Consider the following 143877-nt stretch of genomic DNA (forward strand, 5'->3'; position numbering starts at 1 on the left):
AACCAGAATGTCTTCTGCAGTGTTCTATCTGGAATTCATCAACAATCTTAGTTCCAGCATTTCTAACAAAATCTTACTACATCTTACTGTTCTGACTGCATTACATGTCCATCCTTGAACCAATCACTGTGTAAGGGAGAATTAGATGCAATGATTGGTTTAAGTCTAGGTCATATGTTCCACCTCTGAGCCAGGAATAAGTCAACTCTACCTGAAGACATGAGCTGAGTGTTGGGGGAAAAAAGGTAATTCCCCAGAGAGAACTGGGGATGGTAATCAAGATGAGGTGCATAGAAGATAAGCAGCAAGAACAAAATAAACAAACAAAACCCCAGCTTCCCACTACCCCGTTCCTCTCCCTGACAGACTAGAGAGGCAAGAATTCTGTTTGTACTTTGACTCAAAATAGCAGTAGCAGCAGTAAGCAGTCCATGGATCCGTCTAGGAACACTCTGGGGTGCTGTGAATTGCTCAATCCACGTGGTGGATAGAAGTGCTGTGGCTTTAATTACCTCCATCCAGGCAGCACTTTTCACCTAAGGAGATGCCCAGTCAACCTGGCAAAGTGAAAGCAAGAGGAGCAGAGAAGGGGGAGGGAGAGGAGGAGGGGGCAGCTAAGGATGGTTGGGAGAGAGGGAGAGCTGGGGTGGAGGTGTGCTGTGTGTCCCCAACCCTGGATGACTTCTCTGCCCTGGAGCTGAGCCCTGTGGACCACATCACCCCCTTGTCCTCTGGTTTCCAGTTGGCTTTGGTCAATGGTTGGCAACTTCAGGAGATGAAAAGGAGGGAGGAGGGAGAGATCTGGATATTTACCCCTCCTGAGTCCTCCTGGCTTTGTCATGGTGTGGGACTGTCTACATCTCACTAGCACTTCTGTTGGGTGGTTCCCCTTCCAAAGGGCCACATTCATTTAGGCCCCATAACAGTACCTCCTCCGTGTGTCCTCAGGCCTAAAGGTGACTCAACATGACCCACTGGTTCCCTTAATCTTACCTATACATCTGCATATAGTGTCTTCATTAGAAAGTCTCTGAGTGTGCTATCCAGACCTCCCAAGGAAGCTGTTGTAACAAGCAGGTGGCAGGTGCAAGATCAACTCATGCCAGATGGTCACACTAGGGTGTGGTGTGCCTTGATCACACCTAATATTCCATAAGCCTAAAGAATAGCCACTCACACCTGTTTCTTAGGACCTAGTCTTCTTCTTGGGAAGCCTAATTGTTAAAATGATGGGTTTAAGGGTTATTCTCCCTTTCTCCTCCCAAGCTTTTTACCCTATTGTCTAAGCAAGTAGAAAGTGTGCTAACCATGCTATATTTTTAATGGTGCCTACCATTTCCTGAACACTTATAATATGCCAGACACTGTACCGGACACTTTATATGCTTTATCTCATTTAATCTGCACAAAAAACTTATGGCTTAGATACTATTTTTCCCATTTCTAAAAAGAGGGAACTGAGGCACAGACAGTTAAGTAACTTGCCCAAGATCAAACAGCCAGTATGTGACCATGATGGTTAATACCAGTGGTCACCAAGATTTTCTCTTTTTTTCCTTTTGTTTTAATGACTTTTCTTTCTTTTTTCTAAATTAATTAATTAATTGGGTCTTCATTGCTGTGCACGGGCTTTCTGTAGTTGCAGAGAGCGGGGGCTACTCTTTGTTGCTGTGCGTGGGCTTCTCATTGCGGTGGCTTCTCTTGTTGTGGAGCAAGGGCTCTAGGTGTGCGGGCTTCAGTAGTTGCGGTGCATGGGCTCAGTAGTTGTGGCTCGCAGGCTCTAGAGCGCAGGCTCAGTAGTTATGGCGCACAGGCTTAGCTGCTCCGCGGCACGTGTGATCTTCGTGGACAAGGGCTCGAACCCATGTCCCCTGCATTGGCAGGCAGATTCTTAACCACTGTGCCACCAGGGAAGCCCCTTCACCGAGATTTCTGATTCTCTTCCCCTTCCTGAATACGTGGAAAACTGTATTTACCATCCTTCTTTGCAATTGCGCAGGGTCTTGTGAATAGTGTGGCCAATGGATTGTAACTTCAAGTGACGAGGTGCTCCTGGGCTGACATATTTCAGAGCTGGCATGGGGTCTTCAGTGCCACTGCCACTGCAGTCACAGGAGTATGTGTTGAGATGGGGGTGTCATGAGACTAAAGCAGGCTGGACTGCTGAGCCACTACATGAAGGCAGCTGCCCTACAGAGTCACTAGGACTGGTACTGATTTGGTGAAAAGGCCAAATAAACTTTCTTTGTGTTAAGAAACTGAAAATGTGGCGCTGTTTGTTATTACAGCATAACCTAACCATTCGAAAAGTAGAAACAGTCTTGGATTATATAAACAGCTTGGCCACTAATCAGCTAGATGACTTGAGAGTTTGGTTACCATCTGGGCCTCAGTTTCCCAGTCTGTAAAATGTTTGCTTGGGGTCAGAAGAGCAACGTGGTTCATTCTGGTTTGCCACTCTATGAAATACTCTGCAGTAGCCTGAATTTGAGCCAGGTTCTTATATGTGAGTGGGAAATGTCTCTGGTTTCCCTCTCACTGCATGCCATGGTCACTTGATACTAGCTCAGTACTTCCTCCTCCTCTCCAAGGCTCTGACTGGTGCCTGAAACCACCCACACGGTCTCCTGTATCTGCCACATCCTCAGCCCAGAGCCATCTGTCGGGGTTTTCACTTTGGGGACGCTCCTGGAGGGGAATGGCTCGCCAGCCTACTCCGTGTCAGCCGCAGCCTTGCTGACTGCCGCTCGTACCCATGACTGCGCAGGCTTCTCTGAGCTCTTTTTCTGGGAAGGCAAATGGTATTATTAAATATTCAAAAAGCCTGTGGCAAGGGAGTGGACATGATAGATGGAATCTGCTTCTCAATTGTCCTAAGAGGACAGTTGCCTGCTCAGAGTCCGGCTGGGACAAAGGGAGAGGTGGTCTCGGCTGAAGATTCCCTAGAATCCTCTGGATGTGCCTCTGATGTGTCCACCCTGCATATGGTCCCAGGACGTGAGGGCTTTAGTACTTCTCACAGACAAAGTCCTCCACTGACCAATCCTTTTGGGTAAATATCATTTTGTTCGAGTCCCATGTGATTGTGCATGGAGCTATCGCATGTGAGACGTAGATACATACACAGTCTTAAGTGGAAAGGTAATCTATATTCATACCGCAAACTCCCCCAGCTTATAGTGTACAGTGATACCCACACCCTGTAACCTTTAGCCATGTACATACACGTAACCTATTTTAACAGAGAGCCCACTTAATGCAACGTGGCTTTTAAAAAGCCTGTTTTAAGTGGCTATGCGATGTGCACGTGTAGATTGATAGCTAGACAGATAGAAATATTGATTTTTAGATACATATGTAGCAATAATAAAACTTTGAATTTATATACCTTCTTTCTCCTGGGGAATTGGTAGTCTCCCCTATGTGGATAGCAAGAAAGTTTATCTGTGCTTACGATGTGAAGTGGAATTAATATAAACACATAGAAAGCCCCACAGCAACCTGGTTTATGTCACCTTGTACCCCATATACCTTGAGCATCTGGATTCACATACCTTCCAAAATAAGGGAGACTTGGGTTCTATAAATTACAACAAGAAGATGTAATGTAAAACCATCCACACGCATGCTATACCATTATGTTATAAATAATGTCACCTGGAGTTAAAAAATTATATCTGCATATCCTGCAATGTTTATCATTGCCACATATTCAGATCAGATGTGGTTATTGACATAGGACATTGTTACATAGGTATCTAATTGTGTCAAGATCCCTTAAGCTATCTTCCATATTGTGATTTATAGGAAATATATATATTTGGTCATTCAGACGAGATATGAAATATGAGATATTTCTCATAGATATTTGGTCACCATCTACACTTCCTGGCTTACAGCTCCCCAAACCCTTGGAATTTCCTGAGTGATGAGAACAATGGGATAGTATTTGGCCTCTTGTCCATAGTTCCTGAAAACACTTCAGAAAACATGACTTTTGGATCCCACCCAAGGGTGGGAGGTGGTTGCCAGGAGAACAAGCCAAGTGATTAGAGCGTTGGAACTTTTAGTCCCACCCCCTAATTTCTGGGGAGGGGAGAGGACCTTACAGTTGAATCTATTGCCATTGGCTAATGATTTAATCAATCAAGATTATGTAATGGTGGGAGGGAGTCGCGGGAGGGAGGGGACATGGGGATATATGTGTAAATACAGCTGATTCACTCTGGTGTACTTCAAAAACTGGCACAAGAGTGTAAAACAATTATAGTCCAATAAAGAGCTTCAAAAAAAAGATTATGTAGTGAAGACAGGATTTGGAGAGCTTCCAGGTTGGTGAACACATGGAGATATCTCAGAGTGGTGCTCCTGAGAGGGCACGGGAGCCGCACGCCCCTTCCCGCCTCCTCGCCCTGCACATCTCTGGCTGCTGATTCGTAGCCTTTGACATCCTTTTATAATAAATTGGTGATCTAATGAGTAAATGGATTTTCCTGAGCTCTGTGAACAATTCTGGCAAATTAGTTGAACCTGAGGAGGGGATTGCGGGCACCCCTGATTTGTAGCCAGTTGGTCAAAAGTACAGGTAACAACCTGGACTTGCGACTGGCATCTGAAGGCAGTCCTGTGGGACTGAGCCCTGTACCTGTGGCATCTGATGCTATCTCTGGGTAGATACTGTGAAAACTGAGTTGGTTTCTCAGACACTCTGTTGGTGTCAGAGAATTGCTTGTTGATGTGGGGAAACCTAGACACACAGACACACACACCCCACGTTGGAATTGGGTTCAGGAACCGTATTTACTATCTGCTTAAGATTTGTGCACTTGAGTGTGCAGAAGTAAATACCTCAATGTAAAAAAGCAAGGAAACACAAAGTTGCCTCTTGAAATCCAGCATGCATTCTCATAAACTGGGGCCAGAGTGATGGAAGCTACGTCGTGTATGGGCGTGTCTAAGAGTTCTGTTGGTCCAGATAGGGTGGGACACGGAGTCCTGATTCTGAAAGTTGTGTGACCTTGGCGACTTTACTTAACTTCTCCATTCCTGTTTCCTCATCTGCAAACAAAAATAGAATCCGCCTTGAGAACTGATATAAAGGTTAAATGAGAAAATGAAGGTAAAGCTTCTTACACGTTGTCTCTACATAATCAACTCCCAGGAACAGTTGACTATTCCCGTTATGATCGCAGTGACCCCAACTCGTGGTGCTGACACAGCCAGAAGCCGCTCAATGCAAAGCATCATTTATGTGACACACACTCTGCCCCTCCCCAAGCATCTGCAAAAGCAAAAACGATTAAATGTAATCAGAGACTTAATTAATGTCCTGGTTGTCCAACCCCCATTCACAAAAACCAAACAAATAAATTTTGGCCTTCCAAATTCCCAGCTGGGCATTGTTTTCTAACTTCCTCAGCAAATAATACAACCTCTTCCCATCACCAGCTCCCCCACCTTAACATGCTGTCATACCTCTCCTTTTCTAATCTCAAGCCTGCCTCCTGGTCCTAAGTCCTGTCATCCGCCAATTCCCTTTATATACATCCCTGCTATTACGTACCCCAGAAAAACTAGACTACTCAACCTCCTCTTACCATTCACTTATGTGGGGAATGTACGTGTGAGTCATGTGTGTGTGTGTGTATGTGTGTGTGTGTGTGTGTAGAATGAACAAAACAGAGACTTTGTAGAAAGAAAGGCCTGGATAATGGATCCTACGCATGCCCCTCAATGCTCGTTACTTGACCTCCCTGAGTCTTAGTTTCCTTACCTAGAAAATGGGACCCTACATTAGAGAGTTGTGATAAGATGGGAGTAAGAACACACATATCAATTAAGTGCCTAACGTTGCTGAAGAGAAGCATGGATTAGTGCTAAGTAAGAAGGAGCTTGCTGCAAATTCCTTGCTTAGGGGAATGTTTGCAGTTCTGTTGGGCAAGATAACTCCTTATTAGCTGAAATAAAATTCTTTGGCTCCTTGAGAATTATCTTCTCTGAGCATTTTCACTGAGAGTGAGTCCTAGCTGGAATTGGCAAGATTTGTACAATTCACAGATACTGGTGAAATTCAAGAACATTATCTCTTACTGACAGACCATAATGATGGTAATAAACAGGGATGCCTCTGTTCTAATAAACAAGTAATTATAGTTGACAATAAATGTATAAACATGATGCTAATTAGCAAATCCTCTCATAGCTATGCCCAGTTTGTAGACATGTTTGGGGATGTGGATAAGACCGGGCACTCTGTGTTTTCATCCGTAGGTATATGAATATGTGGGCAATAAGTGGTACCTTCTTGGTCAATCCTTTTTTCTTTTTCCTTTTTTTTTCTTATAGAAAGTGTTATATTTTTAAGTCAAGAAAATGAGGTCATTTTAGCATCTTGGTTTTCAATGTAATCCCTTCAAACTCAGGTTTCCTAGTAAACTTTGGAGACTATAACTTATTACACAATTGCCTTTAGATATGGGGACACTGGCCTTATTATCTGGGTTCTTTCCAAACTTCGATACAGAGACATTGTCTGTCAATCCTTGGGATTTTGGAACGATGGGTGATGGAAGGCTGAAAGGAGAAGATGGTTAAGATTAATAAATAGTCTTAAACTAACAAATGGTCTTTACTGAACCAAGAAAAAGGCCACACAGGGGACCAAATATAGATTCTGTCCTGCTTGCAAGTAGAAGGGCCATAGCTTGGAGCTTTTATTCCAAAGTAGAGAACATTCCCATTTATGTTTCCCTAGAGATGAGCTGCAAAATTATTTTCAATGAGGAGCAACCACAATTAATTCCCTGGCCACAAGCATAAAAACCTAGATGCCCTAACTATAAACATTTTTCTAAGAAATCCTTTTTATTTTCTTTATTTTTTTTAATTGATGTAGTAAGCAAAGCAAAGACAGGCATGATTTTCTACTCGTTTCTTTCTTCTTTTATTCCTCTAGTAATTATCCTCATAAGGATCACTTTTTTTCTTAGATCCTCTTTCTCTCATCTTTTCAAGCCCATAACTTTATCTAAGAGGTCTTAATGGATAAGGAGGTAGGAAGAAGCAGTATGGCCCAGTAGTTAAGGATATTGACTTGTGGTTCAGAAAGACTTGGTTTTGATCCCCACTTCACTACAGTCAGAATAGTTAGAAATATTGGTGACTACTGATATTAACCATCATAGCCACATACCAGCCGTTTGATCTTGGACAAGTTACTTAACTGTCTGAGCCTCAGTTCCCTCTTCTACAAAATAGGAAAAACAGTAGTATCTAACCCATAAATTTGTTGCACAGATTAAATGAGATAAAGCATATAAAATTTTTGGCACAGTGTCTGGCCTATTATATGTTTAAGAAGAGGTAGACCTCCAATCCACTCCCTACTCAGCAACCAGAGTGACCTTTTAAAAAATAGAAATCCGTTACTTAAAATCCTTTGCTGGCTACTCAGCTCACTTAGAATTAAATGCAATCTCTTTCACCGTTGTTACAGGGCTCCACATGATATGATTTTTGTCCACCTCCCCGATTTCATTTTCCATCCCCCGCTCCTGTCGTTCCCTAGTCTCCACTCACACTGGCCTACTCTCTGTTCCCCTAACATGCCACTTCATTTTCACCTCAGGCTCTCTGCTTGCTGACTTCTCTGATTGGAACATTCTGCCGCAGATCTTTGCATCATTAGTTCCTTTTCACCTCTTTGGTCTAAATTCAGAAAGCCTTCCCTGTCCTCACCGTCTATTTCCCTTCAGTCAATACACGTGCTAGTGGGTCGTTCCCTATCACGCTAACCTGTTAATTTGTTTATAGCACTTATCACCATAGGAAATTACTTGTTTTATTTATTTGTCTACTTAACTGTTTTCCACACTAGGATATGGACACTGTGAGAGCAAAACCTTCATCTATCTTGCTTCCTACTGAATTTCTGTCACCAGGAATGGTCCGGACTGCAGTGGTAAATGCACAAATCTCTTCTTAGTACCTTTTCCATATCACTGTGTTGCCTCCTTCTGATATTGATTTGGAACTTGCTCTTTACTCATTCCTGTCTGGAGAAGAATATCAACTCAGGAGAATGGCCAGCCCTGCTCATCTGGTGGCTAGTGGTGGGACGGTAAGGTCCTGGCTCTGAGCTTTGTCTTCTAAGCCAGTATTTTCACACAATGGAGCTCAATAGAAACTAGACAAAAACACATAACCCAAGTACCATACTAGACATACTAAATCAGAATCTCTGGAAATGAGAATCTATCCAGGAAATCTACACTTTAAACAAACACCCAAGCTGATCTTTAAAGCACACTAAGGCTTGAGAGGAGCTCTCCTAGGTCTTAAGTTCAGCCCACCAATTAAGCATACCAAAATGCTTCTTTTTCCTGGTGATCTCTCACATGTACACTTGCACTGTCTTGTGAAAGATCAAACTCTCCATCTGAGGTCAGAGTAGAGTGCCTTGGGGCACAGAAAGCACAGGCACAGTGACTGATGCTCTCAGTGCTGTATGTATGAGTTACCAATTGCTGTGTAATGAATTACTCCAAACCTTAATGTGCTTCTCACATTTGGGGACACTTTCCTGATCACTAGAAACTCCTTGAGAAAAATAGGGTAAAGTGACATGAGTCAGGAACAGAAATAGGAGAGAAAATTAAAATCCATTTCAAATGATTCCTTATTAGTGTCTCAGTGAAAGGTTTGGATAAGGAGGTTGAGATATTGGTTAAGATGGAACTGTGAGGGCTTCCTAGGTGGTGCAATGGTTAAGAATCTGCCTGCCAATGCAGGGGACACGGGTTCCATCCCTGCTCCGGGAAGATTCCACATGCCACGGAGCAACTAAGCCTGTGTGCCACAACTATTGAGCCTGCGCTTTAGAGCCCGTGAGCCACAACCATTGAGCCCATGTGCTGCAACTACTGAAGCCCACGCGCCTAGAGCCCATGCTCTGCAACAAGAGAAGCCACGGCAATGAGGAGCCCACGCACCACAACAAAGAGTAGCCCCCACTCACCGCAACTAAAAAGAAAGCCCATGCACAGCAAAAAAGACCCAACACAGCCAATAAAATAAATAAATTAATTAATTAAAAAAAAAGATGGAGCTGTGATATTGCTCTAGATTCTTTTTTTTTGGCATGACTTTTTTTATTATTATTATTTGTTTATTTTTGGCTGCGTTGGGTCTTCATTGCTGCTCATGGGCTTTCTCTAGTTGCGGTCAGCAGGGGCTAGTCTTTTCTATGGTGTGTGAGTTTCTCATTGCGGTGGCTTCTCTTGTTGCAGAGCAAGGGCTCTAGGCGTGCGGGATTCAGCAGTTGCAGCATGTGGACTCAGTAGTTGTGGCTTACATGCTCTAGAGTGCAGGCTCAGGTGTTGTGGCACACGGGCTTAGTTGCCCCACAGCATGTGGAATCTTCCTAGCCCAGGGCTCGAACCCATGTCCCCTGCAATGGCAGGCGGATTCTTAACCACTGCGCCACCAGGGAAGCCCACTCTAGATTCTTACAATCCACAATTGAAAGAGGTCTATAGCTTGGAGTAACAATGACTATGCTGATGGTAGGGTGGTCATAATCCTTTCAGCAAATCTGTATTGAGCACCTACTACACGCCATCACTGACCTAGGCACATGTGGTCAAAATGGACTGAAACCAAAAAGCCAAACCAAAACAAAACAAAAAACCCTGCCCCACAGAGCTTAAATTCTAGAAGAGCAAATGGAAGGACATGATGCTAACATCTTACTCCATGTTTGATGCATTTCCTTCCCATGAGTTCTTAGTCGTCAGAAATTTAGTTTCCACTAAGTCCCCAGGTTCGATGAGCGAGTCCCCAAACTCTCTCCCAAGGCTTGCATATAAATATCTACTCAAAATGCTTACATGCAGAGAAATGGACTGATTGAGAGGTAGATGTCTCTATATACGTGTTGGGAGTGAGGGTTGTGATAACATACAGAGGGCTTAAAATGACTACATTTATCTCACAGCTTAGCTGGGTTCTCTCACTCAGGTTCTTTCATGAGGGTGCAATCAAGATGTTGGCCAGGCTCAAGCTCAACTGGGGAAGGATCTGATTCCAAGTCCACTCATGTGATTGTTGGCAATCAGTTCCTTATGGGCTGTTGGACTAAGGGCCTTGGTTCCTTGCTGGCTTTTGGCTGGAGGCCGTCTGTTCTCAGTTCCTTGCTACATGGGCCTTTGCATAGAGCAGCTCACAGCGTGACATCTGATTTCCATCAGAGTGAGCAAGTGAGAAGAGCCAGAGAAAGGATGAGAGCAAGATGGAAGTCAGCGTCTTTTGTAACCTGATCACTGAAGTGACATCCCATCACTTTGACTGAATTCTATTTATTAGAAACAAGTCACTAGGTCCAGCCCACACTCCAAAGGAGGAGGCAATTACACAAGGGCATGAATACCGGAAGGTGGGGAGCACTAGGACCCCTTTTAGAAGCTGCCTACCACACCTTAGGCTGAGTTTGGAACTATCTTTTGATGTGGGGCACAGTATGACAGACAGATAATAACTGTGTGGGAATTCTATGTGGCACCCGGGAATTTAATTTAAAAGAAAGCGTTGCAGCATAAGAAGAGCATGTACTTTAGGTTGAGAGGGGCCTCCGTTAGAATCTCAGCTTTGGTGTTCACCAACTGCATGTAACTTTAGACTTAATTTCTCTGAGCCTTGGTTAGAAAAAATGTGGAAAGTACCTACCACCTAAGGAGTTTTGAGGATCAAAAAGAAAATCACTTGGGCAATACAGATTCTCAGGTTGCTCCCTAAGGAATTTGTCTTCAGTAGACTTGGGGTGGCACTTAAGAATTTCTATTTTTAATAAGTACATGCACAAAAGGTGTGTGGCTCCGTATATGGTAGTTATTAATAATCTGCATGACAACAGTATTTCTGCAATTATTCTTGAGGAACTATATGTTTAAAGAGAGTCAATTGTGAATTAGTGGAAAGCAAACCGTATTGAGGATTAGAAGATGTGTAAGTTCTAACCCTCGTCTGACAATTACTTTGCTATGGAATCTTAGGCATGGAGTCACCTAACCTTTCTGGACCTCTTTTCTCCCCCAGCCTCTATAAAATGCCTTCTACCCTGAGTACTCTCTGTCTAGGAAAAGAAACATTAGCTGCTAGATGGGATCACTTTAGGGTCCCCTGGTTGGTGAAACAAGTGCAATGGCCTCTGTAATAAGTCTTTTCTGAAACTCTGCATCTCCTAATATTTCTTCCTGAAGACTATTCCTTGGAGCCTCTTATTCTTCTACTCTTCTAATTCATATGACCCCAGCGTCTCTGTATGTAATGAAATATATCTGAAAACAAGCTCGTTTAAAAGAATAAATCCATTAAGGAGCTGAGAACTTTCTGGCGTGAAATGAAAAATATTGATCACTTCTCACCTGTTAGCAGTGAAATCCCATCCAGTTAATTAACCTGCTCAGAGATAAAGTTTATTTCTGCCCTTCACCTTCAGCCCCAAATCTTTAAAACCATTAAAATAAGTACCTGGTCAATGAATAAATCTTCTCCTGGAGTGGCATTCAGGGCCTTGTGTAATCTGGCTTCAGTCTACCTTTCTGACCTTACTTTCAGCTACTTACCTTCAAGCACCTTCCACTCCAGTCAAATGGGAGGACTAAAGTATTCAGCATTCCCATTACCAGAAATATACTTCCCTCCTCTGAACTCTACATATTAACTCAGTTCAAATGTCACTTCTTAACAAAGGCTTTCCTGGAGCTCTGGCATCTCCACCTCCTCCCACCCCTCCTAATTGCTGCTAAGGTGTAAGCATTAATTACCTCCTTATTCTAAACACTCCCAAAATTTTACTACCTTTGTAGCATTTATTACTTATCACTTACATATGATTGTATACATATTTATAGTACTAGACTCTACAAGATGCAATTTCAACCAATTCTTTTTTGTGTTCCCTATATTTTCCAATATAATGCCTTAACTATGATTGGAGTTTAGTAAATATTTTTTGAATGCTTGCTTAAATTGAGACACATTGATTTCTGACTTTTATTCTTGGGGGCTCACAACTGTTTTATCGTCAGTAATAAGAAGAATCCAAGTCAATGAGGTGCTTTTCAAGATTTACATTATATTCAAAACAGAAATTTCAAGCTTTCTAGGTTTTTTTTGAAGACAGTCCTGTTGTTGCTTCCCATCCTTAACAGCTTTCTGTTTCTAGAAATCTTTTTGCTCTCAGTGGAAGTGTTGGAAAAAAACAGTCTTCTTATGGATATCACCCCTTTCAATGACTCTGAATACAAGCTTCATATGGCTTTTCTATCTCCTGCCCCAATTTACTTGCATGACATACTTGGAACTAGTATTTTATTGGCATAAAACCCTGAAACTCAATTTTAGGTAAAGTAGATATTCAGTCATGTGTGAGAGCATTCACATGTGTGTGTGTGTCTAGGATGAAGAGGAGAAATACAGTAGCTTCACTGAAACAAAAAGGCTATTCACTCAATCAGTGTTCATTTTCTTGATCACCCACTACACTTTAGGCACTATGTTATGTGCTGATGATTCAAATATAAATATTGATTCTTGCCTTCAAGGAGCTCTGAGTCTTCTAAAGGGAGATGAATATATGATAAGATCATTATCATAGGCTGTAATTTACACAATATCAGAGGAAATCACAGCATAATGTGGAGCACAGAGAATTTTCTTTGAGAGCAGATGGACTTTTTTTAAGCAAAGAAAAAACTTCGCGGAACAGTGGTTATGCTCATCAACAAAATACATATTATTTTGTAGTTATTAATAGCATCACCATCCTCTTCCAACCACTCACCTTGGGCCAGGGGTCAGCATCCATGGTGGGTGCTGAGGCAAGATTCAAACAAGCAACCACTCTGAGCTAAACAAGACCACACTTAAGTCTTTGTTTCCTAGATCTGGTAGGAATGAATCATCGAAGGAGATGGGAGCAAAGGGGCAGTTTTCTTATGATTCACAGGGCTGAACTTCATGTCAATGATATTCTGGAGCAGAGATTTTAGCATGCTGCTCTGTCTTTGGAGCCAACATTTTTAAAGGAGTGTAGATGACTCATTGGGTTAGCTTGTCCAAGTCTATGACCTTGGAGAGGTGTGTGTGTGTGTCTGTGTGTGTGTGTGTGTGTGTGTGTGTGTGTGTGTTTTGGGGGGAGCAGTTATGAGGAAAGGCAAGAAAGCAATCCTGAGTTTTAAATGACTGAAGTCTACAACTGCAAGTACTGAATATTTGCACAGACCACTATAAATTTTCTTCTTTTTTGTCACATTTAGGGACACTTTTCTATTCACTAGCCACTCACTGAGAAGGATGGGGGTAGGATGACATGAGTCAGAAGCAGAAATAAGAGAGGAAATTAACATCCATTTCAAATTACCTCTTATCAGTGGCTCAGTGAAAGGCTCAAATAGAGAGGAGTCTGGAGATATTGGTTAAGATGAGTCTGTAATAATGCTCTGGATTCTTATGATTACAATTGAAAGAGGTCTATGGCTTGGAGTAATGATAACTTTGGTGACAGTGACCATAATCCATTAAAAAAATGTACTAAGTACCTGCCACATGCCATCTTTGACCTAGGCACATAAGATTTATTTATTTATGTATTTAGGCACATAGGATTTAAATAGGCCAAAAAATTCCTCTCCTTTGGAGCTTAAATTCTAGAAGAAACTGGCAAAAATGGTGTTAGCATCCCTCTCCCTGTTAGAAATATTTTCTTCTCACAAGTTCCTAGTCATGAGGGACTTAGGCTTCATCAAGTTCCAGAATCAGTGCAAGAATCACAAAAAATTTTGTCTTTCAAGGCTTGTAGACTGATAGCTGCTTAAAATGTTTATATGAGCAGGGAAACAGACTCTGGTTGAGATGTAGACGTCTCTGTGTATGTGCGCTGAGGAGGGCAGTGAAAGTGTAGAGAGGGAAGAAATTCTACAGGGGTACCATCCACACTGATACTCTCCAGCGGGGGAAAATGCACTAGTTAGTACACGAATGCTCCCCTCCACCCCACTTGCCTTTCTCCCTCTTTCACCACTTTGCTCCCTCCTCCCTTCCTTCCTAAATCCCTTCTTCTCCTTCCTTCCCTTTCTCTTGGTCCCTCCCCATCCCCTTCCATCCAACAGTTTTTCCCTCATCCTCTCTCTCTCTCTCTCTCTCCCTCTAGCCTCTTTCCCTCTCGTTCTCTTTCCCTCCTCAATCCCTCCCCGGCGTCTGCGTCAGGCCCCCACTTGCGTGACGCTCAGGGTCTGGGTGGGAGCTGTCCACTCGCCCGCGGTGCTGAATGCAGCAGCGGCGGCTGCAGCGGCGGAGATAGCTGAGAGCCTTCCCTCATCCAGGAATCTTGTTTCCAGACCTCGGACGGTCAGCTCACCGCCTGCCACCTCCCTTCCAGCACCACCCCTTTGGGAACTGATCCAAGGGGGCAGCAGTCGCGGCGGGCGGGTGCTGAGCAACGGCGGAAGACGAGACAACACCTGGCAGCAGCCTGGAATCTGATTTACTTCCTCTCGCCTTTTATAAGAGATATATTTATATATGGTTTTGGGAAGTCGCGAGGACCAAGCCGGAGCCAAGTACTGGCTACCTCCTACCTCGGCCACGCTGCTTCATTTCCCCCTCCCCACCCTCCGCTGGCACCGCAAACAAGCCTTACCTCGTTGCTTTTACGAAGAGAGGTAGCAACAGCGAGCCCAGCCAGCCAGAGGCAGCGGAGAGGAGGGAGGGGCGGAGGGGGGGGGCCGCAGAGAGCCGACCGAGGCCGCCCTTGGTGGGGGTAGCGGGGGCAGAGCTGCCGTGAAGACCCAGCAGCCGCCCTCCTCCGCCCCCACCCCTCCAGAAGCACTCTTTTCTGATCATTTGAGAACCGAATTATTCTTATTCCACTAGTATTATTTCATTTTTTGCTACCCCTACTCCTCACTCCTGAGCCGCCCCCACCCCACGCCTGCCTCGCCTCTGGTTGCATGGCAGCGCTGCCCCGGCGCGGGGGCTTAAGGCCGGCCCCCCGGGAAGGAGGAGGAGGAGGAGGAGGATCATGAAGCCGGGAGTCTTGGCCGCGTCGGACGGCGAGCAGCAGCCAGAGGACGAACCCGAGCAGCCCCCGCCCCGGAGACACCCGGACGCCGACAAGCCGTCGCCGCCGCCTCCGCCGCCGCAGCATCGGCGGCCTCGGGCAGACCCGGAGCAAGAGAAGGAGGGCGACAGCCGCCCAGAGGAGGACCCCGAGGAGAAGGCGAGGCCACTCACCCGCCCGGACCTGCCCTTCTCCTGGCGCTCGCCCCTCGCCCAAAGGGACCTTTGATGGAGCCAAGGGAAGGGGGCAGAGGTTTTACAGACTGCCGCAGGGGTGGGCCGGGGGCTGAGATCATGTAACTACTCCTTCCTCTAGTCCCCTCCCACACGCCCCTCTTCTCTAACCCTTATCTCTACTCCACTCTCTGCCTCCCACCCCCAAACACACACCCTTCTTCTAGCCAGGATCTTAATGCTCAGGAAGGAGGTGGCTCTGCAAGGGTTAAACTACCTTTTCTGTTCTTCTCTTTCCTTCCCCCCCCAACCCACCCCAGTCCCTGACCTTCCCACCTCTATTCTCCTAATTGGCTTTCCCCTCTTCTGTGCAGCCCTTTGGCTGCAAAGGCAAAGCACAAGCCCCTTGCCCAATTTTCCCTGAATCCCTTCCCTACCACCCACTGTTCTCTTAACAGCAACTCTGGTGCTTCTGGGGGTTAATTGCCCCAGTTTTCTGCCCAGGAGAATTAAAACTTCTCCCAACCTCCTCTCTTCCCCACCTTACCTCCCTCACCCCCTCACAACCAACCTCCTGTCACCTGAAGGAAACTATTTTTTCTCTCTAGCACATACAGTCCTCAATTCTTCACTGAGCTAGCTTGCCCTAATCTCAGCTCAGTCCACTCCAAATTTTATTGATAACCTTCCCCACCCTTTTATATGAAAGAAAAGAAATTTCCCACTGCCTAGGAATTAGAGGAAATACCCAATAAGCCTCTCCTGGGGAACTTTCTAACAATTAGACCTTGATCTCAAGGCCCTAACAGCCCATCCTCGATATTCTTTTCTCTATCCCCCTGCCCCTACCAGTACCACCAGGTCAAAGGCAAAAAAAGGAGGCACCCAGAGTAAAGCTTAAGGTTGGGGTAGAGGTGGGGGGGCAAGAAAAATTTTTGGTTGTTGTTGGGCTTTCCAGGTAGAGTTCAGAATCAGTGACTCACAGTTATCAGCCCCGAGGGCAATTTATTTGCTGCTTGGAGGGGATGTAAGAGGAGCCAGTGAGAACGGAGACTTCCCCCATAACACAGATACACTGTGGACCCCCTCAAACCATCTTATCCTCTGCAAAGACTCCAGCTGTCCCTGCCGGGCTCTCTGCGTCCACTGGGCACATGCGGATGCCCCTGAGTGGGCTGCTCTTGTGGTGGTGGTGCTGCTGTGCCTGGTACCCCTGTGGATTGCGCGCTCCAGCTCCCCAGATGTTGCGCCACCAGGGTCTCCTCAAGTGCCGCTGCCGCATGCTCTTCAATGACCTGAAGGTTTTCCTCCTGCGGCGCCCCCCTCCAGCGCCCCTGCCCATGCACGGCGAACCCCAGCCCCCCGGCTTGGCAGCCAACAACAACACCCTTCCGGCTCTGGGTGCCGGGGGGTGGGCAGGCTGGAGGGGCCCTCGAGAAGGAGTGGGCAGGGAGACCCCGCCCCTGCCACCTCCGCCACCTTTGCCACCTTCTGTGGAAGATGACTGGGGTGGCCCAGCCACAGAGCCCCCTGCCTCGCTGCTCAGCAGTGCCTCCTCGGATGACTTCTGTAAGGGGAAGGCTGAGGATCGCTACTCCCTGGGCAGCAGCCTGGACAGTGGCATGAGGACCCCGCTCTGCCGCATCTGCTTCCAGGGCCCGGAACAGGTGAGACCCTTTTTCCCTTCTCCTGCTTCCATACGGTATCTCCAGGTCTTGCAGATTGCTACTCGCCTATTTGCCCTGGGGAACCACTGTGATGTTTCTAGTGTGAGGACTGTAAGTTTTAAGGGATCCTCCATGATGTGTCGTGTGGTTAAGTTTGCGCAAGAGGTGTCTGGTGCCTGGTGGAGCCTGTTTGGTGGCTCAGTTGTACCCAACTTTTAAATTTTCTTTCCAGTGCTCAATCGGAATATGTTCACTTCTATCCAAAAATTTCATAAGCATCCTCAGAGTAGAAGATTCAAAAGTTGGAAGGGATGAAATGAAGAAACTTGGTGGTACATTCCTGCTTGTTACCAAGATATCCCTGTACCTGACTTGTTGTTACTGACGTTTCCCCAGCCCATCTTCAGTTCCAGATTCAGACTTCTTTCCTCTCTGATAGTGTGTGGAGATCTTGTCCTCAGCAAGCCTATGCCTGTTCCTTTGCTTTGAGATGAACCGCTCCCGTATTATATTGACATCCTCAGCAGTGTGTTTTAGTCACTGAGGAGGAAATGGAGAGGGATTATACATTCATGAAGACTGAACAGTTTGCTAAGATACTTCTTGGCAGTCTCAAGTTTTTCTAGGTTGAAAGCAGGTAGTTAAGTAGAGTGAGAGTGAGAGTATGGAACATGGAGAAGGAAGTAGGGAGTCTTGTCATAACTATTTCCCTTCTCAGGCCTGAAGCACATGAACTTAGAAAGTCCCTTAAATTCTCCCCGTCCAGGATAGGGGATGCTAAGTACCTGATGGACCAGAGTCTTCCCAAGGCCAAGGGTTCTCCCTGTCCCATTCATTCAGATTTTCACAGACATACTCACCCTATACTCACCCTCTAGCTCAGCTTTTAATCTAGTTTCTGCAGTACTGGATAGCATGTGCACATTCTTCTAGAATCGTGAGTTGTGGTAACACTTTCCACAGAATCCAAGATAAGAAAGGTTAATCTAAAAAGCTGATCTAGTTAGTGATGCTGGTGAAAGGACACTCAGTTGCACCCTGAGTAGAGTTATGTGGTCACATCAGCCACTTCTTCACTATTTTCCCAGAAATGGGAGTAAGACATCTGTGTGCTCCTTAGACAAGTGGTGGTAGAGTAGGATGCCATGCTTGTGCTCCTGAGTAGATCTGGTTCTCTTTGAGGGCTTTCTCTGTGAGAAGCAGGTTTCACTGACATTTTCATTCATTTTGTCTTTGCTCAGAATGGGCAGGGCACTTCAGGGACAGATGATGGTGGGAGCCACAGCCTGGGCATCATGAGAGGAGGTGATGTGGATCTCAGTGTGAATACATGTCTCTGAGAGGCTGAGGGCTGGCTTCCTCCTTCTTGTAACTAGGACTATTTAAAGTCCCAAATGGACTGCCGCCCAGAGCCAAGGACTCTTGTTAGGCAAGAAGGCCCGGGATGCCTGCCCTGTGCCCATCTTCCAGTGCCAGGCCTCCAGCACAGACGCAAGGAGTGACAGGGCTGAGAACAAGAATGGTGCTTCACTTTGGGATGCTCCCAGTCAGCATCTGTCCCAATCAGGAGCCCCATCTTCTCAAAAAAAAAAAAAAAAAAAAAAACCAAACAAAAAAGACTTGTTTACCTTCCTGACCTCTTAAGCAGTTTCTTTCTTCCCCCGTATGCCCTGGTTCAGGTCTCTATGTCACAGGGGCCACTTGGAGTGTGGCTTCTAGCAAGAACACCCTTGTCTCTAGAATGAGGGAGGCCTTGGAGCCGATTCTGGATGATATTTGCCTGCTGTGTGAACGTCTTCAAATTTCTTTATACCCCTGAGCCCCTTTTCCAACTTCTGTGATTTGGAGGAACCTTTTTTGTATTTCCCACATTTGCTTATAAGTGTGTTGAGAGGATCCAGAAGATAATGAGCCTGAAAATAACTTGAAAGGGATTAATATATAATGACATGTATTTTGCACATGGAAAAGCAGTATTTTGTTTAAAAAGAGAGAGAAAATGAAAGGATTATTAGGAATATTGTGAAATACCATCACATGATACACAGTCTGATGTGGAGGTTAGGAGCTTTCTTCTCTTGTTTGTTATTTTTACAATGTGTTATAAATAAAGCATGGAATAAAAAAAAAGAAAAGCGAACGCCAATAAAGGAATGGGCTCCGTTATTATGTGGGAGGGATAGGGGGCCATGTCAATACTAAGACTAGATCAAATCATGCAATTCCTGCACATGATTATTATATTTGGACAGTTTTCTTTATTTGTGCAGGAGCCAGGAGATTTTGATGGGATTGTGCTACAATAGTAATGAGTAGCATGTGTTAGATGTGAACACATTCTCCCACTTTTTGCTTGTTTTTCTTCACAGGATTTCAATGAGGAAGGGAGACAAAGGCAAGGAGATGGGGAAACTCTCTAGAGAAGGAGGAGAGGGAGAGAGACAGTCAGACACAGAAAGTGAAAAGCCAAGATTTCAGTGTCCTGTTTTCTGTTCAGGGAGGGAGCTGTCCAGCAATTGTCCACACGTGGCCCTGAATGGAGTGCAGACAGTCTGCAGACTCAGTAGCTGAACATCTTGGTCTTTTCTCTGCCCAAACAAAGAAACGGAACAGCTCCCCAGTCATTTGCCACTGCTCCAGGGGTTAAAAGGCTGCCAAAACTGAAAATTTGATCTCCTCCTGCCAATGGCTTGACGTATACGTGGTAAGGGGCAGGAAACTGAAGGATTCAGCTAGTTCCGTATTTGCACGTATCTACAAAGAACTTAGTATTTATTCATTCACACGTGCGTTCATTTAGTAAATGGTTGTGGGGCACCTCCAGCATGCCAGACATTGTTTCAGACCCTGAGTGTCCAGGTGTGAACAAAAGAGATGAGATTTCTGCTCTCCTGAAGCTAACATTCTAGTGAAGATGCAGAAATAGACAAGTGAACTAGTAGACAGATAAAGTGATAAAGTGATCTCAGATGGCGTTGAGTGCCGTGATGAAGGCAAAGCAGGAAAATGAGTTAGACAAGAATGAAAGGCAGGGCTTGGGAGCTATTATCGGGAAGAGCCTCCCTAGGAATGCAGCATCTGAGCTGACACCTAAGTGATGAGGATGGCCCAGAGGTGCACACACGGGTCTAGAGGAAGAGCTTTCCAGGTGGGGGAGACAGCAGGTTAGAAGACCCAAGTGTGAACAAGCTTAGCATGTTTGAGAAATGAAAAGATGGGAGGAGGGAGGGGGATGGGATGTGAACAAACGCTTTGAGGGCCAACGTGGCTCCATGCTGGGCGGCTGACTGAGTAGCCACTCTCCTGCCCTCAGCCAGTCATTCAGGCAGGACAGGGGTCAGTCGGTCAAGGATCCATGAACGTGTGAGACGAGAGCCTGGTCAGCAATCCTTCACTCTCCATTTCTGCTTGAAGCTGCACTAGTTCATGCCAAAGGACTGTGTACCAGGGTGGGTAAGCTGAGGTCTCCAAAGCCAGGTGGCCCCAGTCTGAGGCCTGAACAATTTGCACAGCTCTCTGTGCCTTGGGTTTCTCATTTGTAAAGCTGGGATAATAATGATAGTCCCAAGTTCATAAGGTTATTCTGAGCATCAGATCAGTCAACATGGTTAGAGCCGTGCTGTCACAGTGTTTGCTGTTGGTGTTGTCTCAGAGGCAAAAGGTTGCCCCCCTCCCACGCACCTTGTTTAAAAGGAAAAAGTGTGCCCCAGCTCCCGGGCTGGCAGGAGGACTGCTGTGATGTGGTCTGTCTGTGGTGGTAGATTGCTTCTTGCCCATTCACAGTGCTCTAGACAGAGTGCTGCTTTTCTGTTTCCATCATCAAAAGTCTATATTAAGTGCCTACCTATGCCTGCTGCTCTGCTGAGCAGGGTCTGGAGACACAGGGCAGATGTGGCTCTGCCCCCTCTGGGAGTTTCACAATCTAACCCAGACATCACAGAGGCTGATAGAGATCAAGAACACACAGACAGTGAGTCGCAGGTGAATTACAGTAATATCGGGGACAAGAAAGAGATGTATGCTTAAAAGCGGCTAGTGTGTGGGGTGCCTATTCAGAGAGACAAGTGGATGAATTTGCTACCTTTTCCCCCAATTAGTCAGAGAAGGTTTCTCTGCTGCTGCTGCAGACCAAGTGAGAAGAAATAGACTTAGGCTGAGTTTAGACAGCTGGAAGCAGAAGAGATGTGAGACACACAGATACCTTAACAAAGAGGTGAAACCACCTCCCAGGCTGGGTCAGCTGTGGAGCACCTGGAGTGGGTACAAAGATGGAATCTACCATGGCAGTGGGGGTGATGGGGCACTTGTTTTGGACCTAATGAAAAGCAGAAAATGAATCTGGAAGAGATTAACAGTCTTGGTCTGCCTCCCTTATTCTTCCTGGGATTCATTTCCCTGGAGCTCTGAGTTCAGAAGGGGCAAGAGTAGTGTGGAGTATTTTAGTCAGTGTTTTGGGGTCTTAGAAAGTAAGAGAAGGGCTTTGCAGGGCTCAAGGGAAACTGGAGACCCCAAGATGCAAGGAGAACCCTGGGAATGGAGATCAAGCAGAACATTTTAAGAGAGACCCAAATTATATATTATTTTTCTTAGCATTATGGTTGAATTTTACATTTCTTTGTGTGATTGCTTAATTAACATCTGTATCCACAGAGAATAGATCCATCCCTAACATTTATGGACCCCAGGGCAAGAGTATGGATGGAGGCTCACATATCACAGGCTAAGATATTTACAAGTAATAAATCCAGCTAACAAACTGTTAAACAAAATGCATTTTATCCTTATATCCTGTCAAACATATCTTCAAAACAACCTGGAAGGCAGGTTTGAATTTAAAACTGAGTCTTCAGAATTCTGTGCTAGTCAAATGGGGATGTCTGGCCCTTGGTCAACAGGCCACTCTGATCTGATTCTCTTTCCACTGCTGGCTCCATCCTGCACCACGATAGGCCTTGGACATACACATGTGGACCCACCCACTGGCTTGTCCAAGCTCTATCTATACCAACTCCAAAGATCTTCCCCTTGCCCCTCTCCCTTTGAGCCTGAAGAAAGAGAACCAGGAAGGTTTTGAGAACAGGCTCATAGCTGAATAGGCAGGAATTCCAGGGTTCCAGGTAATTTAAGCATGTTCTAGAAGGAGGATGTGGGTCCTTGACCCTGTAGGCTCCTCACCCTATGGGAAGTGAGCAGCTGAAGAAGGGCCAGAGTAGAGCTTTCCATAGCAAGGGGCCCTCCTGCCTGGGTCTAAGGGAGGCACTGCGAAGGGACTGTAAGATCCCTGGAAGCAATGACTTGGTTGTGTTTGTTCATCAATCCAGTTCCTGGCACTTGCCTCATGCTCTATAAGTATTTGTTGAATGAATGAGCCTTTAGAGGTCATCCAGTGGGCAGCCCCACAGGTAGGGGAACTGGGGAGAAGAGACGACAAGGGAGAAAAATATTCACTGGCATCAAATGCTGACAGTGTGCTGTGCAAGAAGGGGCCGACCTGTTCTGCAGGATTACGAAGGGCAGTGCCTTGGCCAGTGATGGAATCTCCAGGGAAGCCAACTTGGGTTTTGATACTAGAAAGAACTTTCTATCAGAGCTGTCCCAAGAGGGTATAGGCTGCCTTAGAAAGGGGCCTCAAGTGGGAAACTGGAACTAGTGACCCTCAAGATCCCTTTTGAGCTTGAGACTTGGGGTTCATTATGAGATTTCTTGGGGTCCAAAGAGATTTTTAACCTAAGCACAAAGAGATGGGTCTGTATCACTTTCCAATTCAAGGGGTCATCTAGTCCCAGCATATCTAGTTCCAGAGTATATAATACATGGCTTGGAAAAATTTATCTTCAGCAAAGATCACAAAGAATAGTCTCTGTCCTGTGTTTATAGAAACACTAAGTTGTTGGCAAGCACGTGATTACTGCAATCCTGGATTTACACCATGCACATACAACAGGAGAGCAAACATTTCATGAATGGCAGGTAACAGATACCATCATGGACCTAGGATGCAGCACCACCCCAGGAAAGGAGAAGCACACTTGTCGCCACCCCTTCCCTAAAGTCATGAGTGAGCTATTTTCATTTTCCCATCTGAGATTTTTTTTCCACTGTCGATTTTCCAGTTGCTACATCTGCCAGTCCTGGTCCTATTTAAACTGGAAGGTCCAAGGACCCTTTCCTTAGGGTTCTCACTAGTGCTATAATACTTTGTTGAGAGATGATGTAAAGATGTTCAAACCTCACCATTGGGCCCCTGGCTATTTTCCAGATTTAGTGATCTATTATTTACATGCACACACAGGCACATGCATACATGTGAATAAAGTGTTGAGAGAAGCTGTCTGTCATTCACAGACGGAATCAGGGATTGGAGGAGGGGAGACACCTGGTGTCTGGACAGGGTGAGCGATTCTCACCCCAACTGTAGATCCTCTGCATGGTGTTCACTTTGGAGTAATCCTTCTTCACTTGCCAGCCTGCATCTGTTTGTGGTGGGTTGGCTAATTTATTGGGTGTGGCTTCTAGCTTGAGGCCCCCATACAGAGAATTACTTAATAAAGCCAGTAGAGCAGGCATGAAATATGGATTTCAAAAGAGCCTGAAAGAAGAAAGAAGAGATACTGGGAATCAATCTCTCTCTCTCTCTCTCTCTCTCTCTGCTCTGTTTTCCAGCTGGTATATTGGAGAAGCCCAGCTGTGGTTTGTGAGTTGGGGGAGGGGGGTTTAGTTTTGAGGGGGAGGGGATACTCAAAGGAGTGTGGGAATGAGAGAGCTGCTTCTTGTTTGCTGGGAAGGAAGCCAAGTTGGAACTGAGCCTGGATGTAAAGGAGCTGGCAAGTGAATACTGTGTGGGCGAACTGTATCCCATCCCCCCTCAAGAAGTATCATATGTAAGATAGAGTCACTTAGACTGTGCGTATTACATGTAGTACACATTTGATACCTCCTTCTGTGTATGTTAAAAGTAAAAATGGGATGCACATGGGACTGACTGACGTATGAAAAAATACGCAAAATTGAATGTTATAATTTGAGTTCTAGGTAGATGCAAAGTGTCTGCAAAGAAAGGGATCTGCTAATAGAGGCTCTATCCAACTCTGTGATCCAAGCCCACAAAAGGGACTCCAAGCCTCAGTCTTGCACCCAGCTCATTACTGTGACGAGAGTATCTCCAGGGCATGTGCTCAGAGGTCTTGAGAAAGACAGATCAAATTAGTTTCCTTCTTTATTGAAAGGTTACTTTGGATGTGGTTGAAGAGAATCAACATCGATTTCTCCAAAAGAAGCCTCTTGAAACCACCCTGGTGGCTGGCATAGGGCTCTGCATACCCATAGGGCTCTGCATACAGTAGGGATTCAATACTTGTTGATCTTTTCCCCTCCATCCTGGAACACGTTCATTCCAGACTAATAGTGTTACCTTTGGTTCCTGGTGTACACATGGTAGAAGGCATACATGCTTATGTGCACATGGGTACATATTTGTATGTATGTGTGTAAATTAAAATGCCAACCAAGGGGATATAGATGGTCCCTTGAGATGCTTTTCATCCCATCCAAACTCGTTTCCTGATTCTATAATGACAACTAGCAAAGATTCTTGTTCTAGTAATCATAGTGATCATTATCTTGGCTTGAGACCACTGACCAGGAGCAGATCTTTTCCTGTACAGTTGCAGAAGGATGGGAAGAACGTGGGATTTCAAGTCAGAAACACATGGATTTAAATCACAGTCTGGGCCCTTCCCAGCTGGGTGATCTTGTGTGACTTATTTAACCTCCCTGAACCCAGATTTCATTGTTTATAAAACAGGAATAAAATACTGAGCTTGAACACTTGTTGTAAGGAGTGGGCATGATTAAAGTTCTAGACACACAGTAGCTGTTCATTAAATGGGAACAATATTCATCTCATCCTGTCCATGTAGCTCAGAGACCTGGAGTGGGGCCCCCAGATCACACTGCTGCCTTTTCTACCACCCTCTCTCATTACAACCTTAAAAAATCAGACACTCTGATTAAGGCTGTGTTTGACCTCAGTAAACCCAGCTATTTTGTGCCTGACCATCAGGGATGCATGTTTAGATCCAGTGTCTCTGTTCAGCTGACTTTCTGTCTTGCATTGCCTGAGTCTATTGAACCTCTGTCCTCCCCTACCTAGATGCCTCACTCCTAACCTATTTGTCTTTATCCATCTCCATCACCATCATGTCCCTGACAGGTCTTTGTTAAGCAACACTCTCTGTTTGGCAGGAACTGTGCAGAAAAACACTTTCCTGGACTCTGAGTCCCTAGAGGCCAGCAGTGGACCAAGCACATGCAGGAGCTTGTTGAGGAAATGGTGGTGGAAACCCCTGCAAGGTGTGTGTCTTCAGGGTCCTCCCTAGACTAGTGTTTCTGAAAGCTGGGATGGGATGGCTACCCCAGACAGACATGATGTTAAATAACACTGATCCCCAGCCGAGAATGTTGTTCTCTTGTCAGTCTGCTCTCATGCCTTATGATTATGTCCAGGAGAAAATCTCACTGGAGAGATAATACGTCTTTAACACCTTTCTAAGGCTTGTCAATCTTCTCTTTAAACAAAGAGAGAAGACACCAGGCTTAGAGCCTTTGGACATACAGCAATACATTGCTAGAATCTGTTAATCTTGTTTCGCTTGTGTTTGTGTGTACTTATTGTTTTTTTTATTAACAGACTTCATTTTTTAAAGCAATTTAGTGTTGGAAGAAAAACTGAGCGAGTTCCCATATACTCACTCCCACCTCTCCTCCCCGCATCCCCCCACCATCAACATCCTTCATCAGGTGGTGCATTTTTTACAATTGATGAACCAACCTTGACACACTGTTATTACCCAAAGTCCATAATTTGCACTGCAGTTCACTCTTGGTGTTGTACATTCTAAGGGTTCTGACAAGGGCACGGTGACATGTATCTACCATTATAGTATCCTACAGAATAGTTTCACTACCTGAAAAATTCCCTGTGCTCCATCCATTCATCCCTCTGCTCCCATCACTGAACTACAATATAGTCTGAGCCTTCCCAGAATGTCACATCATTGGAATCATGCAATGTGTAGCCTTTTCAGATTGGCTTCTTTCATTTAGTGATACGCATGTATGGTTATGTCTTTTCAGGGCTTGATAGCACATTCATTTTTAGTGCTGAATAACATTCTATTATATGACTATAGCACAACTTGTCTCTTCTTTTTGCGGTTAATGATAACGGGTTTTTACTTCTGGTAGTGACAAAAAGTCTCCTTGAGAAATAAATTTACGGAAGTAAATATATGAGTTATTTAGAGAAAAATGTTAAGTACGAAGAAAATGATAGTATGAATTCATCAAAGAGTGTTAGTGACTGAAGTTTGGATAACACTGACCTGTGCTGCACAGGTTATAATAGTTCTGAAACATCTGTGTGCACCAAGAATTGCCTCAGGAAGGGGGAAAATGCAGAGTCCCAGGCCATGGTCCCAGGGTGGTGCCCTGGAATCTGCATTTCTAACCATTGGCTTTGACAATTCCGAAGTAGGTGACTACTTCACAGGAGTATTGTGTATTAGGCAGCAGTTTGAGGAGGAAACCAAATGGGAAGAAGAAATGCTTCCACCAGACCTGAGGTTCTCAGACGTACGAGAAACAAGGGTGTGGTAGAGGAGAGGGTGGTGGTTGGGTGGGCACAGGACCATGTGACTAAGAAGGAAGTGACATGTGTCACTCAGGGAACAAGCAGGAAGGGATGCCTCTTGGATCTCTCTCCATCCCTGCCTCAGTGAGCTGAGAACTACAAGTTTCGCGTGGCACAGCCACAAGATGGAAAAGTCTAACCCCTCTGGGACTGTGACGTGAGGGAGAGATGCAAACTTTGATCATGTTGAGACGTTGCCCAGCTGATATTAATTTCCTTGACAAATAGAACCATCAATACTCACTCCTGAATTATGTTCAGAGGGTGTTCGTGAGCAAAGTCAAATCAGGGGCCTCTCTGGGGAAGCCCCAGAGCCCCAGAGTAAGGCAACAGATGGTGCACAGCTCGCTCCCTTGCAGCGCCCTGAGTACCAACAGTGAAGTGCTTCAGCTCTGGAATGGCATGTCACTCTTGCCTACAACTTGGCTGGATCTAGAAACACTGCTCTGCCTAACGGCAGCAGGGCTGAGGAGTGTCATCCTTCTGGGTGCCTGGAAAGAGAGGAAATCCAGATGTGGGTGAGCTCTTGAAATCTCCCCCTCCACAGTATTAGTACCTCCCTCTTAGGGCTGCTGTGGGAATTTAAACGAGATAACACATGTCAAACCTCTAGAACACTCCTGACCCAAAGTAAACATGCAATCAATATTAGTTGTTATTGTTATTATTTCCTCATTTGTATAAGAAGGAGGTTGTACTAGGGAATATCCAAGCCCCTTCTACTTCTGTTGTCCTCTTTTATGCCTCATCAGGTGGAGGAGCAGTACCTGGGGTTTGTTTAAATCCAACTCCTCTTGCCACCAGTAGAAGAACTCTCCCTAGAAGAATGACCTTAGAACTGGGCCTCAAAGACAGAACCAGGGAAATAGGAAATGAAGACTTTTCCAGACATAGGAACAATGGAAGCAAACAATCAGAGATGTTTTGGGAGAAAATTGGCATGGTGGATAAGAATATCTTTCAGAGCCAAGCAGAAGTGTGTCCAAATCTCAGTGTTGCTATGCAACAGGTGTGTGACCTTGGGCAGGTCACTTACAGACTCGAAATCTTAATTTCCTCCACTGTAGAATGGGAATGATAATAATAGTACCTGTCTTAGAGATACTGTTGTGAGGCTCAAATGATATAATGCATGCAAAACTCTTGGCAAATACAAAAAAAGCAATAAATTAGCAAAGTGCAGGGAACATTAGCTGTTGATGTTATCTGGTCTACCAGCTCTCAGTGGTCTTCTCCAAACTTTCTTTGAGAACCTCTACCTTGATGTGTGTATGCCTGTGGGCTGCTGACCTCAGGAGAAGCTCCAAAATATCACAGCAGTAGGTGAAACTAAATATACTCAAGCATTGTCAGTAGAGTAAATAAAAATTATCTCACAGATACACATACAAATTTTCAAATGTATGTGGAAGCCATCATGATGGACAAAATCAAAAGCATCCTTCACTTTAGTGCAGCTTCTTGTCAATAAATATATTCTGTATCAGCAGATACTCAAAGTACAACTATAGTCATCTGAGGGTTTGTGAAACTCTTTTAGCATTAAAAGATCCAAATTAAGGGACATTCTATAAAACAACCAGCCAAAATGTCAAGGTCATGAAAGATGAAGAATGAAGGGGGAACTGTTCTAGACTAGAGGAGTCTAAAGAGATATGATAACTAAATACAATGTGTGATTTGGATTGGCTTCTGGACCAGAGAAAGGACGTTAGTGGGACAGTTGGTGACATTCAAGTAAGGTGTATAGATTACTTAATAGCATTGTATCAATGCTTAGTTCCTCGTTTTGGTCATTGTATTATGGTTCTATAAGATGTTAACTTCTGGAAAAGTAGGGTGAAACTTTTATGGGAAGGTATATTTCTAAATTTTTTAATGAATCAAGTTACTTCAAAATGGGAAGTTAAAAATAAAAATAATTCAAGTGGGGAGTAGTGTTTCATACTTGGAAAAATCGGGAAAAAAAAGAGTATAGAGAAAAGAAAAAAGTATAGAAAAAAGAGCACGCGTTTGGTGGTTAGAAAAACTGGGTTAGAATCCAGGCTCTAGCACTTAGTAGCTAAAAACAACTTTGGGCAAATCAGTTCAATCCCCCGAGCTTCAGTGTCTTCTATCTGCAATGTGGAGTGAATAAAAGAAATACATCATAGAATTATTGTGAGAATTTGAGGAGACAACACCTACTATAGTACACGAAGGGGGTTCCAGATGAACATTCACTCTCTTTCTGGTCTCTCTTTACCCCTCTGTCGGAAGAGGATGATAAACATTCCTCACACATTTCCCCAGGCACAAGTACTGTGTGCTAAGTGCTTCGAGATTGACGGGGTGACACCTGAGCAGTAAAAAGTGTTGAGTGGGCAGAAATGTTTTCCCAATACAGGATCTTAACCATATAAGCAGAGTTGGTAATCATCAGCATAAATAGTACTGGCCATTGTGCAGTGTTCTTTACCACTTCTTAACCTGACACCCCGAATGGTGCGTTTTGGCATATTGAGTGAGTGTGGGCTGTATATTTGATTCATCCTGTGGTGATGCCTCCAAGAACCACAGACTTAAGCCTCCGTGGAGCAGTGTGCTACTTTAGAAAGGAAAGCTTTCTTGTGCTGGGGCTCTTGAGTTCTCTAATGCGTGCAGAAAACAACTGCCCAAACCAGGCAGCTGCAGGTGAACGAGGGCAGGCGTGAGTGGAAGTGAAGAGATGTCCACTCCCATTGTGTGTGTGTGTCTGTGGGTGGGAGGGGGCGAGTGGGCACACCTCTGCACGTGGACGACAGCCGTTCAGCACGGAAGAAAACGGCGCTTGAGGGGGCTCGTCCATTTGGCTGCTCCTGCCTTTTGATCATCTTTGTTCCAGAGAGTGCCCGGGGGCCTGGTCCTCGTGAAGTCAGTGCTGACATTTTATACAATAATCACGTGTTTCTCACTTCTGACATCCATCAAGTATTTGTGTGAAAAAAAAATCAGTTTGGAGCTTTTCGCGGAGTATGTGGTATGATTTCAAGAGTTCTCTGCTTCCTCCCTGCCCGAAACACAGAGAGAGGTTCCTCACGATTTAAATAAATTTTCATCCCTCCTACGAGTGCAGTTCAAATTTTTTAAAAAAGTGTTTATTTGACATGATGGCTGGAATTTGTTTCAAAAGAATCCAATGACTAGAGGTGAAACAAGACTGGTCATGAGTTGATAAATGCTGAAGTTGGGTGATTGGGTACATGCTTTTGTCTGCTATTCTCTCTAGTCTTATGTGTGTTCGAAATTTTCTGTAATAGAAAGATATGGCTTATTACCTGGTTATGAAATGTTGTGAAAAGACAGTTATTAAACAGGTTTTACAAAGGAGAGGTGGAGCTAGCTGAGGGTAAACAAAATAGCTTGGGGCACAAGGGCTGAGGACCATAGCCGAAGACAGATAGGACCAGAGTGCCTCCCAGCGGGCACTTCATCAGTCTTGCTCAATGAGGGAAATAAATTTGATGACCTCTTAGGGGATGTTCCATCCCCGAAGGTCATGATATAAAGATGAAATGTCCTGTTGTTCATTTCTTTTCTGGTCCACAAGGATCAGTGTGACCATTCACTCAACAGACATTGAGTGAACACCCCCAGTGCCAGGCCCCGGGAAGATGGAGATAAGCTGGGGAGCTCAGAATCCAGAGCAAGCGAAGAAGCAACCATAGCACGACATTTTAATGAGTGCCTTGGACCAGGGTTGCATCCATTGTGCTGAAGGAGCACACAGGAGGGGCGACTAGTAATGTCTGGGAAAGCCAGAGAAGGACTGCCAGAGAAGCTAATCCTTGCGTGGCCACATAGGGATGAGTAGGAGGAATTTTCCAGGTGGAACTGTGTGCAAGACATGGCTATCTGAGAGCTACCTCACTTGCCACATCAGGAACATTTCCCACTCAGCCTAATCCTCTCTCCCTCTCACTGCTTTTCAGATCACCCTGCTCTGCTCTAAGACCCAGAATCGCTCTCCTTGGGGAGCTGGGTGGATTAAAGTGTGGGCTCCGTGCAGACAGGGGAGGGGTGCACTAGATCCTCTCTAGAAGCTGCTCCGCTCAATGCCAGCCTTTCCAGGTGTGGTCCTACTGGCCTTTCTGTAATTGGAGCCTAACGGTCTGGTTGTTCTCGGGGCCACCTTTCTGGGAAGAGTAACTCCACAGAAACTCTCTTGGTTGATTGAATCGGGTTTTTACCTGGAAGCTTCACGTGTGGGTCCAGAAGCTTCTTTACCCTCCAGTGCGTGCAGGGGCACTGACATATTCCTGTGGTAGGGAGGAAAGAGCAAACTTTATTTTCCTAATTTTTAGAGGTAAGGAACCAGGTTCTAGAGAGGTGGACGGAAGGCAGAATGTTAAGGTGGGAAACCGCAGAGCCTACATCTGCCCCTCACAGGAGGAAGACATTTCCTTCCCACCCCTTTTCCAGCCACAGAAAAATCCATTCATTTACTCCCTAACACATGAACATATTGTAGTGAAGTGTTAATTTATCAGAACATTTGGAGAATGAAAGATCTTGGGGAGGGAAAATGGGCAGGAAGAGGACACATTTATGGCTAATTTAATCCTCTAGTGAATGTGGGGATAAGCCTTTATATAATATGTATTTCAACTTTTATTGCTGACAATCTTTATAAGATATAGGTCCTCTTTGCAGTGCCTTTGAACACCACCCCAAATTCCCTTTATCTTGAAGGGTTGTTGTTTAAAGTTAGGCTCTGTTAAAGGAGGCAAAGGAATATCTTTCTAGCTTCATAGACCACAGGGTATCTTACAGAACTCATTAGGTGGATTTTTTTGAAACTGTGAAATCAACTTGTTTTATCTTTCTCCCACAAGAGTTGTGTAAAATTTCTAGTTCATTGAGCAAATATTTATTGAGCAGCTGCTTTGTGCAAGAACTGTGCCAAGGATCCTGGCTATCCTAGTGAGCTAGAACACAGCTCCCATCTCCTAGGAGTTTTGCCGTCTTGTAACTGCAAGTGGGGCTATTATAATCCCGAGTGGAAAGGACTAAGAACTGTGAAATGTGCTCTGGGAGCACAGGATCAAGGAGGGCTTCTCACAAGTGGAGATATCTATGGGGGACCTGAAGTTGGCAGAGATGAGAGCGTGGAAGGGCATTCCAGGCAGAAGGTGGAGCTTTCCCAAAAGCCCAGTTTGCTTCAATACGCAAGCATTCACTCAACTTCCTTTCTCTGTTCTCTGGTCAGTAGAGTCGCTTCTGTCTCCCTAGGGCATCAGCTGGAGCAGCTGTGAGCCTCACTCAACTTGGGGGTTCACCTGTGCAGGTCCCAGCCGAATGGAGTCCTGCTCCTGCCAAGAGGCTGCCTTACTGAGCCCACTTGAGGAGGGGGGACACAGGGGTCCCTCCATTGTGGGTGATCCTTGGTAACACCTTGGTAACAAGCACTCAGGTTTCCGGGGGTGGGGATGCTGGTACTGCAGCAGGTTGACAAAGGAGAGTGCAGAAGCCCAGGAACTCTAAACCTGCCAGGTCCCTCCAATGTGGGTGGGAAACAGCGTCTCATTTAAGACCCAGGCACACTTTTATTTCAGGTCGCTGGCCAGACAGCTGAAAGAAAATTCTATCAATGTAGCACAGTCCCCGTAGTCTTTGCAGACCTTCAGCTTTCCCAGCCCTCCCAGCCTTTTGTGTTTGTGCATCTCCATAGCGGTCTGGTAGACGCAGCACCAATGTACTATGTTTGCCGTTTGGTTCCTTGGGAAATAAATGACCATTCCAAAGCTGCCATCAGCATTCTTACCACCTACCCTCATGCTGGAAAATGTTAACAGTACAGGATAGTACACTTTGAGGAAGGGACCTTCCTTCTTTGACAAGAGAAAGAACCTGAAGCCCAAAGAGAGTAAGTGATGTGTCAGTGTTACTGTTGGGTGCACACATGCCGGGCAAGGCGTAGGTAACATAGCTGTGAACAAAACAGACAGGGCCTCAGCCCTCATGGAGCTCACAGTCTAGAGATGAAGTCTAGCAGAATCATGGCCTCCAGTTCATGCTGTGGTCCTGGTGCACCTTGGCCACCTGGGCAGCTGCTCTGGCTTCTTGGCACAACCCTGTTTGTAGCTCTTTCCTTCCCTCCGCTGACAAGTATCCACCTCCTCTTGGGTAACGTTATCAATTTCTCGGTCAACTTTCTAGTCGCTTCTCCGCTGCATTTCCGCTTCATACATGCACAAGATTTCCTTTCCCTTGCGCTCGGTGCTGTCGGGCATGCAGTGGGACCCCCGGTGGTGGTAGCAACGTCTGATCTTTGTGTGTTGCCCCTCTATGAGATCTCCAGACTCTAAAAACGTAGTTATGGGTGAGGTAAGTGTGATGGCTGGAGGTACAGAGATCATGCTCGAGGAATATAATAGAGTCTTTCAGGAAAAAAACTATGAAATAGAAAGTATCACTCCCCTTATGGATGAGGAGGCAGACTCAGAAAAGTTAGGTACGGTTGTTGGTTTGTAGGGCTGGGTTTGGGCTGTGGGCTCCTGACTCCAAATCCAGTGCTCTTTAACTAAACATAATTCAATCCAGCAGCTATTTTTGAAGCAACTATGATGTGCCAAGCATGGTGCCAGACGTACAAATACAGATAAATAAATGTGGCTCCTTCTCTCAGTGACCTTTCAGTCTAACAGGAGAGAAGTAAGTATGCCAGCAAATTGTTATGAAAATCACGCTGGAGAGATGGTCTAGTTACAGCATGCGCAGAAAAGAGAGAGGGGCCAAATCTGAGGGAGTCAGAGGTGGGCAGCTTCGTAGACAAGAACCTCCAGCTGGTGCTAAGAGGACGGGCAGGAATTCACTAGAGACCCATGGGGAAGGGGCACCGGGTACTTGCAAAGGTGAGGAGGTGTGGCACACTGGGGCAGTCTGACATGTGAAAGGAGGACATGTGGGGAGTCTCGGGAGACGCTGCCTTCCAATACAGGGGATGCCAGTTCGATCCATGGTCTGGGAGCTAAGATCCCACGTGCCTCAGGGCAAGTAAGCCCATGCCCAGCAACTACTGAGCCCATGCGCTCTAGAGCCTGAGCGCCACAACTAGGGAGAAGCCTGTGAGCTGCAACGAAGAAGGATGCGCGGGCCACAATGCAGATCCTGCTGCTGCAACTAAGACCCGACACAGCTAAGTAAATAAATAAATAAATAAATAAAATTTTTTTTAGAAAAATGGTGAGGACCAGAGGACCCCGAGCATGTCCAATTTGCTGTCTCCCCTACATCTACTCCTATCAGTAAGGAAGCCAGGGAAACATCCAGGGCACCCCCTGACTCTACATAATAAGGGGTTCTGAGCAGTTCACTCTTCTGCTTCTTATTGTCATGGGGAAAAAAAGTTAAATGCCCTCAGTTTAGTAACAATCAAGGACTCCTGGGATTTGGGCTTGACCTTTCCATCCAGCCTCCAGCCTGATGGCCTCTACTTCCCATCGGATGCTCCAGCCAATCCCCACGGCCTGCCATTCCCCAAATACACCCCATAGCTCTCTGCCTTTTGATTTCCACTCAAAGGCTTTCTTCTGCCTGCGACGTCCTTCCTCTCTTCCTTCACCAGCCCAAACCCTAACCTTCTCCAAGCCCTACCTCATATGTCACCTCCTCCATCCTACACCTCCTCTCTTTCTGGCTGCGCCCCCATAGCATTTCCTCACCACAGACGGCCTGCCCTGCCCTCCCCTTCCTGCCTGATATCCCCCATTTCCTTCTCACCAGTCAAAGACGAGCTCAAGGGGGTTTGTCCTATGTGTCCAGTCCACCTTTGTATCTCCCACTGTGCCTGGAAATTGGAGGGGCTCAAAAAGGTAATGCAATTAATGCAGCCCAGGCCAAGTCAGTATTTGAATACTTTTATGGGTTCACTCAAGAAAAGCATCTCTTTTTTTTTCTAAACAACATTCCCCCCTTTCTGCTTAGGAGAGTGATACAGATTGAATTGTTTTCCTCCAAATTGTTATGTTGACGCCCTACCCCCCAACGTGGGGGTGTTTGGGGATGGGGTTTTTGTGAAGTAATTAGATTTAACTGAGGTCAAGTGGTGGGGAGGGGGATGGCTCATGGTGGGATTAATGTTCTTATAAGAAGAGACACCAGAGAACTGGCTGGTTCTCTCTGCCACGTAACAATAGAGCGAGAAAGTGGCATCTGCAAGGCAGGAAGTGAGCTCTGATCACAACCTAACCATGCTGGCATCCTGCTCTCAGACTTCTAGCTCTCACATCTGTGAGCAGTACATGTCTGTTGTTTAAGACACCCAGCCTGTGATATTTTGTTACAGCAGCCCAAGCAGACTAATACAGTGGGGGAGGGGAGACCTAGGAAACATACTTTTACCCATCTCAGTGGCTGGCACATCACTCCTCCCAGACACTCCTTCAACACACGGAGCACCTACAGTGAGTCCATCCTGTTCCCAGCCCTGGGAACTGTCACTGAGAGTCCATGTCCCTTCCCTCCAGGACTTACCTTCTCAACGTCAGAGGCAGAAACCTGTAGACATCAGACAGACCAGCAAACAGCTAGTCAATAGTTTTCAGGGGTGTCAAGATCTTGAAAGACAAGAGAGATTGAAGAAATTTTGCCAACTTCAGGAGACCAGGGACAAATAACAACCCAATACAGTGTGGGCTCTTGATACCCACACAAGGGTGTTAGTGGAAAAACTGGTGAAGTTTGAATGGGGTCTTTCATTTGGTTATAGTATTTATTGTACCATAATTTCCTGGTTCTTACAGTTGTACAGTGAACATGTATGATGATAACACTGAGAGAGACTCAATGAAGAATATGTGGAGATTACTATTTTTTGCCACTTTTCTGTAAGTCTAGAAGTGGTTCAAAATTGAAAGTTTTGTTGTTGTTGTTTGTTTTTGTGGTTTTTGTTTGTTTGTTTTTTCAAAGAAACAAAACCAGGACATAACCCTCAGTTCCTCTCTTTCCCTTCACCCTTTCTCTACCGTGGGTATTTTTCAATCAGTGTATTCTTCCATTGCTTTTACTTTTTAAATCTCTCTCCAATTCAACCATTTCTCTGGGTCAAAAATGCCCCCATCTCAGCCCAGGCTCCCCTCATTTTTCTCCTGGATTACTAACTCTCTGTTTTGACGTCCTGTTTTTACTCTCATTTTCTCCATTCTGTTCTCCACAAAATTGTGGAAAGATTCTTCACCCAAATCAGGTTCTTAAAATTGGCTTAAAATTCCTCCACAGACTCCCGTTTTTCAGGACAGTGCCCAGCTCCCTGACTTGCTTACAAGACCATTCATGGACCAGCCTCTTCCTACCTCTCCAGACTCAATAATTGCCTACCCTCACCCCTTACCTTTCACTGTATCTTCCCTAGAGATAGTGACCTTCTTTCAGGTTCAAAGGAGCCATGCTCTCTTTTATCCAAGCCCATGAACCCTCTTCCCTCTGCTTTGGATGCGCTCTGCCCCCTCACATACAATCTTCACCCCTTACCTAATAAATTTCTCCCATCCTTTGAAAGACCCTGCCCCTATGTATGCATTGGGCACCCCTCTGGGAAGCTTCCTCAGATCCCTAGACTCACCCTGCTGATCACAGCACTCACCTCACTACACTGTCATCACTCCTGCATCCCCATATAGACTATAGTCTGCATGAAGATAGATGTTGTGTCTATTTTGGTACCATTGCCTCCCAGCACCTTGCACAGAGGCCAACACGCTGAGGATATTCAATGGATTTTTTTTTAAGCTCTTTATTGGAGTATAATTGTTTTACACTGTTGTGCCAGTTTCTGCTGTACAGCAAAGTGAACCAGCTATATTTATACATATATCCCCGTATCCTCTCCCTCCTGTGACTCCTTCCCACCCTCTCTATCCCACCCCTCTAACTCATCACCCAGCATCGAGTTGATCTCCCTGTGTTATGCAGCAGCTTCCCACTAGTTATCTATTTCACATTTGGTAGTGTATATATATCAATGCTACTCTCTCACTCTGTCCCAACTTCCCCTTTGCCCCCTCCCACCCCGTGTCCTCAAGTCCATTCTCTGTATCTGCATCTTTATTCTTGCCCTGTTACTGGGTTCATCAGTACCATTTTTTTTAGATTCCATATATATGAGTTAGCATATGGTATTTGTTTTGCTCTTTCTGGCTTACTTCACTCTGTATGACAGACTCTAGGTCCATCCACCTCACTACAAATAACTCAATTTCATTCCTTTTTATGGCTGAGTAATATTCCATTCTATATATATGTGCCACATCTTCTTTATCCATTCATCTGTTGATGGGCATTTAGGTTGCTTCCATGTCCTGACTATTGTAAATAGTGCTTCAATGAACATCACGGTACGTGTTTCTTTTTGGAGTATGGTCAGGGTATATGCCTAGTAGTGGGAAGGCTGGGTCATATGGTAGTTCTACTTTTAGTTTTTTAAGGAACGTCTGTACTGTTCTCCATAGTGGCTGTACCAATTTACATTTCCACCAACAGTGCAAGAGAGTTCCCTTTCCTCTGCACCCCCTCGAGCAATTATTGTTTCTAGATTTTTTGTTGATATCCATTCTGACTGGTATGAGGTGATACTTCATTGTGGGTTTGACTTGCATTTCTTTTTTTTTTTTTTTAATTTATTTATTTGACTTGCATTTCTTTAATGATTAGTGATGTTGAGCATCTTTTCATGTGTTTGTTGGCCATCTGCATGTCTTCTTTGGAGAAATGTCTATTTAGGTCTTCTGCCCATTTGTGGATTGGGTTATTTGCTTTTTTGATATTGAGCTGCATGAGCTGCTTGTATATTTGGGAGATTAATCCCCTGTCAGTTGCTTCATTGCCAAATATTTTCTCCCTTTCTGAGCACTCAATGGGTTTTTTTTGAGTGGATGAACCAACATTTCTAAGCATTAACTACATGCATGGAAACACGCTCCTAGCTATGCTTGTTTGTGATGGAGTGGTGGATACAAAAGAAACATATCTTTGATGGTGTGTGTGTCTGTGTGTGTGTGTGGGGGGGGTATGTGGGGTAAAATCCGTTCTAAATGTTACCCAATGTTACTTAACATAGGATAGGCAATCATTCCAGTTTCCCTGGGAACTGATGAGTTTCCCAAGGTGTGGGACTTACAGTGCTAAAACTTGGACAGTCCCAGACCAATCTGGACAGTTGATCACCCTATAAGAATGTTCCAACTAACTACGCTGTAGACTGCTAAACACTGGGACAACGCCACTTCTACTCAGTGTCTACCTGCTGTAAGTTGGGAAGCACTTGTGGACTGATTGCTGATGGGTGCCTGTTTTCACACTCTGGGAGAAAGCAGCCATCTGCCATTCACCAGGCTGCTTAGAGTCAAGGAGGCGTGATCTCTGACACCCTCCCATTTGACCTTACACAGGGAAGGAGGGAGGGCTGAAGGAGTTAGATCTCCAGTATAAAGCTTCTCAGATTTTAATGTGCATGTAAACCACCTAGCATCCTTGTTGAAGTGCAGCATCTGATTCCATGCATCTGGAGTAGAGCCTGAGGATCTGCATCCCGAGAGGTACCCAGGTCAATGCAGATAGTTTTGGTTTTAGGACCATACTTTGAGTACCAAGGGGTAGTTCTCATCCTTAGCTGGCATATTGGAATTATCTGGGTGGGGGGCGGGGACTCTACAGATGTCCAGTCACAAACCCAGACCAAATAAGCCAGTCACTAGGGGCGGGACCAGGCATCAGTATTTTTAACTCTCCCCAGGCAATTCCAATGTGCAAACAGGGTTGCGAATCCCTGGGAGCGAAAGGAGAGAAAAGTTCTGCCAGATGATAAGGGCTGACTGATTGGTCCAGATGGGCTAGGCTGTGCTGTCAAGAGATTTATTGGAAGTGGAATCAGAAATCTAAAAGAAGGAGCTTATTCTGGAAAGCCTAGAGGCAAAATTATTTTTAAAAAATTCAGGAATAATGGTTTGTGTTCTTTGGCCTTTTAGCAGGGAATCAACAATGTTTCTCTTGCCCTCCGGGTGATGGAGCCCAGTGTGCAATCTTGGGGAGAAGCGGGAGGCCCTGCTCTGAAAGTATCTGATAGGAGAGAACAGAGGTTCTGAAACCAGCAAATCACAGATTTCACAGACCAAGGCATCTAAACCGGTCCTTCCAACTATTCAGAATTTCTTTCATTTCCTTGCTTGCGGATGCTTTCTAGCATTTGTTTCCAACATTTGCCATTCTCATCAAGCTGCCAACCTCCTTCCAGCAGATGACCTTGCCTCCTACTTTACTGAGAATATTGGGGTCAGCCATTCACATCCCATCATCTCTCCCTTCCTGCCGGTCATCACTCCCCCTTCACTTCTGCAAATGTCTGTCTTTACCCAGTCTCTGCCCTTCCATCCTATCTGCCTCCTTCCCAAATTGACCACACCAGTGCTCTTTGCCCCAGTATCCTCCATCTCCGCTGGGACTTCACTTCATCTGTTGCCATCATCCTCCCCCTGCGCCCACATACATCACTGTCAGACTCTTTCCATCATGTGCTCTTCACTGGTTCCCTCTCCTCTGGATACAGGCATGTTCAGGTCTTTAATATCCCTTGAAAGGGTGGCGCTCTCTCTTTCATCTCCTCATGCCCACTCCAGTTGTGCATCCTGGTTTCCACCTCCACCACCGACTGAAAATCTTCCTTGGAAGGTCCTTGATGATCCAATTCTAAAAACATGTGACCTTTCCGAAGCCCTCCTTCCTAGATTCCTCTGCATATTAGGCACTCTGGAGTCCCCGCACCTTGCCTATACGTTTCCCCTCGCATCTTTGTTAACATCGTGTGCAGTGAAAATGAGGACCTGCTGCTCAGCCCCCAACCCCCTGCTGCTTGCAGTCTTGTCCAGATTTCAGACCGCTCCTCATGTGTGGGTCCTGAGGTCAGCTGCATGATTGCCTCGCAACCAGCATTTCCTTTCTCCACCCCCTGCCCTACCATGAAATAGACGAGACTAGGATAGGAAAACATTTGCATGCATTACACGTGGGAAGGTGAGTATTGTGGAGAAGCTTCTATTCTAGTTTGTCTTTCTGTACTGCCAAGCTGGGAAGTAAAAACATCTCCCACACCTCTGCAACATTTCTAAACTCGCAGTAAGACTGTCTTCTGAAAACTGAGCCCTTCTCCCAAACTCGCTCTTCTGCTGATGATTTCTCCAGGGTTCCTATCCCCCCATCCTGTGACTTCTCCCTCTCGCTCCATCCACACCAACTGTCACTAGGTCCTAATCTGAGTAGCCGGGCATTCACTCCCCCTCACATTTCTCCTGGCCTCAATGGCAGTTACAGATATTGCTACTCATACCCCAAATATGACAATAGCCTTCAAATTACTCTCCCAGCCTCCAGTCTCACAAAGCCCTCCAGTCTGTTGCAATCCTGAACTGTCATTTACAAGCTAACCTTACCTGCAAAGTGGAAATATTTAATACTTTTCTCATAGGGATGTTCTTAGGATTAGTTAAAAGATACATAAAGAATGTATATAAACCTGGATAAAGGATCTATCAAGAGGCCGGCACATGTTAGCAACTCAGATATTACTTTCCGGCATCCTAATTCATCAGACACCCTGCTCTCAAATCTTCTATTGCTCCCTATTGCCTACTGAATAAAATATCTCAATATCCTGGTCTTAGTCTCCTAAGGGTCTTGCAATTTGGCCACAGCCTTCCATCTAAGCCTTCTCTTTCCACTGATCCCTGTCCTTCTGGACAGTGAGACAACTCACCATTCCTCCCACAGACATGCATTCTCATCTCTGTGCTCTTTTCCTCGGCATTGACTTCTGCCTGACGGGTCCTTGCCCTCAGTGCCGTGCCACCTCTCTTCTACCTTGTCATCACAGTACAGTCTTGCAGAAGGGGAACACAGGAGCCCCCCCCCACACACACACACACCTGCTGGTGGCCCCACTGGAAACCTGTGGAAGCAGATTGGGTTCAAGCCCAGGCACTGCAGGCATCTTCAAGGGCGGGTGTTCTGCTGCATATGATAACCAGATCCCTGGGACCCAGTGCAGAGAAGAAGGTGGCATGTGGACCCTTCTGCAGGCTTGTGGAAAATAAAACCTCAGCCCACCACTGACTCTCTTTGCAGGGTCCCTGATTGCCCCACCATGACCCAGATTTGCTCATTCCTCTGGCTGGAATAAACTCCAGAATCTTTCTAACACACCTACTCCATTCCCACTTCTACATATAGATTGCACCCACCCACCCCTATGTCCCCACCACTCCCACAGCCATCCTAGGCCAGTCACAGCCACCCCCAGCTCCTTTGAGGTCCTTCTGCAGGTCTGCCCTCAGCACCAGCCCATCTATCAAAAGGACAGGTGCCGATTGAAGCACCAGAACATTTTTTGCACCCGAAAGGGTCCTTTTTCCTTTTGAAGACAGGAAATCCTGGGTTAAAATAGCTGTCCTCTCTTGTACCAGACAGGGACCTTGTGGACTCCTGCTGCCTCATAGAACACACCCACATTTCTTCTCATCTGTCAACTGGAGGGAACATTATGAACCTTAGGGGTGGTTGTGAGAATTAACTGCAGTTGAACCTATAAATTGCGGCACCGTTCCTGGTACCCTAAGGCTGGAGGGCTCAAAGTGGGGGCTTTGGGGGGTGTGGGTGGGCAAAGATATGTTTTCTTTAACCTGGGCTGGGCATATAGTTATTTTTAATCGAAAGAGTCCACACACACACACACACACACACACACACACACTCACCCAGAACTGACTCCTGAAAAACTGGAAGATCCAGAATCATTGGGCCCTTTCCTTCCTTGAGACAATTATGGGCTGTTGCTAAGTAGTGGTTGCCCCTCACGCTAGGCCATTTGGTACAGTCCCTCCTCAACCCCCTGACCTGATGCTCCATGTACGAGGCTGAAATACAGTAGCGCTGTAATATCCCAATTCCTCCATGCCAGTTGTTGAGTGGCTGCTGTCTGGCACCCTGCCATCCTGGCTGTCTCAGCTCCTCCCTTGGGACTCCCCTTCTCTGGTTTCACCAGGATCCAGCAATTAAAAGGTTAATGCCAAGCACAGCAGGGGGCCTTTGAGACCCTTGGGCTACAGGGCAGCTGAGTGGTTGATGTCTGTGCAGGTCCTGTTGCCAAATATTTTGAATAACATCGCAGCCCAGATGGACTGGAGTTTGCCTCACTGTGTTCACCTCTGAGTCCCCAGCACCGGGAAGAGGTCTTGGCACACAGTAGGTGCTGTTTGTTGACAGACTGACTGACTCTGCCTTATGCTCTCAAAAATGTTAGTTTCCGCTCCTTTGCCTCATCCTCCCCTTCCTTTGATGCTAATGGGAAGGAAACCGGTCCACCCCAGACACGGCCCCTTTACTCAGCTCTTCCTCAGTCCCCCTCAATCCACACCAGCCCCTGGGGGTGGGGTGGGGGCAGGTCTGGTGGTGACCCCGGCCCAAGCCCCTCAGCAGCAAGCCGACCTCCTCCAGAAGCCGGTTGCAGAGGAATACAGATGGTGCCTTCTGCCTGCGGGCAGCCAAATGTAGGCATGCATGGGAGATCGGGGGTGTAATCAAAACCATTTTATTTCTCAGACAATAGAAACAAACAGAACAGCAATCTCAGTCAGGACAGAGAAGGACCAGCAGGGAGCAGGCAGATTGGAGGAGCTGTGAAATGGTATAAATTAATGAAAATGATTCTGCTGGCACTTCTCTCTGCTTGCCTGCCTCCTTGGAATGGTTCTAGCTACTGCTGTTCTGGGCATCCAGCACTTGGGGGCCTGGCACTTGGGGAGGGCAAAAACTTGGGGATTTGAAAGCAAAGGAGAGTGTCACTAGTGTCACTTTGAGAAGCTGAATGACTCAGAAGAGAATGAGGGGGAGGAAGAGGGAGCTGTCCACAGCCTGGACAGGAATGCATAGACATCCAATTCGAGAAGCCAGGAAGCTTCAATGGCAGTCCTGTGCTGCTCCTGGCTGGGTGTCCTTGGGCAAACTGCCTCATCTCTCTGGTCCCCAGTGTTCACATCACTGAGTAGACTGGGCTAGTGGAGCTTCCAAGACCCTAGCAGCCCCAATATTCAAATACCCTTTCATGAAACACCCTCACCTCCGTTTCCTCTGTTGAAATTATTTGGCTTGTATATCTCTCTCTTTCAGCCAGAAACTCCTCCTCAAGCCCGGGGATTATTTCCTTTCTTTTTTTGCTTATGAGGTCCTAGGAGCCTGGGAGGTGCTGAGTCTGCTGGAAGGACAGAATGATGGACAGAGGGCCAGCCGTGGGGATGGCTATGTCGATTGCAGGCAGCAGCCAGGTGCGCTACTTACAATGGAAGATGTGGAGGAGGATTAGTTCACATCACTGGCTTTGATCAGATTCGGGTGGGGTTCATTAGTTCACATAGAGACTCAGGCCTGGAAGCCCCCCTCGGCCTCTACCTCTCCCTCCTCAAGGATACTGTCAGGTGGAAGGCTGTGGAAGACAATGTACTGACTGCCAGCCCTGCAAAATTATTTGGGGTTTATATGCATGTGTCACCCTAGATTTAAAGAAAAACAGCAACACAGTGGGGAGAGTTTCCCCCCAGCCCACCCTGAGGTCCGTCATTTTGGCTATGCACACTAAGCATGGCTCCCAGAGCCCAGGCTGCAAAACCAATCAGGCAGCAGGCTTTGAGGCAATGCTCCAGGGAGCTGTGATAGGTCTGAACAGCCGGCCCCGCCCTCTCGACTTCCTGTTTCCTTTGTCTGGGACGAGGGCTGCAGGGGAGGTGTGGGAAGGAGAGAGGCAGCTCTGGCTGGAAATTGGCTTCTGCATCCAGGCTGGCTCAGAGGGAAAGGGGGCCGGGCTGGGGGCGGAGCCCAGCGGGCGGCAAGCCGGCTGCTGCTTGATTTAAGGAGTTGTTTTCGAATCACCGCAGCAGGAGGCCTAGAGAGATGGTGAAAATTAAGTACACGACTCCCCCAAGGCTCCCTGGTCCCCTACCACCGGGGCAGAGTCCCAGATGATAATGGGGTCTCCTGGAGGGTCTCCGTGGGATCCTTCATGATGCCTGCTTTATACTTGAGAGACCCCAGTAAAACCCAAAGCCTCGATTCTGTGCCTGCCCCACGGAGAGCGAATGAATGAACGAATGAGCAGATGGATGAATGACCAGGAGGGCAGGGGAGGATTTGAAAGGGATTGTAAAACTTCAAGGCTCCCCGCATTCATGCCACTTTCACTCTTGCTGAAGAAAAACACTTTTCAGCTGAACAACTGAGAGAAAAGTGCGTCTTAAGGAAGGATGGGGGGTGAAGGAATGAATGGATTTTGTGTTTTGACATATTTACTAAGAAACGTGGAAACTGCTTAGCACCTGCTAATTAGAGTCAGAGCAACCTGAATTCCCTGCGATGTGCAAATGCCAAGGGAACCAGAGCTAGAAGGAGGGGTGGATTTTCCAGAGGGAATCATGGGCTTTTCTCAATTGCAGATGGAGGAGCTGAGGGAGGTGCTGAGGAAGGCAGGGTCATTAACACTGACCTAGGATTTCTTGGCATCTTCTGTCAGAGGCCAAGCACTTTCTTCTCTCATGATGTGGCTGCTGCTGGTGGGGTCTGGGGATGGGATCTTGGTGACCGGGTCTATCCTTTCAAATTATAGCTCAGGAAATACAATACTGAAGGTCAAAGACTGGTCCAAGGTCACCTTTATGTTCTTTCTCTGTGCTTCACTCTTCCTTCTCCTGAGACTGTCTTCTACCTCCCACTCCCTCCTGTCCAAACTGGGCACTGCACAGTGCTGGGGGAAGAGGCCCGCCCTGGACTCAAACTGCCGTAGTCCAACTCTTCCTCCCCCCACTTGCTTGCTGTGTCTTTGGGAAAGCTGCTTTACTTTCTGGGCTATGGCTTCTTCTCTTGTAAACGGGAGATAATAGTAGCACCTACTTCATAGGGTTGTTGTGAGGATTGAAGACCTTGCCGTGTAGTAAGGGCTCGATGGATGTGGCCGATCACCTGAAGACTTTGGAGTCTAAGAGCCATGAGTGTCCTGGCTCAGCCCGTGAGTAGCGGTGAGACTGTACGGATCAGGGTCTGTTCAGGAAAACGGAGCCCCTGCTAGGTTCTTCAAGGAGGGAACTGATTACAGAGGTGTTGGTGGAGCTGTAAGTCCAGGTAGGAGATGTTGAGGCAAGTCGGAGAAGCCATGTAGTAAGATGGTACCATCCCTAAGCTGGAGGGACAGAGGGAAGAGGCAGGTTACTGGAGCCTGAGAATCCAGGTTTCCTGATGGGATCTGGGAACACTGGGGAAGAGTTGTTGGGGGTGGTATGGGGACTAGAACTGAGGAGACTACACAGCTACTGCTGAAGTTGCTACCTGAGACTGGGAGGAAATGAGTTTCTCCCCAGTTCCCACCTTCCGACCTCCCACTTGTCTGGACAAGTTGACAATGAAGCCTAAGAAGTGAAGTTTCCAGGGGTCCATGCCCTCCAACATAGAGCAGAACAGGGCAAGGCAAGGAGGAACCTACACAGGGACCTGGGGCACACTACTTACCCTCTGAAGCTTTAATGTTCTAAACTGCTTAAGAAAAAGTGAGGAAAGGGAGAGGATGCCAAATGATTGATTTGGTGTGACTGTTGTGAGGCTTACATGAGATAAGGTGAACAAAGCCCATAGCACAGTGCGCGGTTGTAGTAAGTATTCAATAACTGTGGTTCCTGCTGGTCCTCCTTTCAGGCTCCAACTCATATGTCACCTCTTCGGGAAGTCACCGCTGACCTCTGTGATCTGACACCACCTTGCTCATATTTTCAGTAGAGTGTTGATCACGTTGCAGTGCTGTTTGGAATCAAATATCTGTCTCTTCCACTGGAGGATGAGCCGCTCCTGGGAGTGGCTTCCTCCTTTTGGCATCCCTTGCTCTTGAGTGCCTTTCACTGAATAGTTATTGGATGAAAGCCCAGTAGGCCAGCATACAGCATGTATCTATTCAAAACTGTCTCCAGAGTTCATAGGCTATGGATTCCTAGAAGTTTAGTGAAGGGAAAGGACAGACAAGGCAAGAAGCATGAAGTTCAAGGAAGATGAGAAGTATGAAGGTTTGGAGAAAGATGTAGGGGCTTGTTCACGGCCACACACATAGTGAGGATTGTCCGATCTCCTGGCTTCTAAGCTAGTGGGTGATTAGAAATTTTAGTTTTTTTCTCTTTATTAAAAACACATATTCAGTGTGGAAAATTTAGAAAATATAAACAAAAGAAGAAAATAAAAATTATTCATAACGCCAATCCCCCAAAATAACCATAGCAATTATTTTGAAGTTTATCCACTCAGTCATACACATATGGCATTTTTTTTCTTGCTTCAATAGTTTATCTGTTTTGCAACCTATTTTTTTTAACTTAACAGTAATGCTTGAGCAACTTTCCAAGACATTAAGTACTCTTTTACAGCACAAGTTACAAAGCTTCATAACAGTTCACTGTACACATTCACTTGTTTTATTTAACCAGCGCCCTCTTATTGAAAATTTTAGCTTGTCTTTAATATTTTACTGTACTAGAAAATTCTATTATGAAATCTGTGCAGCCTAATCTTTTTGTGCATTTTCTGTTTATCCAATCTTTAGTCATTTTTTCCTTGGGATAATTTCCTAGAAGTGGAATTACTGGTCAAAGAACATGCACATTTTTACAACTTTTAACAAGGATTGCCAAATTGCTTTCCAGAAAGAGTTGTTTTTGTGTGTGTGTGTTTTATTTTAAATTATCTGCATTCCCCATTTGCTATAGAGGAAATGGTTCTGGGTGAACTTACCAACACTGAATTGATCTAATGCTATTTTGCCAAAAATCAATTCACCAAATGATCAATTTGCAGAACAGCCAGTTGGGAAAAAAGGTGGTGATAGATAGATAGACAGACAGGCAGACATACAGGCAGACAGACAGATAAAGCAAGGCAAAGCCAATTCAGTAAATGACCAATCAACAGAATAAATAATTTAACACATGTGCTGATTAACATTGTTACAAAGCAATTTCTATTGCGTGGGAAGGCTTTCATGTGGCTTTGGAGATCACCATTAAGAGCGAATGAACTGGCTTTCATTTTGTTTTCACAGAAGCAGTTTAAGGATTGCTCCCTTGGTTGACACTATGGAGTTTTGTGTGTGAGAATATCTTTAATAATCAAAAAAGTATATTTCTCATTAGAAACCAGAATGTTGGCATTTTAAATGGGAATCTTTCTGTTTTTACTGATTTCTTTTGAATTCTTTTTGACATCATTTTCTGTTGCCACACTTTTAACATTTTTAATGAGACTTCTGCTAATTTCCCAATAGTCCCTTGGTTTCTTTCTAGCAATTAGTAAACAAAATTTGATATATGATATGCGTACTACGGTCACTTCTTAGTTCCCTTCTTTGCTGAAAATTGTCTAGCGTTTTCAGGATTAGTAACCATTTTGCTTTTTATCCTTCCTCAGTGATTTAATATTGCTGCTTAATGTCCATCATATTTGAGACACTCATATTCTTCATTATAGAACCTCTTCTGGATTCTTGTGCTCTTTTTTTCTGCTGCTTACTCTTTTGTGTCAAGTCTTCTGCAAACTTCTGACAAGTCATCATATCCCAATTGCTTCTTGTTAGAAACCAAAATGCCAAGATTTCATATCCGATAGAACTGTTTCCTCTGATTTCTTTAGTATGCTAGTGAATTTCTTTAATTTTTTTCAATTATATGTATTTTTAGCATTCATTTGTCAGTTCCCCCAATTGCATATCAGCCTTAATGTACTTCTAGCAGTTAAATTTTTAAATTTCAGCATTTCTTCTGTGATAGGATTGTTTTGGACACTTTTGCATGTCACTTTCTGTTTATCCAATCTTTAGTCATTGGGAGCATTCTTTTATCAGTTCCTCAAATGGCATATCAGCTTTAATTTAGAATTTCTGGAATTAATTGATGTGATAGTTTATGCCTTTTTCTTGCTTAACCCATCTTCTGGTGTTTATAATATTTGGGGCCAATTAAAGTTTGGCTCCTTTGTCAGTTTATGTTTATGGTGAATGTATAACAAATTTCGCCATTCTGTTCTGCATTGATATCTTTTTTATACTTTGACCAGTTTTGTCCTGAATTGTCAGCTATATAAACTTTCTACAGATTCCTACGAAGTTGATCTTATTACCTTTTCTGACATACAAATCATATGTCATCACTAGCCATTTGAACAGTGGGAATAGTTCTGAAGGTTCCATCCTCATATCAATCCTCACAATACTCCAGACTCCATGGATTATTTTCAGGGTGAATTTGGTCAGTTTGCCCACTTATTGGACTAACTGGCTATTGGTGAAAATCCATGTTTTATCTAATTCTTTTCTGATTAGACAGTCTGCTTTCTTGTGAAAGTCCTATTTCCTCGCATCCTTGCCACTATGTTAGTTTTTTTTTTTTTTATTGTTGCTGGAATTGCTATAATCTTAGTAGCTATAAGTAGCACAAATTAATTTTCTTACAGTTCTGTAGTTGCGAAGTCCAATAGGGGTTTCACTGGGCTAAATTCAAGATGTTGGCACACCATGCTCCTTTCTGGAGGCCTTAGGGGAAGTTTCATTTAATCTCATTCAGACTGTTGGCAGTAGTCAGTTCCTTGTGCCTATAGGACTGGCGCCCCTGTTTTGTTGCTGGCTGTAAACTGGGGGCCTTCTCAGCTGCCAGAGGCTCATGGGCCCCTTTTTCCATCTTCAAAGCAGCAACAGCTGTCAGTCCTTCTGCAATTGACACAGCACCATTTATGAGAAGACTAGCCTTCCTGCCACTGCCCTGCGATTTCACATTTGTCATAAATCAAGTAACCATGGATATGTACGTGTGGGCCTGTTTCTGGACGTTCCACTTTGTTCTACTGGTCTCTTTAAATTAGTTCAATACCACCCTGAACTAATTTCTGTGGTTCTATCATTGGTCTTCATATCTGGTAGTGTAAACAGCTTTGTTCTTCAAGATTGTGTTGGTTCTTCTTGGCCCTTTGCATTTCCACATAAATTTTAGAATCAATGTATCAACTTCCATAGGAAAATGGGATTTTGAATGGTATTGCATTGAGTCCAAAGATGTATTTAAGGAGATGAATGTATTTATTTATTACATAAATTTAATAAATCTACTTAATAATGTTTATGAAAGAAATTTATTAAATTTCAGCAAAGTTTGGTAGTTTTTGATATTAAGTTCACACACATCCTTCATAGGATTTATTTTTCAGTATTTGAAATTCTTGGTGCTATTGTACATGTATTATTAAATTTTTTTAACTTTCATTTGCCACTGGTATATATATATGGATTTTTTAATATTAACCTTAAAATCAAGGAATTAATAAGCTGAACTTATTTTAATTATAATAATTTGTAGATTAATTTTTCCGAGGTACCTAATCATATTGAGTGCAAATGATGTAATTTTATTTCTTTATTTCTAATTCTTATAAAGGTTTGTATTTTTTTCTTGATAGATGAAGAGGCTAAGTCTTCTAGAATAGTTTGAGTAGAAATGGTGATAGTGAGTTTCTCTGTCTTATTTTTTATTTCGGGGGAAATCTTTCAATATTTCTCTATTAAGTATTATTTTGGCTTTAGAACTTTTGTAGGTGTTTTATAAAAGATTTAGAAATTCTCCTCTAGTCCTAGTTCACTAAGAACTTTTATCATGAATGAGTGTGAAGTTTTAATAAATCTTTTTTTCTTCATCTATTAATATGATCATGAATTTTCTCCCTTATAAATGTGTTTCTAAGGTGGACTACATTGATTGGTTTTCATTTGTTAAACCATCCTTGCATTTTTGTATAAACACACTGGGTCCTGGCATGCTGTCTTTCTGTGTATTAGCAAATTCACTGGATTCAATTTGCTAATAGTTTGTTAAGGATTTTTGTGTCACGTTCATGGGAGAGATTAGTCAGTAATTTTCTTTCTTTCTTTTTTAAATTAATTAATCAATTAATTAATTTATTGGCTGCACTGGGTCTTTGTTGCTGCACACGGGCTTTCTCTAGTTGCAGAAAGCAGGGGCTACTCTTCGTTTCAGTGTGCGGGCTTCTCATTGCAGTGTCTTCTCTTATTGAAGAGCATGGGCTTCAGTAGTTGTGGCATGTCAGCTCAATAATTGTGGCTATTCTACAGCACAGGCTCAGTAGTTGTGGTGCACAGGCTTAGTTGCACCACAGTGTGTGGAATCTTCCCAGACCGGGGATCAAATCTGTGTCCCCTGCATTGGCAGGCGGAGTCTTAACAACTGTGCCATCAGGGAAGCCCAGTAATTTTCTTTCTTTTAATGACAGATTTTGGTATCAAAGTTATACTGGATTCATGTATATGAATGTAAAAGAAGAGAATGTAAATAATGAATGTAAAAAATGTAATATTCTCTTTTTTTTTTTAGTTTGTGTAATATTGATATTATTTATTTTTTAAATATTTGGAATAATTTATCAGTGAAGCCATTTAGGCCTAGAATTTCCTTTGTGTGAAAATTTTTAGTTACAAATTTAATTTATTTAGGAGATAAAATGATATTAGATTTTCTATTTCTTTTACGTTGGTTTGTAAGTTGTACTTTTCTAGAAAGTTGTCTATTTCACCTACATTTTCTAAAATTTTTGGCACAGGGATTTATAATATTCTATTATTAGCTTTTTAATGTCTTAAAAGTCTGTAGTGAACGTAATTCTTGATACTGGTAGTTTATGCTTTTCCTCTTTTTGTCTTTTGAGTCTTGCTAGAGATCTATCCATTTTATTATTCTTTTCAAAGACCCAATTTTTGGCTTTGTTGGTTTTCTCTATTGTGCATTTCTTTTCTACTTCATTAATTTCTGATCTTATTTTTATGATTCCCTTCCTTCTACTTACTTTGGGTTTAATTTGCTGTTCTATTTCTAAATTATTCAGATGAATGCTTAAATTACCTATTTTTTAGCCTTTCTCTTTTCTAATATAAATGTGTAAAGCTTTAGTTGCATTACCCATTTTGATATATCATATTTTTATTACTAAGAATGGAAATTTCCATTATGATTTTTTCTTTGACCCATGGATTATTTAGAAGCTTATTACTTAATCTCCAAACATTTGGTGATATTCTAGTCATTTTTTGTAATTGATTCCTAGTTTAATTTGACACACTCAGAGACTATTCCAAGTGATTTCAGTTCTTAAAATTTTCTTAGAACCTGCATAATATATGTTCAAATTTAGGAACTGTTTCATGTGCACTTAGAAAGAATGTCCATTTTGTCATCCGTATGAGCAATGTTTTATCTATATCCATATGTTGAATTGGTCATTCAATTTTGTTTTTCAAATCTTTCATATCCTTTTTTTTTTTCTTGTCTGCTTATTCTATCAGAGGAGATGTGTTGAAGTTTTTTGATCGTGGCTTTGTTTGTTTCTCCTTCTAGCGCCATCCATTTTTGCTTTATATATTTTGAGTTATATGTAAGTTATATGTAAATTAAGAATTGTTATAAGTCCCTGATAGATTGATTATATTGTCATGTCTTCCTGCATTTTCCATAAACAGCCGATAAACTGTGGGAGACAGCCCCATCCACTGAGATTAGAGCAGCAGATCTAACAGACCCTGGAGGGCAGAGCTGGGATATAACAGGAGAAACAGTGAAACAGAACCATAAGTCCTGGGATCCGCCAGCTGGGAAGCTTGAACAACTCATTTAACACTTGTTAGCCCCAGTTTCTTCACCTCTAACAAACTAGATTGTATACTGCTTGCCTTACCTACTTTACGGGTATATTCAAGGTTAAATGAGGTAGTAAATGTGAAAACACTGCATAAGTTCTAAAGCAGAGATTGTGAACTAATACACGGCCTGTACACAGGCAGCAGACTTTTTTTTTTTTTTTGCCTACAGGGTGTTTCCTTTTCTTCAAAGGACAACATTAAAATATCATATTTCACATAAAAATACAGATTTCTGCCTTTCCCTCTGGGGAAAACATCCCCAAATCTGGCAACTGTAGGCCTGGCTTCAGACACATGGCCATTGGACTGGGGCTGAGCGGGCTCACTCTCTGCTGGAACACAATCTCAGCTGTGTCACACCCTCCCCTGCTCAACACATACACACGCACTCTTGCCACCGGGCTTGCCCATCTCTGCCCGCCTCTTCTGATCTGTGGCTCTTGCTAAAGCACTACGTCATTATTATTTGTTATTACTCATTTAAAAGTCAGCGATACACAGGGATAGAGATTTTTAGTGTTAAGTGTTGCTAAGTGCTGAAACAGGTAGTTAAGGGAGGTTGTAGAAACACTTTCCCTGGAGACCAAAAAATTAAATAGACATGCACAGTCTCTCCTGGATGCAGGAGAAAAGCAAAATGACTGTACCAAGTTCCTCCTAGGTTTTAAATTGTGCTGGGGGTGGGAAGGAGCTCTTTCAGATTCTATATGTTGGAGGAGGCGAAGATGGAGATATTTCGTAGATAAATTACGTATTGTAGTATAATTCAACATTTGGAAAACAAAAAGTTTTTACAATAGACAACAGAAAGAGCATGAGGCCTTTGTTTATCAAAAAGATTCATGGATTTGTCAAAACTTACTGAACTGACCACTTAAAATTTGTGAATTTCACTTTATGTAAATTATATCTCAATTTTTAAAAGTACAAAGTGAAAACAAAATTTTAAAAGGGGATCATGGGGTAAATTATAATTCTAGCCTGTATTAGGCACTTACACTGTACTAAGTACCTTACATGAATTATTGAATTATTTTATTCTCACAATACCTTCTAAGGTAGGTACTATTATTATCATTTTGCCAGGTATTGAAACTGAAGGTCAGGGTGATGAAACAACCTGTCAATTTTTCCAGCTGTTAAATGGAAGAACTAAGTCTTGAACTCCAGAATGAAGAACTCCAGTGCCCAGATTCTCATCCATTCTATTCCATGTTCTAATCATTTGGATGATTGCAAAGGAGAAGAAAATTAATGACTATAATCTAAAGGAGGCAGAAATTATATGAATGTAACTTACTGGAGTACCAGTGTAAATATCTAATGATAAACACACTTTGCTTATTTAGTTTTAGGTACACTCATTCAGAAAACCCAAGCCACTCAAAGAGGTAACTTTGGGTTCTTATGGGTAGGGCGGTCAAATTCCATACAAGAAGACAAGGATGCTTGGAAGCATTGGTAAGCTCCTTCTCAAGGAAAATTATTTCTCCCTTGGCCTTAATAGTAGCTGGCTTTGTTTTCTTTAGGACATCTCATGACAAGATATTTCTGTCTTTATACATGCTGACCCACCCAGAGAGGTTATCTGTATAAACTGAATCCAGTGGTTCTTTTTTTTTTTTTTTAATAAATTTTATTTATTTATTTATTTATTTATTTATTTATTTATTGGCTGCATTGGGTCTTCATTGCTGCGTGTGGGCTTCTCATTGCTGTGGCTTCTCTTGTTGCGGAGCACAGGCTCTAGGCGTGCGGGCTTCAGTAGTTGTGGCTCAAGGGCTTAGTTGCTCCGTGTCATGTGGGATCTTCCTGAACCAGGGCTCAAACCCGTGTTCTCTGCATTGGCAGGCGGATTCTTAACCACTGCGCCACCAGGGAAGCCCCAGTGGTTCTTAATTTGAGCATTTGATTCTCAAATCTAAATGCTAAGAATTGTCCCCACAAAAATGTGTTCGTAGTTCAGAGATCCCCTGAAGTTCTTTCATGGATCCCAAGTTAAAAACCTTTGCTCCAAACAAGTGTGGGACCGGATTCCAGGGACCTCAGCCTTCAACTTCTCTGATTATTCCAGACATCTCATCACCAGTTGCTAATCATGTGGTTTTAATTTTCTTCTCTCCTACTGGCCGACTGTCCATCTCTTGCTTTCTCCTTGTTTCCTGGAAAGTTGGTCCTGATAACACATTCCAGGAGAAGCTGGCTTGGCTGGTTCTCATTCCTGTCACTCCTCTTGGACATCTCTAGCCATCTTTGGTAATTTACATTTACTTACCAGGACACACACACACACACACACACACCCCAATTATGCATTATTTTGTGCAACAGTTTTGATCATAGTCCTTATTACACGGCTATCTCCGTTATAGAGACCTGTGTAACAGGGGTCTGTCCACAGGTCCACCATGTGTGGATGTGGCGATTGTTCACTGAAAAAGAGCACCTGGTTTGGGGTTGGGGGGCGGTGCTGGTTGTAGGGATAGAAATCTAGCCCATGCTTTACTCTTCAAGCCAGGTGCTCTGGTCCAAGTTTGGGTCTTCCTAGAGGAATGGAAAATCTAAATCAAACAAACGCAGTGCATAGGACAGTTGCAGTCCTATCTCTGATTAGTCCTGTCTCCCAGTGTCACTAGGGAGTCCAGAGACTTATGTCAGGGGATAAAATAATAATGTCTCTCTTCTGGCTTTGTATCACCAGTCACCTTGTCTCTTTTTTTCTCCTCAATGAGTAAAACTTTCAGCGTTCCCAGGGCCACCTTTGCTTGGAAGAATGAGACCTGAAGGATCCATTTCCTGTACTGCCCCCAGCTCCATTTCACAGGATTCAGGTTTCCGCTACGGTAAGATGAAAGGGAGAGAGAACAGAAATGGCTGGATAATTCTATTAGCACTTTCCCTCCTCTCTTTGCCTACTTAATTCCTAGCCATCATTCATGTCTTGGCTCAAGCATTGCTTCTTCAAGGACCGGCCCATCCCCTTTTACATGGCTCTTATAGCACCCCATAGCTCTCCTGCCTTGGACTTACCACCATTAAGATTTAACATTTATTTTGGGTAATGCTATAGATATGAAGATAGATAGATAGATGATAGATAGAGAGATAGAGAGATAGATAGATAGATAGATAGATAGATAGATAGATAGATATAGATTTCAACTACAAATATAAATGGTGATCATTGTATTTTTCTTTACCATTGTATCCTGATTGCCTGGCACGTGGAAGGTGTTTAATTATATATTTGTTTGAATGAACGAGTGAATGAATGGATGAATGCGAAGTAGTTAGTATAGATTATAAGAAGCTCAGAGTTTTGACTGAGGAGTTAAGGCCCTCCTACAAACAGCAGGAAGCCAATTTCCTAGACTAGATGACCCTCTTGTCTCACCTTTCTACTTTTTAATTTAATTTAATTTAATTAATTTATTTTTTGGCTGTGTTGGGTCTTCATTGCTGGGCGTGGGCTCTTCTCTAATTGCAGCAAGCGGGGGCTACTCTTCGTTTCTGTGCACAGCCTTCTCATTGTGGTGGCTTCTCTTGTTGTAGAGCACAATCTCTAAGCTCGTGGGCTTCAGTGGTTGCAGCATGTGGGCTCAGTAGTTGTGGCACATGGGCTTAAAAGATATGTCTTGGGGGCTTTAGAGCGCAGGCTCAGTAGTTGTGGCGCATGGGCTTAGTTGCTCCACCACTTGTGGGATCATCCCGGACCAGGGATAGAACTCATGTCCCCTGCATTAGCAGGCGGATTCTTAACCACTGTATCACCAGGAAAGTCCCTCACCCTTCTATTTTTGAACTGTGTATTACAGCTCTGGCATTCCAACGTAACCATTCTTCTCCACTCTTATCACCTAACTTCAGAGAAATTTTTCAAAATCTTACTTAAAGGAAAAGAGGCTACACTATACATCCTCATGGGCCCTGAGAGCCCATGTAGTGTAGTGATAAAAATCATGGGCTTTGGAATTAGGCAGATGTAAATTTAAACCTGGGTTTCCCACTTGCTGACTGTGTGGTTCTCAGCAAATAGTTTAATGTCTCCTAGCCTCAGTTACTTCAGTCTGTAAAATGGGTGTGATAATATCTTCCTCATAGGATTAAATGAGTTAAGCTATGTGAAATGTCAATCACAGAATCTGACTCATAGTAGGGCTCCATCAGTAGATGCTTTTATTATTAACTAAACTGAATGCTTATAAGAGAGGTGGAGAATTAAGAACCCATAGGTATGGAGCCAAAAAGAATTACTATGTGACATTTGCCTTTCTCATTTATTTCCCAGAAAATATGGAAAGAGGAAAACCTTTACAGCTGGTATAATTTACAGATTTGTTTTACATTCAGTTCCTGTGTTCCCTGAATCTACCTCTGTGTCTTACAATGGTCCTAAATTCTAAGCAGATTTTTGCAACATCCCACTGACCCCACCCAGCACACTGGAAAGATGCAGAAGAAGTCAACCAAGGCACTGAATGTCGATACAGCTTATACACTCATATGAGATTCCATATTGGATGAGCATGTCAGAGGACAGCCATGCATCATGTTGTGTTTCCCGAAAGGCCAATAGAAGGTCTGTAGTCTCTTTGCTCAAAATTATTGTACTTCTCTAGCGATTAAACTCCCCACAGGCATCGCTAATTTGAAAATAGCAAAACTCTGGAATGAAGTACAGAAGCCAGGATTACATTGACTTGATTCAGGTAGGGCCTGGAGAGTTTCTTATTCTCCTGTTCCAAACAGAGTGTGTAATTCATCTCCACGGTTCAGTTCATTGAATCCACCAGCAATTATGAGCATCTGACATGCATTGGGTGCAACTCCCAGTACTGGAGTTACAGAAGCATCACCTGCCCTTGGGGTAGTAGATTTGTTTCAAGGAAAACATATTTTATATTCTAGAAGCGTTGCAGCAATCACAAATTTATTTTTTGAAAAAAAAAGGAAAGAAAGGAACAAAAATTCCATAATCGCATCTCCCTAACATTATTACTTTTATTTTTGTGCGTCCCTTTTCTCATGTCTTTGTTTTGAACAATCTCTAAAGAAGTAGTTTTGATGATTCTTTTTAGTCACATCATTAAAGTTTGGGGAGGAAATCGCTTAAGTTGGGAGTGCTTCCCATTAACTAATTTGAAATCCGGTCCTGAGTAATGGAGTCCCTGGCTGCCTCTCTGATTTCATTTCCTGCCATTCTCTTCATTCATGGTGGCCTTCACGTAGTTCTTTGCTCAGCCAGACTGCTTCTACCTCAGGGTCTGTGAACTTGCACTCCTCTGCCTGGAACAATGCTCCCTCTGGTCGTCACCCAGCTCATTGCCTCACTTCATTCTTGTCACTAGAGAGGCTTCCCTGGACCCTCCTCTAGTAGCTTCTAGCACTCTCTATCCCTTTATCCAGATTTAACCATCTTCACAGCACCTATGACCCACTGACACATGTATTTTAAAGTACTCATGTGTGGTCTTCTATCTCCTCCCATTGTGGGGAATCACCTGAGAGCAAGGGTATTGTTGGCTTTTTTCATTCCTATATCCCCAGCGCCTAGAGCAGTGGCTGGCCTGAGAGAGACATACACCTGACCCTAGAAAGATGCTTCTGCTTTGGTTCCCTTCCCCTTGCATTTTGCTCAGTGGAGGTCACGGGGAACTGCCTTCCTTCCTTGGTATAACATTCTTCTAGGGATGAGCTGCTCAACTGTAAGCACTAACTTGCAGAGCCTGGAGACTAAAAACACGGAGACCCCTCTGCTTTCTGCGGGTGACTCTGGTCGTGAGCTTCCTGATGCAAGAAGGGGAAATGCTTCGATGAGCAGCATCCTGTCATTTCCATAGCTTGCAACTAAAGTCAGCTGGGAAGGGCTAGTGGCGTTTGCTTGACAAAAAAATCCTTCGTTTTCTTGGTAATCTTTGTAAAATTGTGGAAAGAACACATGATGAGTCTTATTCTCTTAGCAAATTTTTAAGTGCACAATACAGTATTGTTAGCTCTAGGCACTGTGTTGTACTATAGATCTCTTGAATAGCTGAAACTTTGTACCCATTGAATAGCAACTCCCTGTTTCACCCTCTCTCTAGCCCCTGGAAACCACCATTCTATTCTCTGCTTCTCTGAGTTTGACTATTTTAGATACCTCATGTAAGCGGAATCATGCAGTTATTTGTCCTTCTGTGACTGACTTATTTCACTTAGCATAATGTTCTCCAAATTCATCTATGTTGTTACACATGGCAGGATTTACTTCTTTCTAAAGGCTGAATAATATTCCATTTTATGTATATACTACATCTTCTTTATCCATTCATCCATCATCGGACATTTAGGTTGTTTCTATATCTTGGCTATTGTGAATAATGCTGCAATGAATATGTGAGTGCAGATATTTCTTTAAGATCCAGATTCCAATTATTTTGGTTATATATCAGAAGTGGGATTCCTAGATCGTATGGTAGTTCTACTTTTAATTTCTTGAGGAACTCCCATGTTGTTTTCATAGGGGCTGCACCATTTTACACTCCCACCAATAGTGCACAAAGATTACAAATTTTCCACATTCTAGACAACATCTGTTATCTTTTGTCTTGCTTTTATGATAGTCACCCTAACAGGTATAAGGTGATATTTTGTTGTGGTTTTGATTTGCATTTTCCTATTAGTGATATTGAGCATATTTTTATATACCTGTCAGCCATGTGTATGTCCTCTTTGGAAAAATTTCTATCCAAGTCCTTTGCCCATTTTTAAAATCAAGGGGTTTTTTTGCTACTGAGTTGTAGGAGTTCCTTATATATTTTGGATATTAACCTTTTTTCCAGTACTTTGGTTTGCAAATATTTTTTCCCATTTTGTAGGTTGCATTTTCACTCTGTTGATTGTTTCCTTTGCTGTGCAGAAGCTTTTAAGTTTGATGTAGTCCCATTTGCCTAATTTTGCTTTTGTTGACTGTGCTTTTGGCTTCACATCCAAGAAATTATTGCCATGCCTGATGTCATAAAGCTTTTCCCCTATGTTTTCTTCTAGAAGTTTTACCGTTTCAAGCCTGATGTTTAAATATTTAATCCATTTTGAGTTGATTTTTGTGTATAATGTATGATGAGTCCAATTTCCTTTTCTTTTTCTTTCTTTCATTCTTTTTTTTTTTCTTTTTCTTTTTCTTGCATGTGGGTATCCAGTTTTTGCAACACTCTTTGTTGTAGAGGCTATCCTTCCCCCATCGTGTATTCTTGGCACCCTTGTCAATAATCAGTTGGCCATATATGCATGAGTTTATTTCTGAGCTCTCTAATGTGTTCCATCAGTCTATAAGTCTGTTTTTATGCCACTACCACACTGTTTTACTTACTGTAGTTTTTCAATATACTTTGAAACCATTATGTGATGTCTCTAGCTTCGTTCTTCTTTCTCAAGATGGGTTTAAGTCTTTAGGGTCTTTTGTGGTTCCATATGAATTTTAAGATTGTCTCTCCTGTTTCTGTAAAAAAAAGTGCCATTGGGGTTTTGATAGAGATTGCATCGAACCTGTAGATTTCTTTGGATAGTATGGACATTTTAACAATATTAAGCATTCCAATCTATGAAGATAGAATTCCAGTCTTTTCATTTATGTGTGCCTTCTTTAATTTCTCTCATCAATGACTTATAGTTTTTTTCTGGTAATTTTGACGTGTGCTTTCTTTACCTACTCAGCATCAGACAGCTGGAACAATGGTTGGTATGTTTCCCTTGTCTTCCAGCACCACAAACTACCATGGAATTTCAACATTCTCTGGAAAGACAACGTATCCATTGTTCACTCTTCCATTCATATCCTTCACTCCATCCCCACACAAGCTGGTCATATTCTTTCTCTCCTTACCTGACCATGGAGAAGTGTAAAAAGAGTTTGCTTTAAAAGAAACAGGAAGGTGATATACATCAGAGACCCAACAGTTCCTCATGGGAGGAGAAGGAGTTTAGTGACCACAGGAATTGGATTTGATGTTTTAGAGCCCAATCTCCCTGCTGCACTTCCTTGACAAGACCTGATGAAAGCTAAATGCACACATAATATCCCCATTATTTTAGACATGCCTACAAAGATGAGAAAATAACACTGCCAACCAATGGGGCAAAAATAGAGATACTAAAACCCACAGACAATCCCAAAAACCTCATTTTGGCTGGTGGTGTCACACTTTCCACTTGCCCAAATCCCCATATTTTTCACAAAAGCCATGGACAGAGTGCAGCACGGTCCCCTCTGCCCTGCCCATACTGTGGGGGGCAATTAAGGAAAAACATCCCCCATAGTCAAGGCATCATATTAACATGGATAATTGAGATCTAGTCAAGCAGGAATAAAAATGTTGTCTACTCCCTAAAATAACAATGTAATCTCCCCCACGGATATAAGGTAGTGGTTCTCAGCTTAAATGTAAGAACCACACCGAGCCAGTCGAAATGCAAATTCCTGATTCAGGAGGTCTGAAGCGGGGCCCAGGAATCTGCCTGTTTCATAAGCACTATAGGTGATTTTAATGGAAGTGGTTTTCCATGTCCACATTTTGCCAAAGACTGGACTGAATGCTCTCAAACATATTTTTTAGTTCAGACCTCATTCCAAGACTCTCTAAGAATAATTAAATAATACTCACAAGTGCCAAGATTGTATTTTTAAAAAGACCCTCAGGTGACCTAAGAACCTCTGCTTTAACCCTCCAGGTGCCAGCAGGGATTGGAGGCAGGTGGTATACAGTGTTACTCAGACTTTAATGTGCATATGAATCACCTGAAGATCCTGTTAAAATGCAGATTCTGACGCAGTAGGTCTGAGATGGAGCCTGATATCCAGCTCTCAGCATTAAAGCTAATCCTCAGTTTTCCCTTCTTTAAAATGTGTGTAATATCTGTCTCACCTGACAGAGAAGTTATGAGGATCAAGTACTATAATGTATGAGAAAGAACTTTGTAAACTTTACAATGCTATTTGTAACAATTAATATAATAATTATAATTATTATCCTTAAATGTAAAATATCGAAGCCATACTTAAGCCCAGGGGTCTGAGTCTGTGTCTGTACTTTGTGATGTACATTCAGAGTTTCCATATTCATCTGTCTAATTAGCGCTTACTGAAGAAGAGGGAATACTACCTGGCTGCCTCCTCCAGACCCCTGCCTGGCTCTGCAACTCTCCTTGGATGCCCTGAGCAGTTGATGTCAGCCTTGGTGGGACGCTTTAAACACTCTGGTTCCTCACACCAATTCCATCCTAATCTTTGGAGGTGGGGCTCGGATATAGCTGGTTCCCAAAATTCTTCAGGTGATTGCACTCAACAGCCCAGACTGAGAGCCCCTGCCCTGTGACTTCCTATCCAGGGTGGACCAGAAGCGACCTGGCAGCTGCTAGAGATTAGAGTCTCAGGCCCCACCCCAGGACTACTGAATCAGAATCTGCATTTGAACAGGATCCAGAATGGTCAGTGTGCACTTTGGAAGCTCTGCTCTAGGGTAATTGTCCAGGCGACGTTTCACTGGCGTGCAGGTCCTCTTAGAAAGACACCAACTAGAGATTATAGTTTTGGGGGGTACTCACATCAGGTATGTACCTGATGGGGTCAGAAGCCACTTCTGGCCAAGCTCAGGCTCAAGAAACTAGAAGGTTATAAAACTATATCCCTTTCCTTTTCTTTACAGACAACTCTTCCTCTCCCTACTCCATCACATCCTTCACTTCCTACCCCTTGGATTCCTCTGATATGTCCAGCTACTAGTCCCTCAAACATGTTCCCCTTTATCTTTTAGACTGGGATTATCAGAGCAGGGGGCACAGACAGCCTGCTCTGAATCCCTTGGGTGTTTTTATAATGCAGATTCCTGGGCAGCACCCCAGACTGGCAGAATCAGCATTTCTGGGGATGGGGCCAGGAGCACAGAGCTCTTTGAGAACGTCTGCCTCAGTCTTCAGAGTTTGTACTTTGTAGCTTCGTGCACTGCTTTAAGTTCTTTGCTCTGCTAATATGACTTTGGGGTGTCTTCTTCTCCTCTGTTCCTCTGACCCCTCTCCTCCCTAACTTCCACACACTCCCCAAGGCTGTATATTTCTTTTCTCCAAAGATGCAGTTTCCTTCTTCCACCATGAGACCCCCTTTCCTAGAAATTCACCTTTCTCTCTTTTCTTGAATTGAGAGCTGCTCTGTTTTTGCAAGGTTTTGTAATCCTTGGCATTTTTCTCACATTCAAGAAGGACTGGGAGGCTAGGACCTCCTTTATTGTAAGGGAGTGAGTGAGAGAGCAGGCAGGGACCCCACAACAGGAAGCACAATTAAGAATGTTCCCCACAGGAAGGCTGCTCTCTGGGAAGCACAGGGAGCTGTCAGGACAAGTGACCTTTCTAATCACGCCTGACATTTCACAGCCTCCAAGGCGGAAGGGCTGCCCTTATTCTGGAGGCGTTGTGTCACGCTGTGTCACCCCAGACACCTGCGTCTCAGGCTCTGGTGACTTGGCCTCCGACAGGGGGATGAATCAGAGCACGCACAGGGCTTTGTTTCTCAGGAAAAGAGAAAACATTGAGCAGGGGGCTTATGTGGATGGGATGACTCTGTCTAAACCAAGGATAGAAAGGGATTGGAGGCGGATATTGCCTCCCCGGGGAGGAGCCCTGTTCCTGAGGGCTCAGGTGATGATCAAACAGGCCTGCTCAAGGAAGCAGGACAGACAGATCATCTTCCAGCCCCTTCTGGCCCAGGGGAACCGTAATGACTCATTTTTCACCCACCCCAATAGGAAAATAGCTTTATTTTTTCTTATTATAAAAAGCAATGCATGTTCATTCTAAAAAGGTCATATAACAATAAAGGTATAAAGAAGAAAGCAAAATTTACATGTAATCCCATCACTCAGAGCTAACCATTATTAACACTTTAAGGACACTTCTGTGCATAATATGATATTTCAAAACAAAATACAAGCCTATCATAGGTGTTGTTTTGTAATCTGCATTTTTCACTTAACATCTTGAACCTATTTCCATGTCAGTAAACATACATTTAATAGACTCATTCTTAATGATTTCCCTGTATTCCATTGTATGAATGACCCTCTTGTGGTCGCCTCTGATTTTTAATCACGATAGAATATATTATAACAAACAGCCTCACAGTTAAAACTTTCTGCAGAACTGAGTGCTTCCTGATGATAAATTCCTGGAAGTGGAATTGCTGAGTTGAAGAGTAGGCATATTTTTAAGACTTGTTCTCTATCCTCTAGAAAAGTAATCCCAATGTACAGTCCCACCACCAGGAAAGAGAGTACCTGTTTCTCTTTACCTTCCTCAATTTGGGGGATTACAATCTTTTCAATCTTTGCTAATTTCATGAGTGAAAAATAGTACCTTACAACTTTTATATGCATTTCTCTATTTATAAGATGCGTTTAACATTTCTTCCTATGTTTATTGGCCACTTGTGTTTCTTGTTTTGTGCATTTACTTGACCTTCCCTCCACCCCTCATCTTGGGGGATGTTAACCTTCCTTATATTAAAGTACTTTCTATACAGTAAAGATAACTTATTGTCATACAAGTTATAACTATTTTGCCTTGTTTACCACGCATCTTTATCTTTATGTGGTTTCCGCCAAAAAGTAGTTAAAATGTTTGATGTTATCTAACTTCTGTGATCCCAGCTTTTTTGGAACCACATTCAGAAAGGCCTTCTCTATCCCGTGGTTATAAAAATACGAGTCTGTATCTCTTCATGTGTACGCCAGCTCCCATGGTCCTTAGCCTGGGAGCAATGCGCTTCGTCCACCCTGCAGCCGCATGCTGACTCCTCACTCCTCAAGGCTCAGATTCAACATTCTCTCAGGGAGCCCTTCCTGGTTACATCACCCAGAGAAAGTTCTCCCAAACCCTGTTCTTCTTTCTCTTAGCACCCTTTTGCTTTTCCTTCATAAGTTTCATCAAGAATTGCAGTTCCATATTTTGTCTGCTCATGCGATATTTGCAACTAGACTGTAAACTCTATGAAGGACGGAAATCATAGATCTGTTTTGTATCCCCAGCACCTCACCTAGGGTCTGGCGCAAGGTGGATATTCAAAAGATATTTATGAAAACTCATTAAATGTTCAATTCGGCTAGAACTTATTTTGGTATAAGGCGTGAACGAGAGATCTAATGCAAGTGTTTCTAAATAGTATCTTGTGATTACAACACACAACTAAAACCAGACTAGTTCTCTTTTTTATTTTTTATTGAAGTATAGTTGAATTACAGTGTCGTGTTAACTACTGCTGTACAGCGAAGTGACTCAGTTATACATATACAAACATTCTTTTTCACGTTCTTTCTCATTATGGTTTATCACAGGACATTGAATACAGTTCCCTGTGCAGACTAGTTGTCTTATCATCTCTGTTTCACTTGCAACTGAGAAATGAAGCCTGGCATGTGGGCAGGGCTAGAATCGATGACTCTCCTAATTGCGGTTTTCCAGCCCTACTGTCTCCTCTCTCTACGATGACTTCCCTTTCTCCATTATTGCCTTAGCCCTAAGTGCTTCCCCTAAAGCTTATTTCCAGGCTCAGCCTAGAGAGGATCCTTAATAAATGGTATTTACTGGCTGATTCAAATCATTTAAATGGCAGGGGAATCAGATATCTTTGATGTGTTTCATACAATATTCACATCAGCCTTCAGAAGCTCTGGAAAACCTATGCTCCCTGCACAGCCCTGAGAAACTGGATTTATCTACATCCTTTCCATATCTTAGAGATCACATACAACAGTTGTGAACGAAGATGAGAGAAATGGAGAGTTAGAGATGGTCAGAAAGAGGAAGATGGCAATACTCACTCACATGTGCTTTTAAAGTCTTCAAGGGCCACCTGCCCTGACACCTTCATGTCACCTGCCACTGCTCCTTCAAAAGCTGCCAGAGTAGCGATGGCAGCTTTACAATCAGGCCTAGGGAGGCTGTAACTTTTAGTCTTTAAAAATAGATATTCGTAAATTTTTTCCAATTTATAAAAGTAATACACTAGGCATAAAATAATGGAAGAAGTCACAAAGGAACTGCTTTTACTCCATTTAAAAACCATTTCCATGAGTCTAAAAATGTTCAACTTAACCAACAGTCAAGGGAATGCAACTCCAAAAAGCAACTAGATACCATTTACCTCTAAAAACAATTGAAAAGTCACAAAAGAGGAACCAACGTCACTCCATTTAAAAATTATTTTATTAAACCTAAAAGAGTCAACTTTGCAGATAATCAAAGGATGCAACTTAAAACCACAATTAGATACTATTTACTCCTAATAAATTCATTGTAATGTAAGAAATTATAATAGGTAATGCCAAGCAGGATGCAGTAAGGCAAGTGCTTCATACGCTGTGGATGGAAACATAAAAGGAGAGGATGTATCTGGAATGGAATTTGACAGGAAGAAGCGAGAATCTTACAAATGTCCATACTTTACTGTCCCCTAATCTTACTTCTAGAAAACTCTACTAAAAATGCTTATCATGTAGTTTTTTATTGAAATAAAAAATGTGAGAAAAACTGTGTTTGACAATGACATGAACAAATTGGAAGTTCAGCCACAGCCATAATTTAATTATTATGAAATTATTACCAATAATATTTCTGTGGATTAATTAATGATGTGGGGTATATTCCTCAATCTGAAAAGTATCCAGAATTTGATTTCAAATTTTATTTTTAAATTACATTTATATTTTTATAGGAAAAAGATTAGAAGACCGATGATAAAGTGTTAGCAGTAGTTATCTCTAGGTGATTGGGTTAAAGGAAACATTTTGTTTCCTTCTTAATATTTTCTAAATTTCTTATAATGTATCATATTACTTTTTTATTTTTAAAAACTCTTCCCCCCTCTTCTCCCTTCCTATCCCTTGGTGATGCTAACTTGGTCTTGGGCTACATTCACTCAAGTGTGAAATCCAGAAAAGGGAAGTAAATGCCCTCCTGTATACCTCTTTTGTCAGCTTAATGCCTGTTAGGTACATGATGAAGCTTTTAAGAGTATATACTTCCAGAAGGGGGTTAATAAAAGGGTGACATGAAGAAAGCACTTAAAATCATGGGACACAAAAAATAGCTAGGATACATAGGCAGGATTAGGAAGTTAGACTGGCTGCCCATAAGTACCTGAAGGTTATCACGAGGCAAAGGTAGAAAATTACTCTGTGTCACCCCAGAAAGCAAGACCAATGCCTGGAAATAACAGACAAATAGATTTGAGTTTACCGTAAGAGGGAACTGTCTAATGATTGGAAGTGCCCCAAAGTGAAAAGGGCGGTCTCAGCGAGGAGGGACATTCATTGCTGGGGTCATGGCTAAGTGACCATCTGGTGGCAAAGTTGAGAGGGGTCTGGCATTACTTGAATGGTTATGCTGGTTAGGTGCCTCCTGTGGTCTCATCTAAGCCAAGGGTGCTATGCTTTGCCCATGATAAAATGGGAAGGAGATCCTAGAGATGTCACTTAGTAGATCTCCCCTCTCCAAAGCCATTTGAGACAAGTGGCACGTGTCTGTGGATGAGATGGGATGGGGCTGGTAAGTAAGGGTAATGGAGCTACATATCACTCTTGGCTGTAAGTGACAAAAAGCCAACTGAAACTGTATCAAACAAAATAAAAAGTATATTAGCTCCCAAAACAGGGAAGCCAAAGTGAATGGAACTGCGTGCAGCATGGCTGAAACCAAGGGTACTTAACTTTAGCAATTTCAATTTCAGTTAATCTTTAAAATTAAATACCAATTGATTGTCCAATTTCCATGGTATTCATGGGCTGATTCAGATAATTTAAATGGTAGGTATCACCCAATTGCAAATTCCATCCTTGATCCATGTAGCCGAGTCTGGCTACATCATAACACAGGTCTCTTCATGTGAAAGCAAGATGGTGTCCAACAGCCTTGAGTTTATGCTGTACTTAAAGTTCATGAATTCAGACTAAGACTGTGTCTTCCCGCCAGAACTTAAGTAAAATCCTTAAGAAGGCCTTCTTTGATGACTTGGGTCATGTGACCCATTCCTAAACCAATCACTGTGTCCAGGTTAGTCCACTGATTGGTTAGGTGGGTTACATGTACACACCTGAATTTAGATGTGATGGAGGCAAGTAAGCCTTACGTGGACCTTCTGGGTTGAGCAGGATATGTAAAGTGTCCTATGTCCAGTATCAGGCATTCTCTCCTATTTTAAAAATATTTTGGAAAAAGAAATGTATCAGCTGCCGTAGAAATCTATTTTATGTCCATACCATCTGGTAATTCTACCTCTCCTCCAGCTTGAATTCCTTTCGCTATAATTTCCACCCTTCTTGTTCTGTGCCATGTTCAGGGTAGATTTAGATCAAAACCTCTTCTTTCACAGACACACTGTGAGGATTAATTAGGTTTTCCAGAAACCATCTGTAAAGTGCCATGGGATCTTCAAAGCCAGATGTTTTGTAAAGATATGTTGCCATTAGAATCAACCTTTCATTTTTTATGTTTATGGGGATGGGAGGAGGATGGATCAAAAGACGGGAAATAGACATCTGCAAATCATCTTGAGACTTTATTTGGACCATGATTATTATTCTCTTCCCTCTCCAAATACTTTGCCTCTGCCACTCACAAGGAGCAAACATGAAGAACAACTGTGATAGGTTTGCGTGTCCACATCCTTCTCTAAGAAAGGAGTAGGAGAAGTTGGGAACAGGAGACTGGGAGTGGCAAAGCAGATTGTATAACCTGAACCAAATCAGAACCATTGCCTTGAGGATTAGCAGCTGACTATGCTGAGTGCTTTCTTTTTTTAGCTCAGGTTAATGAGCTATGAATGATATATAACTGTCTGGGCAGTATGCAAGCGTCACAATCTGGGCTCCTCTGTCAACCTGCAAGATCCCTTTCTGGGGACCGTCAGGGACAAATGCTGGGAAGCACAGCACTTACTGGGAAGGTGGAACGCACGTTCAGGAAGCAGAGCGTAGGCCTGGCTCATAAGCCACACCTTAGGCAGGACCGGGTATACTGGAGGGCTCTCCTGTCCAGTTTGCTTACCTAGCTGATGTGGGCCCTTCATCAGCCTTCAGGAAATCAGTTTCCATGGCTGTTCTAGGAAGCAAGACGTGGAGCCCAGGACAGCAGTTCCATGGGCCTGACTTATTTTCCTTTAAAACAGTTTTATGGAATCTAAAAAAATGGTACTGATGAACCCAGTGACAGGCAAGAATAAAGATGCAGATATAGAGAACGGACTTGAGGACGTGGGGTGAGAGGGCAAAGGGGAAGCTGGCACGAAGTGAGACAGTAGCATTGACATATATACACTACCAAATGTAAAATAGATAACTAGTGGGAAGCTACTGAGTAACACAGGGAGATCAACTCGATGATGGGTCATGATTTAGAGGGGTCGGATAGGGAGGGTGGGAAGGAGTCACAGGAGGGAGGAGATATGGGGATATATGTATAAATACAGCGGATTCACTTTGTTGTACAGCAGAAACTGGCACAACAGTGTAAAACAATTATACTCCAATAAAGAGCTTTAAAAAAAAGTTCTAAAAAAATAAAATTAAAAAAATTTTTTTCCCAACTTTGCCTTTAAAAACACTCAAACATATACAAAAGCTGAAAGAACAGTACAATGAAAACCCATATACTCTTTACACAGATTCACCATTTTGACACATTGTGTGTTCTCTCTCTCTTTAGATAGACATATAGATATAGATATAGATATGGCAGATAGGTAGATAGACACATATATATACACACAGTATATCTATCTAGATATATCTATCTCTTCATCTATCTACCTATTGCCAGCAAGCTAGTTATCAAAATTTTTTCTCTAAACCCTTTGAGAGTAAACTGCAGACTGCATGATACTTTACCCCTAAATATTTCTTTATGAACCTCCTAAGAACAAGCATATTCTTCTATGTAAGCACAATACAATTATCACACCCAAGAAATTAGAATTGATAACCATGTTAAAAGCTAATAACTCAATTGTCCCCATAATGTTCTTCAAGCTGATATTTTTTCTATCCAGCTCCCTCACCTTTGTCTATCACTCAGGATACTGACATTTTTGAAGAGTGAAGAGTCCAGGCCAGTTGTTTGCTTGTAGACTATCCCTTAATTTGGATAGGTTTAATCACTTTTTAAAAATAAATTTATTTATTTATTTATTTATTGGCTGCATTGGGTCTTCGTTGCTGCACACAGGTTTTCTCTAGTTGTGGCAAGCGGGCGCTACTCTTCCTTGCGGTGCGCGCGCTTCTCAGTGTGGCGGCTTCTCTTGCTGTGGAGCACGGGCTCTAGGTGTGAGAGCTTCGGTAGCTATGGCACATGGGCTCAATAGTTGTGGCTCGCAGACTCTAGAGCACAGGCTTGGTAGTTGTGGCGCACGGGCTTCGTTGCCCCATGTCATGTGGGATCTTCCCTGACAAGGGATCAAACCTGTGTCCCCTGCACTGGCAGGCGGATTCTTAACCACTGTGCTGCCAGGGAAGTCCCTAATCACTTTTTCATGATCAGATTCAAGTTTAATGCATAAACTCTTAGCAGTGTGACCTTTAGTAAGTTACTCAATGACACAGAACCTCAGCTTAGTGGTACTATTACATGCCTCATACGGTCATTGTGAGAACCAACAGAGAGACTATCTAAAGTTCTTAGCACAGGAACTGACAAAACTAAGCACCTAAAAATTGCTGGCTCTGTGATTAGCACCATCACTGACGTCATCAGCCTGAGTCTGATAGACCCTGTTCCCAAACAGGTTTTCATTTCCCTGGGAAACTTCCAGAGCCCCTAACCCCATTCTCCTCACCTGCAAATAAGTCCTGATCTGAATAGCTTGCTGAGCTATTGTGAGAATCAAATAAGAAACATGATCAACGGCACAGTGCAAACTGGTACATGATAGGAAAATACAAGAAAGCGTCATTACTTTTTTTTTTTCACTTCAATCTCCCATTTAATAGAGAAGAAAGTGCTGGGATTGATATGCAAATGAAAAAGCATGCTAACCTTTTTTAAGAACAGTTTAATGAACATTAGAGTGCACTCAAGATTTGGAGCCACAGAAACAGAGAAATGAGAGTCTACGCATATTTCATAGAGGGAGAGTATCATTTTCCCTCATCCTACACATGTCCAGGTTGCACCATGTCAAAACGAATGTGTCACGGGGTCAGACAAAGGCTGTGTAAGGGGAAAGGGCAGGCAGTGCTAGAGCGGAGCTGCCTAAGTCCTGCCCCTGGTCTGTCTTCTAGATCCCCTGTCTCTCTGTAGAAGCTGGAGGGAAGCGTCATTACTGTTTTTTGTGTTTGCATACTTTTAAATTACCCTCTTATGTACCAGAAAAACCCAAAGCGGGAGATAAAATGAAATTAACATCTAACAGAACACTAATTCCTGTATTTAGCTCTTTTTTTTATCAGCAGAACTTAATTTTCAAATGAAATTCGCAGAACCTAATATACAAAGCAGATTAAAACAGAGCTACTCTGAATGAAGTTTGGGTGGAGACGGATTACCGCAGGGCCTCGGGTCACACCTGCAGAGACCCCGGGCTTCGAGGAGCCAGGCTGGAGCACTACAGATAGGCCCCAGATGCTGTGATGGTTATAGACTTCTCAGGGTTGCCTCAATTTCCCAGTGATATCTGCTCACAGAGATATGCCATTATTTATATTCCCCTACTTATTCCTGGCCCATTTCCGCTGAAGAGTTGTAATATCTATAGACCCCAATGATGATTTACTCAGTTCATTATTAATCATTATTAATTGCTTATAAACATCTTTCCCTGGAAAGAGCGCTAAATGCCTTGCACTCAGACACTGACAGATCACATAATGAGGCATCCGTGATGTCTCTGACAGAGCAGCTACTGCCGGGAGCCTGCCAGCCTAAGTGTCGCCCGCACCTGCATGCTTTACACCCTAAGCTGGAGGCTACACATTCCTGTAGCCCCACCTTGTCTGCAAACCACCAAACCTCATGCTGAAGAACTCTGCCTGACAAAGGGTTTGGGCGTTGCTTATGCCAGAGCAGGGCCACGTGGTAGGACAGAAAACTGACACGAGCCCGTTTCCTACTTTATGCCAGCCGGGTCACCTACTCCTTTTTCAATCTTCACCATCAGTCCTAGTAGGCAGACAACAAAACCCTCACAAGGTAATTTGTTCAAGGTCACCCAGCCATGGAAGAGGGGGATTCAAAGCAGACTTCGAAGTCTATGCATTCTTATCCTAAGGGTTATAGACCAACCTATTTTTTTTTTAGGGGTTCTAGAAACACCGGGTTGGCATCCATGGCTCACTGCCACCGTCATCTCCTTTAATCCTTCCAACATCATGTGAGCCAAAGTATTATTAATGTTACCTAATGCTTATTCGTGACCTGCTATGTGCCAAGGGCTGTGCCAAGTGCTTTCTGTGTATTAACTCTTGTAATCCTCACCATGACCCAATGAGGTAGGTACTGTTCACTTTGCTGCTACAAACACGGAGGAACTGAGAGGTTCAGTCGCTTATACAGAAAAACGTCATTACAGCTAATGCTATAGACTGAATGTTTGTGTTCCCCTAAAGTTCATGTTGAAATCCTAACCCCAATGTGATGCTAACAGGAGGTGGGGCCTTTGGAAAGTGATGAGGTCATTAGGGTGGAGCCTTCATGAATGGGATTAGTGCCCTTATAAAAGAGACCCCAGAGAGCTCCTTTGTCCTTTCTACCATGTGAGGGCACAGTGAGAAGATGGCCATCTATGAACCAGGGAGCAGGCTCTCATCAGATACTTAATCTGCTGGTACCTCGATCTTGGACTTGTCAGCTTTCTATAACTGTGAGAAATAACTGTTTGTTGTTTACAAGCCACCCAGTCTATGACATTCTGTTATAGCAGCCCAAATAGGTTAAGACAGTAAGTGGTAGAGCTGGGATGTGAACCCAGGGAGTCTAGCTCTAAGAGCTAGGCTCTCAGCTACTGCTAGTTGGACAGTGGGTAATTATTAGCTCCAATTTACAGACAAGGAAACTGAGAGGTTCAGAAGTGTTGGGTGACCTGCCCAGGATCACATGGCATTCATTATAGGACAATATGCTGGGATTTCAGGCTAGTGTAGACAAGAGGCCAGAACTTGGTCTGTGAAATAAAGTGGAGTTCTCTTCCCTTGATTAGATTCAGGGCTAAACTAGCACAACAGGAGCAGCTGAAGTAGAGCAGGTATGCCCAAGTCGTAAAGTCTGAAGAGGTCAGAGGAGGAACAGTTGACAAGACAAATCATGGTAACCAGGGCCAGATATACTTATTCCAGGAAAATTCCTGGGGTGGGGAGAGGGAGAAATCCTAGTGGAGGCCTCTTTCGAGGGCCTGTGGTCGCATCTTTCGGTCAGTCTAAAACTCAAGACGCGCAAGGTCCAGAATTGCAGTTAACCATTAAGAGTTCGAGCCATATTTGGAAAGCAATCTTCTGACTCTGACCAAGCCTGAAGCTACAAGGGAAGGACTACATGTGGGACACTGGAGGGACTTCTGGAGGAGGAGGGTCAGATGGGTTGAGAGGATAGCTGCTGGGGGTCTGGAACTTCTATCAGGCCAGTGGGGAGACCCTGCGGCCTCTGATTCCTCTTCCTCAAGAGGCCATCCTTCTCATGGAGATATGTACACGAATGTTCTTAGTAACCCCAAAGCAGAAGCAATCCATATCTTCATCAGCAGTAGAGTGGGTAATACATTATGACCTATTCACACAGTGTAATATTCTACGGCAATGAAAATGTTCAGACTTTTATGTAACAATCTGAACCCGTCGGTAATTATGTAACAATCTGAACTCGTCTGGTAATCAGTAATTGTGCTCTGCCGCATTTCCATCAAGGGAACTCTTGCCGGGCTCTCCTGCCACAGGACCTAGATTTGCTGTCCCCTCTCCCCTTAGCGCCTGTCTTTCAGCCCTCAGCCCACATACGGCACCCTCAGGGCAGCCTCCTGTTGGGTCACCAAGTCCTCTTCAAAGCAACAGTTTTATATATGTGCCTGCGTGATTATTTCACAAATATTTGTCTCCCCTGCTAGACCGTAAATAGGAACTAGTATCTGTTTTACTTGCCACGATGTCCGCTAGCATCTTGTATGGCGCTTGCATCCATCAATAGGTACTTGAATGAATGAATGAATGAGTGTATGGAAATATGGTCCTCTTCCTACACCCTGCTGAACAAATGGCTTAAGCCTGATTTCAGTAGAGCTATCACAGGGGCTGCTGTGCACTGGGGTATCTGGAATCTCCCACTCTCACGTCAACGAACACAGCCTCTCTTTTACTGATTACTTGTTTCAAATATTGTCATTCCTCACAGGATACATGTGAAGAAAAGGTTCCAGCTACTTTTTTTTTTTTTTTTTTTTTTCCAGCTACTTTTAAAAAAGTGTGTTTAAAAACCACAGTTCTAGACCTTGCCCTTCCTGTCAGCTATCCCTGGCTCCCTCCCATCTTCTCTTCCCTTCTTGCTTCCTCACAGAAACTTCCACAGAACTAATGCCTGGCAAAGGTTTAAAAATAGAAGCCCCTCTCCCTCCCCCTCTCCCTCCATTTCCTTTCCTTCCCATCCCCCCATAATTTGCTATAAAAAAGGAAACCGTCTGGATGTGCTCCACCGAAAAGACATGCTCTTCCTGACTAAATGAAACAGCATGCTGCTGTATCCCTCCAGCCTGGTGATCGAGGCCCCCTGAGTCACCGTGAGCATCCTGCCCCGCTGCCCTGGGGCATACACACACACACACCACATGACCACCTCATTCAGGTTTCCAGGTGGCACTCACAGGTACACACTGAAGTGAGCCTCTGAGGATCCCCTAAGGTGCTGCCAAAAGGAGCGCCTCCCAGGGGGTCCCCTGGGATGGCTGTGGGACCCACCTACTCAAGACGGGGAGAAAGAGAGTCACACTGCCTGGGAGGGCCTGAAGTCAGGTGGTAGTCTGGTGTGCTTTGTCAGCAGGGTAGGTATATGAGAGAGGAGAGGGAGAGAGATAGAGAGAGAGAGACAGAGAGAACAGGACCTAAGCAAGAGCCTGAAACGTGTCATGGGGTATGTATGCAGCCAGAGGACACTGTGCAATTATGAATGAAGATAGAGACACTGTGGCACAGCAGAAAAAGAATAAATAAAAGCTTTTAGCATCCAAAAGCTTAGTGTTCAATTCCCAGGTACATCACATAGCCGCTGCATGACATTGGGTGAAGGACCTCATTACTCCTGGCCTCTGTTCACTCATCTATAAAAGGGGATAACACTACTCACCTCTCAGCACTATTGTAGGCTTAAAGGAGAACACGTTTATTTGATGCCCACATGCACTAGCAGTTAATAAAGTACTCTTACTCTTACGTGGCAGGACACCTTCACTCCGATGGTATTTAGAAACAGTCAGTATAAGAAAAAGGAGAGTGGCTAAAAACTGCCTTCAGTAAAATTTATAATTTATTAAAACCTGGCAGAACACTCACAGCTTCTTAACAAAATTCAGATCTGCAAACTTTGATCCAGAAAAAAAATTAAATTTGGAAGGATTATAAAGGCCACAGAATAAAATTTTCAATGACAGAAGCTATAATTAGTGGATTTTAATATGGACCCAAACCAGATGAACTAATCAAATTGTTAACATATATTTTTACTTATAAAGTGATTTATCCCAATGAAAAGTTTCAATAACATTAAGTCAGAAGTAGAAAAAAGTGGAAACAGTTTAACTGCTCTGTATTAAAAAAGATTGATCAAAAATTACATTGGCTTAATGGATTTCTCTTTGGAAAATACATTTCAAAGAGTTTCACAATTCATATATATCGCCAAATGAAACTTTGCATTTATAAATACAAAATCAAAATGTCCTTGGGGTGCAAATGGCGAAATCAAAACAGTCTCTACCATGGTCATAATAATGATGGTGATGGTGACCATGAAAAATGTTTAGGTGAAAGAAGGGTGGGATGTGATTGGGTAGAGGTGTTGGGATGTCCTGATAAGAAAGGGGTGTTTAGATACAGGGGAGGCCAGAATAAGATGTATGTGGTCCCTCTGCCCCTTTATTCCTGAGTTTACACTGTGTCATTCCTCTGAGGGACTTAGGCAAAAGGAAAAGAGATGAGGATAGGAAAATGGTTGGCAATGGCCAGCCCTTGATTCCATGTGACTGGACCACCTAAGGCAGCTACCAGCACAAGTTGCTCAGTTTCCATATGGGTCTATGATAACTCTGGGGCTTCCTAGGTGGCGCAGTGGTTAAGAATCCGCCTGCCAATGCAGAGGTCATGGGTTCGATCCCAGCTCCAGGAAGATCCCACATGCCGCGGAACAACTAAGCCCATGTGCCCAAAAAAAAAAAAAAAAAAAAAGATGTGTATGATAACTCTGGGTTGAGAGGTGATGGGCCAAAGATTCATGGACTAGAGTTCTTTCCCTTAGAGTTTGAGTCTGTATGTGTAGATATTTGCTGACTTGGCTGGGGCCAAAGTGAGCCTGCCCAGCCATTCCTTGATGAGCCTTTTAGCAGCTCCTAAGCTCCCCAGTTTGGTTATGTCAGTCTATGTGCCCCTCTTCTCTGCCTCTCCTCCATTTTTCTTGCCTCTGGCATTTTTGTCTGAGGGCTAGATTCAGGGCAAGAAAGGTGATGCTCATGGTGAACAGGGATAAGGTTTTACTCCAGAAGAGGGAGGTGGGACAGGTAATGGGGGAAATCGTTGCAGAGGTGATGGAATAGGCACCATGACCACATGAACATTCAGACAAACCCACAGTGTACAACCTTGAACTTACATCTGCCTGTCCCCTCTCCTGGCTCCACACACATACGATTTTTACCAACACACATGCACATTGCCATACTTCGTGATCACCCTCCAATCTTTGGGGATGCCTCTTCATCATGGCTTGCACCCAGCTCTGCTCTCCTGCAGCTTGTAACAATATTTTATCACTCCTCCAGCAAGCATTCATGGATTAGAGCTTTGAAAAATGCAATGGGTAGACATCATGGGTGTGATAGTAAGCTCCCTATCACGGAGAGGCTGATGAATGACTAGAGGTGGCACACGTAGCATGCTTGCTTGCTGAGTTGAATGGTTTCCACGGAGTCAGTGAATGCTTTCCACACTGTTCTACAGTCTGAGTTGGCTGAAGAGGATTTAAAAAGCAAAGATCAACAGAATAAAACCAACAGAATAAAAATAAAAATAAATGATATTACCTTACAGAAATACATATCAAGAGTAGAGCATCTCTTTTGTCAGATGAGGGTTCAGGAAGAAAGAGGAAGGAAGGGGCTCTCCCCACTCGCCACTCCCCTGCAAGGTTGGGCTGAGGGCAGTCTGGAACCTTGATTTAATGACCTTTTGCTCTTGGTGATCATGTTCTGAAAAGCCATAACTCAGGTCAAGAAAACTTATAAAAATCAAGATAGAGATCAGAAAGCGGATTTATATTCACAGTGGAAGGCACTCCTTTTCAATACCTAGAGTGCTCATGTGCCCCCCGTCAACGGAGCTTGTTCTAGGATCTTATATGGCTGAGAAGTCAAACAAAGGATAAGAAGATTTGCTTAGTGACGTGGGGCCCTGAAGAAGTGAATCAGAGGCTCTTTAAAAATAATTTGGGTCAAGCAATAGAAATCGACCCTTCTCTGCTCTAGGAAGCAAATCTTTCCAGGGCCCTGAGGAGTCCCATGGCCACACATCTCTCCCTCTGCTGTGTTACAGATGCACAGCCCCAAACTGCTCTCTCTGGATCCTCTGCTTCAGGGCTCTGAGATGGGCTTGGCGTTTCCAGTGGTTGTTGCTGCCGCTTTCAGTAGATCTCTTCATCTGCCCAAGGAGCGTGCATACTTCAGTTACAAAGAGCTCCTGTCTCTATGCCTTTGGCCTAGTTCACCTTCAAGCAATTCCTAGAATCTCATGTTGAGTTGTTTTGTATGTACAGAGCCTTTACAGAATCTTAAGAAGTCAGACACTCTCAGAGACTGGTAGAGATTATTTAGTCCAATGCCCCCCATTTAAATGATGAGAAAACAGACTTGTCCAGTGCCAAGTGGAAGGGCCAGGACTCAAAGCCAGGCTTTCATCCCAGAGCTTCTTGTTCATCTCTTACACCATTAGGAATGCACCCACTTTGGGCATCACATGCTCTGGGGCACTAGTATTGCCTGCGGTATGTAATCTTACCCCCAGCCAAGTGGCCCAACCATGCTTTTCAGTACCTTACACAGCGGAAAAAGAAGTGGCTCTGTCTACAGGGACCCAGCCAATGTATTCCAGACACGAGAAAAGTAAGGAAAATCATCCCTTGAAGGGGTGAGCTGGTTTGGGCAACCAATTACTTCTTTAAGTGGCTGTCCTGCTAATTTCCCAAACATAAATGGTCCAAGTTGGAAGAGATTAAGCGTAGGAGCCTGGACACCCAGTTGTGATCTGGGGACCAGCTTTGGTGGGAGAAAATGCTGTTTCCAATACCCTGTTCTCTCTTCTAAAATCATGCATCAATTTCATCTTCTTCAGGCTCTTTTTCCCAAAGGTCAAGGATTTTCATCTGCTTTTTAAAGAGATGATGTTCTCACCATTTCAGAAAGGATGCTGTGTATTAGTCACTTCGTTCATTCTATGTTCTGAGCTTAAACCAGAAAGATGTCTTATTCCCCAATGAAGAGACAGGAGGTATGAATAGGGGGAGAAGGCAGTGAGAGTAGAAACTGAGGTGTGTATGTGTGTGTGTTGGTTAAAAATTAGCAGCTTGTCCTCATATCTTTGTAAATTACAAAATTCCATTTTCAACAGTCTCCTTCAATGCATCTCTCCTCCCGTAACTGAATTTGTGATACACTTTCAATAAAAATTTGATAATAAGAATCAAAACACAATAAAACTGTTTAGTAGTTATAGACGATGTTTTATTACTTTACGTTTTAAAGTATTGATGTAGCACAGTTTCCTTGAAAATTCTGAATTTCTACCAAGTTTTATCTCACAAAATAGTTTTCTGAAAGCATTGATTTCGCTTGTGTATTTTTTGTTTTTCTGTTGCTTTTCGCCAACAAGTTCATTATACCATCAGGTCAACAGAGCACGGGTGGGTCAATGACCAGCTCCACTCCCTCTTCAACTAAAAGTAACCATGAAAACACATTTATTGAGTCTCTGCATTATTCTAAGCTTTTAAATCTGATTATTCTTTCCAACAGTCCTATTAGATAAGTACTGCTATTGCCCTTATTTTAGTGGTGAGGAAAGCAAGGTACAGGGAGGCTAAACAACTTGGCCAACAGTCCCCTCAAACCACATCATGCATCATTGGGCATTTATATTAACGAACTCACACGGTTTTGTCTTTCAGAGTCACATCCACTGACCTACACGTCACCCCGTGTGTGTGTTCTAGGAATCGACATGGCAGAGAGAGCACACACACTGCCACCAGAACATGTCCTCCACAACGTTATCACGTTAATTTATTTAAGTGAGAAAATATTAACATTGCTTTGAAACAGCAGTACAGGAATGCTGGGCCATTGCTTCGGACCACGTGAATGGACAAATGGACACACACACGCTCACACTGGGGGGATACGCCTATATTTGGAGGGCTCTCTGAGGCGGGTGATACTGGTTTTCTTGGTTATACAAGTGATAGTAACCATGTAGTGTTTCTCTCATGAATGTCAGGGGAAGCACAGAGATGAGAAGGTTTGCAGGCTTGATGCTCCTGTGTTGACCACCCCAGGTGCACAGTGCGAGAGAGTCCTTGACCCTGGCTGGAGTCCAGCCCTGGAACTGGAGCAGTGGTGCTGCAGCCAGGATGGCCCCTGAATGTGGTGGGTCTTTGCTGCCATGCGCCTCCTCGGGGCCTTTCCTTTGAAGCTTCTCTCACCTGCTTTTGGGGGAGAGGACCATCTCTTTTGTGCACCTCCTGCCATGATGCTTTCACAGCCAATTAAAATTCTATTCCATTCCCAGCAAGGGAGCTGGCAGCTTTGGGTCTCCCCAGCAGGGAGGACTGGCTGCAATTAATGTCTCTTCTGGAGCCTGATTAGCTAAGGGGAGGCCAGGATGCTTATCCTACCCTCAAGGCCACCTTTAAATTAGGAAATGGAGGTTCTCCATCCTGTTGCCTCTATTCAGAGTCAACAGTTAATGCAAACGTGTTAACCCTTTCTAGTTCACTCTTGGGAGTGGAGCTGGATCAGAGAGCCAGAGATCATCTCTCAACTTCAGAGCCCCAGGAATAAAGAGAGGGGGGAAGACTCCTTGGTTCTCTTAGTACCCAAATTCCAAATCACCAGAATGAATTGAGAGCCTACTCTCTCAGGCACAGGCTAGGAGTTGGGGATTCAACAGAAGCCACAGGTGTAATGTTTAGTGTTATTATGTTGAAGCTTTGAGTTATTATGTGGAAGGTAATACATAAGAATAATGCATTTAAGAAAAAAAAAAAGAGAAAGTCCAAATGGTGGAAGAGGACAGGGAAATTAATTCGTATGGGAAGTTTACTGTACGCCAGACATTTTACATTTATTATAGCATGGAATCCTACAAAAACTGCATTTTTACAGATGATGGAACTAAGCTCAGAGAGATTAAGACAATTGTCCAAAGTCACAGAGCTAATGTGATAAATTGATTATACAAATGACCCTAGATCTTTTCTCTTTTTTAAAGATTTATTTATTAATTTATTAATTAATTTATTTTTGGCTGCATTGGATCTTCGTTGCTGCATGTGGGCTTTCTCTAGTTGTGGCGAGCAGGGGGCTGCTCTTTGTTGTGGTGCACGGGTGTCTCAGTGTGGTAGCTTCTCTTGCTGCAGAGCACGGGCTCTAGGCACATGGGCTCAGTAGTTGTGGCTCATGGGCTCTAGAGCGTAGGCTCAGTAGTTGTGGTGCTCAGGCTTAGTTGCTCTGCGGCATGTGGGATTTTCCCGGACCAGGGCTCGAACCCGTGTCCCCTGCATTGGTAGGCGGGTGGTTAACCACTGTTCCACCAGGGAAGTCCCTGGCCCTAGATCTTTATGCTTCTGTGTAGATCTTTATGCTCCTTTTGGTAATGCCTGCTCACACTGACTCTGGAATAGTCAGATAACTTCCTTTGCCCAATGGAACATTAGTAAATTTGATGTAAGCAGAGGCTTTAAAAGTGTTCGTGCATCAGGGCTTGCCCCCTCTTGTTGGTAGGAACCCTTCCCCCATCACGTGAGCAAGCCTGAGCAATCCTACTGGATGATGAGAAACATAAGCAGAGGTGGACCATCCCTCCTAGATCAGCCAGACTCTAGCCAACTCCAAGACGCACGAGCGAGCCCAGTCAAGACCAGCCAAAGCAGATCAGCAGGACCACTCGGCCAACTTCCAGCCTTGTGAAAAATAGTAAATGGTTATATTTTAAGCCATTAATTTTGGGGCACACATGCAGGAGCATAGTTAGCAGCTTGAACTAACTGACACAGCTAATAAATGGCTGAGTCAGAGGTATTTGATCTAGAAGCATGTGCACCGTCCACTTGTCATGAAAAGATAGGAAAAGGCTGAAATTGTAGCAGGGAAAATACAGGGTAGATTATGATACATTTTTAACAACAAAGTTGCCCAGTCACACAGGGGTGTGGCATTCTCATATGTAGGAATCTCAGAAGCGGTGGGCAATTATCCAGGTTCAGGGTCTTAAGTGTGGGACCCTTTGGACCCAGGTGCCTTAGGCGTGTAGCTTGCCATCTCAGAGACTGGGCTATGCTGAGACTCCTGACAAGAACACTCTGAGTCATCCCATCATCCACCAGTTCCTTGGAGCAGGAACACCCCACAGCACCCAGGCTAAGACTCTGCAGCCTCCAGCTGCCTGAGTGCCCCAACCCCGGTTCTCTTTCATGACTGAGACTCTCCCCCAAGATTGCCTAGGCTGCAATGCTGCAAGTTCCTGACTCAGCCCCAATCCTGAAGCCACCTACTGCGTTCCCTACAATGGAAAGAAAGGTAGAGAGGAACAGACTGCCTGCATTTCTGAGCCTTCCTTCTCAGGGTCATAGTCATGGCACTACTGACAGTTGTTTATGAGAACGTGGAGAAAGGACAAGACCTTAAATGCGGGTCAGTAGCAGCAGGTGCGGACACACTACGAGGGGAAGCTGGGGTGCAGTGAGAGAGCAGCACTGACATATACACACGTCAAAATGTGAAATAGGTGGCTAGTGGGAAGCTGCTGCAGAGCACAGGGAGATCAGCTCGATGCTCGGTGAAGACCTAAAGGGGTGGGATAGGGAGAGTGGGAGGGAGGCCTAAGAGGGAGGGGATATGGGGATATATGTATACATATAGCTGATTCACTTTGTTGTACAACAGAAACTAGCACGATACTGGAAAGCAATTATACTCCAATAACAATTAAAAATTAAAAAAAGAAATATACTGAAATATAATTTTAGAAAAAAGAATATGGATGTAGTGGAGCCAAAATAGCTCAGTTGGGAGAGCATTAGAATGAAGAAGAATAGGCACGGAAACTGGCATCATCTTCCTAAAGACCAGTTTGGACTTCAGAGTGCATTAAGAGCCTTAACAATGTTCAGGCCCTTTGAATTAGTAATTCCGTTCCACACCTGTCTTCTAAGGAAATAATCATGGATGTGATGCACGAAATCATGGATCGCCATGAGAAATTTTTCATGACATAGGGCAAGTGAAAAAATACTAGTTTAAAACTGGCTGTATGGCCTCCCTTGTGGCGCTATGGTTGAGAATCTGCCCACCAATGCAGGGGACACAGGTTCGATCCCTGGCCTGGGAAGACCCCACACGCCGCAGAGCAACTAAACCCATGCACCACAACTACTGAGCCTGCGGTCTGGAGCCCTCGAGCCACAACAACTGAGCCCGCGTACCACAACTACTGAAGCCTGCACGCCTAGAGTCCGTGCTCTGCAACAAGAGAACCCACCGCACTGAGAAGCCTGCCCACTGCAAGAAAGAGTGGCCCCTGTGTGACGCAACTAGAGAAAGGCTGTGCGCAGCAATGAAAACCCAACGCAGCCAATTAAAAAAAAAAAAAAAACTGGCTGTAAATTATGTTCCTGATTTGAGGGAAGTTACGTGTGCAAGTGGGGGGAGGGGGCTATAGTTACAAGGATATTTTTGATTTATTATAAATCTCTGCATATTTTTTCCCAGTCTCCAGACATGTGGACCCTCGGCTGTCTTGGACATAGCAGGGAAACTTGCCTTAAAAACCTAAGAGGCTGGTGAAGGTCTAGAAAAAAAGTGGTCGAAATGATGCATGACATGAGAACAGGATTTAAAAATAGAATTTTTCAGTGTGGCTGGACCACTGCTGAGGATAAGATGAATGAAGTTTTAAACAATCATGAAGGTTAAGCAGAGAGAGAACATGGAATGGGTTGCCAAATCCCGGAAAACAATTGTTTTGAAACAAGCCTTGATTTCTTGTTTCACCACCTTGTCACCTGAAAAAGGTTAAAGGCAAATAAAATAAAAACCCACTAATTAAGTGAAATGCAGGCCTACCTAAACACCGTGGTGAAGGCTGAGCATCTGGATAGGTTTGAGGAAGTGTGTCCTACCGTGTGTGTCTCCCCGGCAGGTGCCGGAGAGCCAGAGCTCTACCAAGGCTGCTGAACGGTCCCTAAAAGGAGGCTGTGGGCTACAGTTGCCATTTTTTGGAGGGAAGCACTGCCGGTCTGTAAATATCCCCCCCAACCTTTTAGTGTAGAGGCTTGGGCTGTTCTGTGAGCTTTGGCCTTGCCCTGCTTTGGTTTTCATCATACGGGTCTAAAAGGGAAAACTGGCAGCACTGGTAAGCACAGGAGACTCTGGGGTTCCCCTCCCCAGTGTTATCCCAAACAGGAGCATCCCATCTGTCAAGGATGGTGTTGACAGGCAGTCTGACCAGAGGTTGGAGGCTGGAGAGGAAGATCTTTGAAGACCACCCCCCTTCTCAGCTCCAGAAGTAAGGGATACAGAATTCTTTCAAACAAAAAGTAAAATTGCCAAGATGACAGAAGCTACAACCACTTGGAGCAACTTAGCAGAAGCTTGGAGTCAACAGACTGGCGTCTATTCACACGCCATAGTAATTCCAATTCTCCTTAGCAGGCTTATCCTGACAGAGAACAGGAGCCAAGACTTCAGGAATAGTATGCTTCCTTGAGAGGTGTGAAAAGAACTGGGCTGAACTTGCGGCAGACTCTGGAGTGGGTATCACACCGTGAGAGGCGTCAATATTGCAGTGATGTGGGACCGACTCTGAAGCTCTGAACCCAGAGAGGAAGGGGTCTGTCATTTTTTCCTGTTTCAATGTTGCCCCAAGCCACCACCCTAGGAAAGGCCACTGCCCTCTCTGGGTTTCAGGTTTTTTCAGCCTGAATGGAATATAATCTGAAACAAAGTTCATCATGAAGGAGAAATATAAGTCCTATACAGAGAAAGAATTGAAAAGCATTTCAATGTTTACTGCAGCCTCTTTAAAAAGCAGGCAGAGGAAATTATAAAGCAAAAATCTCCGTTTCCCCCTCATACTTCCCTTTCCTTGCTAAGCTCTCTATTACAGAGATCATATTAGCCGCTCTGCCCTCCTTCCCTGCACTTCCAAGGGCATTGCAAAGCTCTCATTTGGGCCATGAACACACAAGTTCATGGCCTTATCTGAAAGAGAAGTGGTAGCTGCAAACACTCACAGCTTAAGACCTTTTCTTTATCCCATATCAGGAGGTAGAAACACACGCAAGTGAGGGAAGAAGACTCCAGGAGGGACAGGTCTTAAGAAACACTGAGACATCCAGGTAGATGGAGAGCTGGGGTATCTGTTTTGTCCTTCTCTCTCCCTGCAATAAGAGGGCACTTAGCAGCACCTGGAGACTCCTGGCCTTCATCACACTGTTATTACCTGTACTCGTTATCCAGGCTCCCAGGCAGCTTAAGTGCTCACAGGCTTCAGACGGATGGGTTTCATTTACAAGGTGGTAAACTGAGGTGCTTGGTTAAGGCAACAAACTGCAGAGATCCCTCATCCACAGGGCAAGAGAGCAGCCTTGTCTGCCTCCCTCCTTTGGTTACGGTGTGAAGAGATTCAGGAAGGAGAGAAGGGCACATGAGTGACAACACACAGTGACCTACGATGAGCTCTTACTGCGTGTCAGGCAGGGTTCTAAGTACCCCTCATTGTGCACTATCTCATTTAATCCTCACGACACCCTGGGGAGCCAGAAGTATCTTTGGTCTCACGTCACCTCTGAGCAAACTTGCCAAGGTCACACAGGTAAGCAACGGCAGAGCAAGGATGCAAACCAGCCAGCCTGGGTCCACTGGCCCCAGCAGCCGTGCTCTACCACCTCATGCATGTCAAGTGCTTAGAACAACATCTGGCCCCTGGCACATATTGGGTGAGTGTGAATTAGTAAGAGAGGCAGCCACAGTGGCTGACATGTTTGTAAAGCAGTGTAGATGCAGATGGCAGGACTGGGGCTGAGTGGGTAGGTAACTTGCACAACGTCCCTCACCTAGTAAGTGGAAGAACCAAGATTTGGGCCCAGCAGTCAAAGCTTGCATATAGGTCTTGGCACAGAGTAAGTGCTCAGTAAGTTTTAGCTATTGGTATTTATTTTCATCTTTTATTTTCATCTGAGTCTTAGAGTGATGTAGGAGACAGAAGGTTTGCTAAAGAGTGTCTGGTCCAGAGCTTCACAAATGAGTCTTAGCCAACCTTGCTTCGAGAGAGGAAGAGTGGGTCTACATGGAATCAGAATCTCTGCAGTAAAGCCTGGGAATCTGAACACTTAGTAAGATTTCCAGGTGATTCTTATGTATGTGAAATTCTGAGAACCAAGCAATCAAGGCTTAGATAGCTTAAACCCACGTCACCAGCTAGAGGATGGCAGAGCTGGGAAGGATACCCAGGAAAGACCCTACCTTTTTTGCTTTGTACGAGTCAGCCATATATAAGGTTCTAAGTGCCTAGGGCCATGATTCAGAACATCTGTGAAGTATAACACGTCATCATAGCTCGTTTACACTTGTAACCTCTGCTGCATCCTAGAAACACATCGAATGAGACATCAAGTACCATGACTGAAAGTTAATTTCACCACAACCCCTTCAAAATACGTGAGGTTTTCACACCGCGGAAGCTGGGTATCCCTCTGCTCGTGTGCAGGGACTAAGGACGGCTGACCCCAGGAGGTGACTGAGTAATTACCCCTCACCTTGCCACTGACTTGTGCCCTTGGCTTGGCCTGACGTGTGGGAAAGAAACAGAACACGGTGACCTGGAATCTCCAAAATTGCAGCCCGGTGGCCTGGACCCTTGGAAACAGGCCCAGCCCACTACCGTAGGCAAAGAGCCCAATTCCAGCCAGCCAGGTTTATCCGAGTTATGTGTTTCTATTAAGTCAGGCGAAGGACTGAGGGCAAATCAGCCTTTAATTTTAGCTCTTTGGTAACAGTGGAGATGGTGATGGTACATTGTACAGAAAGACACACGGACAGTCTATGGCAGACTGAGGGCATTAGAAACAGACATGATTGTGAATATCCACACAAAATACGACCTCCTTTCTTCCCGCCGGCCCTTGTGGAGCTTGCTTTGTTTATTATGCAGATCATGTTTGACTTTAAGGAATTGGATGTTATTTAAATTCAATTATTGTGAGGTTAAGTTCTTCTTCCTAGTACCAGTTGAGTAAATTTAGAGGCAGTTAGAGGGAATAGGTACATTTGTCTTATACCAGTTAAATTATAGAGAGAAAAGCACTGCAGGGATAAAATAATTATCATGAAAATAGAAAAACATGGTTTGGAGGGTTTGGTTTGAGCTTGTGTGTTTGTTTTCCATGTCTCTTTCTGTAACCTGCTTTTTGAACTGATGAACAAGAAAGCTGGAAATTTTTCCATGAAGAGGGAGGCAGATTATGTGTGTGTGGTGTTTGTGAAAGGAAGCTGCTGGTATGAGAAAACTAAAAATAATTAGGTGGTTAATTGAATTTAATGTAGACAACTAGAGCTCATTAAGGCCCTAAATCTTTTTTTTTTCTGCTTAGTAATACAGTTCTTTCTTTTTTCAATTGAATTATCTTGCAGCAGTTCTCTATTTACTCTACCAGTGTTGAGACACTGTTAGTCTCCTAAAGCCAGGGTTTGGCCTTGGTGTGTTGAGAGGGGAAGTGAGAAGCTCCGGGCCTGGCTGCAAAGGGAGCATGGAAAGTGCTGTGGAGGAGTGGCCAGAAGGGCTCCAGCCAGAAAACAAATTGCCTCCCGTACACTGCTTGACACAACATGCAAAGAATTCAGAACGGCTTGTCTGTGTGTAATAACGGATTCTGGACCATGGGGACCTTTGAAGGTCATCATGCCAATCAGCCTGCCTCCCAGAGAGAAGGGGACACTTGCTTTATGATCCACCTGGGTGGCAGGAACCACACCCCCTCCTATTTATCTACCACAACCTTCACTGGTAAGAAGGTCTTCATGATAGGTCATCTTTCTTGATCCCAATTCTGGGATACAGTGACCTCTGGCGGGTCTGTGGAATCAAGAAATCACAGCCTGGCATCTTGCAGGAAGCAGACACTGGAAGCTTCTAGGTTTTCCTTCAGTTCACTGGCCCCATCTGTGGTCCCCCTTTGTCTCCTCCTTCCCAGCTCTGTTCCCCCAACCCAGATCACGGCTGCACAAATAGTTGGTCGATACCTTGAACCGGTTTCGTTGTGCCCATAAAGTTGGGAGAATGTGTTATTGATAAGCCTTCCTGCTAGCTGGTGCCCCAGAATATAGTACCAAAGAGTTCTTTGTTTCCCTGTCAACTCTCCTTCATAGAGACTACCTAGGATGGACACTGAGGAGTCTCTACTTCCCTTGGCATCCCTCCTCGTGCTCCTCCCCAATCTCAATGAACTTTCCTATTCCTGTGCTCATTCCTTCTACTCCAACACACACAGGTTCTACTCCACTCAGGAGGGGAAATTCTGATTTTAAGGCTTTAGGTTCTCTGAGTCTTCCCTGTGGAGCATCTATGAGGCAAGTGAAATTTTCCTTATTAATACAGACTACATCTCAGAGAAAACTTTAATGTGTTCCTATGCTTATAAAAATCTCTGTCTCCTTTTTTTTTTTAAAATTTGGCCGTGCCACGCTGCTTGCAGGATCTTAGTTCCCTAACCAGGGATTGAACCTGCATCCGCAGCAGTGAGAGCGCAGAGTCCTAACCACTGGACAGCCAGGGAACTCCCCAAAATCACTGTCTCTTAATTGGGACTTAAAAAATGTCTCCCCTGCTGCCAAGGGTGGGAGTGTGAGGAGAGAGTGAGAGGGGCAGTTAAAACCTTTCTGTCCCAACCCACCACCACCACCACCAGCACCACCACCACATCAATTAATACCCAATGAACACTGCCTGGAATTGGGTTCGGAGGAGAGGGGCAAAGGGGAAAAGTGTTTCTGCCTTTGCGTTTATGTTAATAGGGGTCCAGCAAGGCCATCTCTCTTGTCAGGGCTGGAAAGGTAAGGAGGTGATGAAAAGGCTGCTGGGGTGGAAGAAGAGATGGGAAGCAGGTGACACTGGAGTTGGGTGGAGATGCTGTGGGCGTGGGCAGCCCGATGGACGGAACTGGCTTCAGAGCCTCACCCTGGCTTTCTCCTGAGCAAGTAACATCCTGAGTGGGTATCATCACATAGTAAAGCAGGAGAAATCATTATCAGCCTCATCCAGTTGTTGAGGTAGTAGATGATACAACGTCTACAAAAGTATTTTTTCAGAACTGTGAGATGTTTATAACATTAGGATTATTAAGAAGGGAATCTTCTTCAAAGGAGGGAGGGTGGGAGGGAGGGCACTGGTCAGTGTTTGAAGCAGGTGAGAAGGTGGCCTTAGAGACGAGGAGCTCAGCCATAACCCCTATTATGACCCTTTCCATACTAGCCTAGCACTCACTGAGACCTTAACGTGTGCCAGGCAGGGTGCCAAATGTACTCTCCCCCCGTTTCACAGATGAGCCGTTGTATTTTGATAGAGAGGACCCTCGGTGCTGCCAGCAATTCTACTTTATTTTTTTAATCTAATCACTCTTAAACTCTCCCACATGAGTATTTTATACGGATTCTCAGACCTCCAATACCTCCTCTCCCACCTTCACTCTCAGTCCATGGCTTTGCTTCATCTAGAAGATGTTAGAAATTGAAAAAAAAAAACTTGCCAAATCTGTGGCTAATCCTCAGTTCTCACCCACCTGGACCCATCAGCAGCTTTTGACAGGGCTGATCACTCCCTCTTTCTTGAAAGACTTCATCTTCTTTGTCGGCTTTTGGAACATCACGTTCTTGTCTCAGCCCACTGATCTTCTTTCTCAAGCTCTTCTGGTTCTTTCCCATCTCCCATCTCCTAAGCTCCGACATCTTGGCATCCTCCAGGAAGCAGTCCTGGTATCCCTCCCTTTTCCCACCTGTGCTCACTCCTGGGCTCGTGGCTTTAAACACCATCTGCACACCAGTGACTCTCAAACGTACATCTTGAGCCTGGACCTCTCCCCGAAACTCCAGGCTAATATATATTGCCGTCTCTATTTGATGCCTCCATTTGGATATTTAACAGGCATCTCAAAATTGACACATCCCCAAATGAGCTCCCAAGCTGGCCCTCCCTCAGTCTTTCCCATCTCAATTGAAGACAACTCTCCAGCCCTCTCATGGCTCAGATCTTTACCATCCTTGACTTTTCTCCTCTTATCCAACACACCCAATCCATCAGCAAATCTTAATATCTGTATCTTCAAAAGTATACACAGAAACCATTTCTCAGAACTTCTACTGCTACCCTACTGGTCCAAAACACCATCACTGCTCACCTGGATCACTGCAACAGCCTCCTGGCTCCCTACTTGGCCCTTATTCCTTCTAGTCTACTTTCAACACAGCAGCTGGAGGGATCCCATCAAACATGGTCAGATCATGTCACTCTCCTCTGCTCAAAACACACTCACGATTTCCCGTCCCATTCACAAGACATGCCAAATCCTTGAAACAGCCCACCAGCCTGGTCTGGTTTATCCCCCCATTCTTGATCCCCATTATGTCTCTGACCTCATCTCCTAATCTCCGTCCTTCCATTCACTCTAGCCCAGACACCAGCCTCTTTGGTGTCCCTAGAACCTGCTAGGCATGCTTCTGTCTCAGGGCCTTGGCACTTGACATTCCCTCTGTCCAGAATGCTCAGGTCCCATATACCTGCATGACTTGCTCCCTCATCATCCTCAAGTCTTCACTCAAATGTCTCCAATTTTAGAATTTCAACCTGTCCCCTGCCTGGTATTCCACGTTCCTGTTCCCTGCCTTTTTTTTTCTCAATAGCACATAACGGCATCTCAGGTACTTACGGTTTACTTGTGTATCTTTTTTTAATGTCTGTCTCTCTTGACTAGAGAATTCTAGTTAGTAACGTTCACTACTGTATCCCTGTCACCTGGAACTGAACTTGGAACACACTAGATGTATATTTGATGAATAAAGGAATGATTGAATGAGGCCCAGAGAGGTTAAGCAACTTGCCCAGGGTTACACAGATTATAAGAGCCTGGATAGACCTGAGTCTGTCTGGGGTTAGAGTCCAAAATCTTAGCCACCATGTTAGTCTCAGTAAAGGGAAATGTCCCTAACTGCACCCCAAGGCTGGTATGTCTATTGTCTCCTTTGTTCTGATCACCCAGAGCTGCAAACTACAGCAGGACTGCGGCTGTCTATGCTTTGTTAGACTATTTTTTTCTTTCTGCTCAGTGGCAAGGATGCCTGGTGCCCATGTGGATGGAAGGGGAAGTCTTTGGTTTACCTGTCACTGCCATGGCAACTAGGTAACCTAAGGACTCCAGAAGCAAATCCTTTCAGATTGAGAGGTGAGAAAAACTGAAGCATGGCAGAAATAAACAGAGAGAAATCTGTGAATGGAGAAGTGACTGGAGTCTCGCGCCTGCAGCCTGCTGCGTCATTTGGCAGGAAGGAGAACCCAACCTCGTCCCTCCCCCCCCCACCAGCTCAGCCACAGCCAAGGGCTATGGCTCACCTTGTCCTGCCTCTAGCGTGACCCCACTTAACCCATCTGAGCAGCCTTCTGTTCAGCCCTTCCAGGGATGGGGGCCCCCAACACTCTCAGTGATCCCTGGTAACACAGAAGACAGTCCTGGGCCAGAAGCTGGGGGACCTGTGTTCCGACCCCTTATCCATCTCAGCAGGGTGGACTCTCTTAGGCATTTGTTTCTTCTCAACCTCCCTCCAGGCTCAGTTGACCCTTTACTTAAGGCATGGCTCCCATCTTACCCATCTGATCGTGGGAGCATAGAATAGAGGTGTAGTAGAAAAAACTATGAAATTAAATTTCTTATGGAAAGGTGAGTTAGAATTGTAATATTTTCACAAGAGGACTTACTTGGGCCAGGCTCTATGTCTAGCACTTTGAATGCATGATCTCATTCCATTCTTACATCCAGACTTTGACGAGGTAAGAGATGCCTGTAATGGAAAGATGAAGAAGCAGAGCCTCAGAGAAGTTAAGAGACTTGCTCAAGTTTACACAGCCAGTAAGCACTGAAGAGGCATTTAAACCTACGGAGTTGGTCTCCAAAAACTGTGCTTTTCACCCCTCCCTTACACTGGGTCCCATGGGGGCCAGGGGATTAGAGAAGATCCAATTTTTCTAGCCTTAGTCATTCCCAGGGTTGTCTCTGGGCCCCAAAGCTCTGGGCAGATCATTGAGGAAGTGTCTGGTGCCCTTTGCATTTAATGAGCCTCTTTGATCTGTGGAGTCAGCTGAGCACTGCGGACAAGACTGTGATAATTCTCCTGCCCAAAGTCTGGACCCTCAGGAGCTGGGCCAGAGGGGGCCGTCCTCTGCCTTGTGCCCATCCAGCCAGTAAACACACATTTATTGTGCAACTATGACGTGCCCAGCCCTAGGGCATATGCAGGAGCACCCCAAATCCCGAGGGAAACAACTGAAGAATGAGTAAGGGCCACACTGTGGGTGAGAGAAGACAGGTCCCAAGCTGGCAGTTATGGGACACTTGGTGGGAGGGCTGAGGCTGGACCAGGGAGGGAGAGACACAGAAGAGACCCATGGGCACAGACGCGGGAGAGACAGCAGGGACCCGAGTGCAAGCGGCGGACGAGCAAGGTGTGATGGGAAACTCAGAGTCTGATGTCAGAAAGACCTGGCTTGACATTCTGGCCATGCCACTGGCTGGCTGAGTGACCCTGAGTTGGTCATTTAACCTTTCTCTTCAATAGGGAATCTCTGTATGTCAAGAGATGTTTACCACCTCAATTTCCATGTTCTACCATTTCAGCTTTTCATAGAGTTTACTGCAAAGAACACCTTCCTTCAGTCTAACCTGAATCTGTCTAGCTGTTAGCTCATTTCTATTTCTCCTTTCTTGAAGAAGCACAGGCGGACCAGTCAAAGATGGTACAGTGTTCAGGTTCAGGCCTCTTAGAAGTCCTAAACACAAAAGAGATTATGGACCTCTTGCCCAATGTACATAAAAATATGCTAAATCAGAAAATAAAAAACTTACATGAATGCCAAGGTTAAAATAGCTTCTTTGCAGATTTTTTTTTCTAAAATCCTGGATCATTTCCTTTATCAAAGTTAAACTTTTCTAACAGCTTCGGTGTCCTCGCTTTCTAGTATTTGTGGCACCCAAAGAAAGTCCCTATTCTGCTTTTTGCATTGTCCAGTGCCAAGGAAAAGGGTGGGGGAATAGGAGCTCCGGGGAAAACTGCATACCTTTGGCCTCTTGGCCTGTGGTTAGGCACTGGAACCAGGCCAGGTCATGCTTCCTCCTTTTCCAGATACCTCGGGGGCTCCAGTGATGGTGCCACATCCAGAGCCACGATGGAGAGCCCAGGTCTCGTTATCGGTTATGCCTGGCCAGCGGTTCTACCTCCCCTGTCTCGTGATGGCCGTCTGGAAGGCAAGGAGAACAGCCTTTGCTGTTGCCTGGCACTGTTGCCAGGGACCGGAAGTAATGTCTCTTACCTGACTGGCAACTTGACATGCCTGCCTAACAACCCGATTAATCAAAGCCAGCTCATCCTGTTAGAATTAATGAGCCTAGGAAATGCTGCCATGAATAATGAGGGCTTTTGCCCCTCCCTCACACCTCTCCCCACCCTCCCTCCCCCTCCTATTTTTTTCTCGGAACCACACAGCAGCTACTCAATACCAAGGGCCTCAATGGGTGTGGTGAGCGCCGGCAATGTGGGCATCTCCTGCCTGTTCTACTCCTCTCCCTGGAGCCACGGCTGCCCACCTGGAGCCAGAGGCTGGCCATGTCCCCGAGGAGCAAAGCCTCTTATTCATCAAGCAGCTATGTGTGCCCTGAACTGTTAAAGTTGGGTGGAGCGTGGGACATCCCTGGCGCTCCAGTGGTTAAGACTCTGTGCTTCCACTGCAGGGGGTGTGGGTTCGATCCCTGGTCGGGAAAATAAGATCCCACATGCCGCGTGGCACTGCCACCAAAAAAAAAAGTTGTATGGAGCGTCTAGTTGTTTCAGGCACTGTTCTAGGTGCTAAGGGTGCAAAGATGGATATAAGATACATATTGGTGCTGTGAGGGGTCACAGTGTAGTGACCCAGAGACACACGGGGAAGTGCTTTCACAGCAGGTATGGGAAGGAAACTGGAGCACACGCCTGACTTATGTTTTTACTTACTCAAACACAAAGGTTGTGAGGGCCTACTTGGAGTAGGCCAGGCAATAGGGGAATGGGGTGCAAAGATGAATGACACCCCCCCCATACCTGCCTTCCAGGGCTCCCCTGGGAGGTAGACAGGCATGTGCAGAGAGCCTCGTATGGTTGTGCGGACAAGGGTGCTCAGTGATCAAGGCACTGCGCTCAACCTGGAGAAATCAGGGATGACTCCCTGCAGGAGGTGGCTTTGGAACCATCATGAAGACAGAGAAGAAGTTTGACAGGCATACCAAGTGTAAAAGGACACTCTAGACCTCATCCAGGCCAAGGTTTAGTCTTTGAATGATAGAAGTTTAAGTGAAAGGGAAAGATGATTCTAGGCATCTTGGAAGGAAACAACAGATTCTACAGTCTACAGCAAAAAGCATGATTAAATATACAAATGAAGATCTGTAACATATCAGGAGCTCCTGTGCCTGCTTATTCAAAGTTGGGAAGAAGATGTGGTTTCCTGAAGAGTGAAAGCCCCAAACTAGCAGGGCCTTGGTTTAAGTGGCCATATCCTAAACACATCAGCGCGGGGCTTAGGAAAGGGGGCTGTGCGTGCCAGCTCCCGGGTCCTTCAGTAGGAGCGAGGCCGAAGGCAGTTTCCCAAAATAGATGAGTTGGGGGAGGGAGGGCATAGGAGGTAAGGAAAGGGGAGCCACAGGTCAGAAGGGATTGGGTGGACCCCACCGCTAAAGTCCCCGAGAAGGTAAATGAAGGCCTTAGGTGGATACAAGTCAGCGAGCAGAAATGATAGACCCTGAGCGAGGAGGGAGAAAAAGAACACACAGCGGGAGAGAGGGGAAAGGGAGGGGAGAGGAGAGAAGAGGAGTGGGGGAGGGAGGCTCAAGGAGGCACCCTGGGGCGGTAGCATCAGGCCCGGCAGGCAGCAGATGCAGGCTTCCGTGATGGTCGCGTGATGTATGGTCGTGTGCTCTGGAGACTGAGCCCAGCTCGGTGGTCCACTCATAAGGGGCTTCAAGTCTGGCCGCCATCTTTGCCTCCCTGCTTGAGGCCTGCCCCAGGCTGGGCTTCCCAGTCACTCCCAGCCCGGCCCACGTGACATGCCCAGAGGGCCCCATGCCTTCAGAGAGGGCATCTGCCCAGCCTCCTGGGTCCCCAGGATTCAGGCCTACCTGCTATGGTTTTGTCACTCTGGGGCCAGGGGCAAGAGGCTTCACAGAGGGGACCTGGGTCTCTACAGTCTGTCCTGCAGAAGCGTGCAAAACCTTAGGACCAGAACTCCAAACTCAGGCAAAACGATCCTCACAATATATATCCAAAACTTGGATTCACTGTTGACACTTGACTATGGGGAGATTTTATGTTAAAAATTGCCACCTAGATTCACATCTACAGCTGATAGTGACTGTCCCTTTAACTTGTGTCTGAGCCCTCCAATCCACCAGCTGGCTTCTGTCACTTGTGCTGTCTGGCTGGCCTGAGGGCATTCGAGTTTGAGACCACTGGCTGAGCCTTTAAAGAGAAGCCTATCTAGGTTGACACCCCCTTTGGACGGCAGAGGGCTTCCATAGAAATCGCCAACTCATTTCCACAGAAACCCTAGGACTTGGGCAGGACCGAGCAGGAGCTGGGGCTCAGAATTGTTAGTTGAATTCACTGAAGTTGGGGATCTGGAGCCCAGGCCTCCTCCGTGGCGTCTGGGGCCTCCCAACTAAGCCTGCGGTCTGGCCTGCAGGGAGAGACGGGGAGGGGTGGAGGGCACAGCAGCTCCCAGGCAGCCAAACCCCCACCCCCCACCCCCCACCCCCAGACTGCGGGGCTCGGGCCTCACCACCCTCCGCCTCTCTGCCTGCAGGGGGAGCTGCTGAGCCCGTGCCGCTGCGATGGCTCGGTCAAGTGCACGCACCAGCCTTGCCTCATCAAGTGGATCAGCGAGCGGGGCTGCTGGAGCTGCGAGCTGTGCTACTACAAGTACCACGTCATCGCCATCAGCACAAAGAACCCTCTGCAGGTACAACCCGGGGCTGCAGGCTGGGGCGCTAGGGCTCCGGCCCGGGGTTTTCCACACCCTCTGCTTTGCGGAGGGAGGTGATTTCACCTTAGAGTCTGGGTGCTTTGGAGAAAAGGAAGGAGTTGGCCCACGTGGACAAGACCGCGGTGGGCAAGCGGACAGGAGGGGATGAGAGAATTTTTGTGTTTTCTCTTAAGCCTCAGCCAGAAGAGGAGAAAGGGGTGGGGCCAAGAGAGTGAAACAGATATGGAAGGAAAGAAATGTGGAGAGTCAGACGGAAGAGAGAGTGAGTGGGCTAATGGATGAATGAATGGATGGATGGATGAATGAAAGATAAGGAAAAGGAATAGGTAGAAAAGAGGGGAGGGAGGGAGGGAAAAACAAGAAACACCGGAGCACGGAAGAGTGCAGGAGGGGAAAAAGACAGGGTGGGAGGGTGAGGGGAAAGACAGTGATAAAGCTAAGGACGCAAAAGAAGAAATAAGGAGAGGAGATTCAGCGGCACTTCCCAAACGTGAATGTGTATGTAAATCACCCGGAATCTTGTCAAAACACAGTGATTCAGGAGTGTGGGGTGGGGCATTTCTAACAAGCTCTCGAGTGCTTCTGCCACTGCTGGTCCACAGACCACACTTCTTGTGACAAGGGACTAGAGGAAAACGGAGAAGAGGCAGGAAAGGGAAGCAGAGGAAAAGAGAAGACGGGGCAGGAATGAAGAAAGAAAAGGGAGAGACTATGAAGAGTCCTCTGTGAAGGGCAAGGGCAGGAGGGCCAGAGCTCAGGTGGGGTCTGTGAAACAGAGTTACACAGGGCTGGACCTGTCAGAACGGAGGGCGCCCTCACCGTCCTCCCCGACCCCTCCCGCCCTGCCCTGACACATCCATCATCCCCAGAGGAGCTGGCAGGCCCTGCAGGACCTCGTAGGCCCTCCAAATCACACAGCTCCCCCTGCGAGGCACATACAGCGAGAGAGCGCTTTGCTTCTGGAAATACCTCCACATATGCATGGTCAGCCAGTTACGCTGCCACGTAATCAACTAACCAGCACACTAGTGAGGATGCCAACTCCAGCAGCGTGTTCTCTCCTCCTCTCCGAGGGGCTGGGAGAGAGTCAGTCCTGCAGCTCCAGGAGGGCGAGTGGCTTGGGGTGATGATGGGGTGGGACTTTTGCATGAAGAGCAGTTGGAAACACCTGCAGTTGCAGTGTGTATGCATGTGGGTCAGCAGGGGGCTTATTTCTGGAAGGAGGCTTTAGAACCCCCAGGCACCTCGGCCATCCTGATGGTGTACCAAGGGGTCAGAATAAGTGCCTCTCTCTGCACTGGTTCCACCTTTAGCCATTCATCTCAAAATCTTGAAATGTCTTAAAATAGCAATGTGATGAGACAGCTGATTCCATGCCCTGGGGTGCGTTAACTCTTTCCTTCCTTCTCAGCTGATTCAAGCCTTGGAAAAGGGTCGGAGTCCAAACCCACAAGCCCACCCCCAAGTGCCCCCTTGGCTCTGCCCTTGGCCCCTAATCTGGCATCAGCCTTTGACACAAAAAAATGAAAAACAACTTAGGGATAACTTTTTTCTGGGGGTAAAGAAAAGAAAAGGTTATTCTAATCTCATAAGTACAGTAAGCAAATGACAGTATTGACAAATTTGATCTATTGCTTTATTCTTAAGTTACTACCATGTCTTTAACTGTGAGTTTCTAGTCACTGGAGACTCTCTGATTCTGTTACTTCTGGATTGTGAGTGGACCGCATTGCATTCAATGATGTGTGCCCAGTAAATACCATTTCACTTTTCCAGAGAGTACCAGAAGAAGGAAGTAGTCTGAACTAGCAGCAGTGTTGTGTGGTTGTGACCCAAATTGTCCCGGTTGCGTGTCCAGGGCTCAGGTTCAGCCAAGTGTGAGACGGCTGCATGCTCAGCCACGGTGGGGCAACTTCTGCTTTCCCAGGCCAGCTGGACCATCTGCGGTACAGGATGGAGCAGGCAGGCCCTACTGTGAGCAAGCAGAGCAATGGATGGGGTGCCGGGGCTGCCTCTGCTGTCAGAGTGGGAAGGTTTCTTCCAAGTCTCGGATCTCTCACCTCTTGGTTCACTCCCTGTAAACGTTGTGAGAAACAGCGGGCACGACAGCACGTTAGCTCAGTGACCCTCTGCAAGCCCTGTTTCCAGGATGAGCCCTCGAGAAAGGAGGCATGTCAAGGTAGCCCTGTCATCTCCAGGCCCCATGGCTGCTTCTCAGCCTCTCTGTTACACCTGCGCTGCAATTATATTAATGAACTTGTAGTTAGTGCTTAGTGGGGGCCAGTCACTGTTCTAAGTATTCAAGTATATTATGTCATTTAACACTGAAAACAGCCCAATGCCATGGGTACTATTACTATTCCCAATTTGCAGATGAGACAGTGGAGGCCCAGAGGGGTCAGCAGTTTGCCCAAGATCACCCAAGGGGTCCGACTCCTGAGTCTGGCCTTTAACCTCTACCCTACAGTGCCCAGCACAGAGTTTGCTAAGTACACTTATGACTATCGCCACCTTGACAGGCATAGCTGTACTTCTGCTGAAACATAATGAAGAACAGAAATGACGGCAGCGCATACCCTTTGGAGCACTGATTAGTTTCACTTAACCCTCACAATACTGTAGGAAGCAGGAAGGACCAATTATCTCCACGTTTTGGAAGTCTTAATGATTTCTTGACTTTTCCTAGGTCAGAGTCCACACGTTGGAGCAGAGCTGGGCTAGGACTGGGTGGCCTGGCCCTTGCTCACTGCCCCTTCCTGTTATAAGGAAGGAATCATCCCGTCTTCATGCTCTTTTCCCTTTGTCTCTCCAGTTGCTGCACAGCAGGGCACGGAGACGTCTCAGGACACTGCGATCAGGATCTTGTTGGGGACGAAGCTCTGGGGGTCTGGCAGTGGCAGAGCCTGGTGCCTCTGGACCCCTTCTCTCCTTCCCAGCCTCCCTGGCAGACTGCAGAGCTCTCCTGTCCTCTGCTTTCTCCTTTCAGCTCTGCTCCCCACACCGCTTGTGGAGCCTCCCCTGGGGCAGAGAGGAGGGGAGCCTTGTGCATATCACCCCATCCTGTTCTTTCTTCTTCCTGCTTCAGATTGTAGCTAGGGGCGCTGTTTGGTTTCCCCAGGGGCCTTAGGGGCTGGTAGGAAGGGGCTGTAGGGATGAAGGAGAGCTTCCTGTGCCTCTCCATTTGGGGTTTTTGAAGTCTGGAGCAGGAGAAGGGGAAGGTATTGATGTCACAGTGGTGGAAACAAAAGGCTCAGTCAGGAGCCCTCTTCACAGACAGTGAAGCAGTCTCTGGAAAAAGCATTTGGTCTATGAGAGGAGTCTGTCGGATCAGGCCATCTTCTGGAAAATTCCTTTCTTATGTGTAACCCTAGGCTGGGGGAAGCAGTGGAAAATGTAAAGGCCCAATTACCTGTAATGGGATGCGGTCTGTATAATTAAGTGCAAAGGCTGATGTCCTCCATCTAGACTAGCAAGCAAAATGTTTTCCAATAGTTACAGTTCCTTAGGGGCCACTGGTCAGTCCTGGCTGGAGCCAGAATCAGTGCGTCTGTCCAGGCCATTTAACATTGCAGGGAGGGCTCCCTATTGGCAGAAGGAAGGTTGTCTGCCTTTCCTCGGGAGTTCAGATGTGCGTTCTGAAATGCCTTCTGAAATGCCTTCTGGGGGTGCTCTTCTGCAGGGCATTATGCAAAGTGCTACAATCAGGGGATAGCCTTCCCTCCACTTTTCCAAACCTGATCCTGTCACTTCCCTGCTTAAAACCGTTCGAGAGCATCATGTTTAGTCTTACGATAAAGTCAAAAATCTGTGCATGTCCTTCAAGCTCGCATGTGGTTTTCCCTTCTAACTTTCACAGTCATTTCACCCCTACACTCTCTGCTCCACCCACTCTGGTCTTCTTCCAGGTTTTCGTGATCACCATGCTTTCTTCTGTCACAGGGCCTTTGTACATGCTCTTCCCTCTGCTGGAGCACACTTCCCTCCTCTCTTTGCCTAGTAAACTCCCAATCAACTCATGGCTTCCTCTGGGAAGTGAAATCCTCTATCGTAGGCTCACACATGCCATGTACCTCCCTTTCTTACTCCTGTTGGATTGCAGTTGTAAATAATCATTTGGTTGTCTGCGCTCCCTAGATGAAAAGCCCCATGAAGGCAGAAGTCTTCTCTGGTTTTGCTTACTGCTTTACCTTCAGCACCTAGCAGGGTGCCTGGCACACAGAGAATACCCAGTACATATTTGCTGAGCAAGAGTGTGAATGAATTCCAAACTAAAATCCAACTCATGGCTCCTCTAGGCCTGTGCTACCTGGACCAGTCACAGACTCATAGAATTTCAGAGTAGAAAACCACCCACAACCTAGCCTTCAACTCATCCATCAATACTGCTATTAGCATAGTGTTTTTCTGTTAAAAACTGAAATCCCAGTGTTCATATACAGTCAGTAAATTATACTGTTTTTCTTATCTCTCCCCCACATCCTGTGGCCTCTTTTTGTCTTTGTTAAATGGGGACTCTCTAGCATGCATATTAAATGGTGTACCAGGTGTTGTAGAAAACAAGCAAACAAACAAACAAACAAAAAATGCCTGTGGTCTCTCAGCACCTATTAGTGAGAAAATAAAGCGTTGCTCAGAAAAGAATATTCTGGGGACCTGGAATACCACCCACACTCTGTATTTCCACTTTTTCCTTCACATTTTTCTGTCTGTATCATAATCATCGACAAAGGCCTTCCTTCCTTCCCAGCCATGCCTGCCCAGAAACCCCTCCCTGTAATGACTTCTGATCATTTGGTGTGATACAGGTTTCCTTCCCATCAAAAGCATGCAAAGCCCTGGTTTAAATCCAGAGAGGAGAGGCTGGGGTGGCAGAAGGAGGAGGGGTGGAATGGGATGGACATGGACGTGGGGTGAGGGCATCCAGGCAACCACTAACCGGCCGTTCTCTTCTCCGCAGTGGCAGGCCATCTCCCTGACAGTCATTGAGAAGGTGCAGATTGCAGCTGCCATCCTGGGTTCCCTCTTCCTCATCGCCAGTATCTCTTGGCTCATCTGGTCGACCTTCAGCCCCTCAGCAAAATGGCAGCGCCAAGACCTCCTCTTCCAGATCTGCTACGGGATGTATGGATTCATGGACGTGGTATGCATAGGTGGGTCTCGGAGCTTGTCTCTGTGGGAAGGGGGGCGCCTCATGCTGGTGAACTAGACATATCCCTCAGGGTCCCTCCCTCTTGAAGGTCAAAGCACAGATGGAACCAGGCTTGAGAACTGTGAGTGCAGGAGGGACCAGCAGCTTAGATTTGAGGGGTGAGTAGGGAGTAGGAGGAGGCAGAGCAAAGGAGAAAGATCTAAATCTTTCCCAAGCACACCTGCCCTGCCCAGTTGAAGATGAAAATAAGGAGGCTTGCCTCTAAGGATACTTGTGAAAGGTAGGTTGGTCAGTCCACCTGCCTCAAGCAAGTTGTCGAAAGCCTCTTATCTGTTGTGTGCACCACAGCTGTCAAGTCATGACAAAGGATGCCTGTACATTTAATTCCATTCTCTTCACAGCAAAATGCCCAGAAACAGCCATGATGATACCTGCTCCCCCTTTTTTTTTTCAGCTTTCTTTAAGCCTATTAATGCCCAAGATTTCTCTAGTCTAGTGGTTTTCAAAGGGTATATAGTTCTGCAGTTCCACCCACAACTTCAGGAGCCACTTTTAGGAGTGGGGGATGAAATGCTGTACCGACAGACAGGCTCTGAATCTTCACCCTGCTTCTCCCTGAGCTTCTGTACTTTCATCTGTTTACATATGTGTCCATTCCAGATAAGGTTTTGTTTTAAAGCCTTCAGTGTTTTGGAAAAAGTTTGGAAACCCACCACTGTAGTTCCTGCTTGTTCCCTTACACCATTCCCAAATGTATGTTCCCTGCTCTCCCATTATGTTAGGTTGGTTGGTGGAGGACTTTTTAATTTTCCCAACAGATGGCTATGGCTGTCAACTCTGAAGCCTTCTCCAAGTGACTGAGGAGGTGGGGGAATGGTCTTGGTTTTCTCTGAGTGCAAGAAGCATGCTTAAGTCCTGGTCATACACTCCAACCATGGATCTCTCAGGTTATCTCCTAGGCTGTAGCGCTCAGAGCACCAGAGTTCCACAGTTGTCCTCTCTGGGCATCAGTTTGTGTATTATATCAAATATGCTACACTTCTCTGTTTGGCAAGAAAAAATCTATTAGCTAGAACTGGGCCGAGAGGGTGTTCATCTTCTTTGGGGGTCCTTTAATATTGGGAATCAGAGAGGCCTGGAGAATTGCATACTGATTACAGCAGCCAGAGACCAGTGAGGCTAGAACTTGTCAATTTGTCTAAGCATCTTGATGCCTCTCCCTGCTGGCTAAGCCAGTACATCAACCCCAAGTTCAAGGGCCTTTTAATTACAGCACCTAGGCAGTGAAAGAAATAGACTGCCCAGGCTTGGGGGCTTGTGGAAGAGAGAGGACTGTAAATGGGGAGGAATTTGACTTTGAAGTATTCTTATTTCGTTTCCTCTCCCACCAGACTCCCTTCCTACCCCTGCTGAGGCACAAGTTGTTGATGCCAAAAACCAGGTGTGTCTCCATATGGAGGTATGCGGCTCTGGCATGGAGGGGGAAGCAGTGGAAGCCTTCCTGTAGGAGCTCTTCCAGCTGCCCTTCATTCTCCTTCAGGCAGGCTTTTGATTGGTCCCTGGTGTGCATGTCTATGAGACATGCTCTTCTGTCACATGGTGTATTAGTCAGCTTTGGCTACAGTAACAAACAACTCCAAAATTGCACTGCCTCACATCAAGCATTTATGTCCCATTCACGGGTCTGCAAGATGGTTTGGTTCTCCTGGGCTTGCTTGGCTCAACTTAGCTTCTGACTGTACCTTGGGTTCAGACCCTTTTCCTCATGCTAGGGCCCAGGCTAAAGGAGCAGGAACCACTGGGGTGTATTCTTTTAGCCCAGTGCAGGAGCACAAGAGGACGGGTGGAAACATGCAATGCTTCTCAAAGCTTCCACTCAGTACTGACACACTGTCCCTTCTGCCCACAGCCCACAGGCCAATGATGTCACCAATAAGCTCCTCCCCTGGAGGCAGCGTGGGTGAGAGGGAGGAGCATAAACACCATCCCCCAGTCAGGGCTCCATAGATTTGAAAACTGAGAGAACTGGACTTAGAAGAGAAGTGGTCATGTGATTGACCAGTACAACTCCCTTGTTTTGAGACAAGGGGGCCTGGGGAAGGGAAGTGATCTTGTCAAGATTGCTCAGCTGGGGTTAGAACAAGGTCTCCCAACTGGTGGTCCAGTGGTTCCTTCCATTATCCTCTTGCATCAGATAGTAGGAATCCTGCAGTGTCACTTATGAGATACCTACAGATGCCACCTGGGACTTACGGTGCACGTGGGCCCACTTACAGGAGGGGCTCTCCCTGCAGGCCTGCTCCCTGGGGCTCTGAGCCCCCCAGCACCCCCACTCTGGCCTGCCCGGTGCTCTGGTCTCTCATGGTGTTCACGGTGTCTCTCCTGAGTAGGGCTCCTTGGCAGGAGCCTCTCCTGTCTGTCTCTTCCCAGCTCCTCTATCTGCTCGCCTGCCTCCGGCCCATTTCTCTCTCTCTTCCTGTATACATGTGGCACTCAGTCACTCCATTTATGGGAGAAACAGAGTGAGCTACATACTGAGAGTTTTATATTGTTTTCCTTCCTTCTAAGCTTTCAGGAAAACCTCACTTCCCAGGTGCACAGCCACACCAGGAACTATCCATTCTGCGCTGACAGACAGTGACTGCTTGGAGACAGCCATCGGATCGGAGGCGAATGCATAGGGACCCTAACTGCTTTTGGTGCCATCCAAAAGTGCTCAGATATATTTATATTTAGACTATCTCACCTTTAAAAAGTTTAGACAGCTCGATTATTTTATTGACTATAATTGGTGCTACTTCTGTTTCAAAGCATGTCCCAAGGGCCAATGATTATTCTTCCCATTTTTCAGATGGCGAAACTCTGAGACTGAAGCATTTGTCTCAGGCTGACTCAAGCAGCAGGGTAGGGCCCTCAGTTCAGGGGTTTTGTTGTTGTTGTTGTTGTTTTCTAGGAGATGCTGTCCATAGAAGAAAATACTGGGAGACGAAGTTAAAAGGGGAGTAGTATGTGATCTAGATAAGAAAGTGGGAGGTGACAGGCAGGAGCTGGAATGCACAGATTTTTGTTGTGGTTGTGGTGAGGATGATTTTGATGGTGTGATGATGACCAACAGTAATGATGGTGGCTTTGAGTGTGAAGTTCAAGTACCAGTCACTTCTTCTCTGCTGTGTTCTGGCCAGCTGGGGGGAAACACACAGCACTGCACAAGTGGGTGTAAAAATAGCTTTTTAAGGGCTTTCTGGAAGGGAGAATCAGGTGGAGTCTCTTTATTTTTAGGCTCAACTAGACATTCAGACTCACAGAACTACCAGAGTGCATGTTCGGCATCAGATTCACTAAGAGGAATGTAGGACAGGAACCACAGCCTCCACAAGGCAGGTCCAGCTTACGTCTGCAGGCGCGTCCTCGCCACCCTCCCTATTCTACTCCAGGGGTAGCCTCTCACCCCCAAATGATAGCTCAGAAACAAGGAGATGAGATCCACAACAGTGGGTCCGTCTTGGCCTAGTTTCCAGGGTCCCTGCAAAAGTCACACTTATTCACAAGTGTCACTGGACTCAGAAAGCCCAATGCTACAGCCTCCCAGCAGTATTCATGGTAAAGTACCCACCCATCAGGGGTCACCTCCAACTGAGGCCATGTTATAACCCAGCTGACACTCTACCTTCATCAGATTTTCCAGGGAAACAAACCAGAATGCCAACCCAGGGTCTAGTCTGTTCTTCCCGGAGGAGAGCGTGCCGTCACTTCTCTCCTACACCTCCTACCTCCATTCACGAGTCTGGACTTCTGGCCTGACTCACTGAACCAATGGGAGGCAGGGAAGCTAGAACAGAGACAGAGACCAGGCTGGGCCAGCCGGGAGGAGGCATGACGTCGTCCTCTTACTGCACAAAGAAGCAAACCACAGAGAGCCACGTGGTGGCATCTATTGACTTTGGAGGCAGTCACCAGTTTTAAAACTCAATCATTTAGAGACGTCCCTGGTGGCACAGTGGTTAAGAATCTGCCTGCCAATGCACGGAACATGGGTTCGAGCCCTGCTCTGGGAAGATCCCACATGCCGCGGAGCAACTAAGCCCGTGCACCACAACTACTGAGCCTGCGCTCTAGAGGCCGAGAGCCACAACTGCTGAGCCAGAGTGCCACGACTACTGAAGGCTGTGCACCTAGAGCCCATGCTCCGCAACAAGAGAAGCCACTGCAATGAGAAGCCCGCGCACTGAAACAAAGAGCAGCCCCCGCTTGCCTCAACTAGAGGAAGCCCGCGCACAGCAAGGAAGACCCAACACAGCCAATAAATACATAAATAAATAAAATTTATTTTAAAAAAACTCAATCACTTAGCTCACCCCCAAGGAAGGGAAGAAATTTTCCTTCCAGAAGTCCTGGGAGAGTGGAAGAAGGTGATGTGAAAAAATGAGCAGAGGAAGAGAGGGCTCCTCACCAGAGAGCGGGTGAAAGTGGAAACGAGGGAGGTGGGTGTTTTCAAGAAATGTTGGGTGAATGAAAATATTGACTGAAAGAATCCACATACACAGACCCAAGCTCCTTGGACAGATGGAGCCACTGAGAACCTGGATAACAAGTTCATCTTTGGGAGAAAGGAAAATGAGTCTAGCCCTGTGTTAGCTCAAAAGGTGGAGTAAGAAAGGAATAAGACCATTTGTTAAAATAATTCTTTGAAATTTCTCTATTTTTCAGACACCAACAACAATATGTCTATTCCCTAAGACGGTTAAATGGTGTCAGATGGTAAAAATCTGAGTAAACATAATGTATAGCTTTAATTAATCCTTAAAAATACATGTACCTTTTCTATCAGAGTGGCGTGCTGAGGGAAAGTTGGTGAGAGTGGGAGGGACACAGCAGGAGGAAGTCCACGGAGCGCCAACACCAGCTCAGCAGATATTCTCTGAGCCATGAAGCTAAGAGGATGCAGAGTCTGGGACGTGGTCAGCTTGCTGCTCATGAAGCCACATCAGCCCCATCCAGGTTGTGGACAATGTCTCAGGACTTGGTCATATCAGAGGGTTGTACATTCTGGGATACAGGCTGCCTCTACAGATTAAGCATCTCTTGGCTTAGAGTCCTAACTCCCAAGACCAATCTATGCCACTGTGAAAGCCAAGTGTAAGTTGCTCTAGACAGAACAAACCACCAAACCCCTGCAAGGACAGAGAGGAACTGAGAAAGGGGCCAACACCCCTAAAAGATAAGCAGGGTAAGTACTATCCATATGTAACAGGTGAGGAGAGGCTTAAAGCTGTTGGGCTCCAGGTCACATTACGAAACAAATGGCAGAGCTGAGGATTGGACCATGAACTTCTGGCTCCAATTCCTTTCTATTGCCTATTTCATCTCTGATTGCTCTGTGAAATTGCAAATGCAGAGCTTGGATGGGGAGGCAGGTTGAGGGCAAATTGGTCCAGTAATACCTTGACCCATAGAGTAATGGCTGGTAGCAACAGGAAATTAAGTGAGGCCCAGCTGCTCCTGTCCTGTATTCAAGGTTTTGGAGGTTAGCCATTGTTGTACCTCCCTTTTGATCAGTGCTATTCTGACACCAACTAAGAGGGAGGCTTGAGAAGTTAAGAAATTGAGAAATTTGGGTGGTTTGTCTCCTTGTGAGACATTGTGTTGAAAGGCACTTGGGACATGGAGAGATAAATCTGCTGGTTAACATGAAATTAGGGGATCCGTTGTTTCGGTCAGAAATATTTATTGAGAGGGCATTCCCAATAAGAGAGTCGTCTGTTCTCAAGGATCTTACCCTTCACGGGGAGGCAGACAGGTAATTATTGATGCCAATAATAAGAGCTGAGACATAGAAATGAGTGAGCACAGGAAATGACTGAGTCAGAGTGGGCTTGGAATGGTCAGATCCATTCATTCAGTGGCATTTGTGGGATGTCTTGTTTTGTTCCTGAAACTAGGGACTATTAATGCAGAGATGAATGAGACACAGTCCCTGCCTTCAAGGATCTTACAGTCTACAAATAAATCACAACCCAGCAGGAGCTTTTACAAGATACAGAAGAAGGTAGAACAGAGCAGAGAGCAGTTAACTCTTCCTTGGAGGTGTCCAAGAAGGGTTTCCAAGGGAAGGAACCCTGTCCTTGAGCTAGTTTTAAAAGATATGTCAAAATCTGACCAGAAGAGTGGAGAAGAACTTTCCAGGCAGAGCACGTGTAGAGACACAGAGGCATGAGAGAACAAGATGTGCTTAGAAAACTTTGGGCAAGTTTGTATGGCTGGGTGCGAAGAGCCAGGGTGGAGAGGTGGGTCATGGGGATGCGGAGGTTGTCAAGAACGAAATCTCACAGATCACAAATCATATACTAAGCAGCTCAGACTACCCTGCTGGTGATGGGGAGGTATTGATAGATTTTATACAGAGAAGAAGTATTATCAGATGCATGTTTTAAAGAGATAGCTCTGGCAACCGTGGGGAGGATGAGTAAGCAGGACAGACTCGATGTTGGGAGAGGCCAGCTGGAAAATGCTGGTAATAGTCTGAGCAAGAAGTAAAGAGATGTAAAACAGTGGCAGTGGGGAAGAAGTGTATGGGATGACCTTGAGAAGCACATAGGATGTGGACTGGATAGGACTGTCTGAATGCCTTCAGGCAAGTGGGAGCCGCGAGGCTCTGGCTTGAGTGGGGACCAGGTGCCGTCGCTGAGCATGAGAATGGGGTGGGCAAGGGGTGGAGCAAATGGGAATCAAAGCTTATGTCTTCAGCAAAGGCAGAGGGGAAAAAAGGACCACCCTAAGCCGAAAATCCGGGCAGAGAGGCAAGAGGCAGTTCCTAAGTCAAAAGTCAAGAGTTTGAGTGGAAGAGATGGCAAGACACGTGGAGGACATTATGGGCTGCAAAGAGGAGAATGCAGGGCCGGGAAGGTGTCTCTTTGCTGGAGTAGAAAGAGGGAAAGGCCTTTTTTGACTGCACAGGTGGTCCCCTCCTGTGACATAGAGGAAGGTGTAGAGGGCATCAAACCATTTCTGACGACGGCTGGTAACTGGTGGGAAGCGGGGAAGGTAAGGAAAGCAGGCAGTTGAAGACAGATTTGGAGGGCAACAATAAGAGGTGTTTGAAGCTGTGGATTTTGAATAGACAACTTAGGAGGAATATTCAGAGAGTTGGTGACTGAGGACAGAGACCTGGGGAACATTAAACGCTTAAGGGATGGAAGGAGACAGAAGATGAGAAAACAGCAGGGGGTACTGAACCACAAAACCCAGAGTGCTGGGTCTATGGAGTGGCAGGAGTAGTGCTACATAATTGTCTGGGGCTGCATATTGTTCAGTTCCTTACTAACCTTGGGACCTTAAATGATTTGCATAACCTCTCTCTCTTTTGTTTCCTCATCTGTGAAGTGGGCTAATAATACTGTCTTCAGAGGGTTGTTGAGAGGATTGAATAAGATGGCACATGTAAAGGAGCAGACACTTATACATATCAGTGATCAGGGTAGGAGGTACTTGGTCAGCATAGATTCCCCTCGAGGTAGGCACTGAATAAAGGTTTGCCAAAATGGTTAAAACCTGAATCCAGCCACAGCCTGGAGAGCCTGACCTGGAGTCCTCCCATAATTGAGAATCTGCAGTTATTTGGAGCAGTGCGTCTTTTGGAAGGTTTTGGCTCCCTCATCCGTGTCCCCTCAATGAGAAGATCTGATTACATCGAACGTCCTCGTTCCACCTGCCTCCTCTTCCCTCATCTCTAATGACGCTGTCTTCCCCGGCAGAGAAGCTGACAGAGCCTCCCAGGAAACAAATGGGACATTCTCTGCTCCAGTGGGTCAAGTTATTAGGATTTAACAAGAGCAAATTAATTAAGGTCTCTGGCACCAAAAACATTTTTTTTTTCACTCCACACACCCAAGAGATTGGCCACAAAGAAGTCAAGTCTGCAAAAATGAGGACTTCATCCTCATCATGTTTGTTTTTCACTTGTGAGTGGAATGAGGTCAGGTGAAGGAAAGTGAGCGAGATTCTGAAATTGCTTGAAGTCTTTAAAACAGTGGGATAGGGTAATTGATGAAATTATAGAATTTTGTTGTTGTTGTTAAAACTTCCTCTGTGTACAGTCTACTGAGTAACTTTCCTATGATTTAGAGGTAACTGGTACCTGTCCTCTGAGATAAAGGGATTCAAATCTCAGTTTATAGCAAGTGGGCAGGAGGTTGGAGCATCAGGACTGTGAAACCATTGTTTTTCAAACTTAATTTTAATTCACGTTAGCAAACAAACAAACAAAAACAAAACATATATTTTGTTTTGTATTTCCTTCCTTCCCTTCCTCCTCCTGGGTAGAAATGACCCCACCTGTCCAAACTCTTAATTCCCTGATTCGGAAACTGAAAATATGGAGGAGACAGCCTGGTGCAACAGAAGAGACTAGAAAGTAGAAGAAAGACCTAGATCTGTTGACCAGATAAGCTAACAACTACCTCTGTGACCTGGGGCAAGTTACTTCCTCTCTCTATAACTCAGTTGATTTATCTATAAAATGAGAGGGTTGAACCTGATAACCTACAAGGTCCTTTCAGGTCTGACATTCCAGGACTTTGGAATTACTTCCATTGTGAGAGGTCATGACTCACAGAAGCTGGCGATTGTGACTGCGGGGATTGATAGGCCAAACAACCAATAAGCATCAGCCACATAAGTGGGCCAGATGATGCTCAGTCAGTCCGTGCTCTGCTTCCTGCATGTGGTTATCCAACTTTGTGGATTAACTCTTAACTCATATCCCTCCACCCCCTTCCTTAAGCACCTCCCTTCCATCCCCCCACCCCCACTTCCTGTGCATGGTCACCTTTCTCTACACCTGAGCTGATGGATGCTCAGAGGATGAAGATGACTGATTTAGAAGCAGACACACCAAGCAAGCACTGTCCCCCTCAAAGGAGACCACTTGGGAGGCAATTCAGTTATTCCAGTTGTGCTGACAGGGCTCAGATATTTTAGGAACACTCTTAGGAACTGCCTTCAGTGCCTGCAGCACAATTTTTGGGACAGACTCAGAAATGGCAAGTCTGTCTGTTGACGATGGGTTTGTGGCTAGAAATAGCCGCAATCTGGTAGATAAAGTGGATGCTCACACCAGCCAATATATTTTGGGGACCACATGAAACATGCCATTGAGCCGCAACTGCTTTTCTCTGTAGCCCCTAAGCTAGCATTTAAGGTATTTTAGTTAGAGCCATACCAGCAGATAGAAAGAAAAGTAAGCCCCCAATTCAGTGTTTTAACCCAATAGAAGTTCCTGTCAGTGGGAGGTTCTCCTCCACACAGTGATTCAGGGAACCAAGACCCTTGCATCTTGTGCCCCCACAGTTTCCTAGGCTTCTGAATCTTTTATTTCCATGTAATAGAAAATAAAAGAGAGCATGGATAAAGGTTGCACACGTGTGTGCGTACACACACACATAAACACACACACACTTTCCCCCTCAGCTCCCATTTCTTCTATCTTGACTTGACCCACGCTCACATTCAGTGTCAGTCACCTGGCTCCACCTGAGTGCGAAGGGCTCTCTGAGCTCAGTTTCCTGTTCTGTGAAGTGGAGATAATATCACCTCCTTCACTGCGTTTATGTGACAAGTTGACCATATTTGCAAAGCCCTTTAGTGATAGGACATAGTAAGCATTCAATAAATATTGACTCTCATCACCTTCACCATCACCACCATGACCTTCACCATCACCACCCAGAGTGGCTAAGAAATGCGGTTCTGTTAGTACCCATCCAGATAGCAAGAGCACTAAGCCTCATAAAAAAAACCACAGAAAAAAATGTGCAGTCTCTTGGGGCACAGCTTCACAAACACACTTCCAGGAATGGACCTCTCAATTATAGCAGAGCGAGGATATTTAGGACACGTGTAGAATCAGCTGGTTTCCAGAGCTCCTCTCAGGTCTAGCATGTTATTCATCTATAAACAATGACTCATACTGAGGACTGGGAAGGACAGTTAGGAGACAGAAGAACAGGTGCTTGTGGCTGGGAACAGGGTTGGCAATAAAGGAGGAGGAGGAGGGGCAGATGTGAGTGGGTTTTTTCTGCCCTGTAATTTCGCCCAAACAATCAGTGTCCTGTGGCATTGAGTGTAAATGTGTGCTCGGCACAGCGCAGGTGTCGGCACGCGGGATTCATGACTTCATTTAATCTCATGACAACCCTATAAGCAAGGGGTTGGCAGCCCCCACTTCCTGATGAGAAAACTGAGGCTCAGAAAGAGAAATTAATTTACCTCAAACCACAAGGCTAGTAAGGGGCCGGGAATTTTAATGTTCAATACATGTTCGTTGGTGAGTCAACTCTCAATTGTGGGGCCCAAAAGTCTTCGCATCTAGGAGAGGAAGTATCCATTTCTTCTGTTGCCTTAGCTTGTCATGTCTGTCACATCTGGAAATAAAGTATTTTTTTAAATTATTTATAGCTCTTTGACCAAAATTCAGACCCTTCCGTGAGGCAGTAGGTCTGGATAAGGACCATGATCTAGGCACTGCTGTTGAAGTGTGGTCCGTACACACTTGAGTATCAGCATTACCTGAGAGCATGTTAGAAATGCAAATGCTTAGTCCTAATTCTAGACCTACTGAGTCACATTGTCTGGGACTGGTGCCCAGGAATCTGTGTTTTCATAAACTCCCTGGTTTGAGAAACACTATTGTCGAGTTAGTTGTCTGCAACCTTCATGCCACATGTCTGCAACCTTAAACTAGGATATTAGTAGGAGAAGAGGTGAGGGTGAGAAGAAGGATTTGATGTCGCTGAGGGGACCAGAGCTCTTCTCTGCATACTTCTCAGTCAGCCTTGGCCTGCTAACTCTGTACATCATGGGAATCCGTTTTTTGTTCCATCACAGGTGCTCATAGAAGCACATAGTAGGTACTCAGGAAATGCTAACTAAACAGAATTAAATTGTGTCTCACTGCTCTGGACACAGAAAGAACCAATGGCCAAAATTCAGCAGAGGAGAATTGGGATGCCACGTCAGGGAGAACTCCCTGACAACACCACAGGGGTAGGGGAGCCGCGCAGGCAGGACCACCTACTCACAATGGCCACCTTCCCTCCCATCCTCACGGGCCGAACAAAGGGCTATTTCAGCTGGAGGCTGGGGGAGAGATATGATGACAAACAAAGGGTTCTGACATCCTATGGAGCCTGCAGTAAGAGGATCCCCAAAAGATGGAAGGACGTTAGAAGGATAAAGGCAGCAATTCTTCTAAAACTGTATCTGAGATACAGCCCAGGGTTGAGCACTTTGTTAAGTAATTACCAGAGAATTTAAATAGAAAACCCCACAAAGGGAATCAATCAAATCATACTGAGTTTCTGAAATTGCCATGCATTCTAATTTCCATTTTGTTTTCCTACTACTTCTCTGCCTCCATGCACCCATAGCCTTCTTTCCTCCTATTCTAATTTTAGTCTCTCTTTGTCTCTATCCATTTTCCCATTCATCTTCTTTCTCTCCCGTCTCTTCAACTTTGCTCACTTGATATGTCCCTACCAGATGAGCCCCACCCATCTTCCCTCATTAAAAAAATTCTGCTGCTCAAGGAATCAATAAGTAATTTGTAGAGCAGGAAGCAGAGGGAGGGCTAGGGAGTGGATGTGAAAGCAATAGTTTGTGCTTTTCCAACTTTTGCCAGGCAAGCATTATCTATAAAAACAGGTGCACCCTCCTTCCCTTCAGCCACCTAGCCATTAAGATAGTTTAATTACTTCCTGAACACTAGACAGATAATTAGGAGGTAGCATTCAGACCAAAAATTTAAGCCACCCTCTTCAATCAGGGTAAAATTGTCTGATCGAGAAGCTAATTAAGAATCAAGTGTAGTGACTTATTGGAAAGAGTGAGTTTGGGGCTTCAGAAAATCCTGATTCCCCCTCCCAGAGGCCGCAGTGTCCTCCATCATCACCAAGGCTTCATGAAGCTCCCAATACCATATTAGCTGCCCAAGCCTCAACCATAACTGACTCCTGTCCTCGAGGGGCTTACGATCTAGGGGAAAGAGCATAGCAGTGTTCAAACAAGTCTAGTGAGATGAACAAGTGAACAGTGCAGTGCCAAGAGTGCATAGGCGTGTATTCAAAAGGTTGAAGGAAGTGATGAGAGTTGGCACACTGGGAGAGGGTGAGAAAGCGGGCAGAGAGGAAGTCTCCTTGTCCAGAACCAGGCAGGAGATCAAGGGGTCCACAGGTGGTCAAAAGGAGATTTATGAACCCCCTAAAATCATAAGGACAGTTCATGCGTCTGGGTTTTTCCCCCCAGAAATATGGTCCTTAGCTTTCATCAGATCCTCAAAGGCGTACTTGATCCAAAGGATTAGGAACAACTGAGCTACAGGGAGACGGTCTCTCCTTCAATGAACCCATGAAGACCTGTTGCACAAAGTACAGTTTCAGGAGCTGTTGGAGTCCCGGAGGAAAGAGTAACAGTGGGTGGCTGTCTTGTCTCCTAGAATCACAGTGTGTTGGAGGTTGAAGAGGCTTTGCGATGTTCCCATCCAGTCTCTGCTTGACGTGGAGTTGGCTGGAGTGGCTCATTGCTCCTGTGAGTCAGCTCTTCCCCGCAGGGGCCAGACCAGCCACCCCTAGATTTACAGTGCTGCAGGCAAATCCCACCCTGCCTCATCCCCAGCCATCTCACTCACCGAGGGCCCAGCCTCCCAGACCACCCTCACCGTATGGGTGATGACTTCCTGGATGAGAACTGCCTGGTTTTCCCACTATCGCATCTATCCTGGTATCCCCTCTGTGGCCTCCAAGCTAATGTCCTCCTCATCCTCCTTTCACTTGAGCTGACCTTGCTTCAGCCTTTCAAGGAGTCTCCACACTCTCTTTCATGGAACATGTCCTCCTCTAGACTTCTGGGTCTCCACACTTGCTGGTCTTGCTGCTACACCATTATTGTTCCTTCAGAGCCTCCTTTCCTGGCTCTGCCTCCACTAAACCTCCACCAAACCTCTATATTATCAGAAGCCTCAGGGCTCTGTCATGGGCCCTCTTTTCTCATCTGTCTACCTCTTCTCCCAGGAGATCTGGGCCCCTCCTAAGGCTTCAGATTCCACCTATTCACTGATGACCTCCATCACCAGGCAAGACCTCTACCTAAGCTTCAGACTCATGTATCCAACTGCCTACCTGGATCTTCTATTGAGATTTCTATCAGGTGTCTTAAATTTACCATAACCAAAATATAACTATTAATGACTATGACAGGCTGAATAATTGTCCCTCAAGACACCCAGGTCCTAATCCCTGTTTATGTAACCTTCTATGGTAAAGGGGACTTTGAAGATGTGACTAATCTTAGGATCTTGTTACAGGTAGAGTATCATGGATTATTCAGGTGGACCCAATGTAACCACAAGTGTTCTCATAAGAGAAAGGCAGAGGGAGACTCAGGGACCAGAGAGGAGTAGGAGATGTGACATCAGAAGAAAAGGGCAGAGTGATGCAAGCAAGTGGCAAGGAACATAGGCAACTTCTAGAAGCCAAAAAAGCAAGGAAATAGATTCTCCCTCAAAGTCACCAGAAGAAAACCAGCCCTGCTGACCCCTTCCCTTGAGCCCAGTGACACTGATTTCAGACTTATCTTCAGAATTGCAGGAGGATACATTTGTGTTGTCTCAAGCCACTGAACGTGCAGTGATCTGTTACAGCAGCAAAAGGAAACTGATACAGTTGCTGCCGCCACACACAGACCCACACCCCCGGCCCTCATGCCCACCCCACCTCAGTCAACACCACCAGTACTCATCTAACAGCTAAGGCCAAAATCTTCGGAGTTATCCAGAGTTTTCTCGTGCCTCACAGCTCACCTGTCAGCAAGTCTGTCAGCTCTGCCTCCAACATACATCCTGACTCCAACAATCTCTCACTGTCTCCACCGCTATAACCCTAGTCTAGGCCAGCATCATTTCCAGCTTGAATCACTGCATCACTTCCTTGGTCTTCTGCACCTGCTCTTGTCCCTCTTCAGTCTATTGCTTCACAGGAGCCAGGATGACCTTTCTGAAGGATATATGAGACCACATTGTCCTCCCGTCACAGCCCTTCAATGGCTTCCCATCATACTCAGGATAGAATATAAACCCCTTGCCATGGCCTACAAGGCCTTACCATGGGCTTTGACTCCTGTCTGCCTGCACCGCCCCACTCATTCACTCCCTCGCTGCGCCCCAGCCACGCTGCCCTCCTTTCTGATCCGGGTGCCTTCCATTCTCACCTCCTGGCCGTTATGCCTGCAGTTCTTGCCACCGAAGTGCTCTCTCTCCAGACTTTGCATGGATCCCCTCTTCTCATCATTTCAGTCTCAACTCAAATATCACCTCCCCCCAAAGCCCTTCCTACTCTCTCCATCAAACAGGTCTCTCAATGTCTGCAGGCAGTGGCTCTTTCACCCTATTTTACGTTCCTCATGGCATACGTCAGTGCCTGAAATAGTCTTATTGTTTTGTTTCCGTGTCTGTTGTGTGTCTCTGCACTAGAATGCCAGCTTTCTGAGGGCAGGACTCTCCCTGTCCTGCTCACTGCACTATCCCTAGTGCTTAGCACATAGTAGGCACACAGTTGATATTTAGTTTCCTGGTTATCTGACGTAGCTCATTTCTGACTCTACACTGCCCCTGGCCATGGTAACTGTGCTGAAGTTCTCTCTCCCAGCAAGGTGTGTATTTCAGTAGCACTGGGCTTTTTGTTAAAGAACCAAGAGCTAAGCAGTGGACTTCCAGACATTCAGCAAGTATGGCATGACCACAGGTTTTCTTTTATGGTACCGTTGAAAGCACAGGATTCATTCAACATCTGCTAAATGCCAGGTGCCATGGGACATGGTAGAGGGAGAAAAAGATATTTGTATTATGCCTTAATGGATAATGAATTTGGATTTTGTCAGGCCAAGGAATAGGAGGGGTGGAGCAGAGGCAGGCAAAAGCACTGCGTATAGGTGTCTGGCTATTCCACGCCCTCGGTGTGGCGGCCTCCCACATACTTCCAAAGACTAGCTGAGCCTAGAAATGTAAGGATGGTTACCATGTGGTCCAGAGCTGAAAGGTAGGTTTGAAATGAACAAATCAAACCAATATAAATCCGGCTTACCCATTGCCTATCTCCGCTTACAAACAAGAGGGAGACTGGTTTCCCCCGGCAGTGACTTCCCCTCTCTTACTCGCCTTTGTTTTTCTCTTCTCCCTGCTGCCCAGGCCTCATCATCCACGAGGGGCCCTCTGTGTACCGCATCTTTAAACGGTGGCAGGCTGTCAACCAGCAGTGGAAAGTGCTGAACTATGACAAGACGAAAGACCTGGAGGATCAAAAGGCAGGAGGCAGGACCAACCCCCGGACCTCCTCGTCCACCCAGGCCAACGCCCCCTCCTCAGAAGCGGAGGCTGTGGGCACCCCTGCCCCTGAGGAAGGCCCTGCCCGGGCGGCTGGCCACCCCTCAGGCCCTCTGTCCGATCACCACTGTGCTTACACCATCCTGCACATCTTGAGTCACTTAAGACCTCATGAACAGCGGACCCCCCAGGGCGGCAGCCGAGAGCTGGTCATGAGGGTCACGACGGTGTGAGAGGAGAAACCTGGGGGGAGCCGTGATCACGCACGCACACACGAGAGAGGAGGGGATGGGCCGGGAAGGGCCGCCCGACAGGACGCCGTCTGGGGAGCAGGCGTGGGGAGGTGAGGAGGCACCCTGGGGGCCAGAGGGCAGGCAGAGGGTGGTGGGCCTTGACGGGCCTGGGGACAGGACCGCAGCTGGAGGGAGGCTGGTGCTGCGAGCAGTCCGTGATTTCCAGCCAGTCAATACCATTCTCCAACCAGAGCGAGGAAGACCAATGCAACGTCAACAACGAAGTGCAATACAGACTAAGCCTAAATGAAACACGATGACAGAAGCACCCAGATGTGCCCCCCTGCACAAAACACCTGGGAGGAGTGGCGGCTGCGCGGGGCGAAGCTGCGTGTCTGGTGGTGGTGGTGGTGCCCACATGTGCACGTGTGGGAAGGAGAAGCACTTGTAGCCTGCCCTGCTTTACCCTTGAATTTGCTTTGGTTTCTCCCTGGGCTGTGTTCCAGGGGCAAGTGGGGGGAGGGAGAGGGATGGGTGTGGGCTGGCAGGGATGAGATACATAGCATTTGCAGCCCCTGGGCTTACCTGGCTGGGCAGGATCCCTGACTCGAGGGCCTCGGGGGTGATGGTGCAGGGAGGGACATGCCGGCCTGAGCGGCCAGAGGGAGGGGGGTATCTTCTCCCTTGCAAACCTTCCAACTGGAACTCCCAATTTCAGGTGGGCTCAAAGAGGGCTTAGGTTTGCCGTTGGGTGTCTTTTTGTGCCCTTGTTCCTTTATTTTATGGTGATTTGGCTCAAAGATGTTTACAGGAAACACACGCACACACACGCACACACAACTAAAGTACAGATTTCCTGTGGGTATCTCAAGCACAGTCCTGCTGCTGTGGCTTCAGCCTTCAGAGCTGTCAATCCAGGTGTGATTTTCCCAACCACCCAACCCCACCCCTGGCCAGGACACGCTCAGTGCCACAGTCGCTCCTGGCTTGGCACCTGCTGAGACCCAGGGCCCCCATGGCAGGGCACCTCCTGCCCAGGGTCTCCCAGAAGAGCCGCTGCAGTGAATGGGAGGAAGTTGGCCAGATGTGCTCCAAGGGGTGGAGTGGAGACCAATCTAAGTATTCCATGCTGCTAGGGACCTCCCCTGAGCGCAGTTGGGCTAATCCTTCAGTGCTCCCTGCTCCCTGGTCCCTCCCGTGCAGCAAGGCGGGCCCAGGGACCCTGGCAGGGAGCACTGCCCCTTGAGCCCGCCTGTTGGTTCTGGGACCCTGCCAGGGAAGGCCACGGGGTGGTCACCTACAGAGTTTCTCGTTGTCATTGCACAATGGCCACATCATCCATGGGTATTAAAGGGACACTGTCAAGTACTTTTTTAAACTAGTTTTTAGGGTTTTTTAAAACTCTCTGTTGTTTGTATTATTCTCTTAAAAGCTTGAAAATAAAATTTCTTTCCCTATCACTAGTGTCCTTTTCCGTATGTGAGTTTTTTTCTTTCTCTATCCTGTTTTCCCTCTACGGTATAATCTGCTTTCCCTCTGTCCTGTGTCTGCTCCACTCTTAGAATCTTCTTCCTCGCAAGAAGTTGTTTCTCCTTTGAGAGCACAGATGGAGCAGGGCAGGTATGTGTGTGTGTGTGTGTGTGTGTGTGAGAACCTACAGTGGAACACTGGGACTCCTGGCCTCTTCTTGGCTTCCTAGCAGGTAAATTCCTTCCACCCAAAAAGAGGACCAACTCTTCAACTCTCTCCAGGTTTCTGCCCAGGACTCCTGGGAGCAGAGACCATTAGTACTGGGAGGAAATATGGAGAATTTTCACCCTGTCAGGTCATTTCAGAGAAGCTGAGAGAACCACAGGTGAGGGGCGTGTTAGGACCTCAGTTTTCCTTTGAACATCAGAAAACAGCCCTTGGAGCAGGGCCCCGAGAGGGGGCTCAGACCTATCACTAGGCAGAAGACAAGACCTTCCCTCCCTCCAGCCTGACCTGGCCCTCCTGCTGGGGCCGGCAGTCGGTCAGGCAATGTCCTCAGTGGGATGTTCTCAGGCTGAGGAAAGTTCCTCCCCTCATGAAGCTCATAGTCCACAGGGTCAGGAAAGACATATGATTAATGAGAGACCAAGTGAAAACCAGCAAAACCATACAAGTAATTTGTGTAGAGTGAAGGTATCTATTTTTCTGCGTGGTCTAGGAATGGGCCGTTCAGTTTAATTAAATATTTATGTGGGAATTCCCTGGCGGTCCAGTGGTTAGTACTTGGCACGTTCACTGCCGAGGGTCTGGGTTCAGTCCCTGGTTGGGGATCTAAGATCCCACAAGCTTCTCAGTGCAACCAAAAATATACCAGACGTGTATTTTCTATTTCCAAAGAAGTATCAGAATGCAACAAAAACATGCACATCATCAAAACTATAGCGGCCATTACATCGTCTTTCTTTGGTGATCTGCAGGGCACTTCAGAACCTTGTGGTCATGCGAGACCATCCCTCAGAACATACTGTGTTGAAGATAAGGTGGTTAATGAAGTTCTGATAGGATTCTGGAGTGTGCTGGATCTTGATGATGTAAGCACCAAGACCACCTCTGTCTTGTTTACCACTATATCTAGGACCTACAGACCTACAGCAGTGCCGGGCATACAGGAGGTGCTCAAATATTTTTGAGTGAATAAGACACTCCTGGAAAAGGAATGGAGGTCCTCCACTTCTTTCAGCTTACACTCTGGCTTTCAAGGTCAATCATAGTGTAGAAAAGGTCAACTTTTGACCTCGCTACCCAATAGGATGGTAACTTCCCTGTGCCTTGGGGAATGGGGCTTTTGGGTACAAAAATGAATGAACTGGGTTTTTCTATTTTCTATGCCTCTCTGGGGATCGAGGCACAAGTGTACCCGGACAACCCGAGACCACTGTTCTTTTCCAAATGTGCACATCATCCTTCACAGCACAGGCAAAGGCCTAGATTTCCTATAGATCGGTCCAGGGCAGAGCAGTGAGTAGTCCAGGGAATTCCCCCGCATGTCATTCCCACATATGGCCCCACGCGTGGGACAAGATACCAGCTAACACCTAAAGCCCTTGCCATGTGCCAGGGACCCAATTAAATACTTTCTATGCATCAGCACACTTAGTATTCCAACGACTGATGAAGTGGGTACCATTATTATCTTCATTTTACAGATGTGGGCACCGAGGCAAAGAGGTTAAATCACTCGCTCATAATCACCACCCAGGACTCCGTCCCAGGCAACCGGACTTTGATCGTAACCACTCCACTCCTGCAGGACAACTGGCCCCAATTTGAGGGAAATCTGGGTCAGGACAATGCAGGGAGGTCATTATGGTAAAGATCTACTGAAAAATTTTGGAGGTTGGAGAAATTGGGACTCAATAATTATAAACTATTTCTGTCCCCTACCAAAAACTGTGAGAGTAGCTAACAATTGTTGATATTGTTCAGCTAATACATTGGCTGGATGGAAGCCACTATAGTAGAGTGTTGGCTATATCTAGACACTGGGGAATTCTCAAAGGACAAAAGATACAATTCAACCACATTTTTATGGGCAAAGGGCCAGGTTCCATAGGGATCACAGAGGCCTTTTCTAGAAAAGAAAAAAAAAAAGTAAAAATCATCCTATTTGGGGACTAGACTTCTGGCCCTGTTTCCAAGTGAGTGGTGTAGAGCAGTGGGTTGGGGGGTGGTCTAATAACAGTCCACAAAATTGAGGAGGACCCCACAATTATGAGGCCTTGTCCCTGTCTGCCGGGAGAATCAAATCCGTAAACATCTTAGAGCACAGAACCACGAAAATCATAGAATTTTTAAGTCTCTACAAGTTAATATACTGCTTTTCTGTTTCGCGCGTGAGATTCAAAAATAACGGAAACTAGAGGCATGGTCTGGATACAACAACCCCCAGCTTCTAAGAGAAATGACGTGCTTCGTGAGCAGAGTGCATTCTGTTGAGGTGAGAGAGCTGGGGGCCAGGGCAGGGACACTGCGCTATTCCTTATCACCTTTCCTCAAATTACCCAGTTCACAAGATGTCGGCGATCAAGGACGATTTTCACCTGCAAGGGTCTGAGTCTACAGCAGTGGTCCTGGAACCTCCCCCCACCCCCACATCTCCACCCACCCTTATTGGCAGAAGGCACGTGGGAACTGGGAGGTACTTGGGGTGCCATAGACGATGAAGTGACCCTCCAAGGTGACTCTAAGTGACCCAAGGATCTGGGACTGGCTTCGCCCCAGATCTGAGTCCAGAGTCTGGGCTGCATTGGTTTGGTAGCTTAGCACCCTTGTCCCACCATAAGGGACCACAGATCCTTCTTCATGCTGCCTCTTCACCTCCAGCATCCTATCTCCTCCTCACCCAGCCCATCGTGGGAACGAGAATCCACTGGGTGAAGGCTTTTTTCCTGCCTAAGCTCCAGTCTGATGAGAACTACAGCCTTCAGTGCCCTCCTGGCCCCTGACCACTGGTCACTGAGTCGAGACCCGCATCTTTAAATCAGTGACCCATAACCATGTACCAAACACCTCCCCATCACAATCAATTCTGACCCAAGGGCTCAGTAGGTGTTTAGGGAAGAGAAGAAGCTGTGGTTGAAGAGGGTTTAGGGAAGAAAAGGGAAGCAAGCTCACCCTGTGCACCTGCTTTCTTAATTTTTGAGAGAGAAAAGTCCTGAAAACAGAGCATCCTCAGTGCCCGTGATGCTGGTCGAAGTCCGGTGCTCTGCTGTCCACCAAAGGCCCTGCCGGCAAGGAAAGGCATGGTACCTGGGCCAGTGGGCAGCACGGCGCGGAGCACCTCCAGGACATCCACAATCCTGTGGGGCCCTCGCTGATGGAGAGGGGACAATCTGCTTCTGCTTCTGTTACATAAGAATGTGGATGCTCAAACTCTCCATCTGATAATACTGCCTTTTCCCCAACTTTGGGGAAATAATAAAAATAGCCAAATATATAGTACTCTCAATACGCCAAGCCTCATCTCAAACTCTTTATGTCTATTCACTCGTTTAATGCCCCAGACGACCCCACAAAGTTGGGAACTACTATTATTTTAGTTTTTTTGGAGAGGACACTGAGGCACGGAGAGGTTAAACACACTGCCCAAGGTCATGTAGCCGTACACGGCAGCACTAGAATATATATCTCTGCAGTCTGGTGCCACATGTTGGGCTGTTCGCCCCTACATTATACTGCCTCTCAGAAAAGTGAAAATCCATTTAAAAGGTTTATCCCGATTCAAGAGGCATTGCAGAAGAGTGAATGAGCCCTACACAGCTGGATGTACCCGGACACCATCTGCGTCACCTGCCCCTTGAAGTTACCTGAGGTCTGCTGAAACCTCTCCATCCTTCATGCTATGGGAAGCTTGATGCCCTCATCAGGGTTTTTAATAATTCAGACACTAAAATTTTTTCCATTCACTTCCTACTCGAATTTCCAGAATCTCTTGAACAGTTTCTGTTCTCTATCTTACTGCCGTCTCTTTATTGTGACTCTAGGTTAAGCCCAAATGTTGGACAAAGTTCCTCCTCCTAAGTCTGCCTCTAACCCAAAGTATTACCACTAACAGTTGTGTATAATATAATTTTACCGGGAATTTTGAAGTCATTTGAAGATTATTCATGTAAAACCCGGCAGTGAGAAACTATTATGTGGAAGGTTCTTGCCGGGTGGGTGTCTCAACTAAGAAGCAGATATAACCGCCTTCAAGGATCTCACTGTCTGGTTAATAGACTTTAGCAAGAGGCTCAGGACTTCTTACCAAAAGCGGTTCTCGTGAAAGTGGCTGACAAGATTCCTCTTACTAACTGAAAACTAGGAAGTTGAGCCTATTCCCTTTCCTGCAGAATTAGCATTTTTAAGAGGGGATCATTCCTAAGCAAGAGGAGGAACTCTGTAAGGGGTGGAATTTTAATCATCAAACAGGTGCAGGGCTGTCGAGTTTTTTGAGCCAAGAAGATCACAACTGTGTGTGTGCATTTGATACACAGACACATATACAGAAATAGAGTGAATGACAAATGAGTGACATTTGTCACTAAAAAGTGACGCTGCATCCAGGCCTCCTGACTGACCAGCTCTTTGGATTTCCTTAGGAGAACCAAGATACCCAGGTAACAGGTGTCGAGAGGCAGGAAAAAGTTCATCTCTCTCAGGCCCTCTGAGCTCTGTCATGTCACTTGGTCTGAACAGCCTCTTTGTCTAGAGGTTGGATATGGGATAGCACCTCTTCTGCCTCAGCCAGTGGCCATTCCAAGGGGTGTCTTGTTGAGAGGGGGACCCTCCACACCCTCCAACACAGGCTGCGGTATCTCTTCAAAGAAGGGATGTAAAAATGCTGCCACCACCCTCAGCATGCTAAGCCCACACCTGCCTAGTGACTCATGGTGACATTCCTGTAAGCCCTAGTCCCTCCCACGAAAGCCTCAAGGCTGAAGCATTATCTCATGTCATCCACAGCTCCTCAAATCATCTTGGTGCACACCTGTTGCTTTTGTTTATCTAGTACACAGAAACATTCTTTCCCATGGGGAACCCATACCATGTGCTTTTGGGAGGGTTGAGTCCCTAAAACCACTCCAGCTAGGGCTGGGACTGTGACCTAGGCCCGCATGACCAAAGTATCTTATTTCTCTGTCCACAGGGATTGGGTTCAGAAATGGACATGTGACCAAAACTAATCCAAGTCCTCCCTGGTGTTTTCCTATCAGAGCTACTGGGAAACCCCATTTCCTTCCACCATGGCTGCTAGCTGGGAGTCAAGGAAAATGAAAGACCCCATTCTCTGCCAGGTAGAAAGCACCTATCTATCAGAATAAGGTCAAGTAGAGACATGCAAAGAGAAAAAGCAGGAGAGAGATGGTGCTGATTCTCTCCCAGATCCTTGATTGAGCCAGTTTCTCTGGTAGCGGATATCTCAGCACATTTGCCAATAATTTCTATTTTTGCTTGCATTAATCTAAGCTGGATATATTGACATGTTTCTTGCAACCAAAAATATCCATCATGAATACAGAGATTTTCATACACCCCATGACAGAACTTTGGATGAAATCCATGGTACACGGGTTGGGGACCAAGAGCACTGGGATGGGCTGCCCTCCACTTTCCTGTTGGTTTGGGGCCCAAGTTGGCACGTTGGAAGCATTTGCAACTATTATTCTCCCCTAATTATTTTCATGAATCTGTTCAAGGTTATCGAAGGTAGGTAATATGCACAGGCATACATGAAAAGAGTGTTCTTTTAAACAATATCTTTTAAAATTTTTCTTAAGATTGCATCAGGGGAGACAGTGACAGGACCTAAAATGACAAGTAGACAGACCTTAATCAGAACTCCAATTTAAAGGCACAGGAATGAGCAGGATCCAGTTATGAGGCCACAGGACAGAAGCCAAGGTACCAAGATTCAGAGCAGAAGGTAAGAGGCAAAGCTGAGAGTGAGACCTTGACCCACCAGCCACAGCCAAAGGGTCTCCCGTTCTCCCTGGCACTGACCATGTAAATGGCACGGCCCCCTACACAGATGCCACCTTACTGCTACTGCTGTTGTTCCTATTGGATTAAGTAAGCCACCCTGGGTTCCTGACTTTATGTATGGAGACCTATGGAAGCAGCCACTACTCCTCTGTGGGCAAGTCACTTTTGGTTTTCTGGTCCCTGGTTTCTTCCTCTTTAAAATAAAGGTAATCAATTTGCCTCTCAGGATCTTTCTCGTATCAGAAATAATGCATATAAAGTAGGCAGTGAATAAATTACTTCTTCTATCATTTTATTGCTCAACAGAGTAATAGGAAAGTTGTACCATTACCATAGCGTATAAAAAGCAAGGTTAAGTGAAAGCAAAAATGGATACCTGGCACCAATGCTCTGTCTTGTTTGGTTTTCATTCAGCTGCAAGGAACAGACAGCAAGCTAGCAGGAGCTGAAACAATTGAGGCTTTATTTTTCTTCTACAGTGAGACATCCAGAGTAAGTGGCTGCCGGCATCTATCCAGCTGCTCAGCAATGCCACTGGCGACCCAGGCTCTTTCTGTCTTTCTGCTCAGGCATCCTTAGCCTGTTGACTCGTCACCGGGGCTGTAACCTCAGAGTCTCAAGTGGACTATGATAGCTCAAAGCAGGAAAGAAAGAAGGGGTGACCCCGTCACATCCTTCATGTCGGGAAAAGCAAAATCTTTCCCAGAATCACATTTCTACTCCTACATGCTTTCGTGTGTATCTTTTTTTTTTTTTTTGGCCAGAAATGTGTCACAGAGCCACCCTTAGCTTCAGGAGGGCTGGAAAAGTGATTATTTATATTCTCAGCTCCTGCTGTGGAATGCACCAAGGGAAAAGGATATGAGAAGGGATGCTGGTTAGGCCAGCGAGGGGCACCTGCCCCACCCTGTAGGTAGGTGGATAAATTACTGTGCTATTTTGGAGGGCCATTTGGTAGTATTCTATTAAGGGTAAAGTGCACATACCCTTCAACCCAGGAGTTCTATTTCTTTGGAACTCTCCTAGAGAGACAGTGGCAGATGCTGCCTTCTCAAAGAGCTTGGGAAATGAGGATCAGAGCTGTATCACTGTAATAATGAAGCAAATTGGAAACAAACCTCAATGTCTGTCAACATGGGAGTGATGACGTGTGAGAGACGGAAACTGTGGGATACCACTCGCATCAGAGAGAATGTCATAGACCCGGAAGGATCAACAGGGATGGATCTCAAAGTCATGTTGTTAAATAAAAAACATCACCTGTAGGGTAAGACGCACAATGATCATATATGTGTAGAAGAACCAAAAAAGAACCCCACCCACATTTCAATTTTTTAATTATTTTTTTATTGGGGTATAGTTGTTTTACAAAGTTGTGTTAGTTTCTATCATACAGCGAAGTGAAATCGAGTTCCCTGTGTTCTACAGCCACATTTCAATTTAAAAATGCCATACTCTGAAAGAATATGGATGGTACCACCAAACTGATTAGAGCTCTTTACCTCTGGGAGACGGTGACGTTCTGGAATGTGAGGAGGAACTTTCTCTCTGTTCATGTTGCTTGCATTTTAATAAGAAGAATAAACTCATATCTGTGTAGTTTAAGAAACATGGTACATCTACAGAGTGGAACATTTAGGTGGCTATTGAGAACAATGACTGAAAGCTTTTTAGAAAGTAGGTGCCTTGTAGTTGGAGGGATTCCTACCATCTTTCCCGAGAATTTTGTTTTGGAGGAGGGGCTGCCCTGCGGGGTTGTGGAGCAGAGGATTTCAAGGGCTTCCAAGGTTCTGTGTTTCTACGGTTCTGTGATAAGGAAAGTTTGAGAGCCAGGAAGTTTGCAATTGAGAGTTTACTTGCTGATCTAAGGGAGGGCAGTGGCAGGAAGGAGGCTCTCAGGTTGGATTCCAGGAGTGGCCTCCCCAAGTTCACTTTGGCCATGGGCCTGCAGACCAGAGATTTTCTAGAGAAACCTCGGGAGCTCCCAGAGATCATGAGGTTTTGCTGCCAGCACACACTCGAGAGAAGCCTGGCTGAGAGGCACCGAGGGCCTCCTGCTGGTCCAGCTCTGTGTGTGACCAAAGTAGCTGCAGGCAAAGCTGGCCAGAGCCAGCATCATCCAGGCTGCAGGCAGCTGGTTCTTTCCGTTTCTCTCTCCTACTCCTCGTTTCACACCTTCCAAATCCTTGCTGGGTGCGGGTTACCAAGCAGCAGGCCGATGATGCTTCCCAACAGCAGCCGACGGTGGATGGCATGTATGATGCCAGCGACCCTCTCCCCGTGCCCACTCCAGGCTCCAGCCCTCAGGAGACAGCCAGTCCTCTGCCCAGGGACGTGTCCGCTGGGATAGGCACGGCAGGCTCCTGCTCGTCCAGCCAGATGCCTGAAGCCTCCCAGGCGCCCGTCCTGGCCTCAGAGCCTGCCAGATGTGACTGGGGAAAGTCAGTCAAGGAGACTGACAATGTGGAGAATCTGAAAACAAACCAGGTGAGAGCTGCTTTCTGGGCTCCGAGGCAGATGGAGACACTGGGGCATCAGGCAGAGGAAGCACACACCAAATAAACAAAGCTTTCGTCGGTGGCAACAACAACAAAAGAGAAAGCAAAACAAGCGAGGTACTTTCTTTTTTGTGTGTATTTGAACACTTTCATAATAAAATTAACAAGACAGCGCTCATCATGTCACCCTTCTGTGCCTTTGTTTATACGGCTCTCTGGCCTGGAAGTTTCCTCCTGTCACACTCCGCGCATAAATCCTACAGATCCCACAGGGCCCAGTTCAAATGCTACTTCCTCTCGGAAGCCTTCCCTGACGCCTCAACCTCCACCACCCAGTGGGAGGCAATCATGCCTTCTTCTGGGTTCTTATGTCCTTTTCTTGTACCATGTTGATGGCAGCTATCATACTCTCACTTTTAAAATGGCTATTGGGTCGGCCAAAAATTTGTCCGGGTTTTCCATACCATCTTACGGAAAAATCCAGGCGAACTTTTTGGCCAGACTGATAGTGTAAATGCATGCTAATTCCACCAACCAGCGCGAGAGTGCTTTAAAGGCAGGGGCTCTCATTTGTTAACCTTTCTATCCTCAATACCTAACGCGTGATCTAGGACAGTGGGAATTAAACATGAAGAACTAGCTCAATCATTCATTCATTTCGCAAGCACTATGGTGCAGCTGAATGTAACAGGCACTGTACTAGGCAGCAATGTGAACACAGCAAATGAGACAGTGAACCCATTGTCCTCATGCGGTTTACAGTCTGGGAGGAGGGGGCAGCCACAGAGACAGATAATTACAGTGAAGTGTATCGGTGCCACGGTGAAAAGTACATCCAAGGCAGAGGGAAGGATATGAAGGAGAGAGGGTTCAACTCTACCTGAGGGAGGTTAGGAAAGTCTTCAAGAAAGAGGTGATGCTAACTTGGTACATTAGTTCAGGTCCGTGCAAAGAGAGGTTTAGACATGCAGGAGATTCGCTGGTGGAGGGAGCAGAGGGGGCAGAAGAGCCCTCAGACCACAGTACAGCCTGACACCTGTGGGAAAGGAGGACAGGGTAGGAAGAGTCTCACTGCAGGGCAGTTACAAGAAGCATTTTGGCAGACCAATGGGGAGTCCTTGAGCCAAAGTTGCCATTGGAGGAATCTCAGATCTTGTCGGATGGGGCTGCCTTAGGGACCCACTGTGCCCAGTCACTCCTAGGAGCAGCCCACAGGAATCATGGCCTCGGCAGGAAAGTGGTGGCAGATGCAGCAGGACAGCAGCTGGGGGCATCGTCAATGATGCCCCTGCAGCAGGAGAGATGAGGGCACATTTTCATGGCTGCCACGCTTGGTCTTTATACTACAGCGGGCATGTAGGTGAGGGAATGTGGGAGAAGACAAAAGGGAAGATGTTCCGGGATGAGGCACGTGCATAAGCAAAGACATGGAAGCATGAAACAATGGGGCTCACTGGTGGCCTGTAACAGTTGGGCATGAATGGAGTATAGGCTGGGGTGTAGGGAGGGGTGATAAGGCAAGAGATGAGGCAGCTGGCTGGCAGTGGTCCCATCATGGGGGAGATTACATGTGAGCAGTGGGGAGCTGTGGAATATTGGGGGGATGTTCCAGAGCAGATTTGGGTTTGGAAAGAGGCTCTGGCAGCCACATAGAGGAGGGCTCAGAGGGAGGCGGGCCAGACAGGAGGCCCTAACAAGCACTGAGGAGCGAACCACTGAGGATGGACTAAAGCAGTGGAGGTAGAAAAGGAGAGGGAGAGAGAGATGAATGAATGGAAGGATGGATGAACATAGAAACCAGTGAGTGAAGGCAGGCAGTCAGATGCAAACCAGCTGTGCTCTCTCAAGGACAGCTCATTGTATCCAAAGCTCCGAAGCCCTGAATTCTGCTCTGTGCGCAGATAGAAATAAAACAGCTACTGTAACTCTTTCCTGAGGAAGAGTTTCCATTAGGTGGAAACTCGCCCTGATTCATTATGAAGGGACAAGTCTCTCTCCAAGGTCCTGCTCTGCAGAAACACACTGTCACTTGCCCCCCAGCCCAGGCTCGTCTCAGGCAGGCACGAATGAGACTCTGTGCCCAGTGGGAGCCCGGAACCCTGGGGAGGCCAGGCTGTCCTTTTTCACTCCACTCATTCTCAGGGCCAGATGGTGTTTGCCTCACTGACTTTCACTGCTGATGGCATCTTGTTTGCTGGTTTTTCACAGGTTGCTTCCTTTCATTTCAATTCATTCTCCCACTTGCCCTACTTTTGCGCTCTGTGTCACGTTCATCGCAATGGCAGGGAGACACCTGGAGGTCTCAGCAGGTGGATGTTTCCAGGGAGCCGGCCAAACCCAGTTCCCACAGCTCAGCACCCACCCGCACCTGACCCCAGCTCTGGGAAAACATCCCGGTGGGAGCCCTGAGAACAGAAAACTCAGTTTTATGGAAAAGCACATCTTGCTAAGCAAGACGGCAAGGCCATCAGTGACAGCCGTGACCAAAAGATGACTTCTGGCCCAATCTACCTCCTCCTTCCCAAGCTCCCTGTTACCATCTTGCATAAGGACTAAGTCTAAAAAGCAAGTTCAGGGACTGTCCCCATCCAGGTGCTCTGTATGGTCACCAGCAAAGACAATCAACTTATCCACCTGCTCACAGCACGCCTCCAGGCCTCAGGGCCTACCCGCAAATCAAAGGGCTCCATCCTTCCTTTCTAGTCAAACAACATCCTCTCTCACCTTTAAAATTCAGCTCTACTTTCTGAACGTTTCCAGCAATCTCTGTCCCTTATGTCTGCAGCCCTGTCCAGTTGTGGCTGGTTGTTGACTTGCTTTGGTCTGAGTTCCCGTGAACATTAGGTGTTTCTGGTCCATCTTCTTCACCTAATCAGATCCTCAAGAGTGAGAATGAATCCTTGTCCTCCTTCGGGGCCTCCAAGCATCTGGGAAATGGCCTGTCATCAGCGTGCAGTTGAGCAATGTTGGCGTATGTGACTTCCAAGGCCTGGCTTCAAGTTCTGCTCTAGCTGTGTGGTGGGTCCCCAGTGCAAAACCGGCTTCTGCTCACCTGGGAGCCTTATCAGGGCCTGGGGACAATGAGTGTAACCTGTAAAGTGCTCTGAGGTCCTAGGAAGAAATAGGACAGAGAGACTCGCAGCCATTATCAGAAAATGATCAACACTGGAAAAAACATCTGGTTTCACATTTTTCCTATATTTTCATCACTCTCATGTACCTGGTCCTTCTTATTTGGGTCTGCCACTTGCCTTTCTCGGCCCTCCTCCCTGCAAGTATTTATGACATTATGTAACCGTCTCACATTTGGATTTGACTCTAAGTATATCGTCCACAATCTTTTACTGATGAACATGGTTCCCAGGGTCCCAACTCTGCACTTTGGTGGTGGTGGTGGTGGTGGTAGTGCTCTGTGTGTGTGTGTGTGACTGAGACACAACCCAGCAAGTGCCAACTGGCAGCCTCTCTGGATCAATAATATTAATGATTTCAGAGACTTCCAAAGAGCTATTGCCAACTCTTTTGGCTTTTTTCAATACTATTATTACTGTTACAAGGACACACCAAGGTCCTTTTACTTAAAGACATGACAGAATGCCCCAAATGAGAGTACTGCTGATTTCTGTCTTCAAGGGCCGCAACCTCAATGCTTCCTAAAGGGGCGAGTGGTTGGGCTAAGCTTGACCTTATTTTGGAGGTTAAGGTCTCAGTGGGAGGGATGGCATGGTCTCCTGAGAGCTCATTTTTCACTAGTTATCCATGCGACTACTTATTCTGCCTAACCCTGAGAATTTCCACCTGCCTTTAAGAAGACATGTTTATAAAAATCTAGGGCTTCACTGGCAAAACAAGGTAGTGTTTAAGTGCCTAGGCCCAGGCACAGACATTCTGCTTCCAGTCTTCGCTCTGTCATTTACCGGGTGTTTGTCTTTTACAAGGCCCTCCTCTCCTGGGGTCTCCATCCCCTGTTACACGGGGTGCAGGGGCTGGAGGGTTGTCTCATGATGATTGAGAGCTGAGAGTCTGTAGTGGGCATTCATTGTAGGGGAGGGAACCTGGAGAGACGGCATACAGCTCAGGTGAGAAGACAAAGGCCTGAGAAACCTATGGAAATCATTCGTCCATCCATCTACCCACTCACTGATTCATTCACATTCATTCATTCAACATATATTTCTCGAGGGCCTACTCTGGGTCAGGCATTATTCTAGGTTCCAGGCCAATGCTGTCCAACAGAAATTTAATGTAAGCCACACGTGGTATTTTAAACTTTCCAGTAGCCACATGAAAAAGAGGAAACAGGTGAAATTAATTTTTATGTTTTAGTTAACCCAATATATCCAAGGTATTACCATTTCAACAGGTAATCAGTACATAAAGCACTAATGAGATAGCGTATGTTTTTGTTTTTATCCTGAGACTTTGAAGCCCTGTGTATGTTACTCAGTACCTCTCAAGTACTGGCTATGGAGGCTGTAACATCTGGAGACGTGGGCTAGGGAACAGCAGTGTCGGCTAACGTTTATTGGGTTCTCGTTAGGAGAGAGGCATCGTGCTAAGCATTTCCATACACTGAATAAGTCCATCCTGCAGCACAGCTGACAGGTACTGCTTTACACTCACTCCACAGAGATGAGGACATGGAGGCCCAGAAACTATAAGTTGCTCCAAACCATATGACTGCTGAGCGGTGAGCCACAGAACACGGTCTCCCCGACTCCGCGTACTTGGGCACATATTTGCAATTCCATTTCCTGTGTTCCTTTGGGCCAGTTGGCCCGTGTCCATCTGTTAACGCTATGTGTTCTTAGTTCTCAAGGCTGTGGTGAGGGATGCAGTGAAGCTGTTGTGACCGGTATGAACTGCTTGCTCTGCCTCACCCAGGACACCAACGAAGGTCACATCTCGTAGATTCCTCCAATTTAGATGAAAGCCACTCATAAGCTAACCAGTAGGCATTCAGCATCACCCTTGTGGGATCCTCCCTGTCCCTGGAACTTAGAGAGTCCTAAAAGGGGCTCCTGCCATGGTTCCATGCCACGCAGGGCCATGTAGGGTGCTGGGCCTCTCCCAGCTGGAGCTGTCGGTTCACGATGAAGTTGACCAGAGGTAACACCACAGGACTCTACTCTCCATAGTGTGTTCCTCAAGCCACAACCCAGGGGCAGCAAGCGAACTTAAAAATCTCAGACTTCAGAGCCCACATTAAAACATCAGGATATTTCACAGAAAAATATAGTTTCTCTCTCTTAAAAACAAACAAACAAAAAACCCAAGTATGATGACCCTCAGTCCATATACCCACATGGCTACCTCTGGGTGGGTCCCTTTAGAGGAGGCATCTGTCACAGTCCTCACCACTCCCTATTGTCCCTGGCACGAAAAGAAGATTAGAGTTTTTGTTTATCATCACACATTTGCCATTGCTTTTAACTGTGGAGACAACGATCTCTCTGTGCTCACGTCTCTAGGAGACGGACCGCACACAGACAGGCTGTGTGTTGCCTAAGGGCAGCCGCTCAACTCTTTCCTCACCTACCACCTTGCGGCATGTGACCAGCTCTCAGGGTCCCTCCATCAGCCGCACACACAGCCGTTCTCCTCTCCAGAAGCACAGCGCCAGGACAGAGTCAGGCATCCAGCCCTGCAGAACCTGCAAGCTCTAAGCTTCTTTCCAGTTCTAAAGAGCCTTTGAAACACTAAGCATTCATTTTGTTTTCCAACAATAGGGTTTGAGTGTGTGAACGTGGCTAAGAGTACAGATTTGGGAGCCAGACTACCTGAATCTAATCCTGGCTTTCACCACTCACTACCTCCGTGAACTTGGAGATGTTACCTGGTCTCCCTGTGCCTCACCTTCCCGAATAGGAATATGTACCGAAGCAGGTAGGTGCTTGTCTCAGCACTCGGCACAGCTGGTGCCGTGGAACTGACTGCTGTCATCCTGACAAAATACAAACCAAGTAGGTTCTCAGCAGGTCACCCGCTGTACCATTTAATCTGACTGGTGCGTAGTACGCAGAGGAAAACTGTTACTGTTTTCTCTTTTAGTACCATGGCCACAGAGTGCCTACTCTGCGAGAGACTTAACTGCTTTTAGAGTTTCTGGTTTCACAGCAGGGACCAAGGGCACGTCATCATTTTCCTACACCAGGAAATAATCACGATGATACGCTCCAAGGAAACTGGCCCAACAGAAGAGCCCATTTACTCTGTTCACCGCTCAACAAAGAGGGAGATGTGTATCATGGAGCATAGCAGACACCCTGACCCTTTTCACAGGTGGGGAGGCCCAGGCCTGCCCCCACGTGTGGACACACGTGAAGGCGGGTGGCCTGGCTCCAAACTAACCACGCCCTCAGAGTTCAGGCTACGGCAGGAGGTGGGGCTACGGGGCAAAGGTGCTGTTCTCCCCCACATAAACGACAGACGGAGAAAGGAGAGATTCTGTCGAAGAAAATGCAGATGCCAACCCGAAGGGCGGGATCAGCAGAGTAGGGGGCCAGGGTCAGCTGGACACAGGGCAGGCCGCTGTGTGTAACCAGGTTTCAGGCGACCTGGAGACTCTGAGAGAACAGGGGTAGGAGTCAGGAGACTTGGGTTCCAGGCCCATCTGTGCCGCCAAGTAGGCGAGTGACCTTAGAGGCAAGTCCCCCTTGCTGGTCCTCAGCCTCCTCAGCCAAGGAGGGGGACGGGCCACGTATCCTTACTCTCCCCTCTGGCTGTGACACTCTGTGACCACTTCTGGCCACGCTTGTTACGTGTTCTGTCTGTCCCAGTCCTGCCAGCAGTGCACTGTGACCGCCCAAAGTAAGAACCACGTCTATGAGAAGATCTGGGCTCCTGTGTCAGGTGCTGCTTACAACCTCAGATCTCACTTGGGCTCAAGAAACCTTTTTTTTTCCCATAGTGGTAGCTTCCATGCTGGACACCCCACATTTATGTATTCATTTCTCAATTTTTACATTAATTCAACAACACTTATTAAGTACTGGTCACGCAGAACATGGTGTGGGTACTGGGGAGAATGAACGAGCCAGCCCGCAGCAGAAAATCCAGCAACTTGCCCACAGGGCATGAGCCTGGACCTCTGAGCACTGGTGTGTCAGAGCATCCTGATATGCCCTTGTTTACCAAGAATACCTGCCATGGTGTCACCCTCATTTCATGAGTCAGGTGCAGGGGGTACCAGAGGGCCAAGCCGGCCTCTGGCATCCCCTGAAGCGCTGTCAAGACCCCTTCCATGCTACACCTTCCCTCTCTTCTTAAGGGCCAGTGGATGGTCTGAAGCCAAAGCATTTCCAGAGACTTTCCCCAAACTGAATGTATCCTGGGCTTTGGCGTCAGGAGCCTCTATTCTTTTCCCAGAAGCCTGGACGGCCTCCCACTGATGGAGCCGAATAATAAATGAGTTCATTACCCTGGCTGCTGGGGCCCGTGACAGCCCATCTGCTGGCATGATTAATTAAAACTTTGACTGGCAATGGAGGTGTCATCTCAGGGCCGGAAAGCAATTAATCGGAGCATCTTCTGGCCCATCATTTCTGATGGATCCTAGAGAGACCGATGCCAGAGACAGAGAGCAGGGTCTTCGTGGGCTGGTCCCCTTGCCTTCCTTTCCTCTGTGTTCCCTGCAGCGTCTCCTTCCCTGTGAAGCCCACTCTAATTAAGCAGAGGCAGAATGGTGAGCAGATCCTAAAATCCCCCAAGTGGGGCTATCCCCTAAGTCAGATTTCCTTACAGAAGGGTTTTTCTCCTCCTCCCAGGAGCAGGGAGTGTTGGGGTTTGAAAGAGCGTTTCCCCCTCTTTTCTTGGCCCCTGTGCTCACGCACAGTGAACTCCTCCCACTTCCATCTCCACAGGGAGGCGGTCTCATCTCTTCTTCCTCCTGGCGGTTGTGTATGAAGCGAGGCTGCTAGGAAAGTCCTCAGGCCAAAGCAGAGCTCTTCCTCCTCTGGACAGCTCGTCATGTGAGACTCACACACTCTCAGGAAAGAAGAATGAAGATGCAGATGTCCCGGAACTGAGGATGACTTTGAATTAACTCATGTGTATACTCGGTTGCTGCCAGTAGGTGTCTGGGTTTCTGGTACCATAAAGTGAAACAGAGATGGCTGGGAGACAACAGTTGGGGGTGAGTGTTGGGGTGAGCACGTAACAAGGCTAAGAGAGAGGACATGCAGGAAATTGGGGTCATCCTGTGGGACACTTAAGAGTTCAAGTTTGGCTTAAGAGTTCAAGTTCTGTTTCCCCACACATTCACCATGGGATTGTAAGGAAAAGTCCCCATCTCTCCTCATCTGTTTATTTTACAGACGGAGATTCTTTCTTGACTTATTGTATGGAAATGCGATGACAATAAGGAAAATTTCTTGTAATAAGAGATTTGAACTTTAACAGGGGAGCATCTATTACCTTGTCTCAAAGCCTCAGTGTCCGCTCCCTGAGAATGCAACGTGCTCAGTCTTGGATGTCTGTTTATTGGTGTGTCTAGAACACTGCCTGGCACATGGTAAGTACTCTATAAATGCTCGTGGAAAACATGAGTGAAAATAGACTAAGAAATGTCCCTCAAGCCTTCATGTAGTCCACTGTTTTTGAACTTCTTAAAGTCATGGAACCCTCTGATGAAGCAGTATCTTACAGGGACTCCCAATAAGGAAAACAGAGAAGGAGCTGCCCCGGTTCAAGTGCATGCGAACAGAGCAGGGAAGCCCTCGCCTGCCCCCACTCTGAATTTACAAATAAGGAAATTGGAGTAAACAGAGACTACAGACAGGTGGAGCAGGCCCCAGCCCAGGGGCCCCCGCCCAGCCACTCCAAGGCTACCAGACTACCTGGGGAAGGGCCTGAGCTACCCCGCCAGGCCACCCCCAAGTCTTCTCAACCAGAACGGCCCTTCCTTTGTCTGTCATATATGTTAAGCTTCTGCATAGGCTTTCATTTGAGGAAAGGTTCTAATGTTTAAAAAACAAACAAACAAACAAAAACCATTGTTGGGGGACTGGAAGAAGGGAGTATTAATTGAGGCACAGGCTGGTTCGGGGGGAGATTCAGCTTCCTTTAGTATCATGTGACCGTAAAGAAGTCAGAATAGAAGAGGCGGGGACGAGACATGACCATTCTTCCCTGTGCTTCTTTGGGGGATTACTGTTTCATCCTGTGCAGTGGGGAGGATACTCTTGCTCACTGACTAGGATTTGATTTGGTAGGAGAAAGGGAGAAAAGCGAAAAGCAAGAGGTGAGGAGGGAAAGAGACAAAGAAGCATCCCTACTTTGTCTTCTGTAGCCCGAGATGCATGGAGACCAAATGCCGCCAAGCCACACAGGCAGGAGTGACAAACAGCATTGCTGCCAGTGTCCCTGGCCCATGTCTAGAGCTAAATACCGCCAAGAGGAGGAGAGAGACACCAGGAGATGGTACCCAAACTTGGCCACACGTGGAATTAGTGAGGGATCTTTAAACAGTAGCGATGCCTGGTGCCTGCATTCTGATTCAATCGGCAGTGCCTGGGACCTGGGTGGCGGGAGCTCTAAAAGCTCCCCTGGTGATCCTAACGTAGAGCCAAGTTTGTTCGGGCAGCACTGCACCCGGGGCAGGGGTGGGTAGCCCTGCCTGAAGCCTCCCAACGTGCAGCATGTGTGATTCTTACCCTACTTCTCACAAAGTGTGGGTCCCCGGGACAGAAGCCCAGAGCTGGGCAGGACAGAGGTGCAGGGGTGCAAAGAGGGGCCGGCACCCCTCCAGCCTGTGGTTATTCTGCCCCACAGGGTGTTCTGCTCTGTGGGGCACAGGCACAGGGACACAGACAAGAGCTTGGCAGGAGGCTGCAGAAAACAGGAGGTGCCAGGTTGGAAGCACTTTTCTGAAAAGGGAGAAAAGGTCAGAGAGGGACGTGGCTGAGGCAGGAGGGAGAATCACAGGTGGGTCAAGGCGGGGCAGTGAGCAGCCAGGTGGCTTGCTCTGGAAGGAGGAAAGGGAAGAGGCTGGGGGACGAGCTAACTCAGCCTGACAAGCAGGCCGAAGGGGGCAGACAGCCATGTCCTTGACAGTGGGCTCCAGCTCTCCAGAAATCTCAGGACCCCAGGGGCAGGGGAGACGGATTCCCACCACGGAGCGGCTGTCAGCGGGGGTCAGGCTCTCGGCCATTCCTCCTCTCCACTCCGTCGGGGGCTGCCCTGGTTTGGACGCTTATTCTCTCTGAGGCGACTCCACCAGCCTCCAAATGGCTGTCCATGCATCCTCTCCGCCAAGTAACCTTGAAGTGCCCATCTGACTGCATTTTTCTTTTTCAAAAACACAATTCTCACAGTAACTGCCCTGATCTATCTTTGCAGTCTGACTGCTCGCTCTTTTCCATCTTGCACCTCACCCTCTAGCCAAACCAAACCAAACCACTTAGCCTTTCCTGAGCCTCGCCTGAGCTCTGCTGTGTCCTTCATTTGAGTGTCCTGCCCCTCTCCCATTAGATTCCTATTCCATGCATGGTCTGTCTTAAATGCCACCAACCCCAGAAAGTGTCCCCAGTTACCAGCACTGAAATCAATCTCTCCTTCAGTGTCTGAAGCTCTTTTTTGGTCCCTTTTATAGCCTTTCTCACCTTGTGGGTTCTGGCTACCTGTGAACTTCTGGAGGACCAGAAATGCGTTCTCCCATTCTAATCTTCTGGAGTGCCCAGCCGTGTCTTGGATACTCAATGTATGCTTATTAAATTGAATTTTATAGACAAGGAACCCAGGACACATGTCAGGGAATGGGTGGGCAGTGGGACCTGCTTGTGGGGTAGCCAGAATTTCAAGAGAGGCTCCCCTTCTCGCCAGCCTTGGAGTTGGGTAAAAGCTCCGTGTTCCACATGTGCCTGTAAGGGCAAACTGACCACGTGGTCTCTGTCCTAACATGTAAGAATGCATGAATAAAAGGATACAAATTCACATATTTATCCATAACAACAGCTAACACTTAGAGAACACTTTGCAGGTGGTTTCACATTCATATTCTCAATAAATACAGACACAAAACTCTCTCTTCGCAGTTCGACACTCTGACCCTTTCCACTCATCCAAGACGGACAAATGTTCATCACCTCCTCACTGAGTGAAGACACCTGATACACACACACACACACACACTCTCTCTCTCTTTTTTGTATTTATAGAAAGAGGGGGACTAAAATTACTGCATCCCTTCTATATTGCAGGGCTGTTCTAGGTATCTGACAGATATAAAAACACGCTCCCCGGAGGCCTGCTCACGTGTAGGTGTGTGTGTGCCCAACTCAACCCACCTCCTCTCTGTACCACACCTCTTCTCCTTCCAACTCCACACATGTATTCTCTGCAGACACAATAAACGACCTCAGTGGCTGTGATGGGTTGGATCCTATCCCCCACGAAAGCTATGTTGAAGTCCTCACCTGCAGAATGTGACCTCCTTTGGAAAAAGGGTCGTTGTTGATGTAATTACTTAAGATGAGGTCCTGTCGAGTAAGGTGGGCTCCTAACCCATTACGACTGGTTCCTTATGAGATGCCACCCTCGGAAACAAACACAGTGGCCCAGCAAGGGAACGTGTGCGTATCTAGGTGTACGCTGGGCAAACGATTATGCCGTGTGTGTAACACGTGAGTGCACATGTGTGTACGTGCTACAGGGTTTGAGTCTGTGTGCGCACGTAATATTATGCATGTAAAGTCAAGGGATGATTTTTGTCCCTCTACCCCCCCTCCCTCTCTCTCTCTCACACACACAGACTAACCGCTTCAGCCCTGAACCTTCCCAGGTCCTCTCGGCAGCTGTGCCCTCCCCTGCGGCCCTTTGCCGGTGGGTGCCTGGCAGTTTATGAGTGGTGATTAAACCGCTATTAGGCTTCATCTCTACTGATCATCATAGCCCATAAAAGGCATCTAACCCTGACGCTACTGGAGGATCAGGGCTCAGGGAGTTGGAAAAAGGGGAGGGAAGGCTATAAACATAGGAGCCAGGTGCAGTGACGCCTTGCGACGTGACCTACCTGCTAAGGTTCCAAGACTCAGAACACGTGCCCACGTGTGTGCACACGTCTCCACCCAGCCAGAACTCAAAATGCTCTCGAGCTCCTCTCTCCTAGAGAGCTTCCCATTCTTCACCTTCTGCTCCACCATCCCTCAGAGGCAGGTGTTCGTCTTGCAGGAGAAAGCAGATGGCCTGTTGGAGGGATGCACTGAGGGACGCAGAGCAGGTTAAAGGCAGAGATGGAGCTGTCTCTCCGAGGGTTGCTCCCATCAGCAAATCCACAGAGGGCTACGGGTGTCCATTCAAAGCCAGCAGAGCAGGGCATTTTAAGGCCAGACAGACGCTGGAGTAGAGGAGGGATACAGAAGTGGAGGGGGCGACAGTAACAGGAAGTATCACTGTGCACTGACTACATGACAAGCATTTTATGTGGGTCGTCCTCATTCACCCTGACCACCCTGGAGGCTACCAGGCACGGTGAACAGAAGCCCTGTCTGACGGCTGCATCAACGGGCTGAGACCGGCTGAGTAACTGGGACATGGACACAGCTAGGCACTGAGTGAGGCAGGACTGGAAACGCAGGCAGTCTGATTCTAGGCTGGGCTCTTATTCACGATATTTGGTGGAAATTAAAAAGCAGGCTTCTGCGGAGAGAGGAGGAATGAAAACAGAGCTGTGGAATCGCCAAGTGGCACAGACTCTGCGGACGATAGAAGCCCTGGATTCCCGTCGGCACTCCTCCTTCGCCGGCCCCCCAGCTCCCACAGCCGCCAAGCTTGGGCCAGTGGTCCCGGTGTGAGGAGAGCTGCACCTCCTCAGGGCACTCCCCGAAGCGCCAGCGGAAAGAGGAAACAGGCCAAGGGAGTGGCAGGGCACGCCCCCCACAGGAGGCCCTGAGCATTGCGGCAGATGGCAGCAACCGCTCCATCCAGAGATTTCTGCACCCTCTCTGGCTACCACACAAGGTGGAGGATGGCCAGCAGGAAGGCTGGGGCGACTGAAGTTTACCAGCACTAACTGGCTTCCTCAGCTGGAAGCGTTACTTCAATTAACTGATTTTAAAGCTCAAACCCAACAATTACCATGTGTAGAGCAAAATGGAAGTTTAGAGGGGGGAGGCAACTTCTCTGAGTTTACAGCTAGTGCGTGAAGGAACTGGGTGACAGACTGCCCAACATCCGTTTTCTGCCCCCTTCTCCCTGACCTGTCTTAAGTTAGGATGGCTGAAATAATATAGATCCTTTTACTTCCCAGGTGCCCTTGCAGAATTGGAGATGTGACAAATTTTTGCCTAAAGAAGTCTGTTGCAATAGGACCACCCCTGTCTTTCCTAATAAAGAGGCAGCTGGTGCAGTCCTCTCTACCTTTTTTTCCTGCTTTGAATGGGAACAAGATGAGGAAAAGGCCAAAAGAATTGGTCTTCCCCAGGACATCACTGAGCCACGGAATCACCGGCAGCTGCTTACGCCGCACGTCTTGTACGTGGGGAGAATAAAGCCTTGTTTTGTTTCAGCCCGTGTTAGCTGGTATTCCCATTGTTCACAGCCTGAAGTTCTCCTAACTATCCTCTGACTGTAAAGTTCACATCCCTGCCATGACACAAGTGAGGGGAGCAAGAGATAGGCACTTTATTTCATCACTCCCAAGAACACATTTTGTACCGTTTTAACATTAAAAAGATTAGGATGCAAACTAAAATGGCCACTGGCTTTTCTCCCTTTCTTAACATAATTAATGGCATTTAGATTTGAAGAAATATATTTGAAAAGGTCCCATGAAACGGACGCTGGACCCCTCTGGTTTCTGGGTTCTCCAAAGTTCATGTTGCCCTCCCCACTGCCTCTCATTTGCTCGCACCACATGGAGGGAAGGATGGGAGGCTGAGTCTTTATCTCCAGGGACAAGAGTCCACAGATCCGTTTACATAATCACGTTTAAAGCCCTAGCAAGCCTCCTGCTACTTAGAGAACTTCCTTTGAAGTGAATACTTAAGCCGTTTATGCCAAAATACACTTATGCTGCTATTGAGGAAAACTTTTTCTCAAATTGTCTTTGGAGTCTGTAATTCATCCTTTCGGATTTCTGCAGTGGTCTCCAAATTTTGAGTATATTTGATGTTTGGAAACATTGAAAAGTCACCTCTGGTCAAACTTTGTGAATAATGATTCAAAACGATGCAGCTGGTTTGCTTTAAATGAATGACTGAATCAAGCATGCTGCTTCGCAAGACTACTTTAAAGAATACCAAGAACTCTCGCGCCCTTTTCCTTTTTTGAGCCCCATATCTCTACCACTGCCTTTGAAGACCAGCAAGCGCAGCATTTGGAACGGCCTGCCTTCTCCCACTGCCTGCGCCCCACAGCCCTCAGGTGGAGGCAGGCAGAGGCTGCATTTAGGTGCTTCAGCTGCATCCACTTGTGAAACGCTCAAGCCACAGATACGGTAGTTTTGGGTGATATTTCCCCTTTTAGAAAAAAAAAGTCAGGAGGGGACGGGTATTTCTGTATTACTTTGCATAAGGCTCGTGCCTCAGCTTCATGTCTGGTCCAAGATAGACTGTAGTCTTCCCAGAGGTTAGAACATTCTATCCTGCTCACCTCGTCTGGCAAACACTGAGACGCAGGCCACAGGAACTCGGTGTTGACAAAGAGGGTTCTTGGGTGCTGCTGAAGCTGCAGAAATGACAGGTCAGACTTGGGACAACTTCTGCTGGATTCTGCCAACCCTATCATACATTTCCAGGTGGGACTAGGGTATTAGACCCCCTGGCATCACAAATGCCTTATAACTTCCTTTTACCCCCATCATCTGCCAACTAATGTAAACTAGTAAGAGACGGACATATTTTTCAACCTTTTGTTCTTGCTAGGGCAGAGACAGAGAAAAGCCACACACATGTTACATAAGATTGGATCTGCCAGGCGCTCAACATGCCCGTCCTTCTGCCTCGCTGTGCAGGACTATTTCTAATTCAAGTGGGTGGACCACCAAAATAGGGAGCGGAATCTCCTGTTTTCAAAATCGCTGGAGACCCCTCAGCAGGGCATAGTCTTAACACTAGTGACAGACACGGCATCCTGCGAAATAAACAAAGCCATGTGGCCACATGGCACGCGTCTGCAGCTTCGATGGTGTGTGATCTTGCCTCAGTTTCCCTCATTTAATCAAATTCAAGCCCAACAGCTTGGAATGCAATTTTTAAATTATGAGCAATGACAAAGGTATCACACGCTACCTTTTGTGCTTTCCTGGTCAAGCTGTTACCTGCTTGCTGTTACTTTCAAGAATAGAGTTCATTTTAATTCTTACTTTTGGAAGGGGAATTGTTACACGGATGTTTGGTTTTGGCCATAAAATCAAGGTTTGGAGGCATGGGGGACAATATTGTGACCTAAGGAGTGGAGCTCACTGTCACCCACAGCTGACTGACTTCAGGTTTCAGCAATAACGCACCCACGTAATCCAGAGATGACTGGACTCCCCGTGGGCAGGCGGTTTCACCCTTGCCCTCCTTGAAGCAGGTCAGAGTTCACAACAGTTACATGCATCTGCTAAAATGACCAACTCTAAACACATTAGTGAGAAATAGAGATTTCACTGAATACTCAGTGGGGGGATGAAGACTCACTCACAGCCCACACAGGATAAAGGGAACATGTCCCACAGGTGCCTGTGCTTCTCTGCTCCCCCAATTCCCCTCCCTGCCCGCTGCCTGACCACTCTTCTTTCTCCTCACCTCCCTCCATCTCTCAAACTCTGCCCTCATTTACAACAGAACATGCATCCAAAGGGAGGCTGGTAATTAGGCAGAACATCACAACTACCACCTCTGTCGTTCCTCAAGCTTCCCTGCGGTGATTTCATCCTCCTCCTACACCCCTCTCCCCATCCTGCTGTCACACTATGTGCTCACTAATCCGAACAATCACTCCGTGAGGGCTAGTATAATTCCCGGCATGCTAAATGGTAAGAGGGGCTTAGAGAAACTCAGACTCACCTAAGCTAAGACATGATAGTTGAGGACTCCTCCCAGGTATGTCAGACTCCCAGCCAGTGCCCTCACCCACCCCACATCCTGCAGTGCAAAGGCACTGGGCCCGGGGAACGTACACATGAGGCTGGGGATGGGGCAGGTGTCTGGGGCTGCTTCTTTTACATCCAGGGCAGCACCTGTTCCCCTTATTCCAGCAGCTCCTACAAAGCCAGCTGTGAACCCGCTTTGAGTGAGAAGATCCTGCTTTCCCCCAGGCCTTCCTGCCTGCTGCAGGAAGGAAGACTTACCAATGTGACTGGTGACTCGACCTTATTTATTAGGGGGTCATTAAAACCTGATAGGCTACAAGTACGTTAAACTTCATATGCATTTCTTCTCTCCCCTCCAGGCTGCCAGTCCGGCCCTACTCTTTCTGAGCAGGCCCAACAGGATGCTCTGGCTCTGTCCCACGCGTGGCAGCTGGTTGTAAGATCTGGATGTAGAGGCAGACTACAAACCGAAGCCACAAGCTACACCCTGGCTGTTCCTGATTTCCAGCTTGCTGTTCGCTCCCTGTGTATCAGCTCCAGCAGCGCGTTAACAGGAGAGGCGTGGTTGGCAAGGCAGGATATGTCTATTTCTTGGGCTCTGGTTTTGATACTAATTTAATATGATCAAAACCCAGGGGGACCATGTAATCTATAATCCATATCAGGAGGGCACTTCTGAGAGTGAAAGCAGACACTACCAATTATGCCAGGACAACAACTCCTACTTAAACTAGGATGTGTGGCCACCTATTGAAACTATTAAAAAGCTACCCTGGGAAGGAAATCCATAAAAGAGAGGATATATGTATACATATGGCTGACTCACTTCATTGTACAGTAGAAACTAACACAATGTTATAAAGCAATTATATTCCAATAAAACACACACACACACAGTAAGTCTAGAAAAGAACCTCTAAAGTATCAACAGTGGCTGTGTTTCGATTGTGGGATTATGGGCATTTTTTCCCTGTTTCCCAATTTTCCATAATGAGGTTATATTGATCTTACAATGAAAAATACGCATAATAAAAATAACTTTCTCTGGAAAAAAGAAAACAAAACAAAAAACCCCAACAAACCTACCCTGGGTCCTAACACCCTACCATGATCACACAGAGACTGGATCACTCAAGGTTCTGCAAGAACTGAGATGGAAATAAAGACAGGAGGCAGACCTATTAAAAAGTTCTGCCCATGCCTTCTACTCTGAGTTTTCATAACACCGTAATGTTTTATTCATGTAAAGTGCTTTACAGTTTACAAAGTACTTTCATGAGCGTGCTCTTCCTTAATAAGCCTGGAAGGCAGGTAATATGTTCAGCATCTTGAAAAGGCCACAGAGCAAGCAGCAGAGGGAGAATGCGAATCTAGGACCTGGGCGAGCCTAGTGTCCTTCCCTCATCCACACTGCGTCCCCTCACAGCCTCTACTCTGACTGAGCTACCAGCTTGTGTTCTGAAGCCAGAATACCTGGGCGAACAATACAGAGTGAGGCCAAGAGGAGACAGTGGACTGCATGATACTGTTATCTGAACCAAAACGAGCTGCAAAGCCAGTCATCACCACTGTGCATATTCAAAATATGAGTACATATGTGTTCATTTACTTTCAAAAGCCAACCTGGACTAGGTAAAACACTACCTACCCCTAACATGGCTTTCTGAGGAATTTTTCAAGATTCTAAATTTTATGTGTATTAATTGGCAAAGGATCAAACTCCGACATTTGAGACGATGGCTCTTAACGGGGGGGGGGCAGCACACACCCTCAAGGGGCCATCTGGGTGGTGACTGGGGTGGAGTCCCCTCCTTTATCTTGACCTCCTCTATAAGTCAGTGAATGTCAGTGACACAGAGGAAGTGACTTCCGACGCCCACACACGCCTATCACCTGTGGGACCAGCGGCCTTCTGAGGACTAGCCCGTGGCTGACGGATGATGACGTCCTGCGTGCTGCTCTCGGGGGCCACAGCAGGTGCAACACCTAGGAGTTCTGCAGATCCGCACAACACCTCACTGCAGGGAAATGGGTGTGTTCATCTAAAACGTGATGTCGCTACTCAAAACAGTATGTTCTGAGCAAGTCCACACAGCACGGCTGCTCTGCCTACATGAAACAGATTTAGAAATTACATGCCTAATTTAGTCCTTTCTCTCCCTCGCCTGTTAAACGTGCCTCTTCTTTCGGGTATTCAGGTAATTCAGGTAAAAGTGGAGTTAGGGGAAGCACAAATAACCCCACCGTGTCTAACGTAAATCAAGACGTATCACAAAGGACTAACTTGATTCAAACGTTGCCTGGTTTGACAGAAGGACTGATGCTTCCAGGAGAGAATTCCCCAAACTGTCAAAGACAAGGGATGCTTATGAGGCCACTGAACTGATTCATACTGCCAGGAAGATCTGATGAGAATAACATAGAATTTAGAGAACAAAGTTTTCCCTCTTGATTCTGATAAATGTCTCAGTTTTATCCAAGTCACAAACCTTCCCTGGGCCTCAACTATCCAACCGGACAGTAAGATGTGACATCCTTCATTGGGGTTGCTTTAAATGGGCACCTGTATGTCAAGACTGATTTAGGTGTGCATAGTATAATATGACATCCTGGAGGCCCAGAGTAAATCACTCCCCTCCCTCCTCATGGAAATCCATTTTCAATCAAAGCACAGGGGGTCTTTAATTCTCAGCACAATACTGAAGAATTCTTTTGCAATTAGTAATGAGCAGCAGTCCACGGGAGGAACGAATCACTGATGCCTTTAATATTAATGTTTGTAAAATGAAGTGAATCAGTGACCATTTATGGGGCTGCTGAGGATATGGGAGACTGGGCACCATGAAGTTTGTGACACCAGGGAAGGAGGAGTTAGAATTCAAGGAAGAAATGAGGATAGGAAAAAG

At 46.0% G+C, this 143877-nt stretch overlaps 1 protein-coding gene and 1 long non-coding RNA gene across 2 annotated transcripts; one reads left to right on the top strand and one right to left on the bottom strand.

Annotated features, from left to right (window-relative positions):
• The first annotated feature begins 16445 nt into the window (after positions 1-16445).
• Positions 16446-114964, top strand: MARCHF4 (membrane associated ring-CH-type finger 4). The gene is made up of 4 exons (XM_057744739.1): positions 16446-16958; positions 94036-94191; positions 99173-99365; positions 114597-114964. Exons 1-4 carry the CDS (start codon positions 16446-16448, stop codon positions 114962-114964), a joined length of 1230 nt encoding a protein of 409 aa, XP_057600722.1.
• LOC130858385 (uncharacterized) lies at positions 84918-91485 on the bottom strand. The gene is made up of 3 exons (XR_009055048.1): positions 91264-91485; positions 89908-89990; positions 84918-85165 (listed from the first exon to the last, which is right to left on the bottom strand). It is a non-coding gene; the product is annotated as an uncharacterized LOC130858385 (long non-coding RNA).
• Positions 114965-143877: the final 28913 nt, after the last annotated feature.

Source organism: Hippopotamus amphibius, chromosome 8 (genome assembly GCF_030028045.1).
Source record: "Hippopotamus amphibius kiboko isolate mHipAmp2 chromosome 8, mHipAmp2.hap2, whole genome shotgun sequence".
In the NCBI taxonomy this organism is placed as follows: domain Eukaryota; kingdom Metazoa; phylum Chordata; class Mammalia; order Artiodactyla; family Hippopotamidae; genus Hippopotamus; species Hippopotamus amphibius.

Excerpts from the sequence above, each read along its gene's own strand:
- MARCHF4 (XM_057744739.1), top strand. The coding sequence starts at position 16,446 with ATGCGGATGCCCCTGAGTGGGCTGCTCTTGTGGTGGTGGTGCTGCTGT. Across the intron at positions 16,959-94,035 it reads GCTTCCAGGGCCCGGAACAG|GGGGAGCTGCTGAGCCCGTG; the intron begins GTGAGACCCTTT and ends CTCTGCCTGCAG. Across the intron at positions 99,366-114,596 it reads CATGGACGTGGTATGCATAG|GCCTCATCATCCACGAGGGG; the intron begins GTGGGTCTCGGA and ends CCTGCTGCCCAG.